This window comes from Haliotis cracherodii, unplaced genomic scaffold (genome assembly GCF_022045235.1).
Source record: "Haliotis cracherodii isolate W230 unplaced genomic scaffold, xgHalCrac1.p SCAF_4, whole genome shotgun sequence".
In the NCBI taxonomy this organism is placed as follows: domain Eukaryota; kingdom Metazoa; phylum Mollusca; class Gastropoda; order Lepetellida; family Haliotidae; genus Haliotis; species Haliotis cracherodii.
Genome location: NW_027266297.1, coordinates 68273638 through 68395830, shown reverse-complemented (window position 1 = coordinate 68395830; position 122193 = coordinate 68273638). Strand labels below are relative to the sequence as shown.

The following is a 122193-nucleotide window of genomic DNA, read 5'->3' as shown; positions in this document are numbered from 1 at the left end:
AGTAGACGAACAAAGCCTGTGCATGAAAATTATGGAACATACATTAGTCAATGTTCACGATCATCCCAGGTTCCCTCATTGCTGGTATATCAGTGATACATAAAGATCTCCGGTATATTAAATGCTGTCACTTTTATACATGAATTCAATCTTCCCTTTGAATGATAGTGAGTTTAATGCCACTTTAAACAGTATGAGAGTTATATCACAGCGTGTCAGCTTAATGTAGGAGGAAACCCCGAAGTGATGCAGGTCTGAGACGTTTACCACTTTGCTGAAGCCCACAAGCACAGTATGGAGCTGACAAACCTTCATGTAATGACAGGCAATCAACCAAGTCAGGGAGCCTGACGACTCCAACCAGTAGTACTCCAGCAATAACACACCGGCCTTGTAAACCATGGCAATCAAACCTGGCAACCGTGTATTGAAATCATGAGCAACTATCCATCTTAAAATCAACCATCAGCAACCAGAAAACCCATCCCACAGTGTAAAGAGTGTTTTAACACTGTTCACTTGGTGAATCTGGTCCTAACTTCCAATCTGCAAACTGTACACCTGAAGTACAGACCAGTTGATAGCTGAATACACAACTCCAACTTTGGCCTAGAACTGTACATCCACATACAAATTTATGACCCTTGTCACTCTGGCGCATGCAACTCTCCATTGAAAACAAACATTCGCATCTGATCAGATGTGTTTATTTGGGGTAAAATGTCACTGTGTATTAAGACAACTAAGACAAATGCATATATGGTATATAATGATGATCGAAAGTCTAGCAATGAATGTTTATTCTGTACTATTCTGGACACATAATAAATACAAGCTAAAGAAAGTTAATTTACTCCACAAATTATTTCTTAAGATTCTTAGGGATAGAGGCATGTTTAGAATAATGATAATTTACCTTTACTTTCAAATATTTGATACAATACATTGCAACCAAATAGTGACAAAATGTATGATGTTCTTTGCTACAGTTTCACAGATCTAAATGGTTAAGCAAGCACTGCCCAGGCATCAAGGAACATCCATAAAACGACAATGGGTGCAATGGGATTCACATTCTATATAGGAGTATCTCTCAGATTGACGAGTTGCTCATAGGCAAAGCTTTCCAAAGACCTTATCTGAGTGCCACAATTGCTGAGGTTGCAGAACTTTATACCCATATACTCAACTGAAATTTGACAGGTGACTGATGAGTACTGAACTGGAGATGTTAGGTAAGTACGTCATGCAACTAAAACATACAAGATTTACAGAATGATCATGTCATGTCAACTACAGAACGGAACAAACAAGGTGTGCACATTCACATGCCATAAACCAGAATGTCAGAATTACACCATTGTAAATATCCTAAATAAGGTCTTAAATCAATCATGTTTTCTCATTTCTACTTCGTCAGTCATGTTTTAAATTTTAATATTCTGTATTTTATATCCAAAACTGCATGGAAACAAGCCTGAAATGTTCAATCGTGAAGTCACATCTTCTGTCAAAAACTGACATCAGCATGGCATTCAACAGTATCTCGAGCAACAGAACACATTGGCTGGAGTATCACTTCATACCTCAGCCTTGTAATGCACTGGATGTAACCACCACCCTACTCCGTCAAGGTGTCCTGGAACAATCAACAGTCCATCACGGTCATGATGGGACAGGTCTCGAGAGCGCCACCTGTGCACTGACAACAATGTGCGATGTAGGATATGAGTGGTTGTTTTAGTCACTCATCTCCATGTCGACCTGCTGCTGGTTGGAGTCCAGATCCTTGGATGAAGGAGGAGGATTGGGTGGAGGAGGGGGAGGCGGAGACTCCTCGCCTGCTGAAAGTACTGGCGGTTTGTCCTTGTTTGCATCTTCAGGTTCAGCAGCTTTTGGCTCTTTCTTCTCTTCACTTCCACTGTTGAAGCCCTTCTCTTCCTCGTCGTAGTCCCGTTTTACTTTTGTATCCTTATCCTTGTCCTTGTCCTTTTTCTCTCGCTCCTTCTCCTTATCTCGACTTTTCTTACTTTTGCGTTCCTTCTCTCGTTCTTTTTCACGATTACGTTCTCGATCTCTACTTCTGTCCCGGCTCTTATCACGGTCTCTCTTCTTTTCCTTCTTTGTCCTGAAAAAAACACACCCAAATCAAGTAAAAAAAAGTACAATCACATGAGTAGATCTTATACCACTTTTGATGAACAAAACAGCAATACAATGGCCTTGAGCAGGAAGAATGAGCTCCACATGCAGGACTCACTAGTCATGATGAACAAATGCTTGTAAGGTTCCTGCTTACCTGTGCCTTGACCCACTTCGAGACCGCGAGCGACGTCGAGACGTGGATCTGCTTCGGCGACTTTTCTTGGACTTACGACTGAAACACACATGAAGTAAACTTACTAGTTATAAATTAGCTTGAATTTACTAGTAATAGAAATAACACTCAAAATAAAGGGGTGAAACGGTGTTTAAGGTCGCGTTCAAGACTATTGTACTCGTATAGAAATGTACATGCCAGTGTTTATGTCTGTACATGTGTGTCTGCCTGAGACGTTTGCCAGTTTTATAGTGCCTGCCCACTGTGATACCATGCCACAGTTTAACATTAATACCCCACTCAGACACTGTCTCCGAGCTGACCAGTCCTCGTTTTAGCCCTTAATGCCTTGCACTAGGCAGGGTCTCAACAAGTACCATCTTTCAACGTCTTCTGGTAAGACAAAATCACATACCTTGGTGACCTTGATTTTCGTCTTGGGCTCCTTGAACGTCTGGAGCTTTTCTTTGGGCTGCGACTTGACCTCCGCTTGGAGGTCGACCTTTTCTTAGGGGTTAGGCTGCGACTCTTGCTTCGTCGCTCACTAGATGATCTGAAACACCAACAATGGTGTCAAGGTAACTGACACATTTGCTTCAACAGGAGACCAGTGTTAATTAACAGTGGGCTGTACTAATACTGGGGGCTGTAGACATGATGTACAAGTCTGGTGACACAACTGGACATTTCACAATACAAATATAAAAAGTATGATCTTATCCCAATATAAGACTTCATCAATATCTGGAATTGGTAATTGTGTTAGCTATATTTCAGGTTATGATATTGTTACACCCCAAGTACATGTAAGTAAAGGCAACAATGTAATGACAGCAACTACCACACAATGTAGACCAGTACAGGGTTAGATGAGGACCTCAATACTTAACATTAAGAACAGAGTTGCATATAGGTCATTATCATAGGCTTGATTAGTGAAATGATTTCATTCCAAACATGATAATCTGGAAATCATGTCGAGTGATGAATACTGATTCTAATTAATGAATCATGGTCTCATGAGATGTTAAAACAGAACATTTTCAGGAAGGAAAGTGACATGCAGCTGTCAAGATAGAAAGATGTGCAGAGTTTTAGAATGATTAGCATGTGCTGAAGGGTGTTTAGTGTGTATTAGTGAATAAGTACATTGATGCTGCAGGCAGCACTATTTCAGCTATTTGACAGGGGCCTATAAACAAGAATGATCAGACAATCTTGCGATTGATATTGTGAGCAACGATCCACGGTCAGGGTACAATGACACACAATCAACCAGGCCTGACCACCCAATCCATTTGCAGGGCTCGATTTACCTATATCAAACATGCACCAGTGCAACCTATCACTGAAAAAAGCAACCTAATATATATGTGGACATGCACCAAGTGCATATTATTCATTTAGACTAGTTGATGCATCTGTTTCAACTTTGACAATTTTATAGGACCATATTGCAGCCTGGTTTGTCTGGTGCAACTAGCTTTCCATGTCAACATGCACCAGGTGCAACTAGCTTTCCATGTCAACATGCACCAGGTGCAACTAGCTTTCCATGTCAACATGCACCTGGTGCAACTAGCTTTCCATGTCAACATGCACCAGGTGCAACTAGCTTTCCATGTCAACATGCACCTGGTGCAAGTTAAATCAAGTTCCTTAAATCGAGCCCTGATTTGGTTGCTTCTTCAGACCAGAATAGGTTGCTGGGGATCTATTCTCTCTATAACACAGCTAGGAGACACATAGTAATTATTTCATCTCAGACCGTTATTATGCAGAGCATGGATTAGTGGAGAGATATTCTGCCCGGAATCCCCACTTTGCCATTGGGTGGTACACAGGGAACTTAGGTACCAGGTATAACCTTTTGGGGGGGGGGGGGGGGACATCTCTCATTGTTTATAAATAAACACTTTGGGACAGTGCATGTAGATGGTTTATCATAAACAAACATTCTAAGCACCAACTACTCTATATTTCAAGATCAATACAACTCAAAAGAAGTTACAGACCACACTTTTCTGTCATATAACTTATGTTGGTAATCTGTCATGGCATAACAGTAACTATAATATTGTAATAAAAACAATGGTTCCATTACTTCTTTGGGGTAGTTTATGTTCCTGATTAAGTAATTTTCTTGTTAGTATACTAAAGCAGTATGATTAATTTTGGAAAATGGCAAACTTGTAGACAGCATGTTGTGGAAGTACATTTCGGTGTAACAAGAATCTGATATTTACCAGGGCCTAGCTACTTCAGGCACTAATATGTACACTGTTCATACAGTTCAACTACACAAAACATTTCATCAAATTATATTAGATTACAGTGTGGAGTTTTGTGAAGCTGCTACAGTGTGATATCAACCAATGTGACATACATGTCATGTGGCAAGTGACGGGAGGAAAGAAGATATTTTCACAAATGGCATAGCCATGAGCGAAAATATCTCTTCCCCCCCCGAATCACGAGATGAGGGAAACATGATATTACACATGACACATGGAATATCCTATTTATTATATACTTTTTGTGTAGAAAAATTAAATTATTTCATTTTAAATTTAAAACCTTGAAATGTTACTTCTCTCTACTTAACAGGGGGATGGTTCACCACCCCTGTTTTAGAAGTGAAAGAATACACGCTGGTTAGGTAACAAAAATGGCGCTTTGCGAAAGTCTTGATCGACAAGTTAAGTGAGAAATTTACAGTTTATAACAAAACATTTAGAAGAGAATAACAAACAGCATGAAGCAATATTAACACTTGTTAATGTGGAACTAACGCAAAGAGGAAGTCAACAGTTTGTGTACGAACCAGACATTTACAATAAAGGGAGACAATTTGAGGGGAGGTCATTCTTGTATGACAATAGTTCCGTTAAAGTGTTATGTTTACAACTGTGAAATATCAATTGTTATGTTCACTACAATGAAATTATCACTTTTCTCAACTTCGGAAAACACTTTCACACTTAAGTATATAATATATCCTTGTAACACCTGGGCCCACTTGCACAAAGCGATCTTAGCGCTAAGACTATCATAAGCCTATGTGAAAGTATGGGGGTTAAGATCACCTTAGCGCTAAGATCGCTTTGTGCAAGTGGGCCCTGGTGATTTTCCTCACTCTGCAACTAACATGTTCCCCCGAGCTATTCGAACCTGGGGAAACACCTACATTATTTCAGAATGTGCTCATGGGGACTTTCATATACAAAATATTACTGTGCCCTTTAGCGCAACATAATATCAAAACACTAAATATGTTTTCGATTGTACCTTCGGCTATTGATGTTAATTCAACAGTAAGGTTAATCAATCTTTGTCAAAATCGGAAGAAAACACATTTTTGTGATTGGAGAATGTTAACCTTTAATGGTAACCTCAAGTCTCCAGTTTGAATTCAGTAACGATTGATTTAGAGATACATTCCGAAATAATGACTGTTGAAATGTGAAGCAAGTTTTGATTGGCTAGTTCAAATATAAGGCCCAATTGGCTTTAAGCTTTCATTTTACAGTCTCATATCCCTGTCACATGTGGTAGCCAGCTTGTCGTAGCATCTGAGAAACAAAAGCAGACTAAGGGAAGTTTAGTGAACTTTCCCCAAAAACAATGTACAACTGATAGTCAGATGGTCCTTGCTACAGATAATATACACAGTTCTGCCTGCCAAGGGCACTTAGTTTGGAATCCTAGATAATAGGGCTGGGACAAGTCCAAATTTACTACCCGGGTACCGCCCCCCTATTACCCGCCCCAACCAGGGTACCTGCTGTAGGTCATAAGTTGGGCACAAAATGTTAAATTGGGAATTGTTTTACCAGAGCCCCTGCAAAAAGTGTTCCGATATATAAAACAATCTGATTGTGTAAACCACTGAAGCTGACTGAAGCTTTGTCTTTACTCAACCCTATCAAAGTCAGAATGAATGTGCCCATAGTCAGAATGAATGTGCCCCCAGTCAGAATGAATGTGCCCATAGTCAGAATGAATGTGCCCAAAGTCAGAATGAATGTGCCCATAGTCAGAATGAATGTGCCCATAGTCAGAATGAATGTGCCCATAGTCAGAATGAATGTGCCCATAGTCAGAATGAATGTGCCCATAGTCAGAATGAATGTGCCCATAGTCAGAATGAATGTGCCCATAGTCAGAATGAATGTGCCCATAGTCAGAATGAAGTGCAAACATGTGGGACTTGTACTTGTGTAACCATGGAATTTTACTGTTATTGTCATTTAACCATTATCACCTGACTAACCACAGGTCCGGATAGTCCTGTGGGTACCCGGGTCCTACCCAGGACCCACCCGACCCGAGTACCCGTCCCAGCCCTACTAGATAAATCTGTGATAAAGTGCCAATATGATGAACTATTTCTGGGTACAAACTCCACAAATTGACAATTTCCAAGCAATTCACATGAAAATGAACCACACTAACAGAAGATAATTTCTAATAAACTATCTGAATCAATACAGCAACTACACAATGCTGTTATTGATTAGTGGCTGAAAAAAGACGAATGCATAAATTCAGAAATAGTTACCTCGGTTTGGAGGATTTAGATTCACTGGCAGTCACACTAAATAAAAACAGAAAATATGGATACCTACAGACATCTGATGAATCCTGATGACAATGAGAATTGGTTCATAATATTCAACGTAAAATGCATGAAGCAAAATGGCCACTCTGCTATGTATATCCCAGAGTGAGTGAGTGAGTGAGTACAGGGGAGGTACAGTCTGTAACAATGAGTTGTCCTGCACCCAGCCACTCGTCAACATCAGCCAGATGTCAGTGAATGTGGTTTTACTCTACAGTCAGCAATATTCCAGCCATGTCATAGTAGCCTACACATACTTGAGGCATCAGCAGACAAACTAGTGGCCAACAATCACTGGGGTGCGATGACACACAATCAGCCAGGTCATGCTTATTACCCAGATCAACAAGCCAAATTTGTAAGTTCAAATGCTTAAGGATCATTAATTTAAAACTGCTGTGAACAACATTACAGCTCAAAAATGACTTTTCAAATACATAAATCAAGCATATGCAGGAGTAACGTCTATTGAAATTTAAATCCTCGTGTGTAAGACAAGGAAATAGAGAGTCCTCATTTGCTTCATTGGTGTCGAGTTGTAATCAAGGTTGAGTATCCTCAATTGCAAATACGCATCACATGCAAACATTTCTTAACCTTCTTCCTGCTTAAATCATCATAGACAAGAGCCTATGCTAGTTGGCTTGCATAATATCTGCTGTCATTAGATCACTCTAAGGATTTGGTGTAGTAAAGCTTTCCATTATTCACATAGGAACACTATTGGCAAGAAATTCATTATACCAGCTAACTTGGTGTCACCATGATTCCTTCACTTCATGATAATCAAGATGATTGGAAGTGGAAAAAGCATCTTCCCGAGGCTAGGGTTGGTTGGTTGGTTTGTTATTTAATGCCGCACTCAGCAATATTCCAGCTATATGACGGCGGTCTGTAAATAATCGAGCCTGGACCAGACAATCCAGTGATTGATATCATGAGCATCGATCTACGCAATTAGGATCGATGACATGTATCAACCAAGTCAGCGAGCCTGACAACCCGATCCCGTTAGTCGCCTTTTACGACAAGCATAGTCGACTTTTACGACAAGCACCGAGGCTAGGGAGTTAACTGACTATAAAAGTCCAGTTTCCACCCTTGCCGAACTAGGCTGAAATTTCCAGGATGGATCATAGTGCTCTTACCCATTATGTCCCTTCTATGTCCTTCCTATTGATTAATCAGATTCCACCCATCATATCACTTGCATCAAACAAAATGGCAGCGCCCAGTCAAGACGATCTGATCCATACTTAAGATCTATGTTGTCATAAAACGGTCTTATCCCGCGAAGTGCATCAAATCACTTGAGCAATTTGATTAAAAACATGAAGAGATTTGCAAAATATCTGTCGACGCCCAGTTGGCAGTACATATGCTTTGGAAATCCTACAGTCAACCATCTTCCCTAGGCAAGGGAGTTAACTGACTATAAAAGTCCATTTTCCACCCTTGTCGAACTTGGCTGGAATTCCTGGGCACGATTGTAAACCACCAGTGGTTATTACAAGTTATGTCCATTCTAAGATTCTTCTATGGACCAATCAGATTCCACCACTTGCATTTGTTTGAAACAAAACGGTGGTGCCCAGTCAAGACGATCATCAAGATCTATGTTGTGATAAAACGCTCTTACATCGCAAAGTGCATTAAATCACTTTTATTAAAAACATGAAAAGGTTTGGAAAATATCTGTTGACAACAAGTTGGTGGTGCACATGCTTTGCAAATCCTGCAATCGACTGAAATCTGCACAACAGTTTACGAACCGGATTTCGATTTCATAGCGCAATTTTGGTTGCACTATGTTAGACTTGTTAGTCCAGCCAAATGTAACTCCATAATACCAGCCTAGTTCGCCAAGGGTGGAAACTGGACTTTTAGTTAGTTTACTCTCTTGCCTCAGGAAGATGACAGTCGACTGAAATCTGCACATTGAAATCCATGTTGGTTGTGCAATTTTGATTGGACTATGCATAGACACCAACCAAACAAACTCTGGAATTCCAGCCTAGTTGAGCAAGGGTGGAAACTTGACTTTTATAGTCAGTTACCAGCCTTGTCTCGGGAAGAAGTGGAAAAAGTAACTGAGCAGCAGAATGCTGGGGATATTTAGGGATGCTCATTTCTAAAGTCACCACAATACAATCTCGACTTTACCTCTTGCTGGTGGGTTCAACTTTGATTGGCTTCGAGCTGGGACTAAGAAATACAGAAAACTCCTCTGAACATACAAAGCACACCAAAAGTGTAACACACCTTAATATATGCATGATTTATTCTTATCCTAACTGAGAATCTGTCCTCATTTACCATTGTTTACTTGCTAAAACATCTTCATATGAAACCAAACTGATACTTCTAATTACAAGGGAAGATGCTTCAACTAAACAAAACCGTTTTTATAAAATGTTTTCGGAAATGGTGCTAATTGCAAACGGTCAATGTTCTGTTTGATTATGAAAAATATTCAAAAGAAAAAAAAATAATATGACGTTTGAGGTACGATCATCAGATACAAAATTAAAATTAACCCAATTCACCTAGCTAAAACTTTAAATGATATGAATACACATGGATACAAAACATCACACTGTAAAAAGCAAAACTGCATGCGCCAAAAGATGTGGCTAAATATCAATGTCGTTTCAGGCTGAACCTAATTCTAGAATAGTTAAACACTTCAAAGATTTCCCTTCGGTGGACTGGGATTTAATTGTTGTTGTAGAACACATTCCTCCATGGTATTAAACAGAAAAAAAACAAATATAAAGTTGAACCGAGGACACTGCTACAGACTATGACAGACATGCAAGAGCCAAAATAAAGGGAGATAACTGACCTTCTCGACTGTCTTGGCGGCGAGTCCCCACCATCACCTTTGTTTGCGGGTATGGAGCACTCTCGCTCCAGCTTAGGAGGGGATGGGGAACGGGACACTGATTTTTTCTTCTCGCGGGACTTGGACTTGGACTTGGACCTGTGCCGACTACGAGAACGACTCTTACGCCGACTCCTATTGTAAAAATTTGGTGCAATGATAAGTTTTGAATATCTGTCAGATAGTATCACATTACGATCAGCAAAAGTTGTGGAGGTCTTCTTCAGTTCTTGTAATTGAAACAACTGTAGGCACGATTCAACGTGACAGAATTCTACTGCATGGTTGTTAATACCTATATGATCATTTTCCTAAGACGTGTATTAGTTTTGTACAAAACTGATGAAATATGGCCATAAAACATGAAATATGAAAGGAAAGGCTGTGTTTTTGCCTCACCTTGATCTCGATCTTCTGCTGCTGAAAGCTTTCGGAGGTGTTCGCGATTTCTTTCTGTGAACAAAATGAAAAGGTTCTATAGAAATGATACAAATATTATCTACCAAATAACAAACGAAACAGATCATTGGTTTTATAAAACATTTATTCCATCGTCTCGGGATTAAGCAGTGTTACCATAGTTACTGGGGTAATGGGGCAATTGTAACCTAATACTGTTACCATAGTTTATTCTCAATGAGAAATCCATTCACTTGAACAGCTTCTAGTATTAACGCATCTGGAAAGCATGGTGAAAGAGTCATGTTTGACTGATTTTAGCAGTATTTCATGTATATCATTGCATGGTCGCTCAATGTGGGAAAATGGTTACCATTTATATAAAACCAACGAGCCCCGTGTTGACGGACCATAATAGGTGAAGTGAAATGGGTTTGACGTTTAACACGTGTGCGTGTATGTGTCCTTCTAATACTCTGGACAAATGCTGGTTTTCTGGTATACCCTAATAGGATAATAACCAGAGCAACTCTGGGATTGAAAGTTCTGAAGCCAGCTACTACAAGCCAATTCTGGCAATTCTGATTGGAGATTGCATTGCAAGACTACATGTACTAAAAAATCAACATCAAGGTTAAGGTCACTAAACAGTGACTTACCTGGAGCGAGATCGCCGTGACCTGCTCTGCTGCTTTGACCTAGATCTAGATCGTGACTTCCTCCTCTCACGTGACCTTGACCTCCGCGATCTGTAGAAAATAAATGAGTTCAAATTTCTTCCATACAAGACTTATTCAAATGGCACTTAATGACAAGGGCAATACATCTCAAGTCAGTGCTGAAAGCAAGGAACGGAGGGAATAAATCACATAAGGGCCATGAACTGCATGCAAGTCTACCAAAATTGTGATTAATTTGACGGAACAAACATACATAACGTTTTTCATACAGCAAACATGTTAATCCAAACTGTTCAGTGAAACGGGTCCAGATGGTCTAAAGTGAGCAAGGGATTGTTTAATGCTGCATCGGCAATTTTGCAGCAATACGCAGCAGTAATGTCAAAACAACAAAAATTCCAAAGAGTGACGAACAGAGGGATTTCCTAAATAACAACAGGACACAGGACTTCACTCTACATGCACATTAGACATTTACACAAGGACAATACACCAAAATAAAGGGACACATGAATAATTATAACATCAGGTAGCAATGCAAGGATAATGGCAGGTCCTCGTCACACAAATACTGAGCAGGTGAAGAAACAGCTGATCAATAAAGTGTGGCAGCCATGACACAGGCCAAACAACAGGAGCCACAGGTATGTTATGGGTGCACAGTTTATTCATATAACCAGAAGCACAACCAAAAAGAAGATTTGCAAATTCAATCAGTATCATCACATAAATGACAAATGACACTGAAAGAAATCATGCAAGTTTTGGCTGGAAAGTGGATTTTTTCATTCAGGGTCTCAGTGTTGTCCTTATGTGTTTCTACCCTTCATTTATTGGTTTCTGTCATTATTATGTTCCATTAAAACAAGAATCCACCATTCATAAAACAAAATAGTTGACTATTACAAAGTGGCCAGATTATTTATCAATAAAATTTGTGGCTTGGTCTCAGTGGAAGAATGTAGCCAGTCAGCTATATTCCAGCTATAACACAGGCCTAGACAAGCCAGAGGTGGATGGAATGATACCCAGTCCACATCTTTATACAATGACATATCAGTGTTCAAACACTGTAACCATCCAATGATCATTCTAGTTACAAGCACGGGCTATTCACCCCTAGAATGGCAACCAAGAATTGAAAACATTTTCACATGTGTTTTGTTGGTTTAACGCCGCATTCAGAAATACTCCAGCTATATGACGGCAGTCTGCAAATAATCAAGTCTAGACCAGACATTCCAGTGCTTGATATCATGAGCATCATTTCAATACGTAATTGTATATGACCACATGCATTAACCAGTGAGTGAGTTGGGTTTAACGCCGCTTTTAACAGTATTCCAGTTATATCGCAGCGTGTCAGCTTAATGTGGGAGGAAGGCCCGAAGTGATGCAGGTCTCAGACGTTTACCACTTCGGTGAAACCCACGAGCATGGGTATGGTGCTGACAAACCTAGAAACATAATCGGGGAGAACCGGGATTTGAACCCACAATCATAGGTTTCTGGCGTGTCTTACGGACGCAACTCTGCACAGCGAATCGCGGCGCCTTAGCTGACTTGGCCACCCGTGCCCCCATGCATCAACCAAATCTGACCATCCGATCCATTTGGTCACCCTAACAACCACAGGTTGCTGAAGACCAAATTTAACTTGTGTGAATGGCGTATGTGTGTGTGTGAACAATCATGAATGACAGTTAATGTTTCTGTTGTGTTGTACAGAATGTCATTGTAAACAAATAACTAAATTCCCTTCATCCACCAAATACAACAGCATAAGGCAGCTAGCACTCTTACTCCTAAGTCCCTGGACCCCATTAGCAGACTATTCAACTTGACCTGTGTGTACAGCTAAACATTGAGATGAGTCCCATTCATCTACATATGATCACGAAACAGATTTCAGTTGGCTCATTTATACCTTGTTTTCATATGACTAGCCTACCATCTGAACACTGATCAATATTAGATGAAGCTTTCATTCAGAGAAGGCGGTCTGGCCGTTTGGGAGTGAGCGCGAGAATGTCGTTAGTCAGCGCCATCAGCAATATTCCAGATATTACATGGATGTGTGTAAGTAACCAACCTGGTGGAGGAACAACTGTTGATGACAGATCTCACCATTGTATACACACTACTGGCCTCGAATAGATGGTACACAAAAACAATCGACAAAAATAGTCCACTTGTTATGGGATAAACCTGTCAGCGCTGCAACCCTGTCGACATGACAATAACATGGTCTCGGACATGGTGGGTCTACACATAGCTGCAACCCTGTCGACATGACAATAACGTGGTCTCAGACATGGTGGGTCTACACATAGCTGCAACCCGGTCGACATGACAATAACGTGGTCTCGGACATGGTGGTCTACACATAGCTGCAACCCTGTCGACATGACAATAACGTGGTCTCGGACATGGTGGGTCTACACATAGCTGCAACCCTGTCAACATGACAATAACGTGGTCTCGGACAGGAGGGTAGCAGGATGCAATAAAGCAATAATCATGGCGATACTCACAGAACCAAATAGAAAACCAAAAAGTAAAATCTCAAAGCACCAAACATATTAGCAAAATCTAATCTTTATGTACAATATATTCCCACAATGTTTCTATTGGTGGCAGATGTAGGTGTGTGAGTGTGGTGTTTCAGCTGATATACTTACACCACAACAGGCGGGGCTATCCCAGACCTACAGCAGAAACCTAGGCTTCAGAACCACAGCTAATACATACACGGCACATACAGGTATTACATGTCAAAATGTTAACAGGCAACCTTGACATGTGCCGACTCCATTTTATTGTTTCATGCTTAGTCAACTTAATGACCTTCCAGTCCAGGACTTATGAGGGGTTTGGCTTGTCACCGCTTTCAACATTATTTCAGCAACAGCACGGTCTCAGCTGGACATGGATGGGTGGGGAGGCCTACAGTGACGCAGATCTGAGACATTTACCACTTTGGTGAAACCCCTAACCATGGTTATGGCAGTCCCAGACGAGACAGTACTGAAACAGATGAACTGTTCCTGGAAGAAAACATTGGATGACAGCCAAGTTGTGTGTATGGATATTCAATACAAAACCACTTCCTGCTTTGACACACATATCAGATCAGGGACTGGTTCCTTGGTTGGAAAATCAAATTTAAAACATTTTAAAGATGTATCAGTTATTAGTTGAGGAAACTCAATAAGGATGGGTGGTGATCATTGTGCCTGCAACACAGCTACTTAATACATGTAACTGTATGTTATTCAGTGCACCATGTGCAACATAGGGAAAGACACATTACACTGAAGACATCATGATAAAGAATCTGAAGACAGTAATCTAGGATGCTGAATGATATACACAGTAATACAGAGAATATAGGTATGGACAGAGGGGCTTGCAAGTACTTGCACAAACAGACCTCGACCTTCACCAGGACAACTTCTGAAGATGCAGCTACCAGGTCTCAGGATTATACAAGTAAAGATACAACAGTAACTAGCAATGAATGATACAAACATGTTTCACAATAAAACTCAAAGTCAATCAGGACCTTTGATAAACACCAACATTTTATGTGGTAGGATTTGTACCGACACATGCACTGTAGAGGTAACTTGTTGAAGGGCTTTTCTCAAAGTAGGGCACCATCCAGGAGAATATATACTAAATTTAAAGGTACATACATTTCTAGCATGTGACCTTGACCTTTGACCTCACTGCAAGTGCAAATATCGAATCCCTAGGTTGATGTGGAACTAGTATTGTAGGTGTAAAACATGTCAGTATAAAGTTTCATGTCTGTAGAAGTAATTATGCCTGAGCAACTGATATAATAAACCGTGTTTAATCAAAGCCTGAATGCCGACCTTAAACTTTGACCAAGCTTGACCAAAACCTTTACAAAGCAGGGCTCCATCCTAGGAAAATATATTCCAAGTTTAATACAATAACTGCATCTTTATTTGTGTAACCACAAACTTTCATGTCAGTATTTTTTTCTATCCCATGACCTTAACCTTTTCATAACAGGCGCCAAAGAAATGCCTTGGGTCATTTGGAAGAAGTCCATAAAAGAATAACCTCAACTGCCTAACACCAGCAGCGATAGAAGAGGACAAATTCCATCAAAATGTTAAAGCAGTCCCGTTTTATGTCAGTGGATATGACAACTTTTTATACTACAAGTGCAACATGTTTTTAAACCATAATCAAACCACATTCACATTATTTGACACATGAAGCAGGACATCTCAGACTAGATGCACCAGAGGCATCACTGTAGGTGTCCCTCCCAAGTTACACAAGGATCCAGCTGAAGTAGCTGTCAATTCATCTCACTAAGCATTGGCAAACTGAGTTCACAGGGAAGCAGAATCTCTCCCAGTGAAGGTTTAATCAATCTAAAGAAGTTGTAACGTAAGTGAGGGTGAGGGAAGATGGAAATACACCACTGTTACCAATTCAAAAATGGAGGGCAACAAGAATGGCTTCCTACATAGCACTCACGGGTAAAAGACTAGGTGGGGCATGGAGCTGGAGGGGCATGGAGCTGGTGGGGAAACAGCTGGAGGAGCATGGAGCTGGTGGGGAAACAGCTGGAGGGGCATGGAGCTGGTGGGGCATGGAGCAGGTGGGGCAAACAGCTTGAGGGGCATGCAGCTGGTGGGGCATGGAGCTGGTGGGGCATGAAGCTGGAGGGGCATGGAGCTGGTGGGGCAAACAGCTGGTGGGGCATGGAGCTGAAGGGGCAAACAGCTGGCGGGGCATACAGCGGGTGGGGCATACAGCTGGTGATGCATACAGCTTGTGGGGCATAGAGCTGGTGGGGCATAGAGCTGGCGGGGCATAGAGGGGGTGGGGCATAGGGCGGGTGGGGCATACAGCTGGTGGGGCATACAGCGGGTGGAGCATACAGCTGGTGGGGCATAGACCTGGTAGGGCATAGAGCTGGTGGGGAATAGAGCTGGTGCAGAATAGAGCAGCAACGAGTAGAGCTAGGTACAACCCACCAATACTATACCAACTAGACTTTCCCCCTGCCATGAACATGGAAGTCCATGAAGCATTTGTGCAAGCAACTTTCAAATTTGAGCTTTCACCTTGATTTCGATCGCCTTCTTCGTCTTGTCCTTGATGTTGATCTTGACCTGCGTTTAGGGGTTCTGCTACGTCTCCGTGAACGAGATCTACGGCGAGATCTGGATCTTTTCCGAGATCGTGATCGCCTGGACCTTGATCTCCGCCTAGACCGTGATCTGGATCTGCTGCGACCTTTCGATCTTGAACGAGATCGTGAGCGGCTTCTTCTGTCTCGTCTTCTGTCTGAAATATGACAAAGAAAGCAGAAATAAATCACTTCTTAACATATGGACCCTTCTAGTTAACTAATCCTACATCTCACATACATGTAGGACACAGATCTATGGTAGGACTGATCCATGGCGGATTCTCAGGTCTGTGGCCCAAATAGGGCAAATATTGGTGCATGCTCAGATCTATGGCGGTTTATCATATATTCTCAATAAGTTGCAATTTCTATGACGTTAACCGTTGTATAGATTCATATATAGCGGCAGACTTTTCATTATCAATGTTGTGATTTCTCTGGATTATTATTATCAATTCCCCAATGGAACACCAGCATCAGTGCAGGGATTGCATATCGGTGCCTTTCTTAAAAACATTCCCCTAAGTTTCATCGAAGGAATAATTTTCTAAGATGTTCCACACCATCCTTGCATTTGCTGGAGTTGATGAAATCCTGAATAGTTTCCCACTTCTCCCCTTTGCATTCAGAGACTTTATAAGAGGAACTTCTTCGATTTTTAAAAAAAACATTTGAAAAGATCAAGCATTTTCTATGGTGTCCGTTCCATCATTTTTTAATGATTGCTGTGTCTATCTGTAATAGACGTTAAACTTACATGACGTCATCATAGGCAACGACTCATGATGTCATCTCAAGAATGATGTCATATAATTGAATTGATTGTCTGTTCACAGATATGACATCATTGCAAACATGTCATAGCAATAAGAGTCTGCCACGGATTGAGGTCCCACCATAGATCTAAGTCCTACAAATATTTTACTGCACAGGTGCTTCAAGCTTGTTTTAAAGGAGCACTACATGTATGTGTTTATATTAACGCCGCACTCAGCAATAGTCCAGCAATATGACAAAATAATTGTGTCTCGGCCAGACAATCCAGTGATTGACATCATGAGCATCAATCTACGCAATTGGTTTACAATGACATGTATAAAGCGAGATGGTGAGAATGACCACCCGATCCCGTTAGTCTACTCTTACAACAAGCCTTACAACTGGAGACCAATTTTAACCCAGGTCTTCACGGGCACCATAGGTCCTTGTACGATTAAAATACATATCATGATAGATGCTACCATAGCGCGTTTCTAATAGTAGGCCCAAGGTTGTTTTCAAGGAGCACTACATATACATTGTATGTCACTACACTGGACAAGTATTTCACACTTGAGCTCAGCTTTTATTGACTGCTTTAAGGAGGGAGGGAGTGAGTGAGTGAGTTGGGTTTAATGAATCTTCCCAGGGAAGAGAGTTAACTGACTATAAAAGTCCAGTTTCCACTCTTGCCAAACTAAGCTGGTATTATGGAGTTTTGGATGGACTAACGAGTCTATGCATAGTCCAACCAAAATCTCGCAACGAAATCTAAATCTGGTTTGTAAACTGTTGTGCAGATTTCGGTCGATTGCAGGATTTGCAAAGCATGTGCCCCGCCAACTTGTCAACAGATATTTTCCAAACCTTTTCATGTTTTTAATCAATGTGCTCACGTGATTTGATGCACCTTGCAATGTAAGACCCGTTTTATGACAATATAGATCTTGATTATCGATCAGATCGTCTTGACTGGGCACCGCAATTTTGTTTGAAATGCAAGTGATGGAATTGGATTGGTCCATAGGGGAAGCTCAGAAGGGACATAACTCATAATAACCACTGGTGGTGCTACGATCGAGCCCAGGAATTTCAGCCTAGTTCAGCAAGGGTGGAAACTGGACATTTGTAGCTAAGTCACTTGCCTCGGGAAGATGGGTTTAACGCTGCTAAACAGTATTCCAGCTATATCACAGTGTGTCAGCTTGATGTGGGAGGAAAGCCCAAAGTAATGCACTTTGGTGAAACCCATGAGCACAGGTATGGTGCTGACAAACCTAGAAACATAATCAGGGCGAACCCACAATCATAGGTTTCTGGTGTGCCCAAGGGATTCAACTCAGCAGGGCAAATTGCATCACCTTAGACGGGGCCATCCATCCCTCCTGTATTCTAGAAGTCTGACTGAGGGGCTATCCAAATGGGAAAGTTGGTCGAAGTTAATCAGTATTTTTCTAAACTGTAGTTCTGAACGCAGGCTAATACTAACTGGTGACCAGCCCAGCATGTTCAGTTGACTATTCAGTTTAGCTAATTCAACAAATTTTATGACGGACTGTTATAAAAAACAAAGTTGACAGCAAATTCTTAAAAGTTAGCATCTGGAAACACACTTGCTAGTGTAGAGATGTGCCAGTGTAAAAGCTCTATTGCTCTATGACCAATTGAGCAACAACATCTTGTTCCTGCAGACTTCCCCCCCACACACACACACACCACACACACCACACACCACACACCACACACACACACACCCCACACCCACCCCCCACCCCCATCCACCCCAGAATAGAGCTGCTGACTACAATTAGAAAGGAGTGGATGAAACAAGTAGTTGGCTCACGTGGCGTCTTACCTCCTGCCGCGGCTGCAATGAGAGACTGAGCTTCCTTCACCTTCTTCATGGCCTCCTCAATCTCACGCTGAGACGCCTCCTGCGACTTTGTCAGCGGCTTCACGATGGCAGACTTGGAATGCATCACCCTACAACACCACACACAGGTCAAGCAAAGAGACAGATAGTCTAGGCACTGATACATCTACTACATATTGAAATTCAGTCATATCTGGGGTAAATCACCCATATTGTGACCAGAACATGTATTATCCTTACAAAAGCCTCAGGATGATAAGCAATCACAACTGTTAACTGGGTGCTGGTGACCTATTCTAACCCCGGTCTCCATGAGGCTGTAGAAGGTAATTTGAGCAAAAGAAAAAATGGCAACCCAAACTTTTTTTCTGCTAAGTTGGTCCATATTGGTTTCATAGTCACAGAAATAAAGGATAACCAATGCATTGGTGGTACTCCTGTCCCTATAGCCTTCATCCAAGAATGAACAATGTGAAAATCATTATGGGTCAGTCAAGACTTGAATTACCTACCATACACCCAGGGTTCATCAGCATATGTCAGGATATGTCAGGATAATGCCAACCATGCAATCAACATGAAAGCAGCTTCCTCCCTGGGTCCCTCTACCCCAACTAGGCTACTTATTGTTCAGTTCATAGCTGTTTATTGCTTAAATCCACATTCAGCAATATTCCAGCTGTATGACAGCAGGTCTGGACCACCCATTCCTGTGATTCATATTATGAGCAACCATCCATACAGTCTAAGGACCAGCCTAGGTTGCTGGAGACCAATCATCACCCATTTTAACCAGCAGTTACTTACTTGAGAGGCCTCCTCTGGAACATGACTCCATTGTAGGTGAGGGCCGTGGCCACAGAGCGCTGGTCAGTGAACTCGACATAGGCAAACCGGGCAGGCTGGTTCTCATCCCCGGCCATACTCACATACTTCACCTCGCCCACCTGGCCGAAGAAGTTCAAAAGCTGCTCAGAGGTCACCTGAATTAACAGAATGGGATATAATCAAAAGTGACATTTTGTTAAATGACTGGATTATTATTTTTGACATGAAATATATGCCCTAATCCTAAACTGCATACAATGAAACTGATGAGGTCTCTTTCTGGACGAGTGAGTATTGTTCAATGCTGGCTACTGTAAGTACTATTCAAGCAATATCACATCATCACCGTGATCAACACACATTCACAAACTCAGATCTTCAGCACCAAATGATGGAAAGCAATAATTATAAGGGACAATAATCAGGTGATTCATGTTTATGCATAAATGCTTCATACCAGTGAGCAATGTTTGAAATAATTTTGAAACTAAACAAGACAGTCAGGTAGGTGGCCCATCTTCAAAGTTACCTGTCCACATTCAGACATAAAAAATATTGAAAAATCATAAAATAAAGGACAAATCACGCCTTGATTCAGTTGAAATAATGCAAACAATCACTTGAGAAACTACAAGGAATTATCAGTAAACTGAATTGTAAGTAGTCGAGCAGGTGAAGGAAAATTTCATGCAGCCCGACAGAAAAGTTACCAGCCACAGGCAGGCGGGCAGGCAGTTATTTTGGACACTGCCAGTCAGGGTTATCTCATAGTACCTGTATTTAACATATCAATTCTTCACAACAAAATAAGATGAGCAAATTTGTCAAATACCAGCAAATTATATCGAGTCATATTGTAGGAACAAAGTTAGTGTTATTATATAAACCCACAGTCAGCAATATTCAAGCAATATCCCCCAGGGCAGCCCTCTAAGTTCGTTTTTTAGTTAGGGAGCCGAGCAGCTCCTCGTATGAATATTTTAAGAGCAAAACCTCAGTTTGTAGGAGCCAATGGATATCTTAAATAGATACTGTCGCCAATTATGTTTACTTTCAGGTAGCCAAGCGGCGAGCAGTTGATAAATTTAGGTCGCCAATCATAGATTTTAGTCATATTTGGCCACCAAAATGGGGGCTACTTAGAGGGCTGCAGGGTCAGAATATAATTAATACGGGCCAACAAGCAAGTGGTTGATATCATGAACAAGATCTCATATGATGACATACAATGAGTCTGACCAGCCACTGTAACCTCCAGACCCTACGGGACCTATTCCTCCTGATCCCCCCCCCCCCCCCCCCCTCCCAACAGGGAAGGATAAACGAGTGGCAGGTGTACTGACCGTGGTGTCGAGATTGCCGACGTACACCGTCCGGCGTATCTCCTCCACCTTGGTGGGGTCGGTGCAGGCTGGGAGGGAAGGATACTGGGACAGGCCCAGGGCCGTCAGCCGCGGATCCGTCGTGTTGATCACCTGGTTGATGCCAGAACCAGATATCTGAAAAAAGTCATAAATAAGCATAGAAAGTGGACAAAACAGAGGACAAATTTGAACATTCCACACACGTAATGATTACATTACTTCCTCCAAAATATCAAGTGTCTGCCTGCCTGCCTGCCATCATGACGCAATTGATTCCTCATCATTAATCAAGTAGCAAACTGTAATCATCTGACACGCAGGCACAACACAGACAAACAGCTGCAGGCTGATCATCTGACACGCAGGCACAACACGGACAAACAGCTGCAGGCACAACACAGACAAACAGCTGCAGGCACAACACAGACAAACAGCTGCAGGCTGATCATCTGACACGCAGGCACAACACGGACAAACAGCTGCAGGCTGATCATCTGACATGCAGGCACAACACAGACAAACCGCTGCAGGTTGATCATCTGACACACAGGCACAACACGGACAAACAGCTGCAGGCTGATCATCTGACACGCAGGCACAACACGGACAAACTGCTGCAGGTTGATCATCAGTCACAGGCCTCACTATCTACGAAATGAACAGTGAGTAAGAATTGTTTTACACCACGTTTAGCGATATTCGAGCAATATCACAGTAGGCTGAAAAAAAGAAAAAAGAACTCGACTCTTAACATCCATAGTGTGAGCAATTTCCCTGTGCGAAGTGAAAATGAAAAAGATAGAACATAAAGCCGTATTCCTTGCCAACAAAGTCATTTGTCTTGGATACGTGTACGTCTTCTAGTGTAAGCTATAGCAAAAGAATCACTTTGTTTCTGTGAAAAACACTTATAACTGTGATTTGGCACTACTTCTGGAACGTAAAGCGTGCAAGACAATGGTGGAGTGCAGGCAAGATTTCAAATGTGTTAAACATAGTATAACGAATATATCTTCAAAACTTTGAGAATGATTGGATTACATATTTTTCTTTAGGGGAAAAAAAACACATAATGATTGAAGCTACTTCCTCCAAAATATCAAGTGCCTGCCTGCCTGCCATCATGACGCAATTGATTCCTCATCATTAATCAAGTAGCAAAATGTAATCATCTGACACGCAGACACAACACAGACAAACCGCTGCATAACCATCATCAGTAACAGACCTCGCTACCTTTGAAAAAGAAGAAAAACTTGTCTCATTAACATTCATTGTGTGGGAGGAATTTCCCTGTGCAAAGTGAAAACGAAAACAATAGTTCACAAATCTGTATTTCTTGCCAACAAAGTCATTTGTCATGGATACGTGTCACCATAGCACATTTCTAATAGAGAGCTTCCTGACACACAGCACAATTATGACAACAATACTTAGGCTACGAGTAAAGATATAATTTACGACATCAGCATATTTCCAGTTGTAATTGAGTTATCTGTATTTACCTGACTGGTGACGTTGCTGGGCCAGGTGGGCTGACCGGGAAACATCCCGGCCACCGCCTGGGGTGTCAGCTGGAGCGCCTTTCCCTCATCCGGGATCTTCCCTGGAAGACAAACACAATGGTCCACATGAAAACAACGTCAAATCAGAATTCTAAAAATTTCTACAAACCTTTACTAACATTATGAAAATACAGTCAGGTCTCATTAATCCAACACTCATAATCCGACAATCAGCTATATCCGACACTAAAGATGGGAACCGATTTAATCAGTGCTATTTAGACATGTTAATCCGACAGTCTCGCACTCTGACTCCGACACACCTAATTTGCAACGAATTGCTGAAATCACTCATTAATCTGTCTTGTTAATCCGACAGTGATCAGCATACTCCGTGGTCATCTGCCCGCGAGTACACAGCCCTGTAATTTTGATATAGGACAAGTCGGTGAGTAGCTGTATATTTCAACTGCTGCAGGGGTAAACTTGCTTAACATTAAACAATTACTACTTGAAATAAACAAAACAGGATTAATCACATGCCTAGATTACCTCAATCTCATTAAAATCAGATACAAGTTCTCACTACCGCTGAGGACATCCCATTACAGGTCACGTCTGAACGACATTTCGCAAAACATTGACCGACTAATGAAATTACTAACAGGAAGTCGACATTAGCCACTTAGAAAGCAGCTTTCTTAAGCATTGCGGCACTAGTTTCAAATCAGCAACTTCCATTCCAGACTATGCTTCAAAAATCAGTCAATTTTGAATAAGTCAGACAGTCCGTAACAGTAGTTTTGTGTTAAACTTTAGTGGTTGCATGATTAGAAAACATATTCCCCTGACATTGTAACAAAACAATATGAATAGTTCATTTTTCCTTTACCAATGCGTTCGTATCGTTATCTATTGTGTAGTTGTCCAATTTTCGATGACAAACGTTTGTACTACCTAATTTTGTTTATCCGACATACTCGTTAATCCGACATAATCATATGCAACCAACAATGTCAGATTAACGGGACTTGACTGTACTCAAATAACCAATTCAGAAGGATCTCTTTAAAGAGATTAACAAGCGGCCTGTTTCTCATTGCAGTTGAAATATGTAGCTTTTCATCTGACACCGCATCATTGGGATAGTTGTAATCACTGAAACAAGCATGTGGCAAACATTCACCTGTTACACCGATGTAACCAAGTTACCTTACAAAGCCATAAATAACCAAACAGACATTAAAATCAATGTCCCAACAATTGTGAAAACTGTGCCTCTAGCAGGAAGGTCATGGAGGGTAGCTTAAAGTGAAAAACGACAGTAGGTCCCTCGTGCCCTTGCTTCTGTGTAATGAATGAACGAATGAATATTGTTTTACACCGCATCAGCATTTTCCAGCTATTCACGGCGAGAACCAGTTTAAATTTAAAACACATACTTTTAAGAACAACCCTAAAAGTCTGTGTGTGTAAAACAATGATACTCAATACCACAGACCACTGAGGACATCAAGATCAATTTGATCTGAAGAGTTGCAAGGTAAGTTGGGAAAAATATGCCAATTTACAGTCTAGCAGATATTCAACATGGTCAAACAGTGAATTTTAGTTTGTAATTGTCAGGTATTGCCATTAATATGTGTGTGCTAAGTGTACACAACTGTCTCTCATAGCAATTGAAATATGAATGACTCATCTGTTGTCATCAAGAGGATGTAATCATTAAGACAGTTGTGCCGTCCACCTTTTCAAGAAATCTTTCTCATCTGTCAAATGATTACATTCTACATGTTGTCAGGGCCAATGGAACAAATTGAGAAAAAGGGTAGTTATAATGCTTATCATGGTTATAGAATTATTATTGATGTGTTTGGGATGAAGGTTGGGATCTTACTATTAGTAAGTGAGTTTGTGTTTAACATCTCGGCTACATAATTGCATCCTGTAAACAATTAAGTGGGTGTCAAAACAGTTGTTAATAGATAATGACAGCAAAAGAAACAATTCCGGCTCTTGTTCCTCATAACAATCTTAGGGCTAAAGATGATCATAACTCTCATATTTCAAAATGGACTTAAAATCATAGAACTATGATTGCTTTGTGAGCAAGGCTTCTGGTATGTGTACAGTAGCAGTGACACACACTGAAATCATCTCACTTAATTCACTGCTCCGAAAACAAGCATTGGGCACTACATGCACTAGGTAAAGAATTCTGCTTGGAAACCCTACATGTCCTAAAGAGTTGTTACATGATCAGCAACCTTGAGCCAAAGAATATGAATCTAGATGGACAAAAGGAGACACATAAAATGTAACAGTTATGGTAATCTATCGCGTCAAGCCTCAGCCTGTTTCTCATTGCAGTTGAAATACATAATACATCAAATAACTTTGAATCAGTCTGAGGAATATTTAAATCACTGAAACAGGCATTTTCTCATAATTGTAAAACAATTGCACACTGAAGTGTTCAGGGAGTCATTTTGATTCTTAAACTGTTTCAACAAAGACCAATACATTAAATCTAGAGTGTTTCCTTGTTTGTTGTTTAACATCGCTCTCAGCAATATTCCAGCTATATGACGGCGGTCTGTAAATAATAGAGTCTGGGCCAGACAATCCAGTGATTAATATCATAAGCATCGATCCATGCAATTGGGATCGATGACATGCATTAACCAAGTCAGCAAGTCTGACCACCCGATCCTATAGTCGCCTTTTACACCAAGCATAGTTGCTTTTAACGGCACGCATGGGTTGCTGAAGACCTATTCTACCCCGGATCTTCACGGGTCAGGAGACAATGAATCAGAATTTCTCCTTTACAGTGCTGTCCCACATAAACATGCCTCGGCAATATCCCACATAAACAAGGTGATGAAGTACACAGCTAACTCCTCATGTCTGAGAGCTCATACATCCTTATACAATAAACTCAACACTACAAAACAAACCACATAACTTAGAACATTATAAGAAACTGACAGTCTCCAGTGTAATTTAGGCTTCAGTGGTGGTCGGCTGGTCAGTGCGCATGGACATTGCTTTAAACTGTTCTATCAAAAGTTATGTTGTCAGTTGTAAACATTCAAGCCATATCATGGCTGCCTGTAAATTAACGAGTCTGACAGAGGAGCCAGTGATTGATATTATGAGCATTTCAATGTCATATAGGGGTAGCATGACATCCAACCAACCAAGTCACAGAGCCTGACCACCCCATCCAACTTAATTGCCATTACCAGCAATAGTGTGTTCGGTACCAGGATCTATTCTAAATTACTACTGGGCTGTATCAGAAGTAACACAAGCAGTCAGGCACAATGTATACTTTACTGTAATCTAGTGTGTAAAGAGTTGTGTATCCTAACAACTGTCTCTCATAGCAATTGAAATATGAATGACTCATCTGTTGTCATCAAGAGGATGTAATCATTAAGACAGTTGTAGTTTTCTAGGACACCAAACAAAAAGAATACACAAATTGATTTCATCGTAATATCAATCGTGGACAGCTTGACACTTGAGAAATAAATTCATCTCCGTCATCAATTGGCTAATCTTAGCAGTTTTAATATATTTAATAAAAAGGTAGCATTAACAATTATACACGAGTCTTTTGCTTATTGATTATGGTTGGCCTTGACTCAAACATTTACAGAGATATGATATGGCTGGAATATTGCCAACGAGTGATAAACACATACACTCACAATATCCACTACCTGAAATAATCAAGTAATCCACAGAAGACATTCCATAATGCATATGACAAACATTCAAAAATCTCAAAAGAGATGAGTCTTCCATTGCAAATTGATAATCAAAAGTAACCTGTGCAGTAAAATATCACCGAAGAGTTTAGTTCATCATTCTTAATTACATGAAATAGAAGGCAAAAAAAGAGAATGCTCTTGATTGATGAATATTCTTATTTAATTCATGATCAACCATCATTTGTTTCTCTTGCAATCAATCTTGGACATTTAGCGATTTCCCAACAGTAGAACTTGTGATAAGTTTTTCAAACAGATAAGCAGCCACAAGCATCAAGATGAGTCTGAGGAGCAACACAGTTTGACTCACTATAACCATGAATTCACCCAGATACATTTAACATTACTATGAGTGAGTGAGTTGGGTTTAACGCCGCTTTTAACATTATTCCAGTTATATCACGGCGTGTCAGCTTAATGTGGGAGGAAAGCCCGAAGTGATGCAGGTCTCAGACGTTTACCACTTTGTGAAACCCACGAGCATGGGTATGGTGCAGACAAACCTAGAAACATAATCGGGGCGAACCGGGATTCGAACCCACAATCATAGGTTTCTGGCGTGCCCAAGGGACGCAACTCTGCACAGCGAATCGCGGCGCCTTACACGACAGGGCCACCCGTGCCCCCTAACATTACTATGAAAATATTTAGCTCAACATGAATGTTATCAGTTATCAGAATGTCAGACCTGTTTCTCATAGCAATTGAAATACACAATGGCTCACGGACATCACCGAGAAAATTGTAATCATTAAAACAGGCTGACACAGTTTGAGTGAGTGAGCGAGTTTGATTTTACGCTGCTTTTACTTTTAGCAATATTCCAGAAATATCACAGCAGGGCTTCACACATTGTACCCATGCCGGGAATCGAACCCTGGTCTTCGGCGTGACGAGCTAACGCTTTAACCACTAGGCTACCTGACCCCCCTGACACAATTTGAAGTAAAAACATTTTTAATTATTCATTAATAGTTAAAACGTTCCGGAACAGACACTTACCATCCATGACTGGCACGACAATGAGTGCTCTGTCGATGAAGACAGTGTTTGTAAGATGTAATGCCACGCCCACGTGGGTTGTTTCATCATACTCAACATAGCAGACTCGGGCAGACACTTGTACATCAGAACTGAAAATAGGAAATAAAGATATATTCCAAAACGCCATTTAAAAAGTAGAGAAACATTGTCAGTTAAGATTGTTCTAGAATAAATTGTGCTTGTTTTGTTTAACACCACACTAAGCAATATTCCAGCAATATCATAAGCATCGATCTAAACAATAGGGCTACTATGACATGCATCACCCAAGACAGCAAGTTTGACCACCCATTCCTGTTGGTCGCCCCTAACCCTGATCTTTATGGGGAATGACAAATTGTGATAAACAGATACAGCATTAAAGGAGTGAGTGAGTTGGGTTTAACGCTGCTTTTAACAGTACTCCAGTTATATCACGGCGTGTCAGCTTAATGTGGGAGGAAAGCCCGAAGTGATGCAGGTCTCAGACGTTTACCACTTCTGTGAAACACACGAGCACGGGTATGGTGCTGACAAACCTAGAAACATAATCGGGGCGAACCAGGATTCGAACTCACAATCATAGGTTTCTGGCATGCCCATGAGACTCAACTCTGCACAACGAATTGCGGCGCCTTAGACGACTGGGCCACCCGTGCCCCCTGCATTAAAGGATGGTTCCATGGTACGTGAATTGATATGAAGCGAACATATCACTCCACACAGATAATGATTACACTACTTCCTCCGAAATATCAAGTGCCTCCCTGCCTGCCATCATGACGCAATTGATTCCTCATCATTAATCAAGTAGCAAACTGTAATCATCTGACACGCAGGCACAACACAGACAAACCGCTGCTAGCTGATCATCAGTCACAGGCCTTGCTATCTACGAAATGAAGGGAGCTGCCTCTTACAACTAGGGATGGGACGGGTAACTCGGGTACTCGGGTCGGGTGGGAACTCAGTAGGACCCTGATACCCACAGGACTACCCGGACCTGTAGCAAGTCACGTGATCATATTGTTTAATGACAAAACATATTTAGAACACTATGATTACACAATAAGTAACAAATATCTTTCTGACTATACACACAATCCTGACTTTATATGTTTGCATAATTATATAATTTAAGTCAACTTCAGTGTATGCATGACCATATCGGATTATACGTGTATCTAAATATATTTTGACAGGAGTACAGTCAACCGTTTCCCAATCAGACATTTTGTACCCCTCTCTTGTGACCTACAGCGGGTACCCGGGTAGGGTCAGGTAATAGGGGGTTGGGTACCCGGATAGTAAATATGGACTCGTCCCAGCCTTACTTACAACAATGGGTTGCTGAAGGCCAATTCTAACCCTGATCATCACTGAGGGATGAGGGGGTAATGAACTGTGATTAACAGATAGTTTCTGTTTCGTTTGCCGTTGAATGCGCACTCAGCAATATTCCAGGCATATGATGGCTGTCTGTAAATAATAAAAATCTGGACCCGACAATCCTTTGATTGGCATCATGAGCATCGGTCCACGTAATTGGGATACGATGACTCTTATGACAAGCATGGGTTGCTGAATACATTTTAACCAGGATCTTCAGTGGTGTAAACAGATACTGCATTACATGATGCTTCCCTTGATCACGTTTATATGCAAATTGCAACAGTCATATTCTTGTGCATGGTAGTAATATTACAGCATCTAGACATAGACTGGCCATCAAATACAGGATCCTTGCCACTGCCCAAAGGATCTAGAATCTAGGTGGTTTGATGCCATTAATTTTCAGTTTACAACAATGTCAATAGCGATTTCAATTCAACGATTGTTAAACAACCTAAAGTGAACAATATGAAAAATCCAAATTGCAAGATACGTATTTTCTGTTTCATTGATAAAATTAGGTCGGTCACATTTTCAAATTTGAAATTTATCAATTTCAACTTGAATGACTAATTCTTGTTTTTCACTTCTGTGTATTTGTATTGTGGGTCAATCAAATATATTGAAAAGATTAATTTCGTCTGATTCAAGAATTGTTCAACTTACTCTGGGGGATACATTTTCAACTCGCGGATTCTACCGATGAATCCGAACAAGGTTTTCATTTGATCTTTTGTCGCAGTCGGCGCGACATTCGTCACCTGAATAACTTTCGTGTCGAATTTGTCCGACATTTTGAGAGATTGGTGATGGTGTATACACACCACTAACTATAAATGCAGTTATTTCAACGAATTCAGCAATTTGGGACACGAAAATGTCTTATTGCGTCCAACCCGCGTTTCGGGTTGGCACACCACGCGCTTCGTCAGGGAAATGTTCGAAGTACTGTACGCGAGAAAGCGCTTTACGGCATACTGAACGACGAACAACTAATGTTGTAAAACATCCGTGAAGACGTCAGACGGAGGTTAATCAGCACGATCATCCGAGTGCAGTTCACAGCCAGAAAGTGATGGAAAAGTAATGTATGAAACATTAACTTTCTAGATGCTTGGACGATGAGTCACCGTCCTCATCTTCGTGTTGACTGTGAAGTGAGTCACCAATCAAAATATGTTTCGTTTTGCTGACACAATTGCCACGCATGAAATTTGCTGCGTTCGTGCGAACTTATTATTCGTGTTCCAGATTGGCGAGAGCGAGTGAGTCGAGTGAGTCGGGTTTAACGTGTGTGTGTGGGGGGGGGGGGGGGGGGGGCTGCTTGCACTTTTCCGGACTGATGCTGATTTTATAGTGCTAGCCCACTGAGATACCATGCCGCAGTTTAACATGAATACCACTCAGAGTACATGTATGCTGACTCCGAGCTGACCAGGCATCTTTTAACGTATTTTGGTATGACGCGGCGTGGGATCGCTCTCCGGGCGGTTGGTCTAGCTACCACTAGATCACGGAGGCGGTCTGATACGACATCACGTCGTAATAGATGTATGCGTAATTAGGTTAATACGATTACGCGGACATTGAATGTTGACGTTATACAGACATTTTTTGTAAACGTAATATGAACGGACGACACAACAGTTGAGGTGAGGTGAAATGACGTTTAAAGGTCGCGTCCGAGATTATTGCACTTATATACGTGTGGGTTTCAGTGTGTGTGTGTGTGTGTGTGTGTGTGTGTCTGTGTGTGTGTGTGTGTGTGTGTGTGTAGCTGCTTGTACTAGTCCGGACTTATGCTGATTTATAGTGCTAACCCACTGAGATACCATGCCGCAGTTTAACATGAATACCCCACTCAGACACAGTATACTGACTCCGTGCCGACCTGTCCTTGTTTTAGCCCCTTGATGCCGAGCGCCAGACAGGGTAACAACAAGTACCATATTTTAACGTCTTTCGGCATGAATCGGCCGGGGGTCGATCCCGGATCTTCCGCTCACGGGCGGACGCTCTACCACTAGACCACGGAGGCGGCCTAATACAGACACCATTGCCGTCATAGATGCATGCGTAATTAAGTGGACATGATCATGCAGACATTGATTGTTCACATAAAACAGACATTTTATGTTGACGTAATATGAACGGACGACACAATACTTGAGGGGCGGTCGGGTAGCCTAGTGGTTAAAGCGTTCGCTCGTCACGCCGAAAACCCAGGTTCGATTCCCGACATGGGTACATTGTGTGAAGCCCATTTCTGGTGTCTCCCGCCGTGATATTGCTGGAATATTGCTAAAAGCGGCGTAAAACCTTACTCACTCACTCACAATACTTGAGAGTATGGTTACGCGACGCTTTTAGCAATAGTCAAGCACTGTAACGAGCGAATACCTTCACCACACGTCTACCACACCACCCCTGTCAAAAAATAAGATCTTCACGCTGTACTCAGTTATTTTTTGGTTGCGGAGTAGAGCATATTGCAAACAATTGCAAACAACCCATAACTTATTCAATTTCTTCTGGACTTGGTCTGTCATGAAGAAACGAAAACATTTACTCACTATTATCTTCTTACATCATGTCCGAATAATAGTCTCTACTTTATAGACATTTCAGACATACAGTTAACAACGACTTATTCGACATCATTCCAGTAATATATTTTAGAACGGTGATTATTTAGTCTCATTTGTACACAATCGAGAGATGTTTCACTGCCGTTTTTTAATAAAGCTAGTGTTAAGGAATATGTTACAAAGTTGTTGAACGCGTGCCATCAGAGTTACCTCCCTGTAATTTTATTTACCACATTCAATTCGATCAACATTTCAAACTGATATAATATGCAACACCCAGAAATACCCTAACCACTATTAGTTGTCGCAATTCACTTGTATATTTTATTCATATCAGCTGATCCAATATCAGAAATAATGCATTTGCGACAACAACTTTACAACACGTACCCACAAGTTCACTTCCGGCATCTTTACCTGCACTAAACCTGAGAATTTGGAATTGTCTAGGGTAAAAAACCACTTATTACATTTATTAGTTGCGTTGGCAGTATTGTATTTTGTTATTGCTTGTTGTGTTAGTATATGTCTGTGATGTCTCTAATAGCGTTGATGGAAAAGACAGTGAAACTGACCCAGTCACATGGTCAAGTATGTAAACCATGAGTAAGCCTTGACATCGTACATTGTCTAGTGGACACCTATCAGTTGCATTTAGACAGAGTTTTATTAATCAATTCCGTTCGTAGACAAGTTACCCCTAATTATTATAAAGATACAAATCAACCAATTCTACAGACAAATATTGTTCCACTCAGGATCCTTATATATTGCGAGAGTGATGTTGATTGAACAAAAAGAACAGGAAAAACTTCGATACGATCCCATTTAATAACTACAGTGTTATAAATACTATACTCATAAGAAGCCAAAGAAACACTTTATCGCAGTTCTCAATGTGAATGAACCAGACAACTTGTCAAGAGTCTGTATGGTATAGTTCTTTGGCACTCAGTCTTGCTTACACTTATGAACACTGATATTAATCAGTAATAGTACTCTGAACACTAGAATTGCCTTGTCTGTAGGTCAGATAGTTCTGAGCAAACCTTACAGTAACTTTGCCAGCATTTGTTCATGAATTCCAGTTTTTGCCTGGTTCTTCAAGCATTGTTCACACAAGCATCTTGTGTTTGTTTCCCATTTTCAGGATTGCTCTTGACATTCTAACCAGTGGAGTAGTGATCTGTGTGAAACTGGTACATTGATGATTTGGTCAGAGTTATTAGAATAATAATGAATCATAGTTTCGGTATTTTCCTGTTTACTGGTAATTGCCAGTTTTTGACTGGTAAAATTAGACTTTGACCCGTAATTCCTGTGACTAATATAAAAATAAAAATATCAAATAAGGTATCTTGTAATCTTTGTTGTTGAACAGAACATTCGTCAATAGTAAAAAAATTATACTTTGAAATGAAGTCAGCTTGTCTGTTATCATCAGGGTTTCCTGTTGTCTATTCTAAGAACAAGGAAATTATATTTCGCTTTGTTCGAGGGTAAATATCTATTTGAAGTGAAAATTGTGATCGAACTTTGTGTGGATGATGTATAGGTCAAAAGAAGTTACTTCTGAAATGATGTCACTGAATTTATCAGCCATTAAAGCACTCTGCATTGAAATTGATGTTGAAAAAATTAAAACCAGGTTATTTTCATACAATATGTATTTGTCCAAAGTTGGGACTGACTAAATTGGATGGGACTGGTAATTTATATAGTTTTCAGTCCATTGGGACTGGCAGTTTAAAAGCCAGTGGGAACACTGCGGTTTGTCAGCACAATACCTGTGCTTGTGAGTTTCACTAAGGTGATAAATGCCTATGACATGCATCACTTTTGGCTTTCCACACAAATTAAGCTGACACGCTGTGATACTGTTCAAAGCAGCATTATACACGACCCAATCTCTTACTGCAGTAGCATATACAGGTAAAATTCATTAAACCATGGCTCCTTTGTTTTTGACCAGGTTGACCGTTCATTAACTAACTAAATTGTTGTTTAAACACCACTTTGCACTACTACATTGATGATAAAACAAGTTTCACGAAGAAAATTGTATCGCCAGCAGGATTTGAAACCTCAAAGACCACACCTAAGACTAGTGTGAGTGTCTTCTGACATGGCGACATGGAAGAAATGTTATGAAATTGAGAACTAAGTATTTCCTTACATAAGGACGAATACTTTGTGAAACAGTGAACAGTGAAATGTGTGTTTTATGCAGTATGTTTTACAATATTCTAATCATTGTACAAAGTTTTGATTTGGTAGATTTACGTTCAAAGGAACAAAAACAGATAGAAAAGAAATTACTCTTAACTTGATCAGGGCTATTTTTGTTGTAATTGCCCCATCAGCACTGGCAATTAATATTCTGTGTAAGTTTTGTTGATTGATAAATGTGTGGTTCCATATGAATTGTATGCATGCCAAGGGAAAGAAGAAAGAAAGATTCCTGGAAAACGTTTCGCATGCATCACACAGGGCTGACTCACACAATGGTCTCACAGCTGAGCATAGAGTTATTGAATATCTTTTTATAGAAAGATCAGAACAATATTATTTAGGCATTTTATGGGCACTAGGATTCTTTGAATGGAAGTTGGCCTTGGTTTAAGTAGGTTAGGGCACACAGACCCTGGGCCCCGTTGCTCAAAGCGATCTTAGCGCTAAGGTAATCGCAAGTCCCATTCTTTAACATAGGGTTGCGATCATCGTAGCGCTAAGATTGCTTTGAGGAACTCTGCCCAGGTGTCTAATCGTTGAAAATCATGCTGAAGACACTGCCAAACCATTTCAATGGTTGGACAGTGACAGACACCATATCAGAGTGCTCTAAGCTACACCTGAAGCCATGTTCCACCGAGTTCATGCTCAGGTTCTTCACTGGAACTTAAGCACCCAGTCATCAGTTAACTCAAGATCTTCAGCTATGATGAAGAAGATGATCATGATAAACTTCTATGAACTTCATGGACAGAGGGACCCGTGAAGATCTGGGTTAAAAATAGGTCTTCAGCAACCCATGCTTGCCATAAAAGGCGACTATGCTTGTCGTGACAGGCGACTAACAGGATTGTGTGGTCAGGCTGTGGCTTGGTTGATGCATGTCATCGTATCCCAATTGCGAGGATCGATGCACATGATGTCAATCACTGGATTGTCTGTTCCAGACTCGATTATTTACAGGCGGCTGTCAAATAGCTGGAACATTGCTGAGTGCAGCGTTAAATAACAAACAAACAAACAAACAAATCATGGAGCGAAGAGGAGAGAATATTAGAGAGTCATGAGGGATTTGGAATCACAGAAAGTTCCTTGGCCATGTTGGTATTTGCACAACAGAATGAAGGTGTCAGCTAATCAAAAAAATGAAGTCATGTTAAAATTTACATGAAATGTATTGCATGGAAGCATCTGTCATAAGTTGAAGCATGGCAATAATTATCATACTCTTGTTATCTTGGCATCAATCTCATTAAAATCAGATCTTAGTTCTCTCTACCGCTAAACAAAGATCTGAGGATATCCCATTACGGGTCACGTCAGACCGACCTTGCGCGAACATTGACCGACCAATGGAATGACCAATCAGAAGGCAGCTTTCTCGTGCTAATTGGCAACTACGCTTCGAAACTTATTTTGACAAATTCTCGATTACAAATTTGAAACCTAAACAAAAGAACATTCTGGAATTGCTAATAGATGGTCTAGATTGTATGGATTCAGTCATTAAACCCGTAACTATCGTTCGGAATACCCCGTGTTAAAGTTTTCGAGGTTGTATGAGTAGAAATCACATTCCGACTGTCACTTTCATGATCTGGTAAGCAACGTTCTGATTGGTCGGATGAAAGGTCGTTCTGACGTGACCCCTAATGGGATGTCTTCAGATCTTTGTTTAGTGGTAGCGAGAACCAAGGTCTGGTTTTGATGAGATTGTCTCGGCATTTAAAGGTTATCTGCTTGGCATTTAAAGCTGAACACTTTAGAAAAGTATAGGTGATTGTTTCCAATTGATTAATTTCTGGCAATCATGTTCATGTAGTAATATGTTGTCAATGTTTCAAAATGTCAGCGTTTGTGTTTATCAAAATAGTCATTTGATTATCTAGGTTTATCTCTTTTTGGTTTTGGGTGATCAAACCTTTGTTTGATTCAGAGACATAACCTGGATAAATATTCCCTAAAAAACAAAACTTTTTTTATGCTTTCAGGACTTAAATCACGTTATTTGACTCAAGTAAGAAATATTTTCTTAAAGCACAATGCTGACTTTATGTCCTGTAAGTCATGTAATGGGAGTTTGAATCCCCAGTCCCTGTGATTGGAGTAGATGGATTTATGATCCAAGTTGGTTAGTTGCGCAGAAAGCTCTGGGTTGTTCAGTCATCATTATAGACATAACTTCATATATGAAATGGACCGCCTCCGTGGTCTAGTGGTAGAGCGTCCACCCGGAGAGCAGAAGGTCCGGGGTTCGATCCCCGGCCGCGTCATACCAAAAGACGTTAAAAGATGGTACTTGTTGTTACTCTGTCTGGCGCTCGGCATTAAGGAGCTAAAGCAAGGACTGTCGACTCGGGAGTCAGTATACTGTGTCTAAGTGGGGTATTCACGTTAAACTGCGGCATGGTATCTCAGTGGGCTGACACTATAAATCGGCATCAGTCCGGACTAGTACAAGCAGCCACACACACACACACACACACACACACACACACACACACATACACACTCACGTGCATGCACGTCGCTATATAGGTGCAATAATCTTAGACGCGAAGTTAAAACCAATTTCACCTCACCTCATATATGAAATGGTAAGACACAACAAAATTGTTCCTATGTCTGCAGGTTGTCGCAAACATCGTTAAAAATGGCAGACGTCAAGAAGTTGGTTTATTCCATCCTGAAGTTTCTGGAGGACCAGAAGACGGCAGGGTCGCTGAGTGACGATGCCGTGGAAAGCGTGGAGGGTAGGTATACCAGACTTCTCAGCTACATAGGCCTTCTGCAGGGATTCTGTTCCACAAAGTTCACAGCTTTGGGCTTCCTATCCACTTAAGCCCTGTGAAGGTTCTGGGGTAGAATAGGTCTTCAGCAACCCATGCTTGCCGTAAAAGGCGACTAACGGGATCGGGTGGTCAGCCTCACTGAATTGGTTGATGCATGTCATTGTATCCCAATTGCGTGGATCGATGCTCATGATATTAATCTCTGGATTGTCTGGTCCAGACTCGATCATTTACAGACCGCCGTCATATAGCTGGAATACTGCTGAGTGCGGCGTTAAACAACAAACCAACTAACCAACTGAACCACTTAAAGCAGAGATTCTGTGATATAACTGAAATAATGTTCAAAGCGGTGCCATGGCTAAGACCTTCCCTCCCTAACCCCTTACTTGGAATTTCAGGTGAGAATTGGTTCCCCATGGTTGTTGTAAGAGGCGACTTAATGGATTACATGGTCAGGCTCGGTGTTTGGTTGAGTGTGTCATCGTTCCCTGACGACATGGATCGTTGTTCCCAATGTCAGGAATGTACATGCTGCCATCATACAGCTGGAATATTGCTTAGCATGGCTTTAAGCAAGAAGCACACACATAAACATATTGTTGATCAGCGGAACATCGCATTGTATTGGTGCTCTTGTTTACACAGTTGCCATCCAGTGTCTCGAGTCCGCCTACAACCTGAACACGCGCAGTCAGGACATGGCCGCCAAATACAGCGTGAGCAAAAACCTCCTAGACATCTTCAACTCCCAGCTCAATTGCGAGGTAAGTCACAATGTTTCATAGTCTTTGACTCTCAGACGACATAGGCCACATGTTTGTTATCGATCAGTGCCTCAGTGAGCTGGTTATGTAGGAAAGGCAGTCACCATACTTCTTATGAGAGACACTGGAGAGAGGGATCACAGTAGCTGTTGAATAGTGAGAAAAGTTTCCTCTAACGAAAATGACATGTTGGTCTGTCAAATTCCAGAAGAGTACATTCATATTCTCACTTAGATTTGTTCACCATAATCTGTATAGGTTTTACATTATTGTGAACATGGGTTACAATAGGCAGAGCTCCAGATCAGCTGCGTATCTGCGTAAAATACACATCAGAACACAGAAATATGCAGTAAAATAAAATTCAAGCGTATCAAATACGCAACGAACATTACAGATATGCTACAAAATTAAAACTTGTGCGTATCATCAAAATATTGTGAAGTAACCCTGGGTATTCGATTAGCAAATCAGCAACTTATTTTGAAATTATAAACGGGCATTCCATCAACCTTGCTCAACTCCACGATGACAGTTACATCATGATCATTTGCCATCACACTTTCTTGTGGAAGTATCGTGGTATTTTTGAGTCCTATAAAGCTCTGGAACCCACACGACACCAGTTTGCAGGGACTAGATGAATAGTGTTTATAAATATTTAACTTAAATACCCACATGTGTAAAAACTAGTGGGTAACAGAAATTTGAATACTGAGATAGAATTCTGATACCCAATGATTTTCAAATGCATGGGTAAAATACCCACAACACCAAAAGCTTATCTGGAGCTCTGAATAGGTCTTCAGCAACCCATGCTTGCTGTAACAGGCGACAGTGCTTGTCATAAGATGCGACTGACGGAATCAGGTGGTCAGAGTGTTGACATGGTTGATGCATGTCATCGATCCCAATTGCGTGGATTGATACTCATGATATTACTGGATTGTCTGGTTCAGGCACGATTATTTACAGACCCACGTCATTTAGCTGGACAATTATTGAGTGCGGCGTTAAACAACAAACAAATTGTGAACCTAGTTTGGTCCTCAGCACCCCATTGCTGGTCATAAAAGCCAACTAAATGGGGTGGAGTAGTTGATGACATGAAGACTATGTGCAGTCGTGCTCCCAGTGGGGTGGGTTGTTGCTTTGGGGTTTGACACTGGTGTGCCAGGTCGAGACGTGACTGTTAACAGAGCTCCAGATAACTTTTTGAGCAATTGAGTTTTTACTCTAGGGTTTCTATTTTCATTGAGTAACCAATATTTTTTCACTCATCTATTCATAACTATATTGTGTTTTTCCCCAAAAAGAGTGACCATTTTAAGATTTTTAAAAATAAAATAACGTTTAGATGTATGTAACCATGATAACTGTTCTAAATATATAGGCTTAACCCAGAAAGTAAATCAGCTTGTAATTGTGTTTCGGAAATGAGCTCCTTTGTACGCATGCTGATTTTATACATTTGAGGTTTTCATTTAATGCATGCGTTTCTGTTTGCAAGTTTATTGAAAGTAATTGGGTTTTAAATATTTTTGTGGGGTATTTTACGCAAATAATCTGGTAAGCGATGCTCTGATTGGTCGGATGAAAGGTCGTTCTGACGTGACCCCTAATGGGATGTCCTCAGATCTTTGTTTAGCAGTAGTGAGAACTGAGGTCTGATTTTAATGAGATTGGTTTATTTCCTATTTGATTCCAGCCTGACTCAGATTTTGCCAGCATGTCTTTGCATGAACCAACTCCACAGGAAAAGGAAGAGGCAGAGAGATTGAAAAACAAAGGTAAGTAGCTCTGTGTAATACACCCTTCATTGTCCTGTGTAGCACATCCCCATGTCGTCAGGACAACTACGCTGGACCATTCACTACAACAGACTCTAAACAGGTCTTGTTCTTATGACATGATGCGGGGGCACGGGTGGCCCAGTCGTCTGAGGCGCCACGATTCGCTGTGCAGAGTTGCGTCCCTTGGCACGCCAGAAACCTATGATTATGGGTTCGAATCCCGGTTTGCCCCGATTATGTTTCTAGGTTTGTCAGCACCATACCAGTGCTCGTGGGTTTCACCGAAGTGGTAAACGTCTTAGACCTGCATCACTTGGGGCTTTCCTCCAACATTAAGCTGACACGCCGTGATATGACTGGAATACTGTTAAAAGCGGCGTTAAACCCAACTCACTCACTCACTCACTATGACATGATGCTAAATATAGCAGTCCAGTCAAATCACACACATTAACGAGAAATATTCTGTGCTGAGTTAATGATATGAGAGATCTGATGGTGATGTCTTTTTCAGACGAAAGCTTAGCAGATGGGTTCACAATCTCATTAAAATCAGACCTCACTTCTCGCTACAGCTAAACAAAGATCTGGACATCCCATCCACTGGTCGATGACCATTCATCTGACCAATCAGAGCATCACTTACCAGATTATGAAAGTGACAGTCAGATTTTTTATCATGCAGCCTCGAAAACTTTAACTCCGAACGATAGTTTAGGGATTAACGACTGTATCCATACAATCTAGACCATCTATTAGCCATTCCCGAATGTTCTTTTGTTCAGGTTTCAAATTTGTAATCGAGAATTTGTCAAAATAGGTTTTGAAGCCTAGTCGCCAATTTGAAATTAGTGCCGTAAAGCACGAGAAAGCTGCCTTCTGATTGGTCATTCCACTGGTCGATCAAAATTTGCGCAAGGTTGGTCTGACGTGACCCGTAATGGGATGTCCTCAGATCTTTGTTTAGCGGTAGCGAGAACTGAGGTCTGATGTTAATGAGATTGATGGGTCCAGGGTATGTATCATCATAGAATAAAGATACCGTAGTACCACAGAGATAATTGAGTGGATGGTGTTACACGACATTGACAGATTCGAGAACAAAGAATGGACCCACCAGCAGATGTTGAAAAAACTTTACGGGCATTAGTATTAGGAAATATTTCTCATGTGCCTATAATTTAGACCTTATTAACAATCAAGTTCTGTCAAATACTATTGTTGAAATATGAAATAGTTTCTTTTTGGGGGAACAAAAAGTAGTGTTGAGTCTCTCCCTGGTTTCAGGTAACGACTTCATGAAGACGGACAAGTTCTCCGACGCACTGGAGTGCTATTCAAAGGCTATCAAGATTGACTGCAAAAATGCTGTATATTTTTGTAACAGGTAATTCATCGGAGATACTTCCTTGTGTGTAGAGTCACTGGATCAGGTGATGAGACTCGGTGACTTGTGTATCATTGTTCACAAACAACGTAGTTCCGTTGCTGGTTTGGCTGGTGGGACTTGATTATATAGAGACTGACATGATGTAGGATATTGCACATGATGTAGTGTGGCATCAAACAACAAACATACAAGTAGTCATGGTTACGCTAATGTTTTCCTGTCTCAACATGCTCAATGTTGATCATTTTTGGGTTACCATGGTTACAGCCATTTGAATTTAACCGACTGGAGCCAAAAAACACAAATAGAAAATAAATTTTGAATTTATTTCTACGTGTCCTGGTTGTTCTATCTTTGAGAGAGTAGAAAAATTGAATAGATATAACTTACAACTACAATAATCAAAAACCTGGTTTCGGCTATGATTCATCTAGTCTATGTATTAGATGTATTTGAGTCAAAACCAAGAGGGCGAAGCCCCTGCATTTTTTCCCGACCCCCAGGGCATGCTCTGTCTACCAAAACCGAGGGAAAGTGTTTTTCCATACTTATAAACCGAAAAAAGAAACTTAAAACAACATTTATCAACATTTTTATTTTTCGAACATACTTTCCATGAACCTTAGGAAACGTGCATAAAATATCTGTTGCTGGCGTACGGATCTTGAAAAGGACATTCTAAAAACCAGTGAGGCTTATCAACACCTCTGTAGCCTCGTGGTACGCTCACTGGGCTACAGATATGAGGGTTGCGAGTTCGATCCTCGGAAATATAAAGAAAACATTTGTCATTTGATTTTACATTTCATTACATGTTACAATCTGAACGGAAGTTACATTAATAAAATACCCAGGATATTATATAAAATCCCAGGGACATTACAACGTCCATGTTTATGAGATTTAACCCGACTGGAAAGTAAAACCTCACAATAGGTTTTAATGCCTATAGAAAGAAGTCTCTTACTTAATAGCGATCCCAATGAATAGGTTTATAAGTAGTCTCCTGCCATTGCAAGCAGCATACAAGGAGAAGAAGCCTAATCTGTCGGTAGTAACATACATGGTTCTTTAAAATATCTAGTACCCGAAGCAGGATTACAATACTTGGCCCAGAAAGTACATGGTAGTGGTACATTCTGGGTTAGAATTGTCCCAGCAACCTATGCTGGCCATAAGAGACCTGGTACTTGGTTGATCGTTTTTCAAACAAACAAACAAACAAACAAACAAACAAACAATGTTAGTTTCTATTCCAGGTGTATGACAGTTCTTTGTTTTGTGTTTTCCAGAGCCGCAGCATACAGTAAACTTGACAAACACCAGCTGGCTATAGAGGACTGCAACCGGGCTCTCAATATAGACCCAGGATACAGCAAGGCCTATGGAAGACTAGGGTAGCTATATGTTGATGATGATATGTAACGCCTGGGACACATTAGACAGCCAAATATTGATGAGCACTAACGATCGTCACTCATTAGCTGAACAAGTCCGAGAAGTTACGTTCTGTATCCAAACAAATGAGAAAAGTTGCTGTAGTTGCTTCATCCTTTCATCATGGTGCTTGTAGCCATTTACGTCCCAATTCATATACTCTGGAAGCAGAAATTAGGACACAGGCTAGGGTTTTGAATTTCTAGAAGCTGGATTTTAGTCTGCATATCACCTGAAACTTGTTCCATCAATGTGTTTATGTTATGTATGCAGAATCGCCTACACAGCCCTCAACGACCACGAAGGAGCGCGTGAATGCTACCGCAAGGCCCTAGAGTTGGACCCTGACAATCAGAGTTACCAGAATAACCTGGAGATCGCAGAGACCAAGCTCAAGGAGGCCGCTGTCGGAGTGAGTTGTGCTCCAGTAGGAACCATTAGTGACACTTGTGTCAAAACTCTTTCTTCAAAGTGATGCCATCTCTGTCACTCCAAACTTGTCAGTCATCTTCATAAGCCCAACAAAGATTACAAAAGGGTTTAGCCCTTGGGAATCATGTACATATCAGTCTGTGATTACTGCAGCTGTACTGGTTATATGTGATTACTGCAGCTGTACAAGTCGGTCTGTGATTACTGCAGCTGTACAGGTCAGTCTGTGATTACTGCATCTGTACAGGTCGGTCTGTGATTACTGCAGCTGTACAGGTCAGTCTGTGATTACTGCACCTGTACAGGTCAGTCTGTGGTTACCGCAGCTGTACAGGTCAGTCTGTGATTACTGCAGCTGTACAGGTCGGTCTGTGATTACTGCAGCTGTACAGGTCAGTCTGTGATTACTGCAGCTGTACAGGTCGGTCTGTGTTTACAGCAGCTGTACAGGTCAGTCTGTGTTTGCTGCAGCTGTACAGGTCAGCATGTGAGTACTTCATCTGCACAGGTCAGTCTGTGATTACTGCAGCTGTACAGGTCAGTCTGTGATTACTTCATCTGTACAGGTCAGTCTGTGATTACTGCACCTGTACAGGTCAGTCTGTGGTTACCGCAGCTGTACAGGTCAGTCTGTGGTTACCGCAGCTGTACAGGTCAGTCTGTGATTACTGCATCTGTACAGGTCGGTCTGTGATTACTGCAGCTGTACAGGTCGGTCTGTGATTACTGCAGCTGTACAGGTCAGTCTGTGATTACTGCAGCTGTACAGGTCAGTCTGTGATTACTGCAGCTGTACAGGTCAGTCTGTGATTACTACAGCTGTACAGGTCAGTCTGTGATTACTGCACCTGTACAGGTCAGACTGTGATTACTACAGCTGTACAGGTCAGTCTGTGGTTACCGCAGCTGTACAGGTCAGTCTGTGATTACTGCAGCTGTACAGGTCAGTCTGTGATTACTTCATCTGTACAGGTCAGTCTGTGATTACTGCACCTGTACAGGTCAGTCTGTGGTTACCGCAGCTGTACAGGTCAGTCTGTGATTACTGCATCTGTACAGGTCGGTCTGTGATTACTGCAGCTGTACAGGTCGGTCTGTGATTACTGCAGCTGTACAGGTCAGTCTGTGGTTACCGCAGCTGTACAGGTCAGTCTGTGATTACTGCAGCTGTACAGGTCAGTCTGTGATTACTTCATCTGTACAGGTCAGTCTGTGATTACTACAGCTGTACAGGTCAGTCTGTGGTTACCGCAGCTGTACAGGTCAGTCTGTGATTACTGCATCTGTACAGGTCGGTCTGTGATTACTGCAGCTGTACAGGTAGGTCTGTGATTACTGCAGCTGTACAGGTCAGTCTGTGATTACTGCAGCAGTACAGGTCAGTCTGTGATTACTGCACCTGTACAGGTCAGACTGTGATTACTACAGCTGTACAGGTCAGTCTGTGGTTACCGCAGCTGTACAGGTCAGTCTGTGATTACTGCAGCTGTACAGGTCAGTCTGTGATTACTGCAGCTGTACAGGTCAGTCTGTGATTACTTCATCTGTACAGGTCAGTCTGTGATTACTGCAGCTGTACAGGTCAGCATGTGAGTACTTCATCTGTACAGGTCAGTCTGTGATTACTGCAGCTGTACAGGTCAGTCTGTGATTACTTCATCTGTACAGGTCAGTCTGTGATTACTGCAGCTGTACAGGTCAGTCTGTGATTACTGCAGCTGTACAGGTCAGTCTGTGATTACTGCAGCTGTACAGGTCAGCCTGTGATTACTGCAGCTGTACAGGTCAGCCTGTGATTACTGCAGCTGTACAGGTCAGTCTGTGATTACTCCAGCTGTACAGGTCAGTCTGTGATTACTCCAGCTGTACAGGTTACCTGTAATGTTTCAGAGTGGATTTGGAGCTGGCCCTGCAGGTGGTCTAGGCATGGATCTCGGGAGTATGCTTAACAACCCCTCTCTAGTCAATATGGTGAGTACACGCCCTTTTATTGTTTCAGTTTGGCAGACACGTGGCCTTATAACCCTGGTTAGGTGTGTACACAATGTTTATTAATGTTCAGCCCTGATCCATAATGCAGTCTTACGTCAACTGTCATAATTCCCATACTATAATATAGACTTCCTCAGCATTAAGAATAATTTGTGGAACATTGACCATACATCAGAACTACCATCCCTACACCTATATCTAAAGAGGTGGGGGCACCACAGCATGGTTAGACATTTGCTTTTAGTTTCTAGTGAGGTGGTGTACCGGCGGAGGTGTCTGTAGAGCACATGGATGCTTGTCAGGGATTAACCTTGACTTACAAAAGTGGGGATAGGGGGAACCCCCAGAAATTAATTTTAAGGGTCCTTGCAGGCAATATGATGGTCCTGTAAAGTAATGTAATGGTGTACTGTACTGTATGTTTAGATGATTATTCCCCGCCCAACAAAGTTGGCGGGGATATAGAAATGGGCTCCGTCCGTTGGTCCGTCCATACTTCTGTCTGTCCGTCACGTTTCGTTTGGTACCTTTTGCTATTTAGAAATTTTAGAAATTTTTATTTTTTACGTTTCCATGGCAACAAGATGGACTTTGGTTCCAAACCCTTCTTTCTTTTTCAATTTCCATGACAAGTTCCACCTCGGTTAAAAAAGGGTAGGCTTTGTTTAGATATAACTATGTCATAAATTCTGCAACAGGGGCAGTGGTTATAGGCACGTTAGTGGCCAACTCTTGTTACTTAAGAGCCTGGACTGAATCATTGATCATGTGGATCAATGGGCGTGATTGATGATCAATGCTTCCATTCTTTGCATTTATGCATCGCTTATAACCCTGATGCTTGTCATGTATGCTGTATACTGAATTGTTGTTGTGGTGTTGCAGGCGGCGTCGCTGATGTCTAATCCACAGATGCAGCAGATGTATGTACCACCTTTGTAACCTCTCTCCACCAGCATCTATGTAATCTTAACACTAACCATGTCATATGTCAGACGCCACATTGTCGGAGTTGGCTTTTTAAGCCTCTATCATACTATTCAACAGACATTATCCCAATAATTTTAATAATTGGGGGTGGAGGGGTTAGTGTCGTCTGTGGTGAAGAGTAACATCATCTAGTGGAGCCTAGTTTAAATCCCAATCTCATTAAAATCAGATCTTAGTTTTCGCTGCTGCTAAACAAAGATCTGAGGACATCCCATTATGGGTCACGTCTGAACGTAGTGTGAGTTAGGATAAGTATATGAATATACAAAGTACTGTATTTTCTTGAGTATAGTGCGCTTTTTTTTCCCCAAAATACACAGCTGTGTAGAAGGGGTTTGCGCATTATACACGAATTATGAGTTTGGATGTTTTTTCCCCCCATGGAAAGACATTACCGTGAGCACGAAACACCGGAAATACCATGTCAACAAATCCATACTGAAGTACGCAAATTAAATATGTAATTCGATGTCTGGCTTTAAAAAGTGTTCTTTGTATATCTGGACTAATGTTTGTAACTTATTTCATTAATTTTATTCAAAATTCCTTTTAATATTGTTTGAATTAATTTCGGCGAAATCATGTGTGAAGCGATCAGAAGATCGCACAACTCACCGTTATTAACAGCAACCACGGTCAGAATACCGCTATTGACGCCTTGAAACAAACTTTAGTTGATTGAGAATGGATACATATATCATAAATGCCATACTTTGACTCATTAAAAAGTCATATTTGTTTTTGTTTCTATGTCAACATGTAATTCTCGCGATCATACAATCATGCGATCATGCGATCCTGTGCGCATGAGCCTTGACGGTGACTGGTCAGACTGGTTCCATGTAAAAAAAATACCCGGGAATTGCGATCAGCTGCTTCGCTTAGGGTTATTATTATTTTAAACATGTTTAGTGAAAGCTGCATCTAAATTAACAAGATATTGGAATATATTATTCCTGATAAAAAAAATAGTTTCAGATACAATTTTTGCTGATCCTTGCATAAAAAAAATCCTGTAAAGTTATACCATTAGGTATGTCTTGACCGAATCACTGGTCGATTCCAAGAAAACGTGTGTACAGCTGATTGCTGTTTCCGGCTTAGTTTACGAGAAAATACACAAGGTAATCTTAATCCTGGATATAAAACAATGCCTAGCAGAACAATAAATACTATATGAATGGTAAATCAACATGTCTGGTGATTTTTTTTATCTCAAATTGACCCGTTCGTTTGCCGGACTTCGCTGAAGGGGTCAGGTGTAATTACATGGGTGCACACTATACTCAAGAAAATACGGTAATGTAAGATTTACTGTACTCTATCTGGTAGACAAAGACGGCTATGTTCCTTCACCCCCCTGGGGATGTATTCTGTCTTGTTCTGCACAGGATGGCCGGGATGTTGTCCGGGGGAGGAGCCGGCCCGGCACGTGACCCTGGGATGGGAGGGCAAGGTCAAGCACCAAGCCCAGCTCCAGGTCCAGCTCCAGGTCAAGCACCAGAACAGGGTCTGTCATCTTTACTACAGGCGTGAGTACTCTGCCATGTTATGACGGCTGTTCAGTCCAGTGTCCCTGCTATTGTACCACCATCCTATCTCAGCTACAGAAACAGGTCATCAGTGTGTATTTTCAATGTTTTGGAATCTTGTCATACTTAAAATGCCAGCGACTGGAACACATTATTTGCGATTATGTTACGGATATCAATTTTTCCCAGATTCAATAAGTCATTTCCAGAGAGAAAAAGGTCATAACTCTTGTTTTGTGGAAAGTATTTAAATGTCCCAAAAAAATTTACATTGTATTAGTTGTTAAGTTTGTGAAATGACCTGTCACCTTTGAAACAACCTCTATATAACTGAAAGAACAATTAAGTCTGTGATTTGCCTCTTTTTTTTCGTTCTTTTTTTAAATTCACATCAGGTGCCATGATTTTACAACCGGCCCTACATGTTGTGTTTGTAGCTCACCTCAGTCGTTGTTGCGTCGAAAGCTGACGTTTTGAAAATGCACCCTTTTGGTAATGAAGGCAATAAGAGCAGATTAATTATGAAGACAGCTTAGCTAAATGTAAATGAACATTGGATTTGTGGGTTTCACCAAATCAGTTCAGGCCTCCCTCCCACATCAAGCAGCCACGTTGTGATATAACTGGAATACTGTTCAAAGCAGCATTAAAACTCACTCACTCACTCACTCACTCACTCACTCACTCACTCACTCTCTGACCGCCTCCGTGGTCTAGTGGTAGAGCGTCCGCCCGGAGAGCGGAAGGTCCGGGGTTAGATCCCCGGCCGCGTGATACCAAAAGACGTTAGAAGATGGTACTTGTTGTTACCCTGTCTGGCGCTCGGCATTAAGGGTCTAAAACAAGGACTGGTCGGCTCGGAGTTAGTATACTGTGTCTGAGTGGGGTATTCATGTTAAACTGCGGCATGGTATCTCAGTGGGCTAGCACTATAAATCGGCATCAGTCCGGACTAGTACAAGCAGCCACACAAATACACACACGTACATGCACGTTGTTATATAAGTGCAATAATCTTGGACGCGACGTTAAACCCAATTTCACCTCACTCACTCTCTATAGTGCCAACTAGGATTCCGTCAGGATCTCAAGTCACAATGTCACAAGTGATGCAGTGTGATAGTGAAGTTGGAGTTGTACTGTATTTTTCCTGGTGTGACACATGTTTCTTGTTTATGTAGGGGTCAGGCACTAGCGTCACAGATGCAACAGCAGAATCCCGAGTTGGTGGCCCAGCTCCGAGCTCAGATGAACCAGCAGCAGCAGCCATCACAGAACACATTCTCAGAAGGTCAGTCAGGGGTCACCTGATGGCGCGGCTCAACTGTCACCTTATTGTTGGCTTCCCTCCATGAATTGTTTGTTTTTGGAATGGATGTTAACATGAAGGTTGTGGATGAGTGAGAGTCACTTTTTGTTCGAGCTACTGCATGTTAATTGAGGTTTTGAATGTTCCTGTAGGGGTCAAAGCTTGTTTGAACAAGAGGACCCGTTCAATTAAATATATAAGGAAAAAGTTGTTGTTTTCATTATGACTCTAGACCCGTGAAGATCAAGGGTAAGAACAGGTCTTCAGCAACTAATACTTGCCATAAAAAGGCGACTGGCTTGTCATAAGAGGCGACAAACGCAATCTCATTAAAATCAGATCTTAGTTCTCCCTACAGCTAAACAAAGATCTGAGGACTTCCCAGTACAGGTCATGACAGACCGACCTTGCGTGAACTTTGACTGACGAATGGAATGACCAATCAGAAGGCAGCTTTCTCGTGCTTTACGGCACCAATTTCAAATTGGCGACTACGTTTTGAAACATATTTTGACAAATTCTCGATTATAAATTTGAAACCTGAACAAAAGAACATTATGGAATAGCCAATAGATGGTCTAGATTGTATGGATTCAGTTGTTAAACCTGTAACTATCTTTCGGAATACCCCATGTTAAAGTTTTCGAGGTTGCATGATTAGTAAACACATTCCGACTGTCACTTTCATAATCTGGTAAGCGATGCTCTGATTGGTCGGATGAAAGGTCATTCTGACGTGACCCTTAATGGGATGTCCTCAGAGCTTTGTTTAGCAGAGGCAAGAACTGAGGTCCGATTTTAATGAGAATGCGTCTTACAGGACCGGGTGGTCAGGCTGGCTGACTTGGTTGATGCATGTCATCGTATTCCAATTGCATGGAGCGATGATCATGATGTCAATCACTGGATTATTTACAGACCTCCATCATATAGCTGGAATATTGCTGAGTGCAGCTTTAAATATTCAAACGACAACTTCCATCTTAGCCTCATGATATGTTTTTCCTGTTTGCAGATCCCTCAAATCCAAAATGACGTAATTTCCGTGTCCCATGTTGGTTGCAAGAGTTGAATACAGAGATCGTCATCCATCACATCACTCAACCATCAATTATCATGTCCATAGGCTGTGTGTGCGATACGACCAGTTATACAGCCAGTCCCCCCCAACAGCCACACTGCAATCCACCGTACACCCCCCACTGCAGGAGCTGCCTAATGTACCCTGCTTATGTAATGGTCAACATGATGACATCCTAGGTTGCGTGTAATATGAATGGAAACCATGCCGTCTCTATGGCTGCCTTCAATTATGTATGTAATGTCAAGGATTGATGTGAACATTTGGATGCGCTTTTATCCGGCATAAAAAATAAAAGAACTGGTTCTCAGGCAATGACTTTTGAAAATTGTGGGCAGGCAGTGGGGGGGTTTTTTGTGGGTTTTTTTGGTGCATTTTTTGGGGTGTTTTTTTTTTGTTTTTTTTTTTTTTTTGGCTTGTTCAAACCAGTATGTAACCAAATGAACAGTTGTGTATCAACCTGGGAGCATGCCTCCCTACATAAGCAACGCCTATTGCCGCCATTACGATAAGCAGTGCGCATGTAAAGGGAAGTAACTGCGTGCTATATTGGATTGCCTTGTTTTTAAGTATTAGGATATTTTTTTTATTTTCGTAAATGGAAATAAACACGAAACATGCGACAGACTTTATGATGATGCGGGCAGTGCCTGAGAACCAAGACTATTTTTTTTAGCCTTTGCAAGATACATACTATGGCGATTTGATTGTAAATAGCATTTAGTTTCATAACTCGTTTGTTGTTTTTACAAGCCATGTTCTGCCCTGGTTTGCTTTCTAGGTCTTGTTTTGATAATAGCGATGATCCCTGTGAAATACCCAGCAGTAAGTTGCCTTGGTTACAACCAAATAAGGATTATGATGTTTGAGGCTGAAACGATCCACTTGACCACCAAGGTTGTAATCTCAGTGATACGAAAGAATACTTATCATTGAGTATAGATACACTTCTTGTTACATATTATTTTCAGTACATAATGTCGTACTGATCCGTATGTTACCTTTATAATATGAAGCCCATTATTCAGTTTAAAAAACATTAAACCACATCAAAAAGTAAGGAAATGTCGGTACGTTATCTCTGTTATATCAAAATTAGAATAGATTTGTGCAATATTACTCTGGAACATTGTAATTTGTATCATGTTGTTATCGTACCATACGTATCTATGGTGACAGGAGTGCGTCGTCTCAGCCCAAATGATGTTTGTCACACTAGTCCAGCTATCAATAGAATCCTCACCTAGGACGTAGGTGAACCAGCTGTTGCCATGGCGACGTGCTTATACGGATACATTGTATGTATCACCTTGTGGTATATGTATATTTGTGAATAAAACATTGATAATTACCAGATATTATTGGTGTAGGTAGTTATGTCTGACCGCATGTGTTAATCAGTTGATGATTACACAACAGTGATATTTTTTAATTGCTAAAACTACATGTATTGGCGAATTTGAAATTAGTAATAATTGGTATTTTGTTCAACTTTTATCTTACTTTTAATTACATGTGAAAGTTGCAAGGAAATAGCTGTTCCCAGGAAGTTGATTATGTCAGACAGACCGTTCCTGCTTGAGATGACAGGTACTGCATCTGGGCCCCGTTCCACGGAACGATCTTAGCGGTATGGCGATCGTAACTCCCATGCTGTATCTTTGACTCAGAGTAGTAAGTGAGTTGGGTTTAACGCCGCTTTTAACAGTATTCCAGTTATATCACGGTGTGTCAGCTTAATGTGGGAGGAAAGCCCGAAGTGATGCAGGTCTCGGACGTTAACCACTTCAGTGAAACCTATGAGCACGGTTATGGTGCTGACAAACCTAGAAACATAATCCGGGCGAACCGGGATTCGAACCAACAATCATAGGTTTCTGGCGTGCCCAAGGGACTCAACTCTGCCATCGCGGCGTCATAGACTGGGCCCCCCGTGCCCCGACCTAGAACAAGGTCCTGAACATCAGTGGCCATAGGTGTAACTTCATTGCTTTCTTGTCTTAGAATTCAATCAAATCCTACGTCAAGATGTACAGTTACCATAGCTACATCATTCATGTCAGTTGTTCTGTGCTATCATCTTCACCATCTTCTGACACACACACTTGTTAAGGGGCGGAGGGGTAGCCTAGTGGTTAAAGCGTCTGTCACGCCGAGGACCCGGGTTTGATTCCCGACATGGGTACGATGTGTGAAGCCTGTTTCTGGTGTCCCCGCAGTTATATTGCTGGAATATTGCTAAAAGTGGCGTAGAACCATACTCACTCACTCACTCACTCACTCACTCACTCACTCACTCACTCACTCACTCACTCACTGACTCACTCACTCACTCACTCACTCACTCACTCACTCACTCACACACACACACACACACACACACACACTTGTTAACCATCTGCATCTGAAACCCATCCTGAATGATGTTGTGACTGGGTGAGGTTGTATCTACATGTACACAGCAAAAGGCCAAGAAATATTCAGCATATTTGAAGAAAGAAAATACAGTACCCAGAACAATTTTGCATGATTTCGTGCAATAGAAAAAAATGACTCTGATATTGGCTGCATGCAGTGACTTGCAGAACCTCTCTGTACATAAGCTGTTCCTTACGATCTACCATAGGGACACAGGTAGGACTAGTCACGATCATAGACTAAGTTTTGTGTATTCATACCATGTGTATGTAAATTAGCTGTGTATCGGTATTTGGAAGATGTAATCTACCTCCTCAGTCTATCACAGCTGAGTTCATGAAAGTATTAGAGTCGAGTTGGTCAGTCCAGAGCAGGGAACTACAATGTATCACCCAAAACCGGCTTCTCTGTCACAATGCTTTACAGACCATTGTGATGTCGTAGGTTACCATGATGTCACAATCAAATGACATCACTAGTCTCGGCCACTGAAGCTGCTCAGGGCCTGCTTGCACAAAGCAATCTTAGCGCTCAGACTATCGTAAGCCTATGTTAAAATATGGGAGTTACGATCATGTTAGCCCTAAGATTGCTTTGTGCAAGTGGGCCCAGAGCAGGGAACTACAATGTATCACTAGTCTCTGGGCCACTGAAGCTGCTTAGCTGAACATTTAACACACACAAACTGCTTGTTACTGTTTACAAGTTGAAAATGTTGAAAGATGGATTTTGGATGATAAATAGAATCTTACCCTTGTGTCTTTTGATATCAAATATATCAACACTTGCCGATAAATGTTTTCATACTTTGATTTTGTGAAATGAGTTTTAGTTTTACAGAAAATCCTGAGCTAAGAGGATCCAAATACGATGCAGGACTGATGGCCAATGCCATTTGCCAAGAGTAATTTGTACATCTTCCCGAGGCAAGGATGTTAACTGACAACACCCTTGCTGAACTACGCTGCAATTTCGTGGCTCGATTGGGCGGTCGGGTAGCCTAGTGGTTAAAGCGTAAGCTTGTCACGCCGAAGACCCGGGTTTCGATTCCTGACATGGGTACAATGTGTGAAGCCCATTTCTGGTGTCCCCCGCCGTGATATTGCTAGAATATTGCTAAAAGCAGCATAAAACCATACTCACTCGATTGTAGCGCCAGTAGTGGCTAGTACGAGTTATGTCCCTTCTATGTCCCTCATATTAACCAATCAGAAACTACCTCCTCTTTTCACAAAAATATGTCAATGTCCAGTTGACGATACATGTTTTGCAAATCCAGCCGTCAACAAAAATATGTCAGTTGAAATCCATGTTTACGAACTGGATAGCTAGTCCGTTGCACGATTTTGATTGGACTATGCGCAAAGATTCGTTCGTCTAGCGAAAATGTAACTTCGCAATTCCAGCCTCGCTCAGCAAGGGTGGAAACTGGACTTATGTAGTCCCTTGCCTCTGGAAGATGCAATTTGCATGAATAAGAAAGAAATATTTCTCCCAGTATTGATGTTACTGGTTAGCAGTATTCAAGATCCACTGCCATTAAACGGTCCACAAACACTCATCTTCTGTCATTGTGAGAAGGAAGTATCTGTGAAGTTACTTGGGAGTTGAAACAGCGTCCTAATTGTACCCTGCTTCCTGGTAAGACTTGGGTTATCTACCCCCGCAAGCACAACCCGCACACGATATTCCATCAGTGTGTCGGTACAGGCTGTATTCCTGATAAGACTTGGGTTATCTACCCCCGCAAGCACAACCTGTACAGGATATTCCATCAGTGTGTCGGTACAGGCTGTATCCCTGGGTGAGATTTAGCATCTCATTTGTGCATGGTCAATAGAGATTACCGTATTCGACGTAATAAGCGCCCACGGCGATATTTGCTAATATATTTGCTAGTGAACAATCTCAGTTAGCACCCCTTCCAATTGATTAATGTACACAAGACTTATTTATTGTGTATAATACGCACTCGTATGTCACATGCACCCTTAATTATGGTCAATTAAATCCTGGAAAAATATATCTGTCGTATATAAACAAAACCATATCAAACCATGTCTTTTGTCGGCTGGACTGTACTTTTTCACCGCTTCAGATTTTCAGCGGGGGCACAGGTGGCCCAGTCGTCTAAGGCGCCGTGATTCGCAGTGCAGAGTTGCGTCCCTTGGGCACGCCAGAAACCTATGATTGTGGTTTCGAATCCCGGTTCACCCCGATTATGTTTCTAGGTTTGTCAGCACCATACCCGTGCTCGTGGGTTTCACCGAAGTGGTAAACGTCTGAGACCTGCATCACTTCGGGCTTTCCTCCCACATTAAGTTGACACGCCGTGATATAACTGGAATACTGTTAAAAGCGGTGTTAAACCCAACTCACTCACTCACTCACTCAATTTCTGATAAAATCCTAGGCTCTGTGCCACAAAGCCATCTTAGCGCTAAGGTGATTATAACTCCCATACTTTAACACTGGCTTACGATAGTCGTAGCACTAAGATCGCTTTGTGGAACGTTGCCCTGAACGATAACTTAAGATTACAGTACTAAACAAACTGATGATTATCAGTTTATATCATAAATATTGTAGTTGGGAATCTATTGTGCCACAGAAATAGCCTGAAGGCTAGATCAATGTTCCATGGTTTTCTGTCTATCTACTGCCGATATCGACAGCGCCACTAAACAGCAAGTGTGTAATAACTGACATGATGTCGGAAAAAGCAAATTTGAAAATAACATAATTAGGATACAATATATTTTGGAAATACTAATTATCAGTGGAGGCTTGGTTTTCCTTCAAACAGAATATAGATTATAAACATTATTTCTCCACAGCCCTTGGTCAGTGGCCCATGAAGTATATGTGCCTATATTATTGAGCAATATTGGTCCTGTATTTTCTCAAACAAGATATTTTTTACAGGTAATGGATTATGTATTTGAATCAGTCTGAAGATATTCTTTCTTCACACATGTCTTTTCTTTACAAATTTTGCTATAGTCCTTTCCCAATTATATTATTAGTATATATATGTTCAACATGAACAATTCGGATAAGTAATTTGACAATCACATAACCACTTGCTATTCAAGGTTATTTAAATGTATTGGCAAATGGGGCTAAGGAGAACCATGGCAGAACAAGAACTTCCTGTACAGAGTTATGTCCCTTACCTCCAAGACCCCCACTACACACCACACCCATAAGTTGTGTGCTTGAAAGCCCTGTGATGATGGAGTGACTTCTCCCATATGACCATGCTCGGATATGACATTCATCTCAAGCCGCTACTTCCAAGTCGCTCTTCAAGACACACTGGCCATATCATGGTTCACATTTTTAAGACTAATGAACCAGTTATTCGAGCTTGATTGAAGATGTTGATTATAAACTTCTAGTTTTAGAACGAGGTTAACTCTCCAGTATTTTTGATATTTTTATGTTTTGATGTGTTAATCATATTTATGAAGTCTCTAAGCTGGCTATCATTTTGAAACATTTTAACATGGACTCATTTTCACTCAACGTTAGGCCTACATGTGATGAATCATGAAGACCTTTCATTTTTAGCACACTGGGCTGAAAGTGAAGTGTGTTCTTGTCGTGGCCTGTTTGTCCCGTGTCTGGCTTGCCCGGGTCGTCTAATGTAAACATCTCAGAAACCACTGAATCAATGAAGCTGGAACTTCACACGTTCCCCCCAATAACTAAATTTGATCAAATCTGTTTTTCAACATGACAGCCATATTCGAAAACCTAATTCTGGCCAGTATTCATCCATTTTGTTCCAGATGTCATGAAATTTGGGATGTGTGTAGTTAGCATTTGGGCTCAAGACATGTTCCGTTTTTAACCATTATTTGAACCGTACACCTATATTCTCTCAAAGTGTATTTTTGGTTTGGTAAACATCATCTCTGCAATTACCAGATTGAGGAAGCCAAAACATTGGCATGGATGTTTCTTCTCTAGATGACCTCATATTACATGCAAATCGTTAAGATTATGTGGTATTGATAATGCCATATTATCTTGCGGAAGTATTTTGTGGAAAGTAAATGTAACTGTAAAATAGTTAACTTTTTCTTGCAGATTTAGAAACTTTGTTGAAATTTTGATACTTGTTCCATATTTCTTAATATTTTTGGCCTCAGTATTTGTACAGAATATGGGGCAGTCAGGTAGCCTAATGGTTAAAGCGTTCGCTTGTCACACCGAAGACCCAGGTACGATTTCCGACATGGGCACAATGTGTGAAGCCCATTTCTTGTGTCCCCCGCCATTATGTTGCTGGAATATTGCTAAAAGCGGCATAAAACCATACTCACTCACTCACTTATACAGAATATATTAATAGCAATGGCAACAGCAACTTTTGTTAAGGAGACACATTGTTAACATTTCCTACGGTTGACTACACATCTATGTGAGCTGCAGTGCCTTTGCACTATTTGATTTACTGATACATTGTATTTATATGCTTTAATTTAATTCATCATTTGATTGTTCATCCGATCAGCCAACTTGAAGCTACATACTTGAAACTTGGAATTGTTGGCTTTTTTAGTGTAGAGAGTGTCACATACATTGAACTCGCTGTGCATTATGGCTTCATGCTGAGCTCACTTTAATGTTGTGGACAAGGAACCGACCATAGCAACATGACATTTCATTCTCCACAACATCGGATTCAGGACATGAGGGGGCAGTGGTGTAGCCAAGTGGTTAAGGTGTTCGCACCCCACACTAAGACGTGGTTCTAGTCCCCACATGAAACTCACACTTGGTGTCCCAGCAGTCTTTGTTTCTAAGCCAAAGTGGCATAAACGTATTCTGGAATTTAATAACGTTTTTGATGTTAGTGAGGTTCTTAACACTGCAATATTTTAAGTGTCAAGAAGAGGCCGGTCAAACCTGTGGCAGATAACATGAGCACCACAATCCATGGTGCAAGGGCAGGATGCCACACAATCAGGCAGGTCACAAACCTTGTTTTAGTTGCAGGGGAGATTTTCTAGCCCTGAAGCCTCACACAGGTTTCTTAGGAGGGATTTTCCAACATTAAGAACTTGGAATGTTATCCCTAGTGTTGAATGTACATCAGCATTGTTATCTAATTGATAATTTGCCAAACCATGGATAAATATGGAGTATTTACATTATACGACAATCACTTGTAGAAAGTCTGTTGACAGCATCAACTTTGACATCCGCAGACATTTTGGAAAATGATGTTAATATACTGATGGAAACAAATACAGCTACACATTGAAGCAGAAGAGTGAGTGAGTGAGTATGGTTTTACGCCGCTTTTAGCATTATACTAGCAACATCATGGCACGTAAAGCAGAAGAAAAAATATTGTTGCATCAATGTGATTTCTTCATAGACACAAACATTTCTCAAAAACCTCATACAGGATACATGCAAGATGTCCCATCTAATAAATGAAAGCCTTCTGTTCCCTTATTTTCTGCCATCAGTATAGTTCCCACTTGAGCTTCAGTTGCCTGAAGAATGACCCTTTGGGCAAATGCAGTATTTGTCAGCAGAGCAGTGTGAATGAATCAGGTTTGTTGTTGGGGATTTCACCACAAGGGGTTGGGCATTGTTTGTCTTTTTTTTGTTGCAAGTTTTGTATTTTTGGATTTTGCTCTTATTTTGATGAACAGAACTACGAAGGTGCTCAGATAACCTTCAACACATGTACTTGTTCATACCAATAAACAAGGAATAATCTGGACTGTGTTGTGTCTTTGCATGGTGGCCTATTGGATCACAATATACTTGTTAAGAATTAGTCATCTTCCAATCTCATTAGAATCAGATCCGAGTTCTCGCTATCTCTAAACGAAGATCCGAGGTCATCCCAATACAGGTCACGTCAGAACGACCTTGAAACATGGCGGCCCTGCACATAGTTGAACACGCAACAATGAAAATGATTATAGGATTACTTTACTTTCATTTTTTCCATACAGAATTTTTTTTTGTATTATCTTAACAATGTACATGACAAAAGCAAAACAACCAAACATATTTTGGGACGTCCAGAAAATAGTCTGTTGTTAACACACGTCTTCCCATGTAAGACAGGACATTCATACACCTCATGAAAATATCACGCATATAGGTTTCATCACCTTACATGGGAGACTGTTTTGACAGCAAGAGTATCTTTTGAAAGAATCAAACTATATCTGACTGTTTGTGCTGATTCATGCATGGGTGCCCCGTACACGGCTCGATAGACAAGTCACACAGATTGTCCAACCTCCCCAGGCGTTCCAACTTCAATAATGGTTTGATGGTCGAAGATCAATGATAAAACAGCCTAAACTTCAATGTTGTCTTGATTCCAGATCCCCAAATAGTTGATGTGAAAAGTTTCTATCCTCCGCAGTCTGTTAACTGGATTTGGGCGCCTGTAAAGATTCTGCTAGAAATAGCTTTCCAATACTCTGTGAAGAGAACTCTGATATCTGTTTGGTGTAGTTGTCGATCTGCCCCGCCACCAGGAGGCAGTCCAGTCGGGGTGGCGGCTGGAGCGGCTTGAACAGCTTCGACAGGTCCTCCTCGGGCAGCGCCGCCTCACCTCGGGCCTGGCGGACTTGGTTCTCTTGTGTCTGTGAAAATGAGAGTGAGTGATGTCAGAGCATATCACGGTGATATGTCGGCCATTGCAAACCAGAGATATCAGCGGTTCACTGCATGATTAATTGTCAGGGTATAATAACACACCATAATGACTCATCCTCATGAGTTTTCTTACAGCAACCTCTTCTTCAATAAGACATCAAATAAAATAAAACATTTCCGCTGTAATACATAGTTGAGCAAGATCAACGAACCCCATGATTTCTCTCACCTCTCTACAAAGCTTCTCCATATAAAGCATGCTTACCCTTTTGAGAATGTGAGCCTGCTTTGCTTGTGTCTGTCTGAACTGCTGCCGCTGGAAATTCAGGTACTTGTTCGTATCCATGGCAACATCATCCACACACTCCATCAACTGTCGAAGATTCTTTTCTAACATGGAGCTACAAGGGACAAGGTTATCTTTAAGTTATGGTCCATATCAGCAGTGTTTCCATCAACTAGGTACAAATTCCTGAATCTGATTATGCTCAGCACTAAAACTTGTAAAATCTGTAGACTTGAGAATGCATGTGTTGTAGTAAGGTCTAGGTGGCCTTATTGTCATTGGAGCCCACTAAACTGGCTGATGAAACAACGAAGAAGGCATAATACTACAACATGTTTTGTTTGTTATTTAACGCCGCACTCAGTAATATTCCAGCTATATGACGACAGTCTGTAAAGAATCGAGTCTGGACCAGACAATCCAGTGATTGACATTATGAGCATCGATCATCAACTCATTTGGGATACGATGTCATGCATCATCAACCAAGTCAGCGAGCCTGACCACCGTATCCTGTAAGACGCCTCTTTTGACAAACATAGTCGCCTTTTACAACAAGCATGCTGAAGACCTATTCTACTCCAGATCTTCACGAGACTTCTGCACCATGTACAGATCTTATTTTATAGGACACTATAGGCTTAGACTCGGTGAATGCCCATATGCTCTACCATGGTACAACGACTTTAGATGTTCCCGATTTCCCGGACCTATTCAGTGCTGCACCCACCTGGTGGCCAGATCGAGGAAGGCAAACTCCTGGCTCTTCATCTTCTTGTCGTCCAGTTCGCACAGCAGGGCATTCACAAGGTGGGAGTTCTTCATCACCACGGGGATTTCCTCGAACATCTTCTCAAAGCTCATGTTGTGGCTGGTGATGCCCTCTGGGGTAAAGTCCCCCTTGGCATAAAACTCCATCATCTCTGGCGTCAAGCGGTACGCCTTCAGCGATAGGAAGCCCTGGGTCGTCTTCAGGGGGTCTGCACAGGAAATTACATGGTAATACTTCTTCCAAGTGATCAGATTGGTGAGGTGAAATGGGATTTAACGTTGCGTCCAAGATTATTGCACTTATACATACAGAAATATGTAGTAAAATAAAATCCAAGTGTATCAAATACGCAACGAACATTACAGATACGCTACAAAAATATAACTTGTGCATATCATCAAAATATTGTGAAGTAACCCTGCATATTCGATTAGCAAATCAGCAACTTATTTTGAAATTATAAACGGTCATTCCGTCAACCATGCCAAACTCCACGATGACAGTTACATCATGATCATTCGCCATCACACTTTCTTGTGGAAGTATCGTGGTAACGTCCTATAAAGCTCTCGAAGCCCACACGACACCACTTTGCAGGGACTAGATGAATAGTGTCTTTAAATATTTTACTTAAATACCCACATGTGTACAAACTAGTGGGTAACAGAAATTTGAATACCCAGATAGAATTACTGATACCCAATGGTTTTAAAATGCATGGGTAAAATACCCACAACACCAAAAGCTTATCTGGAGCTCTGAATACTCATTATGAGAAATCCTCAATGTTACTGAGTTACCTTCATGGATATGAAAAAATGTAATGCCAAATCAGACTACACTGATCTAACCTCATAAAAGAACCCAGTTCAAATCTTTACACTATCTGTCCCTTGAATTTGCTTCAAGTGCCAAGGTATAAAAATATATTAAACAATGTTATTTATCAAAACTGAAATTACACCTATATTTGGTTAAACATGCTCACTGAATGTTGTTTGTTTGTTGTTTAATGCCAGAATGTCAAATCTGTTTCTCATAGCAATTGAAATACACAATGGCTCACGGACATCACCGAGAAAATTGTAATCATTGAAACAGGCTGACACAATTTTAATTTATTTCAATTTTATTCATTTTCCAAGTCAAGTTTGTTTGCTTTTGGTTTAATATAGCACTCTACAATATGTCGGGTATGGTGGCGGTCTATAAATAACCAAGTCAGGACCAGACAGTCCAGCTACTGACATCATGAGCAACGATCTACTCAATTGGGATATAGTGAAATCCATCAACCAAGTCAGTGAGCCTGATCCTGTTGTCGCCTCTTACAACAAGCATTGGTTGCTCAAGACCAATTCTAACCCAGATCTTCATGCATGTCATACGGTGATACACACTGCAATATAGGATCTCCATTTCAACACATACCAATACAAACAAATTGCCAGTAACCATCATTGTTTGTTTCGTTTATGTTGTTTAACGCGCACTCAGCAATATTCCAGCTATATGACGGCGGACTGCAAATAATCAAGTCCTGACGAGACAAGCATCGATCCACGCAATTGGGATATGATGACATGCATCAACCAAGTCAGTAAGCCTGACCACCTGATCCTGTTCGTCAACTCTTACGGCAAGCATAGTTGCCTTTTACAGCACTGGTTGCTGAAGACCTATTCTACAATGGACCTTCATGGGTCTAATAACCATCAATACATATGCCGATGTGAATCTTTATGACATCACATACCGTAGATAAGTACCACTGACTCCTCAATGGAGTGCTGGTAGTTGAACTGGGAGTCCAGGAGAGGGCGGTTGATGAAAGAACCGAAGTATGTGCTCTGATACCAGCCAACATGAAGATGGTCGATGTTGACATGACGAAGGTTCCTCATCATCTCCATTTGATACTGGACTGGAAGTGTCACAATTGGTATTAGTCTTTACAAAAGTAACACACTCACATCACCAATAACCAGGTACCATAGACACAGAAGGAAGTGTATCTGAGGGAAACACAAGCAGTGTTTAGGCAAGACATGCTAAATGATCACATTATGAAAGAAAACAAATCAACAATATTTGAGGGATGTGGTGCATATACAACCATATTTAAATCAATGTGACCATATTCAGAAAGGAGCGACTGAGTATGGTTTTAGTCCTCTTTTACAGGAACATCACAACCTGGAGACACCAGAAATGGGCTTCACGCAATGTGAATACTTTTGCAATCAAACAAAGGCCTTCTACACAACGAGCAAACACTTTAACTACGATTCTACCCCATCACCCATATCAGGGTAAGATAAGGCCACCAGTCATTAGACTAGCCCAAATATATCTGCCAATGGTTTGTTACGTTATGTGAACATGATAGACCAACAGTCTGAAAAGATTTGTTTGTTTGCTGTTTAAGCCCACACTCAGCAATATTGCAGCTATATGACGGCAGTCTGTAAATGATTTAGTCAGGACCAGACAATCCAGTGATTGTCATCAATCCACACAAATAGGATACAATGACATGCATCAACCAAGTCAGTGAGCCCGACCCTCCAATCCTGTTAGTCGCCTCTTATGACAAGCATAGTTACAGCAAACATGGAAAAGAGCTGCACATAACTCCTTCTACCTTCATCAAAGTCTTCCTCCTCGTTGTGTCTGGGGAAGGGGAAGCAGTTTGTGATCTCCAGCCTGTTCTCCACCACCAGCCCCAGCAGCACCCCCTGCACCAGGTCCGTGCCCCCTGCACCCTCCTCCTGGCAGTGCTTGATGATCTTCAGCACAACCTGCAACCAAACTCTCACTCTACAGGACATGCTCACTTTCTAAATTAGATCTGAGATAGGAACCTCTTCAGAAATGTAAATCACAAGCATCCTCAAATAGTTGTAACTTGCACATACATAAGTACCATTATCCCTAAAAGTCCCAAGGATCTGTTTGAAAGAAGAGAATTAAATAAGGTAGGAATACATACTCACAGTTGGTAACACTCACTGTACAGTTAACTAAGGTTTTAACAAACTCAAGGGGACCATTATTTTTAATTTGTTTTAACCATAGTTCATTATAAGCATAAATATATAGGGCATATATACAGCAAAAGGACAGGACCAAAAAACTGTTGTTTTATCTGTCAGTTCATTACAAGGAAGTTTGTTATAAACAAAGTCTACTGTATTAGTGTTGCGATAAAAATACAACAAAATTAATATTATCTGTCCTTAAGGGGCATACGCTCTTGCTGAGGCAGGGCAACAATTTGGGCCATAGCTGACCATGTTGACTGACAACACAGCGCTTCCTTGTAAACAAAGTTAGTGACAAGATTGAGCATATATTTATTATTTAATAGAAAAATTAGTCAGTCAAAATTCCCCTTGTATGTGATTGCTCTCAAAATCATGCTTGTTTTGCCCTTTGAAATACAGAAATGTAATAACTTAGTTACAGATCAGTAGTATTTGGAGGAGATGAAGACAAAAGTTAATGCTACAACTGCTCTTACCTTCAATAACAGTCTACCAGTACCACCTATTCCGATATTCAATAGTTACTGCCTTAATGTCAAATCTCGCAGTTTGATTTTCTTATGCTGTAATTTAAGCAATTACTTATTTGGTTGGGTTTATACAAACTAGGACCTGATACCAAAACAAGTCAGAAGAATTTTGATTTTGGTAGGTGGTACTCTCGAATACCAACATGCTGTATCAGTGAATGAGCCAGAGAAAAAATGTTAACGAAACATGAGACTAAAGCTGTTGATCAATGAAGACGTTACCGTGGACCGGACAAATTGCTACACTCCGACATGACGAGTCAGACAGAACAGAGTAGCAAAAAACCTACAGTATGGTTCATTAGTTTCCCTGGTTGATCATAATAATGTAGCCATGTAAGACTTCCTCCGGTACACCAGCTGCATATGTATGTCTAATCACTTCCTTCTGACAGGCTATAGAAAAATCAAACCATGGATGATTCCACATTATCATTAACTGAATGTATAAATTGATGTTTTGTAGCAGCCAGAATACTCACAAGGCCATCAATCTGTACATATTTTACCGGTGACGGCAACGTGCTCGCTCTGACGGTCGCCATTTTGACTGAGTAACTGCGCGAGCGCTTATCAGTAGATTTGACTGTCATTTCGTTTATGTTGCGCAAAACACTTTCCGTTCTATGAAGAGCCGTTTGTGCAATGGATTTCTTTGAGGTACTTTTTTCATTCATTTGTAACGTGCATTTGTTGCGTTTAGTGGTTTTATCAACCAGGGTCGGAACCTCAAAACCATACACAACAAGTAATTTCTAACTTACAAGAACAAAAGAAATTAAAGAATATGATATATGCTGTAATATATCAGCCTATCTTTACAAAATTCAGTACCACAATAGATCTAGGCACAATTTGTTGTCTGTTAGATAATGGCAGCATGATGAAAGTTTAAGATCACTCGAAAAAGTGAAAACGTATATATAGTCCAGGTATGTAGCTGCCCACGAAGCAGGTACGTAAACTCATCAACAGGTTTTTCTATTAAAACATATAAAACTTTACTTTTCGTTGTTGTTTTGGGGAGCAGTGTATAAACAGCCTGTTCAATGACTAGTGCCATTTCATTGTGAAAAGTGTATTGATATTTTAATATGACACTGGCTCAAGAGTCGACATATTACTGCGTAGTTACAAGCAGCGTCTGTATATTAATTATTACTTTGTCAATCGATAGTCTGAGTCGATACACGACACACTTTAATTAAACCAGTTAGGTAACGCTATCATAGTTAGGGCCATGTTGACCTTTAATTTTGACCATTAAAAAGATGGTCTCTGATTCCATATGGTGGTTCAAGATCTGGTCAACTTATAGATAAAAGTGGAAAATTTTGCATGAACGTATCAATATTCCAAAAAGGTTTGCAATTTGATGTTTTATTAAGATATAATTGACCGAGTATTTATAAACGGGAGACAATGTTGAGGTAGGTGACATAGACAGAGCCAAGTTTTATGATGAGACTGAACCCAGTTTGGAACTGTATTGCGTGGTTTGTAAGTAAATCTGACAAAGATTTTGTTTTTCGTCGTTACCAAATTTGTATCGATAAAACTTTATCATAAATTAATCGTCGTTACATTCATCTAAATGTTATTGACAGTTATTTATTTGACTGAAGTCGTTGTTGTTGATACCGGAAGTGCGAAGAGTTAATGAAACAAAATGTCTGCTTCCAACAGGCAACACATGTTCTGACAACAACATAACGGAATATCACAAGGTACTTGCTTTGTTCTGGAAGTTAATAGCTCTTTTAAAAATCCTTTCACAACCCACAAGTCGGAAGTCGGTATATCTTTACGAATCAGCTGGTTTTGAGTTTAATCCCTGATTTATCCATGGTATGGTGCTCATGTAATTTACGTATGTTGCAAGTTGTCTTCATTGAGCCAGATGTTTCAGATAGGCCTAAATCTATTTCATGCCCCAACGCACGTGCACATATTTGATTTTTTGCTGTTATTTTTGTGTCATTGTAATTTCAGGCTTCTTAAAAGATGAAGGTTAAAAGGGGAAAGCATGCACGTCGTATTCTGACGTTCTACAAGGGGAACTTCGGATTTGAGCCGCCCTTCAAGATTCTGGTTGATGGCACATTTTGTAAAGCGGCTCTCTCTTTCAAAGTTAACATAGCGGAGCAGGTTCCAAAGTATTTTGAATCTGAAGTGAAACTCATCACATCAGCATGTGTAATGGCTGAATGTGAATTGTTCGGTAGGTTGTACGTTGTATGTCAGCCCAGATTTAGTTTTACTGCAAGTAATGTTTGTTTGTTGTTTAACGCTGCGCTCAGCAACATACCAGCTATATGATCATGTAGATTATGGAATGAGACTAGTGTGACAAATGGCAGCAGGATCACTCGTGTGTGTCCATAGACTAAAGACATGAGACTCCATGCCTACAGGAACCTTCATAAGTGTCCATCTCCTATTCGACCCATTCCTTTCAGTTTTGTAATGTGTTAGGCATGATTAGGTAAATTTGCACAAAGATTAACACTGATGATGTGGCTCAGTCAGTTAGCTGTTGGGCTAACAATCCAAAGGTCGTGAGTTCGCGTCCAACAGACTCTCACAAACACTGGTTGTTGTGGCTCTCTATTCTATAGGTGCTCCCAGTTGTAAAGATGATGTTTGAATTTGTACTTTTCATACTTCGTAAATTCAAACATCATATTTTCTTCCTTTTCTGTCAAAGCATATTCCTTTGAATTGATATCAATGTCAGTAGAAAAAAAATATTGCAATGCAGACTGTATAATATGACATGTCTGTCACAGCAATATAAATATCAGGGATGTGAAATCTCCGTGGAAATGTGGAAAATCATGTGTTTTTTAAAACAGTAGTCCTCAGAAAAAATCATCTTCGTAAAAACATAATCAAAGATTTAAAAGAAACACTCCAAAAAATATTATCGTGTTTCCGGACAACCGTCGTGGATTGTCGTGTTTTTCGATCAGAGCTTTCAGCATCATATTTGCTTTTATTTTTATTCATGACACAATACTATTATCTGTGGATCATAGGTTTCTGGACATCATACGTTTTCTATCACGAATACTTGCACTATAACGATGGGTGTGGTGTCACACAGAAATTGTAAATACTCAGATGATGGCTTGTTTTTAAGATAATGTTGTCTTTTATAAGTGAATGAGATGTTTTACGTTTTTTTGTATGTGTCTGTGTTGCAGGGAGCGTCCTGTATGGACCCCTCAAGGTGTTGCGCCAGTACGAAGTCGCCAAGTGCGGGCACAAGAAGCCCGTCTCAGCTTCTCATTGTCTCAAGTCCCTCATCAGGAAGCGGAACAAACTCAAGTACATGCTTGCTACTCAGGTACAGTTGGTTGGTTAGATTGCCCTCAGCAATATTCCAGCCGCATGACGGCGGTCTGTAAATAATCAAGTCTGGACCAGACAATCCAGTGATTGATATCATGAGCATCGATCCACGCAATTGGGATGACATGCATCAACCAAGTCAGCGAGCCTGACCACCCGATCCTGTTAGTCGCCTCTTACGACAAGCATACTCGCCTTTTATGGCAAGCATGGGTTGCTGAAGACCTATTCTACCTCAGGTAAAGTTGAAAGTCTGCTCTTGATACCCATTTGCAAAAGTATTTTGAGGCATGATCTCTCGTCGCTTGATTAAAAATTGTTAGTGTATATAGGTTTTGTAATGACTGACATATTTCGTTATTTGCTGTAAGAGATCCCCATTGGTCATTGTGGAGTAGAACGGGTTCCTGATACCCCTGATAGCTGACATTGATGATCTGGTGCTTGTGATGAGCGACCTTGCTTTCAGGCCACTGAGATGTAGCCGGAATACTGCTGACTGTGGTGCAAAACACCATTCACTCTTTAATTATTCGAGATTCTATATGCTGAACAAATACACTTATATTGTATCCGACCCATGAAGATCCAGGGTAGAATAGGTCTTCAGCAACGCTGTTTTCAACTATGTCGTAGGAGGCGACTAACAGGACTGGGTGGTAAGGCTCGCTGACTTGGTTGTTGCGTGTCATCGTATCCCAATTGCGTAGATTGATGCTCATGATGTCAAGCACTGGATTGTCTGGTCCAGGATTGATTATTTACGGGCCGCCATCATATGGCTGGAATATTGCCGAGTGCAATGAAGCAACAAAGAAACATTGTATCCATGTATATGCAGGAGTACTTTGGGCACTGTTTCTAAAAGGCTCTATTACTCATTTTTATTGTATTTTCCTCTATACTAGGACCCAGATTTGACAGAGCTGTCACGAACGAAGCCGGGCATCCCACTCCTGTACATTGCTCACAACACCGTCACTATAGAAGCTCCGTCAGAGGCCTCCAAGGAAAAGGCTGCCAATGCCATGGCTGAAAAACTTGGCCCAACAGAATATGAACACAATGTGTTAACAAAGTTAAAACGTGAAGAGTTTGGGGAACAGGAGAAGAAGAAAAAGAAGAAGAAGATGAAGGGACCGAATCCCTTGTCTTGTAAATCTAAGAAACTTAAAGCTGGTCTTCATACGCCAATAAAAGAAAAGAAACATCGAAGAAAAAGGAAGCGTGTTAAAGTTGCTGAACATATCAGAGAACACTTTAAGCAGCAAATCCTGACCTCTTGACCTCCTGACCTCTTGACCTTATTTCACAGACATTGCAGAGTGGAACTCCTGACTCGGTGAACAGCTGATTTGGTGGTTTTATCTTCTTGCCAAATACATACACAAAACCTGTGAAGATCCTGGTAAGAATAGGTCTTCAGCAACCCATGCTTGTCATAAAAGGCGACTATGCTTGTAGTAAGAGGCGACTAATGGGATCGGGTGGTCAGGCTCGCTGACTTGGTTGATGCATGTCATTGTATCCCAATTGCCTTGATCGGTGCTCATGATGTCAGTCACTGGATTGTCTGGTCCAGACTCGATTATTTACAGACCGCTGTCATATAGCTGGAAAACTGCCGAGTGCAATGTTAAACAACAAGAAAGCAAACACAACATACATTAACAAATATCGTGTTCTATAAGTTCACATATTGTGAAGTTGTTGTTTTTTTCATGAAGATTTCCCCACTGATTCAACTCGCTGAAATACACACAGATATTCAAATGCTCCAAATCTCTGTTGCTGTGATACAGACTAATGATAAGAACAGTTCAAGTTCATCTTCCTGAGGCAAGGGAGTTAACTGAAATCAAAGTCCAGTATCCACCCTTGATGAACTTGGCTGGAATTTCGTGGCTCAATCGTAGCACCACCGTTCGACCACTCATATCACTTGCATTTGCTTCAAACAAAATGGCAGCGCCCAGTCAAGACAATCTGATCGATAGTCATGATCTATTTTGTAATAAAACATGTTTTACTGCGCAACGTGCATCAAATCACTTGAGCACCTTCATTAAAAACCTGAAAAGATCTAGAAATATCTGTCAACACACCAAATTGACGGTACACATGCTTTGCAAATCCTGCTATCAACTGAAATCTGCATACCAGTCGGCATGTTTATGAACGTGATACATAAGGCTATTTTGATTGGACTATGCGTAGACTTGTTAGCCCAGCAAAAATAGAAATTCCAGGCCAGGCTTGGGTGGAAACTGGACTTCTTTTCATCAGTAAACTCCCTTGCCTTGGTAAGATAGTAACTGGGTGAGGTTCAATCTCTCTTCATATGTGACTCATTCAAGATATAAAAACAAGACTGCAACACTGTCATTATGTGTGAAGGTGAAGATGATCTGTGATGTATTCAGAGCATTTATTCTGTGTTACTTGTTACAAAATAAAACAATTTTTACAACCATATTGAAGTCCATATGTTTTTTGAGAGCACTTTTTTCAGGTTTCGGAAGATAATCAAGCTTAAAGCACCTTGGAATATGAACAAAGGGTGCTGACAGTATGTGAGTGCATACTGGCAGGACACCCACATCTAGTCATGATGGTGTAGTTTTGTCCTAGAGATGCAAACATTGAACTTCCAGTCTGACACAAGACTATTTTGATATACATTTCACAACCCTTTTCAGAATCATATTTATCGCCTCCGTGGTCTAGTGGGAGAGCATCCGCCCGGAGAGCGGAAGGTCCGGGGTTCGATCCCCTCCGTGTCATACCAAAAGACGTTAAAAGATGGTACTTGTTGGTACCCTGTCTGGTGCTCGGCATTAAGGGGCTAAAACAAGGACTGGTCGGCTCGGAGTCAGTATACTGTGTCTGAGTGGGATATTCATGTTAAACTGCGGCATGGTATCTCAGTGATCTAGCACTATAAATCGGCATCAGTCCGGACTAGTACAAGCAGCCACACAAACACACACACGTACATGCAAGTCGCTATATAAGTGCAATAATCTTGGACGCGAAGTTTAAACCCCATTTCACCTCACCCACCTCACCAGAATGATATTAAGCCACTTTGCACGGGTGGCCCAGTCATCTAAGGCGTCCCTTGGGCACGCCAGAAACCTATGATTGTGGGTTCGAATCCAGGTTCGCCCCGATTATGTGTCTAGGTTTGTCAGCACCATACCCGTGCTCGTGGGTTTCACCGAAGTGGTAAACGTCCGAGACCTGCATCACTTCGGGCTTTCCTCCCACATTATGCTGACACGCCGCGATATAACTGGAATACAGTTAAAAGCGGCGTTAAACCCAACTCACTCACTCACCTTTGCACACAGTTATTGATTTGGTTTGTCATCCATCCGTCAGTAAACCTTTTCATATGCATTTCATCTCTGAAACCACAAGTGCTCCCAGTTATAATGTCCCTAAAAGGTACTCCATGAATTCTGATCATATTCTTATCATGGTTGTCAAGGCAGCCAAATTGAAATGTCATTAATGCAGGTCCAGCCTTTCTATATGTATCATGATATTTTATAGTATTTTGATTTGTTACCATGCTATTGCAATGACCTTCACATATCCCTAGTTAACTTGATTTTCTGTATTTTCAACTTCATCTCATACATCTGTGTGTTTATGAAGCTGGATTGTTCCCCAGCACCCACAGCAATGTAAATAAGTACTGCACATCTTAGCCAGATTTGGTTCATAACATTTGGTATGTCAGTGGAATGTTGTTTTAGAAAATGGTATGGAAAATTCAGATAATGCATTTTGGGGAATATTCACAAGCCTGTTTAGCTAGTTTAACTGCATGTTCACAATCTCTGAAACATCTGGATATATTATGGTTAGATGATGTGTATGTGTTTTGACAGCTGTCTTAAAATTTGTGAACAGAGCTCACCCAGAGCTCCAGATAAGCTGCGTATCGGCGTAAAATACGCATCAGAAATGCAGAAATATGCAGTAAAATAAAATCCAAGTGTATCAAATATCAACGAACATTACAGATACGCTACAAAAATATAACTTGTGCGTATCATCAAAATATTGTGAAGAAACCCTGCGTATTCGATTAGCAAATCAGCAACTTATTTTGAAATTATAGACGGGCATTACGTCAACCTTGCCAAACTCCACGATGACAGTTACATCATGATCATTTGCCATCACACTTTCTTATGGAAGTATCGTGGTAATTTTGAGTCCTATAAAGCTCTCCCACACGACACCAGTTTGCAGGGACTAGATGAATAGTGTTTTTAAATATTTCACTTAAATACCCACATGTGTAAAAACTAGTGGGTAACAGAAATTTGAATACCGAGATAGAATTACTGATACCCAATGAGTTTAAAATGCATGGGTAAAATACCCACAACACCAAAAGCTTATCTGGAGCTCTGTAATCACCCCATGTATATTCCTGGTTTAAGTTGGCCCACAGCTACCTATGCTTGTCCCGGGAGGCGATTTAATGGATTGGGTGGTCAGACTCGGGGACTTGCTTAGTTGATGGCATTCCTTCCAACCCATCCAGGGCTCCGTTCCTCAAAGCGATCTTAGCGCTAAGGTGATCGTAAGTCCCATACTCTAACATAGGCTTACGATCATCGTAGCGCTGAGATCCCTTTGAGGAACAGGGCCCTGGACTGTTGCTCATAATGTCAGTTATTGGTGTATCTGGACTATCTGTTACGGGTATCGGAAGGTGGGGTAGCTTTGTGATTCAAGCGTTCGCTCGTCAATACCCGGGTTCGATTCCCCTCATAGGTACAATGTGTGAAGCCTATTTCTGGTGTCTGGCGCCGTGATATTGCTGGAATATTGCTGAAATCGGCGAAAAGCCCTATTCATCCACTTTACGACAGGACAATAGGACACATTGAGATTCTCCTGACCCTAGTCATTCCACCAACCCACTGTTCGAGTCTGATCATTGCAAACATGTTTTTATTATATGATCCCCACTAGTGTTGCTGCGCACGCACGCACCCGCTCATCATCCTCGCCATCGTCACATACGCACAATCACCATCATCATCATCATCATCATCACACCAACACCAACACCCACGTCTGCACACCATCACAGATCAGGTGGGCTACATCCGGGATGTTTCTATAACCCCCACCTGGAGGCGGTGTCTAAATATAGACCGGGACACCCCGTATATAACCCAGTATATTGACGTAGCTAACACGCCTTTACCTGGAATCTCAATTGCCCCATAATACAAATAAAACCCAGGAAAAAGATAACTTTAGAACAGGCCAAATTTGTGACAAAACTACGGGGTAGCGTCCAGTGACAACACTGTATGAACTCCGTGTACACAACCTATCAGTATTCTGCTCTGTGAGTTGGGATCGGCTATCACTCAATGACTTCAAACACCGCACTATCGCCCCCTCCAGTGTTGTCGGGGGTACCCTTGACACGAGGGGGGACCCTTCTACCGGCCGGCCACAGCGTCATGAACTTGCTCGGTAAGAAGTTACTTTCTTTTGGGTGATTGTTGGGATTTTATAGACTAGATGTGATTAATTTGTACATAACGTTCAGTTTGTGTGTGTATGTACATTTCTTACTTCACGTGACGCACATACCTATTATCTTAAACCGCTCTAGATCTAGACTTCGGATTCTTGATTTGTTATGGTATTTAAAGGAGGCATGTCTCCGGCGAATTGTCATTCCCAGCAAGTTTGATGTAAGTCGTTCTGCTGATAATTATTATTTTGTGGTGTGTACTAACTACTGTTTACTGAAACCTACGTTATCAACACACCACAAAACTAAAATAATAGTTATACACCAACAGGAAGTGACGTCAACAGAAGAAACGTATTTCTTCTGCTGATAATTAATTTTGTGAGGTGTGGACTAACTACTGCTTGTCTTTTCGCTACTTCAAAACGTATGTATATCCTCAAACAGATAATGATTACCCTAAAGACAATAACTGGAGGGTCTAGGTGTAGGCTGGACATGGGCTCCTCGAAGCGTAATCCCCCTTTAATTAGCGCGTACAATCATGTTAGATGACAGATCATTTGGTGAAGCACGTGTCACATTGAGGGCGGGGGATGTCGCCAGTCTACCTGTTCTCCATCACAAGCGCTGTATCGTGGTATTAATGAGCAGCCAGGTTTCCAGGTGAGCTATCACAGGTATGCTGTAAGGGGATCAGTAACCAGGTGAACCAATTACCACATCTGACCTGCCCCCCTTCCCACACCTGCAGACACAAAAGACACCTCAAGGCTATCGGGACCTGAGTCTTTAAGCGAAATAAAGGCACACATTAACAATAGCCTTCGTTATTAACGTCTTTTTGTTGTTAAACCATGCTGGCAGCGTAGACGAATCACTACAAGCCCGAGTTATCACTTTCAGTTTTCTTTTAATGTCCATCCCCGGTCAGTATACTGCATAGCGTCCATTATGCAAGCCCTTAACTCAAGAGATGACTCGACTGACGTGTATGGAAGCGTATTAGTGCCACAGTCTAAATATGTTTGTTTTTTTATCATCTACGTAGATCATACGTAGATACTTTCACCTATGCCAATTATACTTTTTACATCTACGTAGATGATACTTTAATCTAAGTAAATTATACTTATTACATCTACGTAAATGATACTTTCATCTAAGTAAATTATACTTATTACATCTACGTAGATGACACTTTCATCTATGTAAATTATACTTATTACGTCTACGTAGATGACACTTTCATCTATGTAAATGATACTTATTACATCTACGTAGATGATACTTTAATCTACGTAAATTATACTCATTACATCTACGTAAATTATAAACATTACATCTACGTAGATGACACTTTATCTATGTAAATTATACTTTTTACATCTACGTAGATGATACTTTAATCTACGTAAATTATAAACATTACATCTACGTAGATGATACTTTTTTTGTTTAGACTGTTGCACTAATACGCTTCCATAGACGCGTTATGTCATATTAGGTATATATATTCATACTATAATAACCTATGTGTAATGTTTGATATAACGACAGCGGTGATATAAGCCATGTATCACCTAGCTGAGATTTGTTTGAGCTGGGTATCGATTAACACAGCACAATAAGAGAGCAGGTCGTCTATTCGTGTTCGGATTACCGACGGAAATACACACCGGTTATGTATGCACCCTGTCTGGGTGCTGACGGCGTCATAGCAAGCCATTCAGTACGTCACGTTTTCACGAAAGTAAATATTGTTTTTGTGTCACATGCTTAGCTGATAATATTTATCCTGTCCTTTCATTGGTTAAAAGTTTTACTCCACTTAACACTACAAAGCGTCTTTTATGGGGAGCATAGAAATAACTAATTTCGCGATAACGCAGTTGAAACACAATGTCACCGTGATCTAACCATCACGTGCTTAAATTTGATAGTGGACAAAAATAGGTCGTCACACTCGATATGCATAGTGTTTCCTATTGTACAGTATATAAAACGTATCTTATCGAGAGTGTTCAGTAAACCTTGGTGGTGATGTCTTATCATACGATAAGTTATGAATGGTCAACGTGAATGATGAATAAAACCTGTTGCTGACCAACAGAGGGTTAATGTTCTTTTAGGCGTGTTAGGGTTAACGCTGTAATCTGGTCATTCATGTGGTCAGATCCCAACGCCGGTACTTGGACACGGAATGGAAACCATTAAACGTGAGTGTATAGCTGGTCAGTCCCGACTTCTAGCGTGTAGTTATCATGGATTCATACTGCGAGTCAGACATTGACTTTGTCCTTGTAACAATTTCCTCACAAAACGCCATTCACGTGAGTGTTCTACTGGCAGTTCAAAACTACATTCTTTAGCAAAATCAAATAGAACCATCGCTTGATGAAAAATTGAAATGTTCTAATTACCTGTCAAATTGTCATAGTGTATACCCCTGTTATTGTAATCTGATCCTATTGTTCGTCGTGCCGCCATTCCCCATAGTCCAAGCATCTATATACAACAGATGTAAACAATGGTAGATGTATGCATATGTGGCTGAATTCCATCCTAGTAGTGTTCAGCGACGCTCGCTAACAGTAGCACGTATGTTTAGGAGTCCGGACTTTCAATCAGGTACTAAGGTACTAAGTATATATATTATTATATATATATTATATTTTATCATTTTATATTTACTTAGTACCTGATTGAAAGTCCGGAATATATATATATATATATATATAATACAAAAGTCCAAAGATGAGCTGTATAATTTACTCAACCGGTTTTACGCCTGTGAGTTTCAAGAGATTTTTAATATATATATATATATATGTAAACAGATGGGTATGGGATCAATCGATTTCTCATTCAAACGTGACCTTTACCGCGTCGTGTTGTCCTGCGACCGACCCCAGGTACGCCATGCCATGCCAAGTGTTTTATTAAATCATGCACACTCAAAAAGGATACAGACTTATCAATTATACTGCTTACATAATACCTCCCACAATGTGGAAGGCCAGTGCCGGGAGAGGTCATGTAGTATGGACGACCCTTCATTATCATATGCATGTATGTTTCAACCTGAGAGGCACAGCTGGTGTTGTGTGTTTTCACTGTCTGAACACAGTTATGCTATGTATGTCTCATGGCTCCACAAGTGATTATATTTCATTTCAGTAAATTTGTTCACTGTAAGCTATTGTTGGTTTCTTTTGTTTGTTTGTTTGTTTGTTTGTTTGTTTGTTTGTTTGTTTGTTTGTTGTTTAACGCCGCACTTAGCAATATTTCAACTATATGACGGTGGTCTGTAAATAATCCAGTCTGGACCAGACAATCCAGTGATTGACATGATGAGCATCGATCTACGCAGTTGGGATGCGATGACATGCAGCAAACAAGTCAGCGAGCCTGACCACCCAGTCCCGTTAGTCGTCTCTTACGACAAGCATAGTCGCCTGTTACGGCAAGCATGGGTTGCTGAAGACCTATTCTCTACCCGGATCTTCACGGATCTATTCTTGGTTTCTGTTTTATAAGATGCGATACCATAAATCATCGACGGTAAAAGCTATGTTAGCTCTCTGACTGCCATTCCTTCCTCTTTAACACAGTACAGGAATTCGTAATTGTAGTGGTGATGCCTCGCTCTGCGAATTTTTAACTTATGATTACAGCTCAAGTGAATTAGCTTTAAGGCATATATACCGTATTCGACGTAGTAAGTGCCATGGGCGCTCTCAAAATAAAAAATAGGGGGTTCTTATTGGAATCTTATTTTGGTGAAAAAACAGAGCTGAAAGTTCGTAAATTTCGTGGTTTATGCTGACAACCTGAAATGTTTATATACGACAGATATATTTTTGCAAGATTTAATTGCCCACAATTAAAGGTGCATGTAACACACGAGTGCGTATTATACACGAATAAATAAGTCTTGTGTACATTGATCGGAAGGGGTGCTAATTGAGATTGTTCACTAGCCAATATATTAGCAAAGATCGCCGTGGGCGCTTATTAGAGCGGGGTGCTTGTTACGTCGAATACGGTAACTTGGATTTGTAAATACATGATCAAGGGGAGATAACCACCGAAGCGTATTATTTCACTGGAGAAATGATAATCTTGTTCAAGGCGTATACACATGTATTATAACATTGTAGACCCTCTGTGAACATTCACCTTTAGCATATGCCCGTGTTCATAACTATACAAGATCTACGTCCTAAACATGTCGATGAGTAATCAGTGTTTCGCCACTACCAAGTCGATCATCAATGATCCTCTGTCAGAGTGTAAACTATGACGCATTAGAGTAAGAGTGAGTTGGGTTTAACGCCTCTTTTAACAGTATTCCAGTTATATGACGGCGTGTCAGCTTAATGTGGGAGGAAAGCCCGAAGTGATGCAGGTCTCAGACGTTCACCACTTTGGTGAAGCCCACAAGCAAGGGATATGGTGCTGACAAACCTAGAAACATAATCGGGGCGAACCGGGTAGTCCTGCACCATGACCGTGGAATATATTCATTTTATGAAAAAAACATAATCTAGAAATGCATACAAAAGCAAGTCTAGCCAGCTCAAGCTAGCTCTATTCCACAGTCTCTGAAATCAGCATAGGGAATTATTTATTTTTTTAGAGTCAAGAAGGATATTGTGTAATATAAGATTTCAGAGACTAAATGTTAGTCTACGAACCGGGATTCGAACCCACAATCATAGGCGCCTAAGACGACAGGGGCACCCGTACCCCACTATTAAGCATTATCCTAAATTAGATTTTATTTCTATTTTTTTGTTCGAAATTTTGGGCATTATGTTAGTCATTGGTCATTCGTGTATATGATGTATCTTAACAGACAGTGATGTAATGAATTTTGTTTGGTTGTGTCAGAATGCCATCATTCTTAACTTCAGCTCTTACAAACGGGAGGGGAACTGACCACGTCCACATCACACGGTTGCTAGGCGACACACGTGTCTCGGAATGGCAGAGGGCGCTGCGGAAACTACTGATGACGTATATCCAACATGATGTCATGAAACAGGCTGTGACGTTCCTCTCCGACAACGTACGTGTGTAGTTTAGGGCATGGTGTCATTGTCAGTCAATGCTCTGATTTGTTTGTTACTATATGTCCAAGGCAAATAAGATTTTTGGAATTACATGTACCGGGACGATACAATCACTGCCCATTTTATACACTGTCTGCTACAGATTTCGTAATAGTATCTCGTTATTTGTGCTGCCTCTTGATGTAAACAACTGAAAACTTGTCCAGTAGTCCTTTCATTATTCACGTGTCTTCAAATGCAGATCCACTCCGCCATAGAAGCGATCCGCTCGCCGCATTTGTTCCCAGGTTTTCCCTGCCTCTACGTCCACGTCGACAGGAAACCGGTCGTCTTTGACATTGACCTCTGGAAGATCATCCTCATCGCCATCAACTTCGAGCTCACGGAACCGGAAGGCAACCGCCATCTTGATTTAATCGAGGTCAAGGTCACTGATAAAGTTACCTTACCATCTCTCATAGGGTTTCATCAACTGCTGAAGAATATTTTAGGTGAGTTTTGCTCCCATTGGATTGTATTTTTGTTTAATATTGTGAATAGTTTCAAGCTTTCAAATCAAATTAAATCTGGTATAAATGTCTGTAACATTAAAAGGAAATCGGGCTCAGGACAATGAACTGTTCTTGAAAGTGCGATTCAAGTTTTAAAATAACTTTTAACTATACAGTTGTTTGTATATAATATAACATTTAAGGATATTAATATATATAACATGATGCATGTACCAATTTAACGCTAAGCATCACGATAATTACATCACCAAGAGGTAGACTGGGCCAAGGACTGTGGACATAGTGTTTACCTGTTGACTGTTACAGAACTGAACTGGGACATCCTCCGCCTGATACTTTACTTGGAAGAGGAAGAAGCTTTCACGTTTCTGTGCACAGTGAGTAGTGGACGAACACTTGTCTCAGTTAACGCTTTCTGTGTGTGATAGACAGGTGTACATCAGTTTCTGTGCACAGTGAGAAGTGGACGTACACCTGTCTCAGTTAACGCTTTCTGTGTGTGATAGACAGGTGTACATCAGTTTCTGTGCACATTGAGAAGTGGACGTACACCTGTCTCAGTTAACGCTTTCTGTGTGTGATAGACAGGTGTACATCAGTTTCTGTGTACAGTGAGTAGTGGACGTACACCTGTCTCAGTTAACGCTGTCTGTATGTGATAGACAGGTGTACATCAGTTTCTGTGCACAGTAAGTAGTGGACGCACACCTGTCTCAGTTAAAGCTTTCTGTGTGTGATAGACAGGTGTACACCAGTTTCTGTGCAAAGTGAGAAGTGGACGCACACCTGTCTCAGTTAACGCTGTCTGTGTGTGATAGACAGGTGTACACCAGTTTCTGTGCAAAGTGGGTAGTGGACGTACACCGGGTTCTACCTCACTAAGTGCTTCAAATCACTTGAGGTCCTTGATTAAGAATAACATTTGGAAAATATCTATTGACGCCTAGTTGACAGTACACATGTTCTGCAAATCTTCGGCACGACAGTTTCTTGTTGTTTATGAACCGGATGTCGATTTCGTTACAGGATTTTGATTCGACTATGCATAGACTCGTTAGTCCAGCCAAAATATAGCTCCTAGTTCGGCAAGGGTGGAAACTGGACTTTTAGAGTCAGTTAACTCCCCTGCCTCGGGGAGATGTGGTGCCCCATCTCGGCGGCATACATCACACTCACTTTAGACATTACTACATTGATAGCACCTACAGTCCAGAAATGGACAACGAGCTAGCTATTTAATCAAATAATACAGACGATGTGTCTTGTCATCTTTGTACATGTGTACCTGGTTTTTTTCTATGAACCTTGGTACCATGTGAGGGGGGACGGGTGGCCCAGTCGTCTAAGGCGACGCGATTCGCTGTGCAGAGTTGCGTCCCTTGGGAACGCCAGAAACCTATGATTGTGGGTTCGAATCCCAGTTCGCCTCGATTATGTTTCCAGGTTTGTCAGCACCATATCCGTGCTCGTGGGTTTCACCGAAGTGGTAAACGTCTGAGACCTGCATCACTTGAGGCTTTCCTCCAACATTAAGCTGACACGCCGATATAACTGGAATACTGTTAAAAGCGGCATTAAACCCAACTCACTCACTCACTCACTCACTCACTGGTACAATGTCTGAAGCCCATTTTTCGGTGTCCCCTGCCGTGATATTGCTGAAATATTGCGGCGAAAACACATACTCACTCACTCTTCTATTGAACCAGCTCCAGGATGTGCTGCGATCCCCAAGCCGGACCAGCAACCCCACCCTTGTAGACGCCCTGTACCAGAGACAGACTTCCGCCATGGAGGAACTCGGCTTCTACCAGAGGAGGGGGGAGGGGCGTGGCTCCAGGAGGGTGGTGGTGTGGGAGAACACGGAGTCAGAGCAAGTCCTGTATGCCGAGGTTGTGCTATTCGGCCTCTTCCACCATGGGAAAGGCCTGGAGACTTACATATGAGGATGGATGCGAGGCCGTTGATGTACGGTTCTAGTGATCCCCGCATGTTACAGAAGGAGAGAGTGTTGGTCTCTAGTCAGTGACCTGGGTCACCGTATAGTCGCCACTGAAGCAGGGACACAGATTGTGAATGTGTCGATCTTACAAAGGGTAACCTAATGACCAGTATTATGAGGCCAGACTATTTCTAGGTTTACGGGGGTTTTTTTAGTGAAAATTCCAGGTCGTTACGTAGGGGTAAAGTATCATGATTTTTTTTTTGATTCTTTAAAATCGTATCCGAAAATGGTTTCTTTTGCGTGCAGTTTTCGATCAGTCGTCAACTTTGCAGTTTGGCGTACAGCATGGTTTTTTTTGCTCAGAAAAATAATTTTCGGAATAAACAAAATATTGCTTTTTCATGTTTTATTTTTATTTTTCACTTTCGTTTTCTAAAGTTAGGCGGGTCCGTAAACCAGTGTCGCCTTTATTTTTCATTCTCAAAGAATCCCGTGCAAATGAGACTGTAGTGTGGATCATGGAAAGTCAATATTGCGAATTGTGTGTGCAATAACTTCAGATCAACCTTATTGATGGCAATATTTCATAAACTAATAAAAAAGCCTGTGTACAGTGCTTGTTCACAATGGTCCATGTACCCACCCTTAGTGCAGGAGGTTTTGTGCCTTACTCCCACTGCAGGTATTGGTTCCGGGCTGTAAGGTATTCCCAAGATCCCAATAAACGACGTTGTCTAAGATATGCTATTGTAGCACAATTGTCATTGGCACTTGCACGCGAAGCTAATTCAGATTTCTATGTTCTCTTTGAGATCATCTGGTATTTGTCCTTATTTCATTTCATTGAAAACACACAGTACCCTGCTTCGATACCTTGGGTGTATTAGCATACATCGCATGTCTGTAATTCACTTTACACAGATGTTTTTTGTCAATGTCTTAACATGTGTAATGTTTTCAGGTGACTGTTTCATTTCGAGAATAAAGTGCTTGATAACTTCATATGATTTGTTTTCTTAACTGCAATGAATTGACAAACATTAACAATATTATATTACCACAGTATCTTACCTCTCCTAACCATCACCAACGTGACAAACGTCACAACGGACATAAGAAACACATCTTACGAGTGAGTGAGTGAGTGAGTATGCTTTTACGCCGCTTTTAGCAATATCACGGCGCGGGACACCAGAAATGGGCTTCACCCATTGTACCCATGTCGGGAATCGAACCCGGGTCTTCGGCGTGACGAGCGAACGCTTTAACCACCCGACCCGACTACCCGACCGCCCCCTCACATCTTACGAAGTAGAATATTGTGTTCCGCTGTTTCAACACCCAAACGTATTCATGGCTTTGATACACTGTTAGGAAGTGACTGTGGCGACACTGAACTGGGACGTCATATATTATGACGTGTTACTATTATGACGTCATCATGTTATGTCGTCATTGTATTGTATGGTTGTCAAGGCCACCATAAGCACCTACAGTCACGCTTTGAGCAATGCATCAGACCGATGGATGGCGGTAGAGGTGAGTAGGGAACATCGGCAAAGAAACTATTAGCACTTTGGTAATTATCCGTGCAATTTACCGAAACTATCCATGCCATTTTTTGTAAGAGATGTGCACGAGCTCCCTCCTTCGTAACGCCAAACGCCATTTTTATCCGTTTCGCTAAATTTACAGGGGATTTTGGGCAAGAACTACTACTACTACTACTACTACTACTACTACTACTACTATCAATACTACAACTACTACTACTACTACTACTACTACTACTACTGCTGCTGCTACAACTACTACTACTACTACCACAACTACTACTACTACAACTACTACTACTACTACTACAACTACTACTACTACTACTACTACTACTATCAAACTTTATGAAAAATACTACGTGTTTGTCAAAATGTCACTGATGCGTGAGATAACCGAACGCTATCATTCGAGTAATGTTTTGTTTGTGTTTATTTGTTTGATGCAACTAATATAGCAGCCCGCGACAACAATAGGCCGATGAAGCTCAAACTATGCAGGAAAAATGAGTTCGCTCACACTTGTTTAGTTAAATATAATTAAATAAATATTGTTAAGCAACATGGAAAAATAAATTGTTTAATCGGCATTACTTTGAAGTTGACGGATGACAAAGTAGACAAAATTATTTGTGAGTAACAACTCATTTATTTACTGTAAAGGCGACGTTTCGGGGAAGTATACGGGAGAGGTTAATTTTATAGCATGTAAGTCGACATATTGGTTTCTTTGAAATTTAAAGCCATACAGTTACCGAAACGAAACATACAAATCATGTGAAATGTGCGTGAAATGTGGATGTTTATCTTTTCCAGCAATAAGAGATACTTCAAAATCGTCTTGCTATTCTGAGACTTAGTCACTTTTCGTAATGCTGATAACCCATGAAATTTGTTCATTTTGTTTTAAAAGATCTAAAAATGGTCCCATTTCGCTAAAGTTAACCCGTCTATATTTTGTAAGAATAAACTATTGAGCATTGAGCGATTATCTCCTTTAGCTACAGGCGTAGTATATAAGTGATAAATCACGCACTGACTTTGCCTTGCTGTACATCGTATCTTATTCAAGCTGAATCACTGAGAGTGAGTGATTATCTCCCTTACCCAAACAGCTCAATTGCGCACTACCTTTGCAATGTATCGTATGTTATTCAGGCAGCCATTGAGAAACGTTCCAGGAAGGAATTTAGGCCAAGCCTGTCACGCGCACTCAATTTTCACACTGCCATTGCAACATATTGTTCAACACGATTAAATAACAGGCTTCTATAAAGTATGACTTTGTTCCATAAACAACACATGTAAAACAACGGCTTTGATATGAGAAATATTTTATTAGTTGTCTTCATAATCACATGTATGGCGCTTTCTGTGCATAGTTGAGCACAGCATTGTTTTAAATACCTCACTGTATGTAATGTATGGTACATACCGTTTCATGCGGCGGTTTACATTTCTGCATGGTTTATTGCTTTGACAAAAAAAAAATAACTTCCAGCAGAGATCATACACCCGTATATGTTCTTTGCTTCTGGATACATAGGAAATCAACGGATAACTGTTGGTAAACTTATCAAGAATCTGCTCCTTTTAACAGAGTGTACCAAATTCTTTATCATGATTGGGGATTATTTGTGATTCTCTTTCTTGGTTGTATTATGTAAGACAGTGCGTAATGTTGTTCATCTTCTGAGACATCACATGTTTCACAGAGACGTTCAAATGGGGTTAGTGTTTTTGTATATCTACAAGTGTTTCAGTTTTTAGTTTTGAGAAAAGTGACCTATGGCCTTTGTTTTTACAAGATGTAAGATAATTCTCAATATTTATAGATAACGTGACCAAACTGTATGTTCCTAACTTGCTGCTAGATAAATGGGAATCCATTAATGATTGCGTGATTTTTTACATTTGAACTGAAGTATATTTAGAGTGGATCCATTACATTTTTTGTGTTTACTATTTTAAAAGTTTGCTTTATTTAACCCAACCAACATTTTGACCAGAAATATTGATATTTGCTGCAAAAGCATGCTTTAGAATGACATTTGTTGTGTGATCTATATAGGATTTTTTTTATTGGTACTAATAGTGGGTATATATCAAGTTTTGCCTGACAGGCCCAGTTTTCTTGCCTGGGTTTTCTTTGTGCTGACCAATTAAAGACACTGTTTCTTTTATTGTGCTTTCCAAAGATAAGTACATTAATAACAACCAATTTGTACTTAACACAAATTCTCTCCTCCCATAGCTTACACTTCCTTCCTCTGCACATAACATTATATTGCGGGGAGCTATTGATGCTCTGCAGCAATCTCTACTTGTACCTTTGTCAAGCAAGGCTGAATAATGAACATGGACAAAATATATATAGTATTTAGGTGGAGGATTAACAGTAACATGTATGCAATTGTTGTTACTTTGTGTTACTTTGTGTTACTTTGTGTTGTTACCGTGCCTACTTTGTCATAGAAATATTACTCGAAAATAGAACCATAATGGCGTGCGGCAACCTCATCAGTGACATCCATCAGGGCTACTTTTCAACAAACAAGTATCGAAGCATTTTTTATTACCTTCTGAAACAATAAATGACATTTACTTACGATAGCATTTGTTTCGCGTCGTTCGCGTGAGGCGGCCAACCAAGTACGAAACTGTGTGCGGGTGTATATCGGTGGTACACATATTGTAAGTTGTTCGCAATCTTAGTAATTTGTTCCAGTCTGTTTTAAGCAGACATGTTATCTATCAACCTGCCTTTACCCGTAAACCCATATTTTAATAACTTTCGGCAACATTCAACCATGATATCAGATATTGTATCAGTAATCACACACTTCAGATACTCGTAAAGGGCGACACCTCGAAGACGAACGGCCAAAGGCGACAGTGAGCGAGATCCGGCCCGTGAAGGTGCTTTATTCCAAGGATGACAGGCAGCCACAGTCAACGTCCATGGGACCCCGGCCGGCGATGACGCAACTAGACCCATCTCTGCCGTACAGGAAACCAATTCCTCGTCCTGACGCCCAGTCCGAGTTCTGGGCTCAAAACCTTAAACCAGCACCCGACGTAAGAGCGGAACAGCTGCAGGCGGAATTTTTGTCCACATCCCGACCAGATCTACATCAAGGACAACCCGTGGCTCCCTATCAAAGGCGTGGGTACCCGGTAGACATGCCAGCAGGCCCAACAGGCTACGAATACCAGGATTATAACAGGCAAGTCCCGCCGATGTATGGACAAATGGGTCGGCCAATGGGATCTAACTATCAAGCTTATCAAGGACAAAATCAGCCGTTCGGACCAGCATATCAGCAATATGATCGTCCCTATTATTCAGTTCAGCGTTATGAGAATGAATACATGAACCCTCGTCTGTGGAGTGGTCCTCCTGCTGCTAACCCTCCGACCTTCCCGCAGGATATCCAAACGCCACTGTATAACACAAGCCATGACTACTTTCACTCAGGAAGAACGACGCTTCCCCCTAGAATGCAACAAGAAAGGGCATATCGTGGTTATACCACCCCTCCAGCCTACAATATGCGCACCGCTCAAGGTAACATGGCTGGATATCAAGACCAGAGCTATAGTCCTCAAAGCTACATGATAAATCAGGCTGGCCGAACCATCCCAGAAAGGCCTTCTACCGCCACGACCAGCGGTACAGATTCTTCGAGCGGATCTGCGGACATGCTTCGTCTGTACGACATCTCAAAACTCCCGCCGGAGATGCAGAGTCAAGTGTATCCGGCAAGGGAGGCAGGGAACCTATCAACGCAACGCCCGAACACAGGGACAGGCCAGGTCCATCTCAGCGGGGCTGATGATGGAAAACACAAACCAATCGTAGTCGCTTCTACCAGGCAGGAACTCAGTAAGACGCTTGATGAAGTACGACAACATTCAATGAAGAACGCAGACCCCCCGAGCGCTAAAATAGAAGACCCTTCTGTTGTGACAGACGATGAGTCTGCGGAGGAAGTGCTGTCCGAGAGTTCTGAGAATTTGGATCATGCTGCGGTCTTATTACAGGAGGCGATTATGGACGCCGGCATCGTTGAGATAGATGGAGTGTTCATCAATAGGAACAGCCATCAAGTACCTCAAGACAGTGACCCGGACGGTAAAGATGAACTGGAAACGCAACACGCTATAGAGAGTCATGCCGGTGAAGAGGGTGAACGGGTTGAGAAGGCGAATACAATCCAGCTGGAGGCACAGGAAATAAATGTGTCATCAGGAGGTTCAGTTGATTCTTTGACCAGTAGCTATCAACACGACTCTAACGAAGGCACGGGTTCTGGCGCTAGAGGGACCGACGTCTGTCTTACCCAAAGTACCGATGACACCCCTGCGGTTATTGAGCAGAACATCCTTGCCGAAACTTCAGAGAGCAGTCGCCATGATGCACAGAGCTTGATGTCCTGCACAGAGCAAGAGAACATCATAGAGAGCCTCATCCTGTGCTGTGCGGACTTCGACCAGAGTACAGAACCAAAAGAGCCTTACGTGGACACCCGGTGGCGTCAACCAGAACCTTCCTCAGCTAAACATACATTGGATCAAGAAATTGCCGAGTTCATGGGGAACACTACCTGGCAGCTATATACTGAAGGACAGGATGGCGGAAGGGACGGTCCTGCTAGAGGAGGGGCGGGTTTGTTTCCAGGTTGGTCTGGTAGCAAGGAGGAGAGCAGTTTGACGACCTTCATTGATGGGGACATCCAGGACGTAAGGCAGACATATGGTTCGATGGGCAATGAGATTCTGCATCCTTGCCCTACTTTTGAAGCAGATGGGTCTGCATTGTGGTATCCGTACTGTGAGACGGATGCAGGATATGTGGATTATGTGAACAATACCATGTTGCCTTTTGGACCTCACACCGGACAGTATGTTTCTGGTCCAGATGCGACATTCCCAGCCACGGAATGGGGCAGATGTCTCGGTAGCAACCACCCTGTACAAGACACTGATTCTTTTAGGAGGCCTGATGTGAATGAATACAGCATGTATTCGATGTTTAAGTCAGGTCAAGCTGCGGATTTGCCATTATTTAACAGTTGGGACATTGGAGACGCTGGCGCAAGAACTGTAGATAGACAGTTGGACGATTCTGGGCGTAACACGGTTATACGGGGAATCAACTACTATACGAACATGGCGGACATAATGCCTTGTCCCACCACGGAGCTGGGACAAGCCGAAGGTTTTCCTGGCATATGCTTTGATGATTTTATGTCCGAGTCGACGCAGGATGTTGTTGCTGCTGTGAACAGTTCCGATCCAACCCAGTCGGAGACGAACTTAGCCTACATGTGGCAACTAGCCGCTGAAAGTTTCGAGACGCCATCAACAAGTTGCAAGGAAGTGAAAGGGGAGACAATCCATGGTACTAGCGATTGTGGTGACGTATTTGTCAATGGAAATATGAACAGTGAACAAACTGCAAAATCAGGTGTTGATATGGACCGTGCAGGGGATAGTGATGAAACAAGTGATCAACTCAAAACGGACCAATCAGGTCCAAGTAGTGGCACATCTTGTAAAGATGTCGGCACACCAGTGGAGGATTCTGAAAACCAAGATGGCGGGGGTCACGCGTCAACGCCACGGTCAAACTCAACCTGTGAAGTCAGCAGCACATCTAGTCCTGATGAAGCTAGTCGATGCGCGGAGTCCAACGTTAGTCGCTCACCAATGTGTCCTGATCGCCAGACATTCCCAGCCTTCGGGTCATCACCGGTCGAATCACATCCTTCAGCGGGGGAAGCCCTAGACGAACTGAACAGCTACCTGGAGTCCATCCTACAGGAAGAAGGTTCCAGGACCTAAAACCAATAACCATGGGAATAGGAAGTGAACAATGGAAACGTTAGAAGCAGATATAGATAGGATTATATCACATCTCTCGGTGTCTGTGTATAACATCACATTTTAATCTTTTTTTAAAATCAAGTTTTAATGTGAAATCGTCTAAAAACTGGCCAACCGATTTTGTTTTATGCATGTATATGTTCACTCGGCTAAATCACAACTATTTTCATCGTTCTTAAAACCTCAGTGTCTGTAATCATTTCGTTTCCGGTGCTCAATTCCAAATTTTGGGTTGGATGTCCTGATCTATTGATCTGTTGTCACCCGACAAGTAACTTAATGTCCGTGTGTTGACGGACTTTGATATATATTCATCCGTTACTTCCACTACCATTCACATTTGTTCCACGCGACAGCTCGTTATATTTGTCATGTCATCTCTCCTCAGCCAATAGGTGGGTATTCAAACACCCAGCGGGTGGCCCAGTGGTCTATGGCGCCGCAATTCGGTGTTCAGAGCTGCTTCTGACATATCAGAAACCGGGTTCGAATCCCGTTTCGCCCGTTTTCAGCACCATACCCGTGCTCGTGGGTTTCACCAAAGTGGTAAACGTCTGAGACTTGCATCACTTCGGGTTTTCCTCCAACATTAAGCTGACATGTGCTGTGATATAACAGAATAATGTTCAAAGCGGCGTTAAACCCAACACACTCACTCACTTGCTTTGGCTCTCTAGCAAAGGTGATGCAACTGATCAGGGCCCACTTGCACAAAGCGATTTTAGCACTAAGACTTTTGTAAGCCTATGTTAAAGTATGGGAGTTACGATCATCTTAACGCTAAGATCGCTTTGTGCAATTGGGTCCAGGTTGTGAATGTTGTTTTACGTAATGAACAATACTACATCTATAGCAATGCGCATGCTAGCATGAGCAATGATCCACGGCGTCGGGTTCAATCAGAAAGCTTACCATTACGACAGGATTTCCATTGTTGTAGGTTCTCATGATGCAGCTTGGTGTTTGAGTGAGTCAGTGACTGAGTGGGTGTGTGAGTGTGAGATTGGTTTTACGCCGCTTTTAGCAATATTCCAGGAATACCACGGCGGGGGACACCAGAAATGGGTTTCACACATTGTACCCATGTCGGGATTCGAACTCGGGTTTTCGGCGTGACGAGCCAACGCTTTAACCACTTGGCTACCCAACCGCCCCCTGACTGAGTTTGGTCTGCTCAATATGGGAAGAAACCCCGAGGGTCTCAGACGTTTACCACCCACCCACGTGAAACCCACGGGCACTGGCACGATGCTTTCTTTGTTTGTTTGTTTGTTTGTTTGTTTGTTTGTTTAACGCCGCACTCAGCAATATTCCAGCTTTATGACGGCGGTCTGTTAATAATCAAGTCTTGACCAGACAATCCAGTTATTGACATCATGAGCATCGATCTACGCAATTGAGATACGTGCCGCGATACTAAGTCCGCGAGCCTGACTACCCGATCCTGTTTGTCGCCTCTTACGACAAGCACAGTAACCGAGGAGAACTGGTATTCGAACCCACGATCATAGGTTCCTGGCGTGCCCAAGGGCCACAACTCTGATCTGCAAATTGCCGCGCATTGGACTACCCGTGTCCCCTTTGAGTGCCAAAGAGCAGGACAGAGATGATCATAGATTTGACGACAAGACTCGGGTAATGTCTAAATAAATTGATAAAACGTGTGCCTTGTTACTAGCAAACTATAAAAAGGCATACAATGTCATTGTTTTAATCAGAACTCCGGACTGGCGTGATGCAGCGTAAAGACTATATTCATTCGAAAATACTCAATACCAGCGTTACCATTCTCCGTGGAACACCGCGTTATTTCTTAGATTTCACATATCTTGTTCCGTGCAATCGATAACCATATGGTCCGGGCGAAGGAAATAACAGAAAGCTGTATAATCGGAAATATTTTATTGAAAAAATATGACTGATAATGCAATATACAAGAGCCTTTTTTACTTTCTTTAAATACATGCATAACTATACAAATCTGGGGACATACGTCATAAAGTATTCTACATGGGGATAATATGATCATGGATACACAAGGTCGTCATTCTGGCAGAGTGTTCTAAACTACTACAAATATAGAAAATCGAAAATATTTGTAGCACCTTGCCAAGCAAATGAAGTACACAGCTATGCGTTGTGAAATATCCGTGTGGGAGGAATGACTACATCTTGACTTGACTACATCCGATACCACTTGCAGTTGTCCTGCATTACCCGACGAGTCGATGTCTGACGGTTGTATGGCGTGTACAAATAAGCTAGACGAGTGATATCCTACAAGATATATTTACATTCACGCACATGCAATGATTATCACGTGTTATGGAAAGTACCTGAACATTTCTGAAAACTACGGAAGCCTTTTAGGGCCATTTTTTCTTCTTCTTTTTTTTTCGATACAATCTTGAAATTTCAAGATACTAAGTTGAAATTTCAAGATAGTATCGAAAAAAAATTAAAAAACAAATGTCCCTTAAAGGCTTCCGTACGTATCCCGTTATAATATAATGATAGCTGCGCCTTTTTAGGGCCATTTTTTTTTTTTTTGATACTATCTTGAAATTTCAAGATACTAAGTTGAAATTTCAAGAAACTAAGTTGAAATTTCAAGATACTTAGTTAAAATTTCAAGATACTAAGTTGAAATTTCAAGATAGTATCGAAATCTTTTTAAAAAACAAATGTCCCTTAAAGGCTTCCGTACGTATCCCGTTATAATATAATGATAGCTGCGCCTTTTAGGGCCTTTTTTCGATACTATCTTGAAATTTCAAGATACTAAGTTGAAATTTCAAGAAACTAAGTTGAAATTTCAAGATAGTATCGAAAAAAATGTAAAAAACAAATGTCCCTTAAAGGCTTCCGTACGTATCCCGTTATAATATAATGATAGCTGCGCCAGCTCGGCTCCAGGCTGCCAGTGACCGGTCTTTATCAAAGTAGACACTAATAAGTGCAATTATCCCCGTTGGGCCTTTCACAGTGTGAATTACATCAATTTTACATTTAGTGCTTTTTTGTTGAAATCCACACAGAATTAAGCAAGAAATAGACAGCAAATGTACCGTGTTGCAAGTCACAATCATCGTCTCCCGGAGACCGACGCACAACACCATTACCAGAATGTCATAACATCCACTACCGCCTTTTGTCTCACTCATAATGTCGGCAGTGCATTTTACAAACTTAGATTCGAACAGCCACGGCCGACTGCATGCAATTATAGTTGATCGCTGATAACCAACGCCTGATTCACTTTTTATTCTCAGCGCTACTTTAAATATAATGGGTGACTTTGAAGAATGGACATTGTCTTCCTCGTTCATACAATACATCACACAACAAAGTGATCCCTCGTTATAGCTCGGTTTAGATATTGAAGTGATTCGCAAGATCTATACAGTTGAATAGTGTGTTTCATCCTACGTATAAAGGTAGCAGTGTTAAAAATGATACTTTGCAAAGTGATACGCCAGGTATTAAGGATGGTGTAACAATCGGCATGAGACTTCTGTTTACTGTATGCTTCGGTTCCCTCATTCAGGAGAACATTAATCCCACCTCCCATAAAATAATTGAGCTGTTTTGTCACTTCAAGATAATGGTATTTCGAGATAAAGAGCCGCCTGTTTACTTGGATGTGGTACTCTTTACTCGGCGGATGCGGCAGCTGGACGTACAGGGGTTATATGGTGGCGCGAAACTTGGACAGGACAGATGATGACGCGAGACTTGCACAGGACAGATGATGACGCGAGACTTGGGCAAGACAGATGATGACGCGAGACTTGGGCAGGACAGATGATGGCGCGAGACTTGGACAGGACAGATGATGACGCGAGACTTGGACAGGGCAGATGATGACGCGAGAATTTGACAGGACAGATGATGACGCGAGACTTGGACAGGACAGATGACCAAGCTCCTCACAGCGATAGCCCGTTCGCGGAGCTCACTATACTATCGCTGCCACCAGTCAAAACTCCCCACTGTGGTGGCCCCAACCATGCTTGGAGTTGAACTCGCAGCCGAATGACCGTTATGTTTACAAACAAGTGACGACTGTCGTGACGCCGAATACACTTACCGCTGCTAAATTACTTTCTTTGTTTCTTAGTTTGAAATTCTATTTCATTATAAAACTATCATGTTATTGCTATAGTAAGAATGTAAGGGAGAAGTTGGTTGACTTTCCGTTAGTCTGCACCAATCTCTAACCAATCTGATTGTACAAACAACAAAGTAAAATCATCTGGAAAACATGGTCAGTCGTAAACCTTTTCAAAATTCAAAATGATGGCATTCCCAAAGACATAAACAAAAGTATGAACGTTACTACATTTGAGGTTAGAGGCCAAATTTCAAGATTCTTGTAATGGCCGCGCCCACACTGGTGGCAGCGATGTTACCGAGAGTGTAACGAAGGTGTCACGCCCTGGGAAGGAGCTTGGACAGATGACACGAGACTTGGACAGGATGATGGTGACGCGAGACTTGTACAGGATGATGGTGACGCGACACTTGTACAGGATGATGGTGACACGAGACTTGTACAGGACAGATGATGACTCGAGACGTGTACAGAACATGATGACAAGCTACTTTATTTTACAGTCCTTTTAAAACCACCCTACAAGTCAGTAAGTCAGCTAAAATATTCAACACCCAGAACAAACGACCATCTGGCATGAGTCGATATAGTTGTTGACAATGTTGAGTATCATACATCGGGATGATCGTAGGGTGGTCCATTTGGCTTTTAGATGGGAGGGGGGTAAAAACACACAGCTCATAAGTTTCCGCTTGATAAAAAAGTTCCCATCCTCAAAATAAGAGTATTCTAGATTACAGATACGTGTAATACAGATTATTTCGAGAGCAAAACCATAATCTTTGACATCGAGACATGAGCATGATAAACAACATGCCTGTATCACTTATCTATTCATAAGCATTTCAATCTTCCATTTCGAGATACCATATCATGCAAGTAACTGTGCCGTATCCTTGGACAAGGTTATTGACTCCACATGTCCAGCTGTGATATGACTGAAACAGTTGTTGACTTTGATGGGAAATGCCCATTAAGCACCATTTACCCTTACTAGGAAAACACACAGCATAAACAAGAATTATATATCAACATCATTACAAGTTATGCCATGAATGAGAACAAAAAAGAAGGTATCTTGTCCACGGTTACAACGCATGGTATGTCTCGACTAGGGTTGGACATGGCACAGTTCGGTCGCTGAACGATATTTATTCCGACGATGCGTTGGATTGGTCAGAATCGAAATCGTAGAAGATGTCTTCCTCGCTGTCGTCAGTATCGTCTTTGTCTGGTTCAACGTCATTGTCAACGTCGTGAATGGCATCCACTTCATCACCATCAGCATGTACGTCACTTGAAGTGTTGGTGTGGTTGTCAGAAGTGCCGTCAGATGTGCCTTGGGTATCAAGGTCAAGGTCACTTGTTTCACCTTCCTCGTCGTGAATGTCACGCGTAGAAATAACGCTGTCAAGTGGAAGGTTATCTCGTTCGAAGACGTCGTTGTCGGCGTCAATGTCGCCGTCGTCGCTAGTCCTGTCGTCTCTGGTGCGGACGGTGCTGTCACTGAAGTCTCCCAGCTCGGATATTTCACTGAGAGTCACCTGACTGTCAACGGTGTGGTCGGTGTCACTAGTCTGTGTCAGGTCGCTAGTAGCAATGCTGCGAGTCAAGTCGCTTGTCTCTGTGTGGTCGACGGTACCCTCAATGTCAACGTGGCTCTCGATGTTGTCGTTTTCGTTCTTGTCGATGCTGATGTTGATATTGATGTTGATGTCATTGTTGTCCTGGTTGATCACCGTCGCCGTCGTCGTCCGTGTCGTACTCGGGGACGACGAACCCTTCCTGCAATTACAGTAAATGGAATGGAAACCATATTAGATCGATCTCAAATTGTATATGTCATGTACAAAACAACCATAACTGTATAAATTGCAGGTGACACAGCATACGAATATATATATATATATATATATATATATATATATATATATATATATATATATATATATATATATATATATATATATATATATATATTAGTCCAGATATTCGTGCTTTTCAAAACCCCTTTATCTTGTCCGCCAGACCTTTTCTATCACGTACTGATCATATCAAGCATCGTTAACAACTGCAGGCTGCGTTAGTTTGTCCCCCAGAGCCTAGAAGTTAAATTAATCCAATCCATGGCAAGTCAAGATTGCCACTGTGCTCCTTTTCGATGTTACTATGCACACATATATTTTTGAATAAGATTCCTCAATTCTCAATTCCTGTGGCTAAATGTTAGTCTGGAATATATTGGGCTAACCGAGTTGTGAAATGGTTCGCTAGTCACGCCGAAACCTCCGGTTCAGTTGCCGACATAGGGTACTTGGTGTGGTTCACGGTAATATAATCACAAGCACCGTAAAACCATATTCACTGTGTCAGTGTAAAGTGTACATTCTATAAAGCGTGCACGGAGATGTGTATAAGGAGTCAGGTGCTGACAACAGGACATGCGACACACAATGTGACAAAAAGTATATGATTTGAAACAACATTGGCAATTCAACAACAATTCAATACACACCGACACGATCATAGAGAATTGAGTGAAAACATGCAAAACACACGTGAGAAGCTATAACAAACTGCACACATACTGGCCAAAGTGCCATTGTACGAAGCGATCGTAGCTTTAAGGTTGCTTTGTACGACACCCAGGTGCTCAATATTCTCAAGGTACACAATCTTCCCGAGGCAAGGCAATTAACTGAACATAAAAGTCCAGTTTCCACCCTTGTCGACCTTGGCTGGAGTTATATTTTGGCCGGTCTAACGAGTCTATGCATAGTTCAATCAAAATCGCGTAACGAAATTGACATCCGGTTCGTAAACTGCCGTCAAGATTCCGGTCGATTGCAGGATTTGCCAACTCCGCCAACTCGGCGACAACAGGTATTTCCCAAATCTGTTCATATTTTTAATCAAGGTGTTCACGTGATTTGATGCACTTTGCGAAGTAAAACCATTCTTCTTACAATGTAGACTTTGATTTCCTTGGCTGTTTGAAGCAAATGCAAGTAGCATGAGAGAGGGAATCTGATTGGTCAGTAGGAGGAACTTAAAAGGGACGTAACTCGTAATAGCTATTGGTGGCGCTACGATCGAGCCCAGAAATTCCAGCCTAGTTCGATAAGGGTGGAAACTGGACTTTTACAGTCAATTAACTCCCATGCCTCGGGAAGATGGAGGTACGCTTACTGCAACATCCTTACCGACAGACGGACTCCACTCAGTGGTTGGGAAGAAGATGTTTACATCAGTTATTTTGCGATAGTTATACTTGCTGCCTCAAAAAACAACACATGGAATATACACAATGCAAATCAGTCGTACAGATTGAACAGGGAAACATTAATTGTCGCGCTGTGTGTATTGACTCATTATCAAATGGTCCTAACTAATTTGGATGATGGTAATCGAAACTGGACTTGACAAACCAGTGATTTGCTTGTTTGTTTGTTTGATGCCGCACTCAGCAACATTCCAGCTATATGACGGCGGTCGGTAAATAATCGAGACTGGACCAGACAATCCAGTGATTGACATCATAAGCATCGATCTACGCAATTGGGATACGATGACATGCATCAACCAAGTCAGCGAGCCTTATCCGATCCCGTTAGTCTCTTGCGACAAACATAGTCGCCTTTTACCAACTCGAACCCGGATCTTCAAGGGTGTTTGATATTATTATACTATATTATATAATTTTCGGACAACCATGTCCCCGGACCCGACTACCTGATCCCTACAGTTGCCTCCTATGATAAACATTGGTTGCGGGGGACCAATTCTAACCCGGACTCCCCAAGCAGCTGTGCCTGTTTTTATATATACCGACCAATAGAGCTGCTGGGCATGTGTATGGCATTAGACCAGTGTTACAATAGCGTACTTTGGATCCCAGGAGATCAATCATTTAAGTAATTAAACGATCGGGCAAAAGAAAGCACACACGGATGTTTGATAGTGGCTGAAGTGAAACAAACAAGAAATGGTTATACGATGGTAATGTATTTGATATGGGTATCATAGTTGTGTTCTGGAACTAAGTTTGCTGTGTTTCGGCGACTGTTTTCAGCCTAGTAACGTGCTGATGACGTTCGTAATCTTATTGTCAAATCCATTTCTCAAGTGTATAATTTCTTTCGCCCGGCAGATTATTATCCATATCTTGCAGTCATTATGTCCACTGGATATCCATATAAAGTCGATTTTATGCGTGGGGTACTTGGCCGTGTTCGTCAAACCGATCTTAGCACTATGACCATCCTTCTATGGTGAAGTATGGGCGTCACGATGGTTGTAGTGTGCTACGATCGCGTTATGAAACGTGGCCCTGAGAACATTTAATCCAACATGGTGAATAATTGGTTAACAATACGTAGGTATAAGCATGAAGGTGTCGAACAGGAGTAGGGTGATCAGCGAAGCATACTAACAGTGCAACTGGTATGTGTGAGTTAGAGTGCAGCTCTAGTCTACGAGACGCCGACTTGTCCGGGGCAGTCACCTCCGTGGCGTACAGGATCTCCATGACAGACTGAATGACGGCGAGGTCCTCGTGGTCCTGGCAGTAACTCTCGATGTCGCGCAGCTTCTTCAGGTAGAACTCCTTCTCCTTCGTCAGCGTCTGGATCGTCAGCTGCAACTCCAGGAGCTGTTGGTCATACTGGATCATATTATAGGCCAGTAAACTCGCGGAATACTGGATCATATTATAGGCGGGTAAACTCGCGGAATACTGGATCATATTATAGGCGGGTAAACTCGCGGAACACTGGATCATATTATAGGCCAGTGAACTCGCGGAATACTGGATCATATTATAGGCGGGTAAACACGCGGAATACTGGATCATATCATAGCCCAGTAAACTCGCGGAATACTGGATCTTATTATAGGTCAGTGAAGTCGCGGAATACGTGATCATATTATAGACCAGTGAAGTCGTGGAATACGTGATCATATTATAGGTCAGTAAACTCGCGGAATACTGGATCATATTATAGGCCAGTAAACTCGCGGAACACTGGATAATATTATAGGCGGGTAAACTCGCGGAATACTGGATCATATTATAGGCCAGTAAACTCGCGGAATTCTGGATCATATTATAGGTCAGTGAGGTCGCGGAATACTGGATAATATTATAGGCGGGTAAACTCGCGGAATACTGGATCATATTATAGGCCAGTAAACTCGCGGAATTCTGGATCATATTATAGGTCAGTGAAGTCGCGGAATACGTGATCATATTATAGGCCAGTGAAGTCGTGGAATACGTGATCATATTATAGGTCAGTGAAATCGCGGAATACGTGATCATATTATAGACCAGTGAACTCGTGGAATACGTGATCATATTATAGGCCAGTGAACTCGCGGAATACGTGATCATATTATAGGTCAGTGAAGTCGCGGAATACGTGATCATATTATAGACCAGTAAACTCGCGGAATACGTGATCATATTATAGACCAGTAAACTCGCGGAATACTGGATCATATTATAGACCAGTAAACTCGCGGAATACTTGGTCTTTTGAATCATAGTATAAGGGTACAAAACACGTGGTGCACATTGAAATACTGGATCATACAATAGGCGAGTAAACAAGCCGAAGGTATGGTATAGTGGGTCATATTGTGAATTCTGGATCACGATATGGGCGAGTAAACTCGCGGAGCACATGGAACACTAACACATGTTATAGCAGAAAAAATATAAATGTTCTAAATGTCATAACGCTTAAAAAATATCTAGTAATACAATGGTTCAATATCGACACGTAGTTACATCACAAGCAGCAGATATCATAATAGGTGATAATTAGTTTGTTGCTTAACGCCACACTCAGCAATATTCCAACTATATGACAGCGTCCTGTAAATGATTAAGTCTTAACCAGACAACCCAGTGATTGACATCATGAGCATCGACACTCGCAATCGTGATACGATGACATGCATCAACCAAGTCAGCAAGCCTGACCACCAGATCCCGCTAGTCGCCTTTTACGATCAGCATGGGTTGCTGAAGACCAAATGTGGCCCGGATGTTCAGGGGGTGGTAGTGATAGATGGCGGTCATGATATAGGCTACATACACTGTCCTTGATGTCCTCGAGCTGTCTGCTGGAGACCCGGATGTGACTGTCCTCTTTAGTGTGCGAGTGTTGGCGTGCTGTGAGAACAAATGAAGGTGGTTAGCACAAATCTGCGTTATTGATAAACGGTTGGATTAAGGAAAAGACAAATCAATCTTATTCTTGGTCGAGTGTCGATTCCTTGACTAATAGATGGACCATTGGCAGAAGGTGTGGCGACTCACCATTCAGAGTTGGGTCTCATGTCTAGTCTTTTGTTATTTGGACATATTTTCCCCGATTATTACCTTCTGTCAACGTCATACCCCTGCTCATTGGTTTCAGAAAAGTGGTAAACGTGGACGACCTGTTTCAATTTGCTTCCCACTAAATTAAGCTGAAACACCACAATACAGCTTTTTACTAAACGACTATTTCCAAACGGGGAGACGTCCCTATCATTTAAGTTGTGACAATTCGCTATGTATAGTTGTGTCCCTTAGGCGCGACAGGAACCTATGATCGTTGGGTCGAATTCCAGATTTGGCCCCATTATGTTTCTAGGTTTCTCAGCGCCATACCCGTGCTCGTGGTTTCACCAAAGTGGTAAACGTTAAGTCCTGCATCACTTCGGGCTTTCCTCCCGCCTCAAGTTGACACGTCGTGATATAACTGGAATACTGGGATACTCTTCAATAAACGATCATTTTACTGAACTGCAACCACTGGCCAAAAATGTTCCCAAAGTATCTATAGACCTCACCACCCCACCCTATGTTGCATCGAGGGGCGGTCGGGTAGCCTAGTGGTCAAAGCGTTCGCTCGTCACGCCGAAGACCCGGGTTCGATTCCCGACATGGGTACAATGTGTGAAGCCCATTTCTGGTGTCCCCCGCCGTGATATTGCTGGAATATTGCTAAAAGCGGCGTAAAACCAAACTCACTCACTCACTATGTTGCATCGGTATAGCCCCACCCCCTAACCACCCCACCCTATGCTGCATCTGTATACCCCCACCCCTAACCACCCCACCCCCTAACCACCCCACACTATGCTGCATCTGTATACCCCCACCCCCTCACCACCCCACCCTATGCTGCATATGTATAACCCCACCCCTTACCACCCCACCCTATGCTCCATCTGTATACCCCCACCCCCTCACCACCCACCCTATGCTGCATCTGTATACCCCCACCCCCTCACCACCCCACCCCACCCTATGCTGCATCTGTATACCCCCGCCCCCTCACCACCCCACCCCACCCTATGCTGCATCTGTATACCCCCAGCCCCTCACCACCCACCCTATGCTATATCAATATATCCCCACACCCTCACCACCCCACCCCACCCTATGCTGCATCTGTATACCCCCGCCCCCTCACCACCCACCCTATGCTATATCAATATATCCCCACACCCTCATCACCCCACCCTATGCTGCATCTGTATACCCCCGCCCCCTCACCACCCACCCTATGCTATATCAATATATCCCCACACCCTCACCACCCCACCCTATGCTGCATCTGTATACCCCCGCCCCCTCACCACCCCACCCCACCCTATGCTGCATCCGTATACCCCCACCCCCTCACCACCCCACCCAATGCTGTATCGGTATACCCCACCCCCTCACCACCCCACCCTATGCTGCATCTGGATACCCCCACCCCCTAACCACCCCACCCCACCCCACCCTCTCACCACCCCACCCTATGCTGCCTCTGTATACCCCCACCCCCTCACCACCCCACCCTACGCCATATCTGTATGCTCTCTACATATATGTTCCCCTTGTACCACCACCCCCCTCATACACTTACACGTCATGGTCACTTGTTTCTCCGACTGTCTGGTTGACCTAGGAGTGTGCGCTGTCCAGTTGACTGGTTCCCCCTCATTCTTCCCCCCTCGTGCTGTCACAGGGTCGTATCCCAGTCCGTTATAATTCATATCGAAAAACTTCTTGAACCATTGTGCAAACTCAAAATTGTCTTGAAATTTCATTTTCAGCAATTTGTCCACTGGAACTATCTGAAATACAAGAAACCGTTTTAATAAATAAGAACGTCAACATGTTGACTGATAGGTCTGTTGTTTTTTACCAAGCTAATTCAATAAAAAATATTGTATATTCATGCCCAAGATACATCAAAGGTCCATCCTGAAATACAACACTCTCCATTACAATTGATTCATGAAGTATTCAGCACCATGGTATCGGGTCAAAAGATGTGGAAGGTATGACATTGCAGTCGTAGACCAGTATTACAATAGAGCTCTTGGGGTCCCAGGAGATCAATCACTTAAGTAATTAAACTATCGGACAAAAGAACGCATGTTTGATGGTGGCTACAATTTAACAAACAAGAAATGGTTAATCGATGGTAATTTATTTGATTGGGGAATCGTTGTCTTTTGGATGTTAAAGTTTGCAGTGTTTCGGCGACTGTTTTCAACCTGAGAACATTTTGAGAACATCTTTTGTAATGTGTTGGTCAAATTCAATTTTCAGGTGTAAACTTTCATTTGCCGGCAGTTTAGTTCATTTTTAAACCGACCCACGACTGACTGTTCAGAAAACATCACGGTGATGTAGAACTGACCTAGTTTCTAATTGCCGCTCACTATCAGGGATGGTTTCAGTGCTGTCTACTTGCTGAGAGATAATGCTATTGGCACATTTGAGTTGTTTCACATACTGGAACACCCACATCATTTGAAAACAACTTACACACTACCTCGTGCACAATGAAAAAAGCCATTACTTAAATTAAATCAGGAGTGATTAAATTAGTGCTAGGGTCGGATAACGGTATTTCAGTTATATCTAGGCATGTCAACATGCTTAAAGTGTCAAGGGGAATGTTTGCTACTTTATTAATTAGAAGATAAACTAACTGTGTTCAGTGTAGACCTTGGTGACCTATTGATTTTGCCGCGCTAAATTGAATTTGAAACCGAACGTCACAGTCGGCAATGGAAAAGGGCCAAATGTGGTCCCTAAAACTGAAACAACACTCTGTCTTGATTTATGCAACGTTTTCGGCCCAAAACGTATTGCCGCGCATACTTTGATTATTGTAGTAACCGCTAATCTGCATTTTGTAACTTATAACTGCATATATTGTTACTAAAAATTACCTGGCGACAATGACAGAAGAAGTACTATTCTATCAATAGTTCATGCGATTTGATACCCAGATTGACCAATCGGAATCGAGAATTTTCCAAATTCATGACAGGGACTTAGTATGTCTTATAAGATTCACGAATTTGAAATTCTGTACGCATCCATCCACACGGGGGCACTCGAACCAGTAAGGCGGAGGTTCTTGAAACACGTACTGGCATTTATTCAGGTCTTGTGTCCAAATTGTATCATTAGATTTTGTCTGTTGCGGTAAATCTAACTTGTGGTAGCCTGCAGAAAGCATCACGTCACCTCCTCGACTTATCCAACCAATTTCGTGATCACAGTCTTCTTCCCCATCACGTGACCTTACCTTGACTACCCCTATCACGTGACTCAACACCATGTCTACCCATCACGTGACTCCTTACCTTATCTACCCCCATCACGTGGAAACTGTTCTGGAGTTGTTTAAAGTTGCTGACGTACTCGTGTTCTAGTTTAGAGTTGAACTTTACTTTCCTCAGTGGTATGCAATCTTGAAAAACAAAAGACCACATTAAGTACACAAGCGGGAGAAACTTGGCCTACAAATATGACACGACGTAAGATGTCTGGAATTGCAATAAGGAAGATTTTGATTGTCTTGGTTTGTGTGTCGAGCAGGTTCTTCAATTTTGTGATCCGCTTGAAGATATTTGTGAAAATATTGATCAGTAAACTTTCTTAAACACGAATGATTAGTTATACAGTGATGCAAGCCCCATGTCGGGAAGGATACTCACGTGACCACATCATGTGCATCAGCTGGCAATAGGCGGCTCCTGGTGAAGAAACAAGAGTCAGTGAATGAATTGGGTTTTATGCCGCTGCATTTCAGTTATATCACGGGTGTCGGCGCACTGAGAGGAATGCCCGAAGTGATGCAGCATGGGCGGATACAACTTTTTGCGCCCCCATGATTGATTATTCTTACACTAATTCTAGAATATAAGTGTGAAATAGTGTTCTTTGAAAATAACTACAAGCAAAAAGATAGAACCTCGTGTGTATCTGGGGGGGCACGGGTGGCCCAGTCGTCTAAGGCGACGCGATTCGCTGTGCAGAGTTGCGTCCCTTGGGCACGCCAGAAACCTATGATTGTGGGTTCGAATCCCGGTTCGCCCCAATTATGTTTCTAGGTTAGTCAGCACCATACCCGTGCTCGTGGGTTTCACCGAAGTGGTACACGTCTGAGACCTGCATCACTTCGGGCTTTCCTCCCACATTAAGCTGACACGCCGCGATATAACTCGAATACTGTGAAAAGCGGCGTTAAACCCAACTCACTCGCTCACTCGTGTGTATCTGCCATTCCTGATTAACGGCAGGGGTCATGTCATACACCAGTAGCCTGGCAAGCTTCCATGGCTAGTCCATGTTTTTTTTCCGGGGTATTATTCCATTTCCCCATGATATTATTATACATCAATAAAAAATTCAACAAAATAAACTTTGGGCAGTGTTAACATGGCGCGTGGCTGATAATAAGTTGCATCTATTTTCCTATCACCGATATATCATTTTCCATGATTCTATTTTCCAAAACTATTCAAAACTATACTTCCATGACTTTTCCAGGATTCAATCACCTGTATGCACTTTGTTGGCAGGTACGTGATTTACGGTATGTCACAAAGTAGGTTTTAGTACTCGAGATCGATTCAGGGACGAAAAGTCACGCTTGGTGAATTTGAATTTATATATACTCCTGAAATTGTCAAGAATATCTCATCACCAACATTTGTTTTCGCTTCTTGTCTTATCAATAAATACACACGATAGACAACTGGCCTCAATGTTGTGAAAATAGATGACATCCTGTTTTCAGAGCTGCTACTGACATTTCTCCCCGTACCGTAGTTCTGCGCTTTTCCTTTCGGGATAAGCAGCATTCATGGCACTACGTGCACCGGTATACTCCCCATGGAGCTGAGCATGCAGCATACATACAGTAAATGGCTAAATGACATGCTATTTGAGGAATCCCATGTTATATAAGTGTATTACTATAATTTATATTATTTAATTTGTTATTGCTTTTGTAGTAGTAACAGCAGTAGTAGTAGTAGTTGAAGTAGTAGTAGTAGTAGTAGTAGTAGTAGTAGCAGTGGTACTAGTGATAGCAGTAGTAGACGTAGTAGCAGCAGCAGAAGTAGCAGTAGTGGTGGTAATAGTAGTCGTAGTAGTAGTAGTGATGATGGTAGAAGTAGTAGTAGTTATAATAATAATAAATACAACAATAGTAGTAGTTGTTGTAGTAGTGATAGTTGTGGTGGTCGTCGTTGTAGTTTGTTGGTTAACGCCGCACTCAGCAATATTCCGGAGGTCTGTGAATAATCGAGTCTGGACCACACAATCCAGTGATTGACATGCGCATCGACCTACGTACTTGGGATACGATAACATGTATCAACCAAGTCAGCGAGCATCTTACGACAAGCATGGGTTGTACTAGTAGTAACGTTATTCATCATCATCATCATCATCATCATCATCACCATCATCATCCAAACAGATTTTATTGTATGCGACATGTTTATTGCTGTTGAGGATTGTTACCGAGATCAGTGGTGCCTTGTATTTACTACCCAACCATCATCAGCCGAGTCGACTCACGACTCATCACTGGCTGTAGTGTGTGTTGGGCGGAGGAGGACTACAGCAGTCTGCCCAGCACCTTATCGCGGCATGTCATCACTTTCATGCTTCATCATTTGTTTCAGATAACACTTTCCGATATTACACAAATCTCAAAATCTCATTGGCAAGCGCCATCCACCTTGCAAACAAACACAGGGAACAGGTTGTCAACACAGCGTCCCATGGCATTATCCAGTAGATTAATCATTAGTAATAATGTCAATGTTCAGTGGAGTACAATTGCAGCCCACATGGCGTTTAGTATAATGTCGGTTTAATCGATGTAAACAATAGAGACGATCAGCGCTATGCGGCAGGCATGTCGGACAACACACTTATACAGAGATCATCATAGAAACTACAACTCATCCAGTTGATTTTCTTTACCAGGTAAATCGGTTAAGAATGTTTCAGATCGAAGTGTAGGGGGAGGGACATACCATGTAGTAGGCCATACGTACCATCTTAATGTAGTCCAAGATTGATTCATAAGTGTAATCGACTGCCCACGTAGGTCAGTGTACAATGCAGAACAAATGTCTTATTCCTCACGTAACGACAGGTCTAAGGGTATATAAGGCAAACTGCGATGGAATTACGATGAAAATATAAGATATTGATTGAAATTATTATTGACTAAAGAGATTTTTGAAGGGATCATTGAACGCACGAGGCGTCTTCCTTACATGAATACCTAAATGGCTGGCAACCACGGGACACTGATCTTGTACTATTTGAATCATCGATTGACTGTATTTAATATCACAACAGTGGTGCTTTCATAAGTGTTTACATTACATGAGCTGTTGAATACTGCTGCCAGACCGAGAAGGACCATGGCCGGAGTGAACTGGGTTAGCACCAGGCTGACCTCTGTCAGCTACCATACATCTTCCCGAGGTAAGGGAGGGCACTGACTGTAAAAGTCCAATTTCCACCCTTGCGAACTAGCTGGTAATTTCTGGGCTCGATCGCAGCGCCACAAGTGGCTATTACGAGTTATGTCCCTTCCTTTGTCCCTCATGTTGACCAATCAGATTCCATCTCCCATATCACTTGCATTTGATTCAAACAAAATGGCGGCGCCAAGTCAAGAAGATCTGATAGATAATCAACATTTATGTCATAAAACGGGTCTTACTTCGCAAATCACGTGAGCACCTTGATTAAAAACATGAAAAGATTTGGAAAATGTCTGTTGACGGTGAGTTGGCGGTATACATGCATTAAAAATCCTGCAATCGACCGAAATCTGCCCGGCAGATTACCGGATGTCAATTTCGTTAGGCGACGTTGATTGATCTATGCACAGACTCGTTAGTCCAGCCAAATTAGAACTCCATAATTCCAGCCCAGTTCGACAAGGGTGGAAACTGGACTTTTATGGTCAGTTAACTCCCTTGCCTCGGGAAGATGGCTACCGTATCATACAAGTGAAAGCGAGGCTTAACGCCGCTTTAAACAATAACGGCTTAGCATGGAAGCTCCAATGTGCCCCAGCCTTGGTGAAACCCTCCTTTAGGTGATTCAGGATTCGAACCCACGGATCCTGGCAGCTAAGGGCCTTAGACCACTGGCCACCCGTACCCCCATCGCTCGCAGACGCTGCCTGTGTGTAGTACCTGTACCAAGTTGTTCCACCTTCGTGTAGTTGACCTTCAGACTGTTGTTGACCCAGTCGAGGATGTCGTTACGGCTGATGTTGCTCACGTTGGTGTTGGTAATAAACACGTTGACAGCCATCGTGGCAGCGTTCACATAGAGGTCTCTTCAATGTTTCTGTGTGAGGTTGTAGTTCTCTGAAATGAAAAGAATTAGTTGATGATTATTTACAGACATAACCGATCTGTAATTACAGACATAACCGATCTGGAATGTTAATGTTTTGAATTGTGGCAGAGATAGTAACGTGTTTAGTTTCTACATTCATTGTTGGTTTGTTGTGTAATGCCGCACTCCGCAATACCCCAGCTATATGACGGCGGAAAGTAGATAAACGGGTCTGCACCAGACAATCCGGTGATGAAATCATGAGCATCCATCCACGTTATTTGGATACGATGACATGTATCAACCAAGTCAGCGAGCATGACCACCCGATCCCGTTGGTAGCCTCTCACGACAAGCAGTCACCTTTAACGGCAAGGAAGACCTATTCTAACCCAGATCTTCAGGGGTCTACACTCATTATGATCAATAGACAGCCTACTAGGATATATCCGTATCCATATATCTTATCCTTATTTAACCTACAAGGGGACAAGTGATGTCATAAAGACCACAAATGATTAATCTGGCACATCCATGTCTGCCTGTTTACATATTTGTTCCTTGTCATTTGGCAACGCATTGCCTGACGGGATTTGCTAGCGCTAAACACAGAAGACACTGAAGCTAACAGTGGCCAGTCGATACCAGCACGGTAGTGACACGTCAGCCATGGTGACACTGCATGGTCAATATGCCATTGTACACTCGTATGTAACCATGCTTAAACATGTCGCAAGTGAAGTGTGATCTGCTACTGTTGATGGACTACTGGTCACAGGTGATGACCATTGATGGACTACTGGTCACAGGTGATGACCATTGATGGACTAGTGGTCACAACCGATGACCATTGATGGACTACTGGTCACAGGTGATGACCATTGATGGACTACTGGTCACAGGTGATGACCATTGATGGACTACTGGTCACAGGTGATGACTATTGATGGACTACTGGTCACATGTGATGACCATTGATGGACTACTGGTCACAACTGATGACTATTGATGGACAAGTGGTCACATGTGATGACCATTGATGGACTACTGGTCACAACCGATGACCATTGATGGACTACTGGTCACAGGTGATGACTATTGATGGACTACTGGTCACAAGTGATGACCATTGATGGACTACTGGTCACAACTGATGACCATTGATGGACTACTGGTCACAACTGTTGACCATTGACGGACTACTGGTCACAACTGATGACCATTGATGGACTACTGGTCACAAGTGATGACCATTGATGGACTACTGGTCACAACTGTTGACCGTTGAAGGACTACTGGTCACAAGTGATGACCATTGATGGACTGCTGGTCACAACTGATGACCATTGATGGACTACTGGTCACAACTGATGACCATTGATGGACTACTGGTCACAACTGATGACCATTGATGGACTACTGGTCACAACTGATGACCATTGATGGACTACTGGTCACAAGTGATGACTATTGATGGACTACTAGTCACAACTGATGACCATTGGTGGACTACTGGTCACAACCGATGACCATTGATGGACTACTGGTCACAACTGTTGACCATTGACGGACTACTGGTCACAACTGATGACCATTGATGGACTACTGGTCACAACTGATGACCATTGATGGACTACAGTTACACGTTACACGTCGCCATATAAGTGCAAACTGCATTTCACCTCAACCCATATAAATGGGATGAGTTCAACTGCGTTGCCAGGAATAAAAAAACAGCTGATCGCAAATACAGCGTTGATACTGGCAGTGTTATCAGATACAGACAAATATTTCCTTCTGCTTCAGGGTGAGGCAATCAATGCTTAGATTAAGAGACAATCGAACTTCAATGGTTTTCAGTATTAACATTTCTAGCGGTACACAGAAACTATCTTTGTGCGTGTGACACAGTAATTCTTGACAAAAATACATAAAAATACAGGTGTACATAATGGAGACGTCATTACGTCAAAACGGGCTCATTAATGAAATCTTTGGATTAATTCCTTATGACATTAATTTAAACGTCAACATATCCCCCAGTTGTCACTGTACATGTTATAGGATTTAGTCACGAGGTGATTTTTAATGTACAAATTACAGGCTTTGGGGAGGGGGTAGGGGGTCGGTTAGCCAGTGCCAGCGAGCTCCCTGGTGTTTAAGCCCTCAGTGACGATAATGATCCCTCTACAATGCCTGGTTGGCGGATGGTATTTGTCTAATTGATTCTCACTACTCCGTGTCCAAAAGAAGCCGATATTGATTAGCTGTAATCGGTGAAGTTGATTTGGACATGTGAAGAAGCATATATACGCATGTGACGACATCAAAGTTATAGCGATTGAATAATACGTATGGCCGGTCTCGGGCAACGCTAGGTAGCAAAGATGTTGTATTTAACAACTATGGCGTACTGTTTGCCCATTGTGGGTGAGGGCCATGCGCTCATCGATGGAGAGTAAACACAGTGCCGGCGTGCCAGCGAGTGCCAGCGAATGCCACACCCACACTGGCTGTGTTTAGACACTGGTCCTTTGACCAATCACTTAATTAGCTCTGCAGGATGGTACGAAACAAATAAAGACACAGAAAGAAATTATGCGAATTCTAGTTATTAGAATAAACACGGTTGGACTTAGATAGACTATTTTACACAATTGGCAAAATATTTGTGACGAGAAAGAGTGAATATATAAAGTAGTTATGAATTTGAAATATCTGATTTCATAAAATCATTTTCTTTAAGACCAGATATTTATCGATTTACAGTTTAAATTACATATTCAGTGGGTATTAGTATTTAATCATGTTTAACTGTTAGGTGTACGATGTATCTCACAGCTGAATTTCACCAGTGGTGGCTATATTGGAAGCAGTGACGTAATCTACATTTAAAGCCTCTTAAACTCTGCCTCTTTGTCTCTGATGGCGGAGATCGAAATAAGGACGTCGCGTATTTCCATGTTGGCCTGTACTGAATATATATATATATATATATATATAGAGAGAGAGAGAGAGAGAGATAGCGATAGAAAGATAGATAAATAGATAGATATATAGATACGAGTAGATAGAGATAGGTAGATAGACAGATCTCGATAGATACGAGTTTATAGAGATAGATAGATAGAGATAGATAGATAGAGATAGATAGATAGATAGATAGATAGATAGATAGATAGATAGATAGATAGATAGATAGATAGATAGATAGATAGATAGATACGAGTAGATAGATAGATAGATAGATAGATAGATATGTGGTCTGGGCAACTGTCTGTCACTGTGGTTGAATTCCTAGATTCAAACATCGACCAAGCGGAATCTACATTGCTCCTACATTGCGACAGATGGACGTCCCCCATTGTTGTCAGTCACGTGACGCGTTAAGAAAATAACTAACATACAATACACAATGTGCACATATGAATATATATTACAAAAAAAGAATTCTGGAAAGATAATTATATTTACAATAGTCCTGTAGCTTTGGATAATAAATATTTTAATGATACAATTTTGAAAGTGTTTATACTTGATACTTGCAGTTACATTGGAAAGCAAAAGTCACCATGATGACTGATAGATATTCAATGGAATTCATAATTCGTGATTTCCAGTTGTGACATGTGGCGGAATGTCGACAGCTTGTGTACTGAGCGAATCCAATACAACCATCATTAAGGCTTGCCTCTTTGCACAACATCGATGACGGTATAGAAACATACCTGATTTCTATCTGAACGATTTATTTCCTGTGGCGACGCTTGGTGCAGTTTAGGAAATATGTTGTTCAAAATATCTCAAAAGGGTTCGAAATTCGGAACGAAAAATTACTGTAATTGAAAATTTTCAAGGTATATGCCCTTGAATCTTTAGAACATTCATGGGTAATATACGCTATGCCTGTTGTTGACGTGAGGTTATGCAACAATGATTGGGTAAATGGCAACTAAACTATATATTGCCCTTCAGATATTAGCCTTAAATAGATTTGAATTAAAGACATGGAAACAACGCTTAGTATAGGTTTTAGGTTTGTTACAAAAGATTTCCAATGAACCGTGTGCAATGCGTTTACGAGATGCAATGTCTAATTTCAGTATCGTTTATGAAGGAAATAAAACAAATGAGCTGACGTTAACCTATTTTGTTCCAAATATTCGAAAAATGACTGCTGCCACTAAATCCAAAGCTGTATAAACATGTTACAAAATACATTTGTCATGCTTAAAGTTGTATATCTGACAAATAGGAACAAGCGACCAATTTGTTTTAAATGATCAGAAAGAGAATTGATGTCATGAAATCCAAGATGTTAAAACGGCTTGTATGAGATCCCTGTCAGATTTCATCAAGAGATCAGCATCACGGAAACAAGTAGTGAGATGAAGTCCAGATGCTGTGGAGTTTAACATACCTGTTGTGATATGCAAGATGTAGTGGAGTCTCCCCGCTTTGGACGACCACGTCTCTGTGTCGTTGCGACGTCTCACGTGAACAGCAGTAGAGGTAGAAGTCGCCCGATCACTTGTATATTGATCTCTAACGCCGTTACCGCTGGCCTCGTTATAACGACGGCTATAACTGTATCAATTTGTTGTAATGCCCCAGCGAACTAGAATACAGGTATGAATCATTGAATAGTTGTGGTGTCATATTCCTATTCTGTTAAATACCTCCTATCAACTTTACTATCAGAAGATGCTGTTGTTGTATGACGCCATGGTTATAAGCTCTGTCTTGCGGTTAAAAGTACCTTAACGATTTGTGATCATGATAAATAACTATTGACATTAATCGAAGTGTTTAGTAATGGATTATTTTTTTTAAATTGACGTCATACATGACAGAAAGGATAGGTTTCTCATAGAAGTAGAACCATGGACTAAGGTCCCCCCCAAGCGAACGCCTTTGCTATCCCGCTATCTTGTGTTCACCGAAGAAGACACTATATGCCAGATATACGTGAACCTACAGAAGCCTATGATTGTGGGTTCGAATCCCGGTTCGCCCCGATTATGTTCCTAGGTTTGTCAGCACCATACCCGTGCTCGTGGGTTTTACCGAAGTGGTAAACGTCTGAGACCTGCATCACTTCGGGCTTTCCTCCCACATTAAGCTGACACGCCGTGATATAACTGGAATAATGTTAAAAGCGGTGTTAAACCCAAATCACTCACTCACTCACTCATTTCAACCAGCTAGCGTGTTTGGTCGTGTAATAACGTCATTTCTTTCACGGTAGGTCAACGTATTCATTCACATAGAACAATCAGTGGTCATCTTTTCAGGAAATGAGTACTTGTAGGTTACAAAAAGCCAATATTCTAAACTTAAGATGTATTGGGTCGATCGAGAAAGGGAACAATACACAACGTTAAAGTAATCGGGCGTTGGGGTAGCCTAGTGGTTAAAGCGTTCGTTCGTACGCTGAAGGCCCGGGTTCGAAGAGATGCTGGTCTCATCCGTGTACCAAAACCCACGAGCACGGGTATGGTGCTGACAAACCTGGAAACAATCGGGGCGAATCGGGATTCGAACCCACGATCATATGTTTCTGGCGTGGCCAAGGGACTCAACAGTAGATAACTTTGGATAACTATCCCCCCTCACCCCCTCATTTGATGACGTCACAAGTGCACCTAGTAACCCCACGTGACTGATGACGTCACATAACCTTGACCTTGGGGTTGGGGGTGGGGGGTGTTGTCAACGTCATTGCCTCATTAATATGTAGAATAACTCATTAATTTGCAAATGTATGCATGACGTCACAGGTCGATTAGGTTAATAAAGGGTCAACTGACCAGATGCAATCATGCAATTAATGACTTGACCATTCGTTAACCGTAGAATACGGGATAGTAATGAATGTCCCTATATGCACATGATACTACGACCGGGGGTTGGGTTGGGTCTTGACTCACGCGGAATGGAATGTCATTGTGAGACCATTTTGGCGCGAGAACATGTGGTGAACATTTGAACCTTTTGCATTGAAGACATTTCTCTGTGGGCATTCGGTGGCGGGCTATGTGTGGTAATATTAAAAAGCCCAGGAACAAGTTTACATAGAAAGATCTCCCGATATTCAATTACGTTAATTAAGGGTCAACTGATTGGATGCAATCATGCACTTGACCATTCGTTAAACGTAGAACAACATGTGTCTAAAAACAAGATGGCCGACGTTGCCATGAACGCTCACGGGTGTCACGTGTCCTCGGTTTGAATCTCGCTCCTGACCTACAAGTTAGTTCTATGGGGCCCCCGTTCCACAAAGCGATATGAGACTAAGTTGATCCGCAAGTGCATTAACTCATTTATAGTCAAATATAATCATGACGTCACAGGTCAGAAAGGGTAATGAGAGGTCTGTTGTTCCAATGCACGAATGCAGTGTGTTAATGAGTCCTTCATTAAGTGAGAACAAAGCATAGTAATGAGTGTCCCTATATGGAAGTGGCTACTACGAGGTTCAAATGTTATTCACGGGGAAAGGAATGTCATTGTTAGACATATTCCATTGATGCAATTGATGCATGGATATCGGTAGTAATGACTGTCACATGTGGTCAAAGAGGGGTGTGTGAGTTGAATTTCCATAGAAACCACATGTCCAGTTCTTAACTCTTCTCGTGTTACCCTTATTAAGTTCCTTTAAACAAACAGTTGCCATGACAACTATAAAAAAAAATAAGGGTTAACAGTCTTGACTCCTAGCTAGAGGTTAGCTCGGAGAAATATAGAGTCGGTATTGCGAAACCCGTGTGTTGAAGACTGTAATGTATGCCAGTCTGGTATATGACGTTTTAATACTGTAAAATTCTATTCTTTTTTCTCAAAGATGTTTGAGTTCAAAATGTCGGTTCAGTTTCCTATTTCAATGGAAAAAATACTCGTTTAACCCATACCCAGAATTATTTTCATGAGAAAAAATAGAGTGAAATAACGTAGTTTAGTAGATAACTTCTAAGAGATAAGATTACTTGAGCATTCATTAACAAAGAACAATGGATAATAATGAATATCCTTATTATGGAAAACTTAGGTTACACAATCCCTCATTAATATGCAAGATAACTCTTTAATATGTAAATGTATAATGATGTATCAGGTGAATTAGATGAATACAGGGTCAACTGACCAGATGCAATTTACTTACATTAACAAAGAACAATGGATAGAATGATATCCTCATATGGAAACTTGACATCGCACGCGAAATGGAATGTTTATTGCGACTGAATTTTGCCGCCTTTTTGCCCCCTCTCTACATGCTCATTCTGGGGCTGCGTCTGCTGAGATTTTCAGCCCAGGAATAGAGAGTGTGATTTATGTCAATATGTGTTATAAAACTCAACGGTAGTGTTGAGTGACCTGACATTTTCACTCTAACCTGCTGACAGTATTGAAGACGGAATGAATGTAAGGAGAATGGAGGTTCACGTGCTACTGTGTCAGAGTCGTCTTAGGTGAGTAATAATTTTAATCTAAATATTTTTACAAATATTTACTGATATGTAATTAGTTACATTGAAATCTTTTTTCTTTCTTTCTCATCTGTCTACCTCTAATGCATATTTGTGTAAAGTATTTTTGTAATGTTATGTATGCATTTGTACACATGCTTTTGATAAAAATAATTCATATTATTTAACAGTTAACCTTAAAACAGATTCTTATTTTACCAATCCATTTGTAGAGTTTAATACCCAAACAGAAATTAGATATAATTCTTCTTTTTTTTGCTGTTGTTGTTGATAAAACATCACTCGTTTAAACATTTTACAAAGCAAGAAATAGAACACTCATAGTGATTTTATGAAAATTTACTTTTTATGAAATGTAAAAAAGTGATTTCTGATACAGGCTATACTTTGGTGTGCGAGCGGCGCACAAACTTTGGGTACATGCTATGGCATTGCGATTCCTGGCTGTAGATGTTATAGTCTGTTTCTGCATGATGTATGATGTGTATGAAAAAAAACCTTTAGATGAGTTTATTATGTTATCATGAGTCCAACGAATTCTCATTTAGGAAATAAAAAAGTACATGTTCAAATTCAATGTTCCCTTTGTTCAAGGATGTGTGCACACAAATGGCGTCCCATTGAAGAACCATCATAATTAAGAGACATAGTGATGTAGTTACCTTTACCTATGTGCTCTTTAATATAGTCAGACATGATCGATCAATGTATTCTTATATTGTCTTTTTTTTATCTCTTTTTACAAAACAGTTACGATTAATCTTAAGGTTTTAAAAAGGTGATCTTAGCATAGTGTAGTTAACCATTGTCATGATACATTTCTATGACTCGAGATAAAGTTAGAATATTCTGAATTTAGCATGATTAGTTTTTAAAACCTTAAGATTAATCGTTTGGTGTATTGTGTCCTCTGTCAGTGGTCAGGAAGATAACCCGATGATCAATTCAACGCAAGCTTCACCAAGTACATATTCGCTGGGGAGTCACATTGATCACCTTCTTTACAGCGCTCAATGGGCATAGTAATATTTCCATATTTAGTTAGTGTACTATGTACACAGTTGTCGACGCATCTAACAGTAGATCACATTGCTTATATTGTTACAAGTGAGGTTTATTTTACAACACTCCGAATGAGTTCGTATAGCTATACACCTAACACCTTGTTTTGTCCGTGTTCTATGAGGCACCATTCCACATCTCAGGCTACGTTGATCCATAAGTGCAATAACTCATTCATGTGAAATATAATCATGACGTCACAGGTCAGAAAGAGTAATGAGAGGTCTGTTGTTCCAATGCAAGAAGGAAATGTGTTAATGAGTCCTTCATTAAGTGAGAACAAAGCATAGTAATGAGTGTCCCTATATGGAAGTGGCTACTACGAGGTTCAAATGTGATTCACGGGGAAAGGAATGTCATTGTTAGACATATTCCATTGATGCATGATTTCGTGTAAGTTATGACTGTCACATGTGGCAAAAGAGGGGTGTGAGTTGAATTTCCATAGAATCCACATGTCCAGTTCTTAACTCTTCTAGTGGTACCTCTTATAAGTTCCTTTTAACATTCAGTTGTCATGACAACTAAAATAAAAAAATAAGGGTTAACAGTCTTGACTCTAAGAGGTCAGGCTCTGAGAAATATAGAGTCGGTATCGCGAAACCAGTGTGTTGAAGACTGCAAAGTATGCCAGTCTGGTCTGAGACGTTTTAATACTGTAAAATTACATTCTTTTTCTAAAAGATGTTTGGAGTTCAAAATGTCGATTCAGTTTCCTTTTTTCAATGGAAAAATACTCGTTTAAACCCATACCCAGAATCATTTTTATGAGAAAAAATAGAGTGAAATAACGTAGTTTAGTGGATAACTTCTAAGAGATAAGATTACTTGAGCATTCATTAACAAAGAACAATGGATAATAATGAATATCCTTGTATGGAAACTTAGGTCACCAATCCCTTATTAATATGCAAGATAACTCATTAATTGTGTAAATGTATAAGTGATGTATCTGGTGAATTAGATGAATACAGGGTCAACTGACCAGATGCAATTTACTTACAGTAACAAAGAACAATGGATAGTAATGAATATCCTCATATGGAAACTTGACATCCCACGCGAAATGGAATGTTATTGCGACTGAATTTTGCCGCCTTTTTGCACCTTTTCTCCATGCTCATTGGGGGGGCTGCGTCTGCTGAGATTATCAGCCCAGGAATAAGAGTGTGATCTATGTCAATATGTGTTATAAAACTCAAGGGTCGTGTTGAGTGACTGACATTTTCACTCTAACCTTGCTGACAGATAAGACGTCCGTTTTCAAAATGAAGAGAGTTTCAGAGGATATATTTGGAACCTACAGTCATTTTCACAAAGCATAGCAACGACCAAGTCGAGAAAAACATGTCGGAGAAAATCAATGGCATCAAAGGGGCCGCCGAAGACGACTGGTTGCATCTAGAAGAAAAAGATGACAACAAGAAAGCGAAAATGACTATACTGAAAATGCAACCCCTGTCGAACGCTAAAGGCTGCATAAACACCCTCCTCCTCCCTCCTCTTCCTCCTCTAGATAAACACCCTCCTCCTCCTCCTCCTCCTCCTCTGGATAAACACCCTTCTCCTCCTCCTCCTGGATAAACAACCCTCTCCTCCTCCTCCTCCTCTGGATAAACACCTCCTCCTCCTCCTCTCTGGATAAACACCCTCCTCTCTGGATAAACACCCTCCTCTCCTCCTCCTCTGGATAAACACCCTCACTCCTCCTCCTCCTCTGGATAAACACCCTCCTCCTCCTCCTCCTCCTCCTCTGGATAAACACCCTCCTCCTCCTCCTTCCTCCTCCTCCTCTGGATAAACACCCTCCTCCTCCTCCTCTGGATAACAGGAGGAGGAGGGTGTTTATCCAGAGGAGGAGGAGGAGGAGGGTGTTTATCCAGAGGAGGAGGAGGAAGAGGAGGGTGTTTATCCAGAGGAGGAGGAGGAGGAGGAGGAGGGTGTTTATCCAGAGGAGGAGGAGGAGGGTGTTTATCCAGAGGAGGAGGAGGAGGAGGAGGGTGTTTATCCAGAGGAGGAGGAGGCGGAGGAGGAGGGTGATGTTTATCCAGAGGAGGAGGAGGAGGAGGAGGGTGTTTATCCAGAGGAGGAGGAGGAGGAGGAGGATGATGGTGTTTATTCCAGAGGAGGAGGAGGAAGAGGAGGATAAACACCTCCTCCTCCTCCTCTGGATAAACACCCTCCTCCTCCTCCTCCTCCTCTGATAAACCACCCTCCTCTTCCCTCCTCCTCCTCTGGATAAACACCCTCCTCCTCCTCCTCTGGATAAACACCCTCCTCCTCCTCCTCTGGATAAACACCCTCCTCCTCCTCCTCTGGATAAACACCCTCCTACTCCTCCTCCCTCCTCCTCCTCCTCTGGATAAACACCAGAGGAGGAGGAGGAGGAGGAGGGTGTTTATCTAGAGGAGGAGGAGGAGGAGGAGGAGGGTGTTTATCCAGAGGAGGAGGAGGAGGAGGAGGAGGGTGTTTATCCAGAGGAGGAGGAGGAGGAGGGTGTTTATCCAGAGGAGGAGGAGGAGGGTGTTTATCCAGAGGAGGAGGAGGGTGTTTATCCAGAGGAGGAGGAGGAGGAGGCGGAGGGTGTTTATCCAGAGGAGGAGGAGGAGGAGGAGGAGGGTGTTTATCCAGAGGAGGAGGAGGAGGAGGGTGGTTTATCCAGAGGAGGAGGAGGAGGAGGGTGTTTATCCAGAGGAGGAGGAGGAGGAGGAGGAGGAGGGTGTTTATCCAGCAGGAGGGAGGAGGAGGAGGAGGGTGTTTATCCAGAGGGAGGTGGAGGAAGAGGAGGGTGTTTATCCAGAGGAGGAGGAGGAGGAGGAGGAGGGTGTTTATCCAGAGGAGGAGGAGAGGAGGAGGAGGGTGTTTATCCAGAGGAGGAGGAGGAGGGTGTTTATCCAGAGGAGGAGGAGGAGGAGGAGGAGGGTGTTTATCCAGAGGAGGAGGAGGAGGAGGAGGAGGGTGTTTATCCAGAGGAGGAGGAGGAGGAGGAGGAGGAGGAGGGTGTTTATCCAGAGGAGGAGGAGGAGGAGGGTGTTTATCCAGAGGAGGAGGAGGGTGTTTATCCAGAGGAGGAGGAGGAGGAGGAGGGTGTTTATCCAGAGGAGGAGGAGGAGGAGGGTGTTTATCCAGAGGAGGAGGAGGAGAAGGGTGTTTATCCAGAGGAGGAGGAGGAGGAGGAGGAGGGTGTTTATCTAGAGGAGGAAGAGGAGGAGGAGGAGGGTGTTTATGCAGCCTTTACTTTCGACAGGGGTTGCATTTTCAGTATAGTCATTTTCGCTTTCTTGGTTGTCATCTTTTTCTTCTTAGATGCAACCAGTCTCTTCGGCGACCCCTTTGATGCCATTGATTTTCTCCGACATGTTTTTCTCGACTTGGTCTTGCTATGCTTTGTGAAAATGACTGTAGGTCCAAATATATCCTCTGAAACTCTCTTCATTTTGAAAACGGACGTCTTATCTGTCAGCAAGGTTAGAGTGAAAATGTCAGTCACTCAACACGACCCTTGAGTTTTATAACACATATTGACATAGATCACACTCTTATTCCTGGGCTGATAATCTCAGCAGACGCAGCCCCCCCCGAATGAGCATGGAGAAAAGGTGCAAAAAGGCGGCAAAATTCAGTCGCAATAACATTCCATTTCGCGTGGGATGTCAAGTTTCCATATGAGGATATTCATTACTATCCATTGTTCTTTGTTAATGTAAGTAAATTGCATCTGGTCAGTTGACCCTGTATTCATCTAATTCACCTGATACATCACTTATACATTTACACATTAATGAGTTATCTTGCATATTAATGAGGGATTGGTGACCTAAGTTTCCATACAAGGATATTCATTATTATCCATTGTTCTTTGTTAATGAATGCTCAAGTAATCTTATCTCTTAGAAGTTATCCACTAAACTACGTTATTTCACTCTATTTTTTCTCATAAAAATGATTCTGGGTATGGGTTAAACGAGTATTTTTCCATTGAAAAAAGGAAACTGAATCGACATTTTGAACTCCAAACATCTTTTAGAAAAAGAATGTAATTTTACAGTATTAAAACGTCTCAGACCAGACTGGCATACTTTGCAGTCTTCAACACACGGGTTTCGCGATACCGACTCTATATTTATCAGAGCTGACCTCTTAGAGTCAAGACTGTTAACCCTTATTTTTTTATTTAGTTGTCATGACAACTGAATGTTAAAAGGAACTTATAAGAGGTAACACTAGAAGAGTTAAGAACTGGACATGTGGATTCTATGGAAATTCAACTCACACCCCTCTTTGCCACATGTGACAGTCATAACTACACGAAATACATGCATCAATGGAATATGTCTAACAATGACATTCCTTTCCCCGTGAATCACATTTGAACCTCGTAGTAGCCACTTCCATATAGGGACACTCATTACTATGCTTTGTTCTCACTTAATGAAGGACTCATTAACACATTTCCTTCTTGCATTGGAACAACAGACCTCTCATTACTCTTTCTGACCTGTGACGTCATGATTATATTTCACAATGAATGAGTTATTGCACTTATGGATCAACGTAGCCTGAGATGTGGAATGGTGCCTCATAGAACACGGACAAAACAAGGTGTTATGTGTATAGCATATACGAACTCATTCGGAGTGTTGTAAAATAAACCTCACTTGTAACAATATAAGCAATGTGATCTACTGTTAGATGCGTCGACAACTGTGTACATAGTACACTAACTAAATATGGAAATATTACTATGCCCATTGAGCGCTGTAAAGAAGGTGATCAATGTGACTCCCCAGCGAATATGTACTTGGTGAAGCTTGCGTTGAATTGATCATCGGGTTATCTTCCTGACCACTGACAGAGGACACAATACACCAAACGATTAATCTTAAGGTTTTAAAAAACTAATCATGCTAAATTCAGAATATTCTAACTTTATCTCGAGTCATAGAAATGTATCATGACAATGGTTAACTAACACTATGCTAAGATCACCTTTTTAAAACCTTAAGATTAATCGTAACTGTTTTGTAAAAAGAGATAAAAAAAAGACAATATAAGAATACATTGATCGATCATGTCTGACTATATTAAAGAGCACATAGGTAAAGGTAACTACATCACTATGTCTCTTAATTATGATGGTTCTTCAATGGGACGCCATTTGTGGTGCACACATCCTTGAACAAAGGGAACATTGAATTTGAACATGTACTTTTTTTTTCCTAAATGAGAATTCGTTGGACTCATGATAACATAATAAACTCAATCAAGGTTTTTTTTCATACACATCATACATCATGCAGAAACAGACTATAACATCTACAGCCAGGAATCGCAATGCCATAGCATGTACCCAAAAGTTGTGCGCCGCTCGCACACCAAAGTATAGCCTGTATCAGAAATCACTTTGTTACATTTCATAAAAAGTAAATTTTCATAAAATCACTATGAGTGTTCTATTTCTTGCTTTGTCAAATGTTTAACGAGTGATGTTTTATCAACAACAACAGCAAAAAAAAGAAGAATTATATCTAATTTCTGTTGGGTATTAAACTCTACAAATGGATTGGTAAAATAAGAATCTGTTTTAAGTTTAACTGTTAAATAATATGAATTATTTTATCAAAAGCATGGTGTACAAATGCATACATAACATTACAAAAATACTTTACACAAATATGCATTAGAGGTAGACAGATGAGAAAGAAAGAAAAAAGATTTCAATGTAACTAATTACATATCAGTAAATAATTTGTAAAAATATTTAGATTAAAATTATTACTCACCTAAGACGACTCTGACACAGTAGCACGTGACCTCCATTCTCCTCATTCATTCCGTCTTCAATACTGTCAGCAAGGTTAGAGTGAAAATGTCAGTCACTCAACACTACCGTTGAGTTTTATAACACATATTGACATAAATCACACTCTTATTCCTGGGCTGATAATCTCAGCAGACGCAGCCCCCAGAATGAGCATGTAGAGAGGGGGCAAAAAGGCGGCAAAATTCAGTCGCAATAACATTCCATTTCGCGTGCGATGTCAAGTTTCCATATGAGGATATTCATTACTATCCATTGTTCTTTGTTAATGTAAGTAAATTGCATCTGGTCAGTTGACCCTGTATTCATCTAATTCACCTGATACATCACTTATACATTTACATATTAATGAGTTATCTTGCATATTAATGAGGGATTGGTAACCTAAGTTTCCATATAAGGATATTCATTATTATCCATTGTTCTTTGTTAATGAATGCTCAAGTAATCTTATCTCTTAGAAGTTATCTACTAAACTACGTTATTTCACTCTATTTTTTCTCATGAAAATAATTCTGGGTATGGGTTAAACGAGTATTTTTTCCATTGAAATAGGAAACTGAACCGACATTTTGAACTCAAACATCTTTGAGAAAAAAGAATAGAATTTTACAGTATTAAAACGTCATATACCAGACTGGCATACATTACAGTCTTCAACACACGGGTTTCGCAATACCGACTCTATATTTCTCCGAGCTAACCTCTAGCTAGGAGTCAAGACTGTTAACCCTTATTTTTTTTTATAGTTGTCATGGCAACTGTTTGTTAAAAGGAACTTATAATGGGTAACACGAGAAGAGTTAAGAACTGGACATGTGGTTTCTATGGAAATTCAACTCACACCCCTCTTTGCCACATGTGACAGTCATTACTACCGAAATCCATGCATCAATGGAATATGTCTAACAATGACATTCCTTTCCCCGTGAATAACATTTGAACCTCGTAGTAGCCACTTCCATATAGGGACACTCATTACTATGCTTTGTTCTCACTTAATGAAGGACTCATTAACACACTGCATTCGTGCATTGGAACAACAGACCTCTCATTACCCTTTCTGACCTGTGACGTCATGATTATATTTGACTATAAATGAGTTAATGCACTTGCGGATCAACTTAGTCTCATATCGCTTTGTGGAACGGGGGCCCCATAGAACTAACTTGTAGGTCAGGAGCGAGATTCAAACCGAGGACACGTGACACCCGTGAGCGTTCATGGCAACGTCGGCCATCTTGTTTTTAGACACATGTTGTTCTACGTTTAACGAATGGTCAAGTGCATGATTGCATCCAATCAGTTGACCCTTAATTAACGTAATTGAATATCGGGAGATCTTTCTATGTAAACTTGTTCCTGGGCTTTTTAATATTACCACACATAGCCCGCCACCGAATGCCCACAGAGAAATGTCTTCAATGCAAAAGGTTCAAATGTTCACCACATGTTCTCGCGCCAAAATGGTCTCACAATGACATTCCATTCCGCGTGAGTCAAGACCCAACCCAACCCCCGGTCGTAGTATCATGTGCATATAGGGACATTCATTACTATCCCGTATTCTACGGTTAACGAATGGTCAAGTCATTAATTGCATGATTGCATCTGGTCAGTTGACCCTTTATTAACCTAATCGACCTGTGACGTCATGCATACATTTGCAAATTAATGAGTTATTCTACATATTAATGAGGCAATGACGTTGACAACACCCCCCACCCCCAACCCCAAGGTCAAGGTTATGTGACGTCATCAGTCACGTGGGGTTACTAGGTGCACTTGTGACGTCATCAAATGAGGGGGTGAGGGGGGATAGTTATCCAAAGTTATCTACTCTCAACTCTACACAGCGGATTTCGACGCAACTGTGCCCACCTCTCACTCAGTGAAATATTTTTACATAGCATCGTCATTAAGACGAGGGGGGCACGGGTGGCCCAGTCGTCTAAGGCGCCGCGATTCGCTGTGCAGAGTCGCGTCCCTTGGGCACGCCAGAAACCTATGATTGTGGGTTCGAATCCCGGTTCGCCCCAATTATGTTTCTAGGTTTGTCAGCACCATACCCGTGCTCACCGTGCTCACCGAAGTGGTAAACGTCTGAGACCTGCATCACTTCGGGCTTTCCTCCCACATTAAGCTGACACGCCGTGACATAACTGGAATACTGTTAAAAGCGGCGTTAAACCCAACTCACTCACTCACTCACTCACTCATTAAGACGATTGTACAGAGGGAAAAGTTGGAGAGTTAGTGTGTCAGCTTAGGGCAGGTTAACGAAGTGTAAGCAGATTAACGTTTACCATGTTGAAAAAACCTCACGTGCACGGTGATGGCACCGTGGAACATAATTTCGGGGAATCTCTGATTTGAACAACTGAGCCTCTCTTTGGTTTAGACGTGAAGCAAAGCACAGGATATGACCCCAGTCGGTCAATAGTGCTGTATCGATGTATCCTTGATATGGGGCAGGCAGTACTGCCTAGAGTCGTCAGTGGACCACAGTGCACCAGAACATCATATCACTATGATACAACCATTATGTGTAAGCATCTGTGGCTGGAAGCGCTAGGCAAATATTTGTTTGTTTATAGTCAGATGTGTAGTTAGTTACTTTTCATACTTGTCACGACTGGTCGATGCAAACACCATTTCGTTATGAGTACGTATGGTTCAATGTTGGACGGCTATGGGCAAACATTAATATAACTGAAAGGGCGTTGCTGTAGATTCGAGTCCACTTTCTGTCGAACCTTCAAGGTGAGGTGAAACTGGGTTTAACGTCGCGTCCAAAATTATTGCACTTATATAGCGACGTGCATATGTGTGTGTGTGTGTGTGTGTGTGTGTGTTTGTCCAGAAAATGGGCCCCTTGAAAGTTAAAATCTGAAAGTTGATATATCAGGTCCTCACTTGGAAGGAGTTGTATGACAAATGAACTTAAGTGTCAACCATGCCGCAGTTTAACATGAATACCCCACTCAGACACAGTATACTGACTCCGAGCCGACCGTCCTTGTTTTAGCCCCTTTATGCCGAGCGCCAGACGTCTTTTAACGTCTTTTGGTAAGACGCGGCCGGGGATCGAACCCCGGACCTTCCGCTCTCCGGGCGGACGCTCTACCACTAGACCACTAGACCACGGAGGCGGTCCGAACCAAAGAGGTCTCGTTTCTGAAATATTCTATCGTCATTATCGTGATTAAGACCCTTTAATTGTCTGTCAGCACCACCCCGTAGTTTTCACTACCTGCGTCACTTCCGGTTATAACGTAGACATAACTGAAATACATTTACAGCTACGATAAACCAAGCAGTCGGCGGTAGTCGGGATGCAGTCTATACACACATCGGATATATAGATGTCTCGGTTTTCGCGAATGATATGACACACGGAGCTCGGTCCATCCGAAGATGACTTCCGGTCTTGGTTTGTCTGGAAGACTGCTGATATTCGACCACGTGTGGTGGTCCTCGTAGAAACCCGTCTTTGACTAATTAGAATAGGTCCCCATTAGCCCATGCATGTCGCAT

At 41.6% G+C, this 122193-nt stretch overlaps 8 protein-coding genes across 14 annotated transcripts; 4 read left to right on the top strand and 4 right to left on the bottom strand.

Moving 5' to 3' along the window:
• Nucleotides 1-691: 691 nt before the first annotated feature.
• Nucleotides 692-29556, bottom strand: LOC139478164 (probable splicing factor, arginine/serine-rich 7). 5 transcript variants are annotated; one of them, XM_071260502.1, is made up of 16 exons: nt 29279-29556; nt 27200-27330; nt 22416-22516; nt 20890-21045; nt 19526-19701; nt 18689-18828; nt 16019-16241; nt 13586-13612; nt 10884-10973; nt 10225-10278; nt 9787-9960; nt 9105-9146; nt 6882-6917; nt 2736-2873; nt 2300-2377; nt 692-2128 (listed from the first exon to the last, which is right to left on the bottom strand). In XM_071260502.1, the coding sequence occupies exons 1-16, from the start codon at nt 29404-29406 to the stop codon at nt 1741-1743; spliced, it is 2082 nt and encodes a 693-aa protein (XP_071116603.1). In that variant the 5' UTR covers nt 29407-29556; the 3' UTR covers nt 692-1740. The 5 variants fall into 5 exon arrangements, with proteins under 5 accessions (XP_071116603.1, XP_071116605.1, XP_071116608.1 ...); XM_071260504.1 differs by having other exon boundaries at nt 18701-18828; XM_071260507.1 differs by lacking the exon at nt 9787-9960.
• A 2035-nt stretch (nt 29557-31591) lies between these two features.
• LOC139478592 (small glutamine-rich tetratricopeptide repeat-containing protein alpha-like) lies at nt 31592-49346 on the top strand. Its single transcript, XM_071261137.1, has 12 exons — nt 31592-31651; nt 36064-36185; nt 36873-36991; nt 38700-38781; nt 40072-40171; nt 41467-41571; nt 41885-42023; nt 43934-44014; nt 44921-44958; nt 46417-46557; nt 47739-47848; nt 48882-49346. The coding sequence occupies exons 2-12, from the start codon at nt 36086-36088 to the stop codon at nt 48899-48901; spliced, it is 1035 nt and encodes a 344-aa protein (XP_071117238.1). The 5' UTR covers nt 31592-31651; nt 36064-36085; the 3' UTR covers nt 48902-49346.
• Nucleotides 49347-57335: 7989 nt separating this feature from the next.
• LOC139478705 (eukaryotic translation initiation factor 3 subunit H-like) lies at nt 57336-63199 on the bottom strand. The gene is made up of 6 exons (XM_071261293.1): nt 63125-63199; nt 61710-61866; nt 60822-60989; nt 59024-59273; nt 58273-58408; nt 57336-57994 (listed from the first exon to the last, which is right to left on the bottom strand). The coding sequence occupies exons 1-6, from the start codon at nt 63185-63187 to the stop codon at nt 57776-57778; spliced, it is 993 nt and encodes a 330-aa protein (XP_071117394.1). The 5' UTR covers nt 63188-63199; the 3' UTR covers nt 57336-57775.
• A 1091-nt stretch (nt 63200-64290) lies between these two features.
• On the top strand, nt 64291-67287 carry LOC139479092 (rRNA-processing protein UTP23 homolog). Its single transcript, XM_071261850.1, has 4 exons — nt 64291-64369; nt 64635-64863; nt 65849-65991; nt 66905-67287. The coding sequence occupies exons 2-4, from the start codon at nt 64647-64649 to the stop codon at nt 67280-67282; spliced, it is 738 nt and encodes a 245-aa protein (XP_071117951.1). The 5' UTR covers nt 64291-64369; nt 64635-64646; the 3' UTR covers nt 67283-67287.
• A 4036-nt stretch (nt 67288-71323) lies between these two features.
• Nucleotides 71324-79992, top strand: LOC139479727 (uncharacterized). 2 transcript variants are annotated; one of them, XM_071262580.1, is made up of 5 exons: nt 71324-71510; nt 76434-76588; nt 76834-77083; nt 77411-77481; nt 78814-79992. In XM_071262580.1, the coding sequence occupies exons 1-5, from the start codon at nt 71405-71407 to the stop codon at nt 79048-79050; spliced, it is 819 nt and encodes a 272-aa protein (XP_071118681.1). In that variant the 5' UTR covers nt 71324-71404; the 3' UTR covers nt 79051-79992. The 2 variants fall into 2 exon arrangements, with proteins under 2 accessions (XP_071118681.1, XP_071118682.1); XM_071262581.1 differs by lacking the exon at nt 71324-71510 and adding an exon at nt 73670-73733.
• Nucleotides 79993-80572: 580 nt separating this feature from the next.
• LOC139479904 (uncharacterized) lies at nt 80573-86449 on the top strand. The gene is made up of 2 exons (XM_071262824.1): nt 80573-80588; nt 83451-86449. Exons 1-2 carry the CDS (start codon nt 80573-80575, stop codon nt 86447-86449), a joined length of 3015 nt encoding a protein of 1004 aa, XP_071118925.1.
• Nucleotides 86450-88436: 1987 nt separating this feature from the next.
• LOC139479917 (microtubule-associated protein RP/EB family member 1-like) lies at nt 88437-108795 on the bottom strand. 2 transcript variants are annotated; one of them, XM_071262839.1, is made up of 8 exons: nt 108698-108795; nt 104130-104306; nt 100611-100649; nt 100257-100363; nt 98516-98726; nt 96707-96783; nt 95039-95268; nt 88437-92390 (listed from the first exon to the last, which is right to left on the bottom strand). In XM_071262839.1, the coding sequence occupies exons 2-8, from the start codon at nt 104248-104250 to the stop codon at nt 91757-91759; spliced, it is 1419 nt and encodes a 472-aa protein (XP_071118940.1). In that variant the 5' UTR covers nt 104251-104306; nt 108698-108795; the 3' UTR covers nt 88437-91756. The 2 variants fall into 2 exon arrangements, with proteins under 2 accessions (XP_071118940.1, XP_071118941.1); XM_071262840.1 differs by having other exon boundaries at nt 95039-95256.
• Nucleotides 108796-114303: 5508 nt separating this feature from the next.
• Nucleotides 114304-116271, bottom strand: LOC139479624 (uncharacterized). The gene is made up of 3 exons (XM_071262464.1): nt 116074-116271; nt 114989-115123; nt 114304-114492 (listed from the first exon to the last, which is right to left on the bottom strand). The coding sequence occupies exons 1-3, from the start codon at nt 116269-116271 to the stop codon at nt 114304-114306; spliced, it is 522 nt and encodes a 173-aa protein (XP_071118565.1).
• Nucleotides 116272-122193: the final 5922 nt, after the last annotated feature.

Excerpts from the sequence above, each read along its gene's own strand:
- LOC139478164 (XM_071260502.1), bottom strand. The coding sequence starts at position 29,406 with ATGTCGGACAAATTCGACACGAAAGTTATTCAGGTGACGAATGTCGCG. Across the intron at positions 27,331-29,278 it reads TTGAAAATGTATCCCCCAGA|TTCTGATGTACAAGTGTCTG; the intron begins GTAAGTTGAACA and ends TCCTATTTTCAG. Across the intron at positions 16,242-18,688 it reads GGCAGGAGGTAAGACGCCAC|ACAGAAGACGAGACAGAAGA; the intron begins GTGAGCCAACTA and ends GTCATATTTCAG.
- LOC139478592 (XM_071261137.1), top strand. The coding sequence starts at position 36,086 with ATGGCAGACGTCAAGAAGTTGGTTTATTCCATCCTGAAGTTTCTGGAG. Across the intron at positions 36,992-38,699 it reads ACTCCCAGCTCAATTGCGAG|CCTGACTCAGATTTTGCCAG; the intron begins GTAAGTCACAAT and ends ATTTGATTCCAG. Across the intron at positions 44,015-44,920 it reads ACCCCTCTCTAGTCAATATG|GCGGCGTCGCTGATGTCTAA; the intron begins GTGAGTACACGC and ends GTGGTGTTGCAG.
- LOC139478705 (XM_071261293.1), bottom strand. The coding sequence starts at position 63,187 with ATGGCGACCGTCAGAGCGAGCACGTTGCCGTCACCGGTAAAATATGTA. Across the intron at positions 61,867-63,124 it reads ATGTACAGATTGATGGCCTT|GTTGTGCTGAAGATCATCAA; the intron begins GTGAGTATTCTG and ends GTTTGGTTGCAG. Across the intron at positions 58,409-59,023 it reads TTCCTCGATCTGGCCACCAG|CTCCATGTTAGAAAAGAATC; the intron begins GTGGGTGCAGCA and ends TGTCCCTTGTAG.
- LOC139479092 (XM_071261850.1), top strand. The coding sequence starts at position 64,647 with ATGAAGGTTAAAAGGGGAAAGCATGCACGTCGTATTCTGACGTTCTAC. Across the intron at positions 64,864-65,848 it reads GGCTGAATGTGAATTGTTCG|GGAGCGTCCTGTATGGACCC; the intron begins GTAGGTTGTACG and ends TCTGTGTTGCAG. Across the intron at positions 65,992-66,904 it reads AGTACATGCTTGCTACTCAG|GACCCAGATTTGACAGAGCT; the intron begins GTACAGTTGGTT and ends CCTCTATACTAG.
- LOC139479727 (XM_071262580.1), top strand. The coding sequence starts at position 71,405 with ATGACTTCAAACACCGCACTATCGCCCCCTCCAGTGTTGTCGGGGGTA. Across the intron at positions 71,511-76,433 it reads CAGCGTCATGAACTTGCTCG|CTCTTACAAACGGGAGGGGA; the intron begins GTAAGAAGTTAC and ends TCTTAACTTCAG. Across the intron at positions 77,084-77,410 it reads ACTGCTGAAGAATATTTTAG|AACTGAACTGGGACATCCTC; the intron begins GTGAGTTTTGCT and ends TGACTGTTACAG.
- LOC139479917 (XM_071262839.1), bottom strand. The coding sequence starts at position 104,250 with ATGGCTGTCAACGTGTTTATTACCAACACCAACGTGAGCAACATCAGC. Across the intron at positions 98,727-100,256 it reads ACGTGATGGGGGTAGATAAG|ATAGTTCCAGTGGACAAATT; the intron begins GTAAGGAGTCAC and ends CTTGTATTTCAG. Across the intron at positions 96,784-98,515 it reads GAAACAAGTGACCATGACGT|CACGCCAACACTCGCACACT; the intron begins GTAAGTGTATGA and ends TTGTTCTCACAG.
- LOC139479624 (XM_071262464.1), bottom strand. The coding sequence starts at position 116,271 with ATGAAGAGAGTTTCAGAGGATATATTTGGACCTACAGTCATTTTCACA. Across the intron at positions 115,124-116,073 it reads AAATGCAACCCCTGTCGAAA|AGGAGGAGGAGGAGGGTGTT; the intron begins GTAAAGGCTGCA and ends GTGTTTATCCAG. Across the intron at positions 114,493-114,988 it reads ATCCAGAGGAGGAGGAGGAG|AGAGGAGGGTGTTTATCCAG; the intron begins GTGTTTATCCTC and ends GTGTTTATCCAG.